The 121,896-nt window shown below is 41.9% G+C and overlaps 1 protein-coding gene across 1 annotated transcript; it reads right to left on the bottom strand.

The window, feature by feature from the left end:
• Positions 1-202: 202 nt before the first annotated feature.
• Positions 203-91,279, bottom strand: Cpa6 (carboxypeptidase A6). Its single transcript, XM_051197052.1, has 7 exons — positions 91,190-91,279; positions 89,668-89,772; positions 50,809-50,919; positions 49,827-49,917; positions 8,288-8,490; positions 3,406-3,490; positions 203-792 (listed from the first exon to the last, which is right to left on the bottom strand). The coding sequence occupies exons 1-7, from the start codon at positions 91,277-91,279 to the stop codon at positions 605-607; spliced, it is 873 nt and encodes a 290-aa protein (XP_051053009.1). The 3' UTR covers positions 203-604.
• Between the last annotated feature and the right edge of the window lie 30,617 nt (positions 91,280-121,896).

Here is a 121,896-nt window from a genome sequence, read left to right as displayed (position 1 = left end):
TCCTAGCAGCGCATAACTGCCCATACATTCTCAGCCAGGGATGATCCTCAGGTGCCCTCCCCTATCCATGATTCAGCGTTGTCCTGGTCTATCTTGTGCAGGGAACCATAGCTTCTGTGGGTTCATGACTCTACTGAAATACTTGCCAGACTTTTTATAGATGGATCCGGTGCACTAAATTGAGATGAGTGTGTGAACAATGTTAGACTTTGAAAAACTATATATTTATTAGGCATACATGTGATTCTTTCCATTTCAAATAAGAACCAAATACTTAAAAGTCAGGTAACTTCCATCTTAATTGAGGGCATAGAGGTTGATTGAAGGGAAATCCCCAATTAATTTGTACACTTCTTGAGATAAAGGAATTGGAAAACATTCCTTTCCCCCTGTAATCAAGTAAGACTCTAAAGGGATATAAAGTGGATTTTCTTCTCATTCCAAAGCAGGCTTTGCTCCAATCTTCTATTGTTGTAAGATGTCAAATTTCATAAACAGTTCCTTTAAGGACTGGATCCTTCCAGTCTAAACAGTTGCTTTTGCCAAGCAACCTTTTAGTCAGAATCTGCTCTCTCTGGGCTGGTAGACCAGACCTGTGCTCCTCTCAAGGACATTTTTTTAGCAGGTGCAGTGTGATATTCTTCACAGCCAGCATGGTCTCTGTGCAGGTGGGTTTAATGAGCACTTCTGGCAGTAAAAATCCAAATTGCCCAGTGTCTCGCAGTTCAAAAGCAAATGCATAGGGTATTCCATTTTTATAAGCCCAATCCATCGAGTTACCGGAGCTTACGTCTAAAAGTTAAAAAGAAAGAGAGATTCACTTCACTGAAGAGTCTGCATCCATTTACCTCCCTCATCTCTCTCTCTCTCTCTCTCTCTCTCTCTCTCTCTCTCTCTCTCTCTCTCTCACACACACACACACACACGTTCATGAAGTAGCACGCCACTAAGAATGATGTAAGATAGATGGCTAAGCAGGTGAACTTGCTTCAGAGGACATGAGTTCTATCACGGAACCCATGTAGAGACGGAGGACACCGAGTCCATACACTTGTCCTATGACCCCCATAGGCATGCTGCCACACACAAAGTAATAACAAACAAAAATTAAAAGAATAAGTTAGCAGTAGTTCTTCCACATGGATCTGGCTCATGGATCTTACAAATCACACTTGCTGTCATCTTCGGGGATCTGGTCTAATCGGGAACGCTGTGCCAAAGTGATGCTCTCAAGGTTTCCCAGCCTCAGTTCCCACCACACTTCCCTTCACCCTCGCTTGGCTCACTTTATTCACCGATCAGCAATCTACCCTGAGAACCGCTGTTGCTCCTATTACTAAGTTCTTTTCTTTCAAGGCCCCTATTCCCTTCACCTCTCCAGCCTGCTGAGCCCCTTCCTGCCCTGTGAATTCTGAGGACAAACTCTGCTCCTTATGTTTGGTACAGCAAACACTCTACCCACTAATCCACCGAGCATTCAGTGCCTTTTATTTATTTATTTATTTGAGACATTTATTTATTTGTGTAGCCATGCTGGCCTGGAACTCGCTCTGTAGACCAGGCTCATCTTGAACTCAGAGAGATCCGCCTGCTTCTGCCTCATGAATGTTGTGATTAAAGACGTGGGTTACCACCATATGGCCTTTTTTTCTTTTTTTTTTAAATAAGAAAAACAAAAAACAAGCAAAGAAACAAACAAAAAACAAACAAACCCCCAACAGAGTCTCACATAGCCCCAACCTGGCATGGAACTTGCTATGTGGACTAAACTGGCCCAGAGCACACTATATAGACTAAGATGGCTTTAATCAATCTGCTTTCCTCTACCCCCAGTGTGCTGGGATTGCAAATGTGTATCATCCATCATGCCTGGTAACGATATGCCTCTTAATACAATTCCCTAGGATAAGGTATAATGGGCTCATTATATGAAGAGGACAACCAAGGAACTCTGCTACCTCTTAGACTCTTCTGGCTTTGGCCAAGGGCAGAAAATGTGCTGTGGCTACAGTGTCCGTCTGGATGGAGTACAGAGTACAAGCACAGATAGCAGGTGCCAAGCATTACATCATGGTGATGTGACAGGCTCATTTCTATGGTGACAGATTGTTCTCTGTCAGTATAAAACTGTGGCTGTGCTTTGTACCAAAATGAACAGGGTGGCAAGACTTAGAAAGTGATTTAGAAGTGTCAATATGGGTATTACATCAGTATCAGTTGGTATGTGATTGATTGTAAATATTACTTTCCCCCTTTAAGCTAGCTACTAAATAGCGGGTCTAAAGTCAGGCAAAGTAGCCGTGGCGGGGACAGGATGATGGTAAATTTAAGGTACACTTTGGCTATATATTGAGACCACGTAATGAGGCAGGGAGGGTGAGTAGGACGGACAGGGAAAGGGTGAGCCAGAGAGAAAAGTATGTGTGGTGTGGTGGGTATGGGGGGGGGAGAGGGAGGTGGGGTGATATAAGGGGAGGAAGTTAAAACCATCTTAAAAGTTCAGCGTGGACCTATCATCACAGGCTATGGAGTAAACCCATCGATACTTGTGCCCTTCGATACAAACTTACTTGATCTGTAATGTTAATAAACAAATTGACCTTTGTTGAAGAAAATAGGAGGTAAGACAATAAGACTATGTAAAGAAACCAAGGAGAAATTTAACCTTACAGAACACAATCAGATTCCAGCTATATATACACAAGATACACAGCCTGGGATCACATGCACACAGACGTCCGAGTATGCGTGATTGCTCAACGAATTGTAGGAGAAATGATGTCATCCAATTACTCATGTTGCATTTGGAGAAATTAAAAACAAGAATTAATCAACACGCTGGCCAGGCCAGCACATCGGGCAGTTCAGGAATGGAATCCATACCATTCAGTATCCAAGTTCTTTCCATCCACTTGGTTCCTTTTGATTTTATGTAAAAGAAATACTTTCAAATCCATCTTCAGGAGAAAATGAAGATGAAGAAGCGGTATATGGAATGGCATTTCATAACAGGAGTGCTGGAGATAAAGGGCAAAGGGGAGCTGTTGGAGAGCTGAAACATTTACCTCATTATCTTCCCGAGGCCATTTCCACACTTACAGTACTCACAAATTGCTTAAGGAGCCCATTTTGGTACTTTCCACTGTCAGGGGATCTCAGTTCAACTTACAAGCTTCACTGAATGCTTAGCATACTCTCTGCTTTGAATCGCTCTGAATCAGTACAGCCATTTTTGTCAAGCTGTGGGAAACGGATCAGGTGTCAGCTCTTCCCATCTTCTTTGGCTAATCAGATCGTCACAAATTTTGCTTCAGGGAGAACACACTTTTCTTCTTAAAGGGAAGTCATGGCCCAGGATATTGGTTCAAGAGAGACGATTCTATACAACATGCACAGGAAACTTACACAGTGTTTGGGAGGCAGGGCCATGTCTGTACCGTATCCCATGTGCTGACCGAAGGGCCTTCACAGCTTTGTGAGCTGCAAATTCCTATGGGGGTGAAATGGAGAAACCGTGTTACTTATATTGCTGCATTGAAACTTCTAGAAACACTGGCATATTGCTTGAACCTATCAGTGGTCAAACAGAGAGAGAGAGAGAGAGAGAGAGAGAGAGAGAGAGAGCAGAGAGGTCTCATTAGTTAATAGCTGTATTTAGTAATAATAATGTGTTGTTAATAGTACATTTTGCAACATACTTTATTATTATTATTATTTTTACAGTGTCAAGGATCAAAGAACATTTTAAAACACATCTTTTGATTTGGTTGATCCTCATACAAATCAATGATAAACAGCAGTTCTATTTTATAGATGAGAAAATGAATTCTTGGGTGAGGTTAAATGGGTATCCTGGGGTGACCCAGCAAAGGTTGGGTGAGCAGTCCTGGAGTCACTTATGCATTCATCCTCTGCCCTTTAGTTCAGGAGCACTTATTTCTGTGCATTACAAAATAGTGGACAGGGCTGTGACAATGTCAGTCTTATCTCTAATTCACCTCCTGTCCTTAGCAACATGTCTGTATATATAACAGATACATAACCAATATCACTCATAGGAATGTTGAAGAAACCCAAGTCTGCAAGAGTATTCAGACAATCACATTAATCCACAAGTATATATTTCAGTATGTACATACAGATACTTCAAATGCACCTGGATCAATTAAGAAATCATCAAGGAACACTGGTTACCTTTATGCCACATGTTTGTTCCTACTGGGAGCAAGGGATATCAATGTCATGACACTTCCTGACTTCTGAGGTTACAGAACCTCCCACGAGGCTAAGTCAAGCTGCTGCAAAGATGCAGAGAGTCAGGGGAAAAACAACACACACACACACACACACACACACACACACACACACACACACACACACCGCTCAGCAGGGTCAAAGTCTTACATGGAGGATATTCTAGCAGAATAGTACTGTTCTTTAAAACCTTTCCAGATGACATCAATGGACTAGTTTCAGCAAGGCTTCAGGCTGGTGTTAGATGACAAAGGAGAGGAAAAGAAGTGTGCTGAAGCCAGCACACAACTCTCCATTTCAATCTGCCTGTGAATAATTTAACACTTCATCTGAAGCACGCCAGGAAGCATGGTGTGTGGTGGGGTGAGCCTCGGGTTGCTGTCCTGGTTAAGCTCACGGGTACACGCAGCGTTGTTTGGGGCTTTGTGGCTACTCCAGGGCAGGTCTCTAGGCACTGGCAGGACCATTTCATAGTGACCTCACCGATGGTGACATTCTCGCAGGAGCCAATGGAAAAGAAATGGAAACAAATGGGAAATTTCAAGACTGTCTCCAACAGTCTTAGCAATATTCTATGATGAATGTAGATGCTTCTGCAATTAGAAGATTACTGCACTTTGCTGGTCAGGAGACTTGTGTCTTTACTATTTTTGATGACTATGAAAAAATATATTAAGAAACAAAGCGCCACTTTACTTATTCAGACAAGGTATGAGCCTAGTAGTAACTGTTATTATGTCAGGGCCGGGTACAAAGGCATGGGATTCATTGTGGACTTTTCAAGCACGCATCATAAGACTTTGTTAGAGCCCATCCTCTCCCCCATTTTCCCTGTCCCCTCCCTCCCTGTAGACTCCTTTCCTACTTTTATGCCACATGTATTGCATCCCCCTCTCTCCCCCATTTCCTTACAGTCTCTTCCCCCACTTTCATGGTCCTAGAGTTTCCCAACCAGTAAGGACACCCATTCCCGCCCCCATCCCTGTCCCCCCCCCCCCCGAGAGGTTTTTGGATTGAGGCTCTTCCTATAAGAGAAAAACAGGAGGCATTTGTCTTTTCTGGGTTGGCTTATTTTGTACCATAATGATTTTTAGTTTTATTTTTTTCTTTTCCTGCAAGCGTCATGCCTTTTCTTTACAGGTGAATGTCTATGGGGCTGCTCCCATGTCCTGGCTATTGTGAATGAACATAGATGTTGCCTTAGTCCTTAGGACATGTGCCCAAGACTAGTCTGCCAGCTCTTGTGGTAGTTCTGCTTTTAGTTTTGGGGGAACCTCCACGTTGGCTTCCACAGTGGGTGGCGCCACCCACAGAGTACAAGGGTTAGATTTTCACCGTACCATTGCCAGCATTTATTGTTGGTTTTCTTGCTGAGAGTGGGTTTATGTGGTAGGAGCCCCCAGTCTCTTCCCTGGGCTGCCTGCTTTCCTTACAGATGAGGCTTCTATCCCTGCCACACCGTGGCCCCCACCTATTCCTATCCCCGCGCCCACTGGAACCATGCTTATCTTTGGCGTCTCCCTCGTTATTGTTCTTTCTGCACTTGTCCTGTATGTGATCATGACCTGTGAGGACTTTGAAGCTATTCCTCCTTTTAGAATGGAGTCTACTTTTTCTTATTCCGATTCTTGTCTTTGACGGAGTCAAATGGAGGCAGCTTCCAGGCTGCCGTTTTTACCCGGAAGTCTAGTTCTAAGCGCTTTGAGTTCACTGCTCTGGTCTTGGGGGTGCACATACTATGCTGATAAGTGGGCTTTCATCTTTCCCCCCAAACTGTTTTCAGAGTGGACCAGTTAGACACCTGCTAAAACGGATCTCTCCCTTTCCCCAACATCTCTTCTTTACAAATGGATATTTCTTGGCCCTCAGCTAAGCAGGAAGAAGCATGTTTTCATTGAAATATTTCCATATTCACAGGAGTTTAATGGATGACTTTAAGAAGTTATTGGAAGCACAGACTCTTACATATTGGTGGAATATTTTTAAAAATTTTAATAGGATGTAATGATTTCTTATTAACTCCCAGGGGTTTCTTAGTTTCTGAAAATTTTTCATCTTAGTTTTAGTGATTTAGCTTATGCTTAGCCCATTTCAGATTCCTCCCTCTCACTCCAAATACCTTTGTATTATAAGTATGAGTGAAGTATGTGTTGGTGTGTGCTTCTCTCTCTCTCTCTCTCTCTCTCTCTCTCTCTCTCTCTCTCTCTCTCTCGTGTGTGAGTGAGTGGTGTGTGTTTAAGGTCGGAGTAGGTGTTGGGGTTCTCATTTATCATTCTGCCACATCCTTTTGAGGGAAGGTCTCTCTCTGAGATGGGAACTCAGTTGTTTTTTTTGGCTAGGCTGATTAGCCAGCATGCCCCAGAGATTTTCATATTTCTGTTCCCCAAAGTGCGGGGATTACAGATGTATATAAGACCACACTGGGGTTTTTACATGGCTAATGGGGACTTGAACTAAGGTCCTTGTGTTTGTACAACAAGCACCCTTAACCTTTGAGCCATTATCTTGACAGTCTCTACCCCAGATGTCAAAACAGTGTCATTCTTGAGTTGTGGATTGAATGATGGATTGCTGGGGTTGGGGTGGGGTTCAGTTCTGTGCATTTCAGAATGTTTAGCAGTATCCTTGGCCTCTGCTCCATAGATGGCGATTGCATCCCCCATCCCTATTGTAGAAATCTAAGAAAGGGAGTTGAATTACCAATGGGCAATACTTTGGCTGATTGTGCCATGTTAAGGGAAATCTAATACCCCTGGACAATGGGGTCTGCAGTCTTCTGCAGTGATCACATAGGAAGAGCTGGAAGGAGGCAGGCTCTGTGGCCTCCTGCCTCTGCTGAGCCTTGCAGAACGCATGCTTTCTCTTTGACTATTCCTGGGTTATGTGTTTTATATGTTGGTAACAGTGAGTAAAACATTTCTCTGGGATCTGTGAATTGTTCCAGGAAATTATAGGAACTGGGGAGGCAGGGCCTGGGAACCTTGAACTCTTTAGCTACACAAAAGTGTGGACATCCCGTGCCTGAGGTTGGTCTCTCGGGGTGGATGCCATCTCATGGGACGTCATTCTTAACTTGCGGAGTCTGATGGCCACTCTGGGTAGTTAGTGTCGGCTGCTTGGTTGGTGTTGGAGAAATGATGTTGTAAAAGGCACCACACATTAGTGTCAGGGGTTGAAGAAGAAACAACCACAAACATTAAGTATACAGCGCAGTAAATGAACACACATTGAACACATGCCTGCAACCTGCCAGGTCAAGGAATAGAATATCAACAATAACCCAAACTCCCTATGCTTCCCCTAGTCACCTCACCCCTCCCTTTCCCCCTAAGGTAATTGCTGTTGTGACTTCTAACACTATTTATTAGTTTTCCTTGGTTTTCAACTTTGCCATAGGCTCTGAAATGGCTCCCTTCACGGTGAATTATGCCCTGTGGGGAGCAGCTTGTTGCATTAGTGAGATAAGGAAAAGGGATCTCATCTTGTCTTTATGCTTTTCTGCACTCTAGCCCATCCATCCTTAGCACTGTATGTTAGCCATGAGCCCAGAGACTTAGCAGCATTAAATGAACAACACTTAAAAATTACAACTTGCTTTTAATTATTGAGTCAGACTATAATTTATGAACAATTATTGAGTCAATAAAGTTAATTACAGCCCTGCATATGTGACCAAAGCTATAATAGTAATCAAGTCCACCCTGACCTTTTGTGTGTAACCTGTGGTAAGAATGTAAAATAGGTTTGAAATGATTGCATTTGGGAAGCAGTGTAGCAGTTAAAAGCATCAATCCTGGAGCTAGACTTGGGGCTGAATCTTGGCTACAACTCTGAGAGTTCTTAGCCTCGCTGTTTAATGGTCTCAATTTTCTCAACTGTAAAATGGGACTAAGAAAATTTATAAACAATAAATGAGTTCACGGCTGTACGATGCATGGATAGACACGTCTGCCTCCACCACTAGTACTCAGAAGCGCAGCCTCAGAAAGAAGACCGCCGGGCCTGACACACACATGCGTGAGCACATACGTACCACACAGCTGAAGTTGGGGATGGTTGCATGCTTGTAAGAGTAGGGATACAGCAGCATCTGTGCATAGGCGTGGAAGGAGAGGTATGCCGTGATATGTTTCCTGTGTTTTCGGAGGAAGTCAGCGACAGCCTTCACCTCTGGCTCAGACTCTGGGAAAGGACCACAGTAAGTATCATCACAAGGGTGGGCAGAGGCCCCTTCATCTGCAAGTCAGAGAAGAAAATGTGTTGGGGGTCCAGGCAGGGAAGAAACCAGAAACACAAAAAAGCATTTTTAAGCTGGGCCTTTTCTTATTTCTAAAATTGGTGATATCATTGAGTAAGTAATCCATTTTCTCATTGCTGAGATCAATAATGACCATTTTGAGTTGATGTGAGCCCACGCACTGTAGGAGGCCTGCATGGGGCCAGGTGCTGGTTGTTTAAAGCTTTAAGAGACAGGTTGAATGAACATCTCTCCCAGCTGTTAGTTCTCTTGTCGGAAAAATAATTCTGTGTAATCCCCTCCAGCAGGCTAGGCTTCTAATTTATATGCCCCACAATACCTGTACTTTCTTTTCATAACATTGACCGCACATGAAATTAGTGTTCAATATTTAGCTGCTTAACATTCAGCCAGGGTTTACACTGCCCTAGAAGCCTGGGATACAACGGAAGCAACACAGGAAAAGAACCTCCGTTCTGTTAGACCCTGCATTGCCAGGGATCTTTGCTGAACTCCTACCTGTTGCTGGATGCCTAGCAGTCAGGACAGTTGTACGCAAAGTGCTCTATACATGTTTACTGGAGAACTCAATGTCCAGTCATAAGAAAAGAGCAGACATCCGAGTACACAGATCTTGATAGAGAGAGAACATGAGAGCAGAACACACAGCTATCCAAAGTCCTTTGTATGTTTAGATCAGAGATGTCTAGACCGGTTTACAAAAACCTGGGCATACTTCTCATTTTGGGAATCCACTGTGTTAAAAAAAAAGTTAAAATAAATTTTATTTATTTACTCATTTATTTGTATTATTCTTTTGAGATAGGCTCTCATGAAACCCAGGCTGGCATTAAACTCCTAACTGTCCTCCTTTAGTACCCATAGATGTCAGGGGGATTATAGGTGTGAGCCACCGTGCTTGGCTTCAATTTTATTTTTTTAACATTTGTTTCAATACCATTTTTGTACAGAGAAGGCTTATTAAGAGGCCCGTGGAGGGGATGGCAAAAGCTAAGAAGGCTCTAAAGCACCCACAGAGCATTGCGGTTCTAAGCAAACAACCGGCCTCTACAATCACCTAACTCATGCTTAACACATGGCTTGAGTGAATACAGCTGAACAAATTAATGAGTTGGTTTGGAGCATTCACAGAAGGGATAAAGGGCTGGAAAATGAGACAGAGAAATGAAAGAATGTGAGAAGTAGAATAAATATCAGCATGATTAAGAGGGGACTAGAAGGACAGAAGTACTAGTAATTAAAATTTCTCCATGATGAAGAGAAAATTAAACAAACATTACTTAGCAAACAAAAGACAGATGGGGGAAAATATGAATACTTGGACACAATAAATTTTAAGGAAAGAAAATAAATCCAGAGAAAAAGATAGGACATTTAGAAAAAGAGCAAGAGACAGATTAACGTTTGACTTTTAAAATATTATTTTTCTGTGTGTGTTTGTCTTTGTGTGTGTACACCAAGTTCACGCGTGGTACCAGAGAAGGCCACAAGAGGGTGCTGTGTGGGCGCTGGGAACTGAACTTGGGTTCTCTGCTGCTAAAGCCAAGTGCCCTTAACCGCGGAGCCATCTCTCTCCAGCCTTGACATTCGAGGTTAGAACAGTAGCATCTGGGCTCTTATGTCTAACAGTCATTTTTCCTTTCAGTGCTGGCGTCAGGTCCGGGGCCTTGGAAGTACGCCTCTCCTCAGCTCTGTCCGTAGCCCTTGAGTTTTAGACAGGGATTTGTCATGTAATTCAGCTTGTTTTCAAATCTTTGATTCTCCTATATCCACCTCAGGGCCGTCCGGCCGCACCACCTCAGCTGGCTTCAAAGTTCTGTTTTGTTTTTTAAAGGAAACTTGAATCTCGAATTTTTATCTAGCTGAGCTCTGTTGAAATGTGAAAGTGAGATCAAATATGTTCTCCGGCATAAAAGGCTCCACAAGCTATACTGTGCTCTGATACTCTTTGAAAAATTCCTGGGGAAAATGTTTCCATAAAGTAATACAATAAAAACTATCTTCTAAAAGTCCACAATTCAATTCTTTTAAAGATAATTATTGAGCTGTGTAACTGCCACTACCGAATTCTAGAATGTTTCGCATTACTTCAAAAGCCTTACTTCCTTCGGTAATGTGTATGGTTAATATATATTAGTCAAAAATTTAAAAAAATCAAATTTAGAATGAAAAGATTTTCTAAAACATTCTAAGCAATGCAAACTGCTGGGAGATGGAACATGGGGATCAGAGGGGGTAAAAGTATACTGAAATCCTGTATAATTTAAAAAGTTTTATATTTGCATATGTTATACATAATAATGGATTTCATTATGACCCTTCCATAAATGAATATAATATATTTTGATTGCATTTGTCTTCAATTACCTTCTCTTGCCTCCCTCTCACTCATGTTACATTTGTCTTCCCGATTTTAACTCACTTTTTCCTTTTGTCTTCTTCCTTCCTTCCTTCCTTCCTTCCTTCCTTCCTTTCTTTCATGCATGTGTGAAACAATATGTTTAGTTACAAGTTACTTGCAGGAGCATAGACAACTTGTAAACCACTGAAGAAAATGCTTTCCTCCCCAGCAACCATTAACTGCCTATATTGACCATCAACCTCATGGCTATGGCTTTGTAAGTCTCCCTCCCCCTAGCAACCATTAAATGCCAACCAATACCTTCTCACCCCGGCTCCCACAACAGTTAAGAGATCTGGTGAGCTCCCCTGGAAGGTTGAGAGGCCCAAGGAGATGCAGATATTGATTAAACTTAGAAATTGATATTGAAAAGCCTAAGTGTGGGGCTTGGGAACAACAGGAGAAAATTAGAACACAAGCTCACGATTAACAGGAGCTACTATACAATGCCTAGCAGAAAATAAGAAAGGAGAAAACACAAACGGTGGAGAACAGGGCAGGAGGAATAAGATGGCAGGAACAAGTCTCAAGGTAGCATTGATTACAAAGATACTTTCCTGCAGAAAAAAAACAAGATCCAGCCATACCGTGTCAATGCAACGAAGCTGTAGCAGAAGCAGCAGGTGTCTACTTAAAGTACTAGGGCAGCTTGGTGCCTCCTAGGCGGAAATGCTGCAAATTGGTTGGAGTCGTGCAATAGAAATGCGACTTTTGTCGTTGTTGAGATGGGCAGTGTAAAATCAAGACTTCAGCAGAGCTGCCCCTCCCCGCTGCGTGCTCTCGGGAAGGGGCCTTCCTCGCCACCGGGTTCCTGCCACGCTGGTTTGTAGATGTGTTTGTTGCCTTGGTTTCCCCTCCTCTTCATGGTCTTTACTGTGGTCTTCCATAGGCTCATTTGTTGATCATTTGGGCGGTCATGGGAGTTTTAGGAGGGAGTAGATCCTTAGGATATGCTGTCCCTAGCCCTGGCCTCTCTCCTCTCTCTCTCCCTCTCCACTTCTTGCCTGCAATGAATACGCTCCTCTACTGCATACTCTTTCTGCTGTGATGTTCTGTTCAAACGCACAGGCCAGGGACGATGACCCCGAACCCTCTCAAATCAAGAGCCAAACTAAACCCTCCTCCCTTCAGCTGTTTATGGCATTATGCCGAGGCTGTGTGTCACAACACTGGGTGTCCTTCTGTGTGACTCTGTTCCTCTGATTAACTCCAGAACTCACTCTATATCAGTACCTCACTCCACAGATGATTCCAAGCACATTTCTATGTTCCAGGTTCACATGGATTTTGGAGAACCCACATCCCACTGCAGTGTTGTGAGGGATCATCTTGCAGTAAAACATCACAGCAGAAAGAGCAGGAGGCAGTGAAGTTTATTCATGGTGGGGGGCGGTGAAAGAGAGAAAGGAGGGGGATTAAAGAAAAGGAGGGAGGGAGAGAGGAGGGAGAGGGACACACACACACACACACACACACACACGAGCCTAGAGACATACCTTCAAACACCTATCCCCAGTGACCTACTTTCTCCAGACAGGTACCATGCTCTAAAATTCTCTTAACTTTTCTCGACTAAGTCCTTTTTAAAACACATTCCTAGAGTCATTGTTTATGTCCGTGGTTCAAGTAGAGGAGACTGGAATACACTAGATTTTTAAAACCAACTTAAAAAAAAAAACCAATAGTGTAATTTTATTTACATCATTCTTTCTTATGAGACTGCTTCATAAAAAGCAATATACTATGAATATTACCAAACAACCCCTTATTATCATGTTATAAAGAAAATTGTAACTATCTACAATCAGGAGACCAGACCATGTTTATGAATATGATGAGAGTATTATAAAGATGCCAGCTCTCCCCTATTTACTCTTTTTGTCCTCTAGAATTGCAACAAAAATTCCACCATCAGAATTTTTGGAGAATATAACCTCTAATTTTAAAATATTTAATTTTTTGATACTTTAGGTTTTAAAAATAAAATTCATTGAGCTATAACTTACATGATGTCTCACCATCAACCAACACCACAGTCGAGACAAAGGGCAAAGGGCAAAGGTCAGTTACATGTTTCTTTCTCTTGTTCTTTTCCAATGTGGGAATTGAACTCGGGGTCTGACACATGGTTGGTGAACTCAGGCTCTCACACATGGTAGGCGTGTGCAGGGTCTCACACATGGTCGGCAAGTGTTTGGCTGCTGGGCTGCTCCTACCCTTAGTGCTCTCTCTCTCTCTCACTCTCTCTGAGAAGGGCATCCTGTTAAGTTACTCAGGCTAGCCTTGAACTCTGCGAGGCAAGCCTGAACCCTTGCTAACACGTGCCTTATGCTCCCAAGCAGTTGCATCATCAGACTTCAGCTCTCTTTTGCAAATGAGTAAATTTGTTCTGCCCTGTTCCTTTGTCTTTGGACACAAGCTTTAGCTTAAGGGTTCTATAATGGTCTGTAAAGGTTGCAGTATACTACCTTTGGGTAGATGTCATATGTGTCTACATAATGAAGTTTTTCCATAGAAGCTTTATTCAAATCCGCTTATAAATAATGGAGTACTCTCACAAAATTAGCTGAAAATCCCTTTAGTTCAGAGGACTTAAAACTTGACAAGTAAGTTAATTTAGTTTGTTGGCAAACTAAAATAGAAACATCTCCCTCACTGTCCACTTATATTTTACCCATGTCTATATTTATATCTGGTAGATGTTTAAGATGTAATATCCATCACTTTTTCAGTTTCAAGAGTCAGTTCCTAGTTCATCCCTAAATGAAGAAATACCTTTTTCTAAGCTTGGGAACTTGAAAGAATTGTTTTGAATTAAAAATTTAAAGAAGCTACAGAGTGAGTTCCAGGATAGTCAGGGCTATTACACAGTGAGACTGTCTCAAACAACAAACAAACAAATAATCAATGTGGCTGGTGAGATGACCAGAGGCAAGAGGAATTTACAAAATGATCTAACAAACCTGATTATCTAACAATCTGTAATTAAGAAAATAGTTTTAGGGGCTGGAGAGATGGCTCAGTTGTTAAGAGCACTGGCTGCTCTTCCAGAGGACCCAGGTTCAATTCCCAGCACCCACATGGTGGCTCAAGACCATCTGTGACTTGAATCCCAGGGGATCTGGGGCCATCTGCTGGCCTCTGAAGGCACCAGGCACACACATGGTACACAGGCATACATGCAAGGGAAACACCCATACATACATACATACATACTAACATTTAAAAGTAAATGAAATGTCATTCATTCATTCATTCATTCACTCCTTCCTTCCTTCCTTTCTTCCTTTCTTTTTAAGGTTAGGCCTCACACTCATGGCAATCCTCCAGCCTCAACCAGACACAAACCATCATTTTAATTGACCCACAAATGCACATATTTACAGAGCACAATATAATAATTTGATACATGTATACAATGTGCAATAATAGAATTAGGGTAATTACCACTTCTATGTCAAGCATTTATCATTTGTTTGCGTTTGGAGTCTAGAAACTCCCATTTCCCAATTCTTTATAAAATATATACAAAGTTTCTATAAACTATACTCACTTCCTGTGTTATATAACAATAAAACTTTTTCTCCTATCTGACATACTTTGGTATTCAGTATCCATCCAATTTCACTGCCCAACTCTTGACAGCCTCTGGTAATCAGGACTTAATTCTTTCCCTCGAGATAAACATTTTTAGTTTCACATGTGAGTGAGAACATGCAGTACTTTCCTTTCTGCATCTGGCATAGTTTATTAGCATCTAGAAGAAACTGCAGTCTTTGAGAAGGAATTCATATCCAGGAAGAAAACCATAGAAAAGCAGAGGAGAGGGGCTTAACCCAACAGACATTAAAACATCCCATATAGGTATATTAATAAAAATGATGCTGAACCAGGGACACACAAACAGTAATGGGGCCGAGTACACAGGAACTTGCTATACTCATGGAGAGCAGCATCAGAGATCTCTATGGGGACGGGTTGTCTGGTAAAGGATGCTGAGAAAACTCATTCATTAGAAAGTAGTAGAGCAAACTCTGTGGATCCTCGCTGCATAAACACACCAGAGTAAAGTTTCTATTTCAATAGTGTAAAAAAACCAAAATGGTAAGGAAGCAAGACTCAGCCACAAGTATCTGGTTACTGTTAGCTGGGTGCTTTCTCTAGCCCAGTGGTTCTCAACCTGTGGGTCATGACCCTTTGGGGGGAGTGAACAACCCTTTCAATGTTACGACCTAAGATCACCAGAAAACAAAACACAGATATTTACATTGCAATCCATAACTGTAGCAAACTTACAGTTATGAAGTAACAACAAAAATAATTTTATGATTGGAGGTCACCATGACACAAGGAACTGAATCGAAGGGTCAAAGCATTAGGAAGGCTGAGGACCACTGTTCCAATCCTTTTCCCTCTTCCTTCTGCATGGGCTTACTGAGTGTGGAGATGGTGTTGAGGGTGTTACTGTGCACCTATGTTTTGTTGATGCAGATTATATGTGCATGATGAGGGGTGGGAGAAAGTGGTTTGTTGTGGAGTATTACTTTAACCTTGTAAACAAGTGTTACATTTCTTTATGTTGTGGAATATTACTTTAATCAGACAAAGACGCGTTACATTCATTTATGCTGCATTTGTTTAATGATGCAAAGATGTGTTGCTTTGCCTGCCTAAGGCACCTACCTGCTTGGTCTAATAAAAAAGCAGAATGGTCCATAGCTAGGCAGTAAAGGACAGGTGGGGCTGACAGGCACTGAGAATAAATAGGAGGAATCCAGGATTGGGGGGGGGGGGAGAGGGCGACCAGACACAGAGTAGGACATACAGAATGAAAAAAAAAATGGTAAAAAGACTGAGGCAAGCTGGGCTTAGGTGCAAATGCCTTTAATCCCAGCACTGGAGAGGCAGAGGCAGAGGCAGAGGCAGAGGCAGAGGCAGAGGCAGAGGCAGAGGCAGAGGCAGAGGCAGAGGCAGAGGCAGAGGCAGAGGCAGAGGCAGAGGCAGAGGCAGAGGCAGATGAATCCCAGTGAGTTCAAGGCCAGCCTGGTCTACAGAGTTAGTTCTAGGACAGTCTCCAAAGCAATATAGAGAAACCAAGTTTCAAAAAGCCAAAAACAAACAAAACAAAATAAAAGGCTAAGGCAAAACATAAATAAAGAGAAACAGGTTAAATTATAAAAGCTAATGGGACAGGCATAAGACAAGGCTAAGCATTCATAACTCATATTAAGTCTCCTGTCTTTATTTGGGAGCGGGTAGGTAGCCCAAAAGAAAGCTTGTTACTGACTGAACAAATATTTGATGGTCAAGAAAGAGATGTGTTAGACCTGCAAAAGAACCATTTCCATGACTGTCTGATTAAGCAAGCTTTATTTAGACTGGCCAGAAGGCCTTCTCACTCTAAGTTGGGATTTCACCCCCTACTGGATTTTAAGGACCCTTTTATGGGGAAGGGTTAGGATGGACAACTCTTGAGATAACTGGCTGTTAGCGCCTGGGGGAGGGAGCTCTGAGGCTGAAGGCTGCCTGTGGACCTTAGGTAAGTGTGGTGGTAACCCTGTACAGAAGAGTGGGGGACTCAGGGCTCAAGGCTGCCTGTCGGGCAGATAACTACAAGAATACACCCTGTGGAAGGGGACTCATCACCGATGGTCAGGGGTCCAGTAAGGAAAAGGGTGGGCACACAATCATGGGGTTACAAATTCAGCATAGGTTAAAAAACATGGTTGGCAGGATACGTTAGGCTTAGGAAACAGAAACATAATTCTTGCAAGGTATGGAGCCTTAATAACAATGTATAACAATGTAGCTTTTAAAAAATAACAACGTGGCTCCTGTTTTGTTTTCACAATGGCTCAGCAAGTAAAAGCTGTATATAGTGCATATATAATTAAGATGGCAAGTGATGACAGTTAGAAAAAAATATTAGGAAGAATAGAGGAATTTTTTTTTCTGAGAAAATTATAGATGGTAGAAAATAGCTTTACCAAATTCTCTTTAAATTATGTTTGAAAGTATAGTTAAGTTAGATTTGAAGGTAGGGAGAAAGAGTATTTGTCTTGTGTGAATGCTCAGGAAAGCCTTCACAGAGGAGGCGATGTCTCTTGGAAGAGGCAGTCTAGGACAGTTTGAAGGTAGAGGGTAAACGAATAAATCAACAATGGCATAAAAACAGCACACATCTAGTACTAAAGTTCAACACAAAATGAGAAGCAGGTAGTTCTGACGGATGAGCCTACAGTGGTAACTAGGATTTCACGGACCATCTCTTATGCCTCCAAAGAGCCTGCATATCCTACTAGTAAGGAACTTCAGAGGCCCCACCATACACCTTTCTTTTAAAATGACACTGAGGTACAGGAAAATCAATGTAAGTGCTAAACCAGTGTCCAGGCGTTTCTTTTTTCTAAATGGAAATAAGCTATAAACTATGATATAAAAGAACCATGAATACAGTAAGTTCTTTGTTGATCGCCCAACTAGAATTTTTATGTGAAAGTATGTGTACTGTAGTCTGTGGTTTCAATATTAAAAACGTCTTTCTCTAGCCATTGGAGAGCTCATTCAATAAATAGACAGAAAATGAATATTTAGTAGAAAGAAAGAACATGAAATTGCATGAATAAAGTGGTTAAAGTATCTAGGGATAATGTTCTGAAGAATGATAGTAACCTGCTAGGTTGATAAAAATGCTAATTGCTAAGCAATGTTTTATTGCTATAATACATCAGTTGCATAAAGATATTACAAAATGGGGGTGGAGAGAGAGCTCAGTACTTGCTGCTCTTACAGAGGAACTGAGTTCAGTACCTAGCACCGAGGTAGGGTGGGTGGCTCACAACCACATGTAACTCTATCCCCAAGGGATCTGATGCCCTATTCTGGTCTCTGGTCTCTAAGGATAACACATACGCACACGCACATGCACACAGGAGAAACTGCTGCTGCGGCCAGCCTACGCAAGCTACAGTCACCCTGCCTTCCCCGTGCCCAGGCCAGCCCACATGAGCATGCGCACAGACACTTCCTCGCTGAGCCAAGCCGGCCTCTGTGCCCAGAGACTGCTGACGAGACACCTGACCAGAGACACCAATGGGGAAAGGAGAAGGCAGCAGAGTGAGTCTCCTGAGCCAATGGGACCTTGGGAGGCGGTATAAAGGCAGGGCTAACTTTCTTAATAAACCAGTCTGCAGCGCACTCTGCTACTCACTGGCTCCCAGTGCCTGAGTGGTTGGTGCTGCATCTCCTCACCCCCTCCCCCAAGGGGTGTCTGATCAGGGTAACCCGCAGCATCTGGTGCCTAGACGTGGGTCGTGGGCCCGTGCATCCCGTGCTGGCATGGGCCTGGACCCCGCTTGAATCAGTGTATTCTCGTTTCCATGGCTGAGGCTGTTCTTTGGCCCTGATCTTTGCCTTTTGTTGCTGGCTGGGCATCGTGGGATCGGATCTCACCTTGGTGCACCTTCGCTTTCGCTATCAGCATCCTTTCGGACTCTTCATGCTCGAGGCACGTTCCATGACTTGTGTGGTGAGTTGCCCCTCTGTCCCATGGTTCATGTCCTTGAGAAGGTGAGCTGGAGACCCTCCTTCTTTTCTGTCTGTCTGGTACCCCTGGTGTACTAGATAGGAACATATAACCACACTTCCTGTTTTTGTTTGTGTCCTACACACTTGCTGCGTTTGTTCGAGTCTGTGTATATCTGGTTTATTTAGACTTTGTTCTTTTTTTTTATTTTTTTTCCTTTTTTAAAAAAAATTTAAATTAGAAACAAACTTGTTTTACATGTTAATTCCAGTTCCCTCTCCCTCCCATCCTCCCCTATCACCCCTACCAATCCCTATCCCATCCCCTTTCTGCTCCCCAGGGAGGGTGAGGCCTTCCATGGGGAGTCTTCAAAGTCTATCCTATCATTTGGAGCAGGCCCTAGGTCCTCCCCCATGTGTCTAGGCTGAGAGAGTATCCCTCTATGTGGAATGGGCTCCCAAAATCCTATCGTATACTAGGGATAAATACCAATCCACTATCAGAGGCCCCATAAATTGCTCAGGTCTCCCAAATACCACCCATGTTCAGGACGTCTGGGTCTGTCCTATGCTGGTTCCCTAGCTCCCCCTTGCTCAGGTCAGCTGTCTCTGGGTTTCTCCAGGTCTTGACCCCTTTGCTCCTCACTCCTCCCTCTCTGCAGCTGGATTCCAGGAGTTTGGCTTAGGCTGAGATTTTGTTCTTGTCTACGTCTCCTGCCATTAAGAGAATGGGAACTTCCCCTCCCACTGTAAGGAATCTCATGTTGAGGGTATTAAAATCAGTATCGGTCATCGGGTGCCTTAAGGTTTAGACTGCTGATGTGGAGGATTTGGGGGGAGGAGGTTATGGTGCTGACCCCTGGATTTCTCTGGAAACCATGTGGGAGCCTGACCTCTGGATTCCTGTGCTCTTTCTTGCCCAAAAGTGTGAGGTCTGCTCAGTAGTGCCGTCCTCTGTTTCATTTGTCCCCATCCTACAATACATCAGGGTCAAGCCATTGTTGAAAGACACCCTTCTCTGTACCCACACTTTGGGATAATGGACCAAATCCCTGATGGTTAATGCTACACGAATTGCTAATGTGACATGGGACTCACCCTAAGCCTTGTTTGACCCCCTTTTCCTATGCTGTGACTGGGGGTACTCATTCTCTTTAAGTGTTTCCTGCAGTGTATTTCCAAACTCCAGGTTCTCATACCACTTCAACACCCAGAATGTGGCCTTGGGAGGGAGGTCTCTTGGGCCTGGATCACAGGAATTCCTGAGGTATCAGTTATGCAGGCGATTCCCCCACTGGGGTGCACTTCCCTGAGATCCTTAGAGGGCCGGTAGTCAATGACAGGTAAGGACCTGGGAGGCAGGCCAACCTAAGACAGGCACGGTCCATCATGCTTGGTGCTCTCTGAGGCAGGGACAAAGGCCTAAGCTAGGACTTTGACTCTCAATAAGCCAAGTTAAAAAAAAAGGGGGAGGTGGGGGTGGCCGAGCAGGGTTACCTGCAACACACATGAAGTATCAGAAAACAAAAATAACAACCTAAGAGATTTTACGAAGGAAAACATTTTAAAATAAGAAATTGGTAAAGTCCGAAAATCGTGATTAAATTCGGATTTATTCCATGATCTCTGTGGGATTGACAGGATGGGGGCCTGTAATAAATAGTACCAGAAGTCACATTTACTTTGGCATGTTTCATTGGTTATGTTAATTTCTTTGTGTGTCTTAAGGTTTCTAGTGCTGTGATTAAAAAAGCAAAACAAAACAAAAAACAAAACAAAACAAACAAAAAAATAACATGTCCGGCAGCAACTGAGCTTCAGCTTGCAGCCCTGCTTACTCCTTCACTGAGGGAAGGCAGGGCAGAAACTGAGGCAGACGCAGAAGTCGATGCCATAGAGAAGTGCCGTTTATGGCCTTGCTCCCCAAGATTGCTTTCTTCCACACACCAGGACCGCCTGTCTGGCAGTGGCTGTGGCACCGCCCGGTAGCCCTCCTAAGTCAGTCATTAATTAAGACAATGTCAGTGTGGTGGGTGCATTTTCTCATCTGAGTCCTTTCTTCCCAGACAGTTCCAGTCTATGGTCAAGCTGACATGGCAAAACAAACAAACAATAATTATGCTTTTTAAAAAATTAAATAGAAAATGTGTACAGATGTGTATTATGAAAATGTGTACAGATGTGTATTATGAAAATGTGTACAGATGTGTATTATGAAAATGTGTACAGATGTGTATTATTATATATGTGGAGGGTACCCTCCCATACTTTCCTACTCCCCTGTGTCATGACCTTGCCATTTGTCTCCTTTGTTGTTTCAATTCTACTTCCTTTATGCATATGTGATTTTATTGGGTTGTATGAAATCTGGGAACCATAAATGAGAAGAAAAATGTAGGCTATTTGTTTTTCTGAGACCGGGTTAGCATCCACTCAATAGGATTGTTTTTGATTGCATCCATTTTTTCCCTGCAAATACATACTTTCATTCTGATGACTGGAAACAGTTCCATTGTGTATCTATGCACCACAGAGTCTCTGTTTGTTCCTCAGTTGATGGACACTTCTGTTGGTTCTATGGCTTAGCTGCTGTGAGCAGTGCAGAAGTAACTCTTGATGTGTGAGTGTCTCTGTGGTATATTGACTTACTGGGTAAATGCCCAGGAGTGGTGTGGCACTGGTCATATGTAGATCTATTTCTGTGTTTGTTTGTTTTTGTTTTTAGAAGCCTCTGTACTGATTTCTATAGTTTGCATCCCCATTAGCAATGTTTTAAGAGTTTCCCCCCCCCCTTGTCAATATTTTTTTCCTTAATGACTGACGTTCTGACTGCACTAAGATGAAGTCTCAGGGTCGTTTTGATTTGCTTTTCTCTGATGGCTAGTGAGGCTGAGCATTTTTTTTGTGTGTTTATTGCCCATTTGTATTTCATCTTTGTAGACTGTTCATTTCATCACTGCATTTATTGATTGGGTTGTTGGAATTCTTTAGTTGTTGGAGTTCTTAGTATGTTCTAGACATTAATCCTCTGTCAGACATATAGTTCAAGATTCTATCATATTGCCGTAGGCTCTTTGTCCAGTTGCTTTTCTTTTGCAGAGGCCTTTTAATTCCATGGGTTCTGTTTGTCAGTTGCTGGCCTTATTTTCTGAGTGAGTAAGGTCCTACTCAGGAAGTCTTTGTCGATGTCTAGATCTTTTGCCTCTGTTACTAATTTTCAAGGCTTTTATTAAGGCCTTTGATCCAACTTGGAGTTGATTACTGTACAGAAATTAGGGTCTAGTTTCATTCTCTAGCTGCCTTAGCTCCATTGTTGAAGACACTGCCTTTTCCCCTGTCAGTATTTTTTGGTATTTTCCTTCACCTGACCTGTGAGCATGGAAGGCTTTTTCATCTACCAATATCTTCTCAAATTACTTTCTTCAGTGCTTTAACATTTTCACTGTGGAGGTCTTTCACCTCTTGGCATTTTACTTTTACGAGGTGATCTTGAGTAGATTGCTTCCCTTGTTTCTTTCTTAGCGTGTTTGTTCCTGTTGATTTTTGAATGTTAATTTTGTATTTTGCCACTTTGCTGGAAGTAACAATTCTATGAGTTTTCTGGTGGAGTGTTTAGAATCTCTTACGTGTAGAGTCGTATAACCTTCAAACAAGCGCGATGTCTTTCTTTACTTTTCAGTATCACTTGCTTCTCTCATCTTACTGCTCCTGCTAAAACCCCAGCACAAGACTGGGGGCGGAGGAGTCGTGGCTCCTGTAGTAAAACACTTGCCTTGCAAAGGCAAGGACTGAATTTGGTCTTCAGAAACGGTTTAGAAATACCTGCTTCCTGGGTACTCACTTTCAGTCTCAGCACGAGGCAGGCAGAGACAGGAGCATCCCTGGAGCTGTCCGGACAGCCAAGCTAGTCTAATTGATGAGTTTCAGGCCAATGAAGAGACCTTGCTTCAAAGCAGGGTGGCACTTCCTGTCTGTGGCCTCCGTATGTCAGTACACATGTGCATGCATTCTGCACACATAGGAACACACGTGCATATCTTTAAAAAAAGACTTTTCTCACTATATTGAATAAAAGTGGAGACTGGTGTCTGTTGCGAGCTGATTACACTGTGTAAAAATATGTCGTCATGACTGATTTAATAAAAAGCTAAAGGGCAAATAGCTAGGCAGGATAAATAGGCTAGACTTCTGGACAGAGAGTGCTCTGGGAAAAAAGAATCAAGATGTTCAGGAGGAGAGGTAAAAGCCACGAGCCACATGACAGCACAGAGAAGAATAGAAATGGGCTACATTATGCACCAGACAGAAACAAGCCTAAGCTAAGGCCGACCTTTCACAATGACCACACTCACACAGGGTAGCCTGAAAGCCAGGAGCCTGGCCCCAAACTCTCACACACCGATCCTGCCCCAGCCTCCCAAGTTGCTGAGATTACAGGTGTGAGCCACCACACCCAGCCAAGGCCAACCTTTCATAATTCATACATCTCTGTGTCATGATTTGGGAGCTGGCTGGCCATCCACAAAAGTCTGCTACCCTCATCTTGTTCTTGATTTTTGTGGAAATGCTTTGCATCTTCTTCTACTTAATATGTTTGCCGTGGTTTGTTATGTGTGGCCATCAGGTTAAAAGGGAACTCCAAGGTCTTAAGAGAAGCAACTTTAGTGTATCCAGTAACCTTACAGGAAGTGCCAAATGAAAGAGGTTGTGTAAGAGCTACTTGGAAGCCTGTGACAATGTTAGATTTAGGGAAATTCAAGGAAGCTGTAGTCTCATATGGCATGCATTCATTTGTGAAGCAGATGATAAACATGAGGTTTGTTTGTAATAGGGTTATCCCTATAGATTGGGCAGGTTTGACTAAAGCCGTCCTAGAGCCTGGGCAGCAATTACAGTGGGTTTCCTGGTACAGAGAAGAGGCTAAGAGAATTGAACAAAAGGCTAAAGCAAGCAGTCTTGATATCACCCAAGAACAAATTCTTGGAGAAGGAGATTCTGCTGCTGTAGAAAGGCAATGTCTGTATGATGATCACCTCTTGGGTTTATGTCACGCAGCAAGTTTGAATGTTTGGGACAGAACCAAAGGAGCAGGGAAGAAAATTGAATCATTTACAAAAGTTATACAGGGCCCAAAGGAAGCATCCACGGACTTCTTACGAAGACTGCATCAGCAGTCAATAGAATGATGTCAGACTCAAGAAACTAGAAAAATGGTAATTGGAACTATGGCTTTTGAAAATGCTAAATGCCCAATACAAAAGGTGATTAGGCATTTAAAAGCAAAGTGGGCACTTCTGAAGGGTTGGGTCTGATATACAATTAATGTGGAAACTCATGATGATGATACATGGATAGGAGAGGTGATTTCAAGAGGTTTAAAGAAAAACTGCAATGTCAAATGTCTTAATTGTGGCAGACAGGGTCACTTTAAAAGGAGTTGCAAACAGGGCATTGCTAGAAACAATTCTTTTTATAAATATAATCCAAGCACAGTACTACTCCCTTCTGGATTATGCAAAAGGTGTGACAAAAGCAGGCACTGATTAAAATAAAAAAATGTAGGTCAACAAGCGACATTGTAGTTAATACTTTGCTTTCGGGAGATGCCTTGAGGGGCCTCTAAAAAGCTCCTTTGCCAAATTCAGTTCAGTCCTTCCCTGTTACCATGGGAAACCCTTCCCAGAACAATTTAAAAACCTAATGCCTATAGTAAGAAAACATACTGTTCTGGATGATAGAAGAGCTTGAGAAGATAAAACAAAAATTTCAGGAGAAACCATATATCAAAACAGATAAAGATTAGATTAGGAACTTCCATTAAGTTAGGGTTCAGGAAAATAAAAACAAACATCTTGAAGAATTTAAGGGCCTTTGCAGAAGTATAAGTAGCCAAAAAAGAAGGAAGAACTACTCCCTCCCAAAAAAATTTACCAAGAAAAGGGAGAATCTGACTGAGTATGATCTCTGAAGTCTCCAAAAAGAAGATTGAATCAAAGCCAGGAGGAAGTCGCATTTGCCTTTAATCCCACCCCTTGGGAGGCAGAAGCATTTGTATCTCAATGAATTTGAGGCCAACTTGGTCTACAAACTGAGTTTGAGGACAGCCAGGACCATTAACACAGAGAAAACCTGTCTTGAAAAACCAAACCAAACCAAAAATCAGTGTTACAAGTATGTACCACTACTATCTGGCTTAAATTTTCATTTTTTTTTTGGTAGGACTACCTATTTATATTTACACAGATATGGGTACCATTTCTCCGTAATCCTCATCAGAAATCATCTACAATTGTGTTTGCTGGCCTTACTACCAATGTGCATCTGTTCATGTTTATTTTAGATGGAGGACCTTTCTGGCTTAAGCATAACCCTCACATTTGGGCTTCTTGAGCTGTGGCTCTTTTTCTATTAAAGAAAAAAAAAGATTTATTTTGGGTATGTGGGAGAGATTTGCGCATTGAATACAGGTGGAGGCCAGGGGAGGGTGTTAGGTCACCTGCACCTGGAGTTATGAGCCTTGTGATGTGAGTTCTGAATGGAACAAGAATCATCCACAAGGGCAGCAAGTGCTCTTAACCGTTCAACCATCTTTCCAACTCCAGCTTCCTGTATCTATCTTTTTTCTCACACACGTCTCTATTTCCTACAGCCTGTCATCCGTGTTACATTTTACTAAAATTTTCCTATTCAACTGTTCTGAGTCACGTCCTTCATTTTAGAAGTTTAACATTTTATAGCATCACCGTTTTCCTTCTTCTTAAGTGGAATTTGGGTTACTTGTCTTGGATGAGAAAGTTTTCCATTAGTAAAGAATTCAAGTACTTTCTAAATTTTCTTCTAGAAATTTGGTACTTAAATTCTTCCAGCCAAGTGTTTAATCCTTCTGGATTTATTTTAGGAAATATTTTGTTATAACGTTTTGCTCTAACCTTTTCTGAATGGCTACTTAGTTCTGTGAGCATCACTCACTGTGATTGTCCCATTGACTCACAATGTCACTGTGGGCATACTTTAAGTCTTTTACATGTGTGGATATACTCTTGGATTCTCTGTGCATGTTGCTGTGTTTTTTATATTGTTATCCTAACAATGGAGTAATCTCAGTGTGTATTCTGCTATCAGGGTTCTTTTTCACAGTCCTAATTACTGTTTTGTGCATTTACTTTTCCATATAAAGTTTATGATTAGTTTATTCAGTTTATACAAGCAAAAAATAAAACAAAAACTTTATTAAGAGTCTCATGAGACCTCCCAAGATGCCTCAGAGGGCAAAAAGTTCTTGCTGTTGAGATTAGTGACTTGCTTTGATCCCTGGGCTCTATGGGGTAGAAGGAGAAAACTGATGCATTTGCCCTCTGACCTCCACAAGGTCACATGACTGTATTGTGCACATACATACACACACACACACACACAGTAAATAATGAACTCTTGCTTGAGTCTCATTGGAATTATATTCAATTTGTACTGACTTGGGGAGGATCTTGTTACAATGAGTCACCCAATTCCCAGGAAATTAGGTCATTCCATGTGTTACACTTCATGTTCATTCATAGTTTATCGTTTTCCTCTATTATATTTTCATTGTTTTTGTTGTTGCCATCATTGTGATAGATAACAGTCTTCCTGGAATAGTGTGGACATTTCATGTGGTCATCAGTGCATCTTCTGTCTACTTATTCCCTCCCCTTTCTTCATCTCCACCTCTATCAAAGAGAGCCTGGGGAATCAGTCATCGAGGCCATATCTTTAAACTTCACGTTGGAGGCTTACAAAAGTGAAAAATGATCTATTTGAGTGTATTTTTGTAAGCAGTATGTAGCACCCATCCTCATATTTTGGAAAACGAGTAAAGCTCTAGTGACATTTCCTTAGAAAATCAAAGTCTCTTCTAAATAACTAACTACTCTAAATTACCAAGGGTAGATGGCTCCCGTTGTTCACACTACCAAAGGAGATGATAATTAAGGCACTCTTTGTAAGCCACTTCTAAATTTCACAGAGGCCAGACACTAATTGTTTTCAACACACAAAGGGTGGGAATTGGTGCCTTTCCATCCTTTATGAAGAAAGCAAAGCAAAGCATAATGGCTTTTCTTCAAGAACAAATAGTTGGAAGGGTAACTCTGATACTATAACAAGGTCAGTGCTACTGCTCCATTGGAGCTGAAAGCAAATGGACACAGATGAAGTCATCGATGTTTATGTACCTTGCGTTGTCCCTGTTGGGTAGATGCCACAACAAAACACTCCTGTTGACCTAAGTCCCTTGTCTCCTCCACAGCATGGACACTATATCCAGGCACCACCAACCTTCTCTGGGTAAGCTTGGGGCTTTGTGTACTGACTCATAGTAGTGTAGATGGTTCAGCACAGACCCAACTATCCACACACAGGTAGTAACAGAGTACTGAATAACCTCTATCTACAGGTGCATGTCTGGCTGTAAATCTGGTAGCACTGTTGGTGAATTACAGGTAGGACACACACACACACACACGCATATGTATATATGTATACAAACGCACACACATATGCATATATGTATATATATGTACACACACACACACACACACACACACACACACACACACACTTTCCCTTTAGAGAATGTGCACCCTTGGAGTCAGGGTCCATGCAACGTTCCCTAAGGAAAAGGGACCCTTTCACTACCTTTCAGTTATGGGTTGAATACGTAAAGTAAAGTTGGTTTTACATAAGCCAAGTATTAGTGCTTTGCTTGTTATTTATGTAAGACCTGTCTATTAGTTACTTTTCTGTTGCTGTGACAAAACACCATCACTAGAGGTGACTTATGGGGGCAGGCACGGCGGAGCATGCCTGTAATCCTGGCAACTCACAGGATGGTGCCTATGAGTCTGCAGCCAGCCTGGTAGGTCTCAGGTTACCCTGTGGGTCCTGAGGCCCTGTGTGGCTGGGGCCCCTGCATTAAAATTTCATATATTCACATTATCTTACATGATTGTGCTTAACATAGTGTTTGATTAATATTAAGCATATATCCAAATGAAAAAGCTTTTTATTTCATTATTCTGACACGAGTTAAACTGCCTACTGTTAAGAAGGATGATACCTTGGCTTACTGCTCTTTGTCTGGGAAGCACTTTAGACACTGGAGTATTCCATAGCATTTTATGGTTTATTTTATGGATTGGCATCCCGCCAGTGTTATTTACTGCAGATTAAGTATTGATTCATCAGCAAAGTAGGATATTACGTTTAAGAGTATTTTTGCTGGTGTTTATCTTGAATTTTTGCCTTACTCATCTCTTATACCAACCCTGCCTTTACAAAACAAAATTCAGAATTCAGATAGCTAGGTCTCTAATGTGGCAATAAATTAATTCAGGTAGAAATAAGACAGGCGTAATTTTATTTATAGCTTTCTGCAGACACTATTTAGGTTTTGCTATAATGTAAAGAAACACCTCACACACTTGATCGGCTGCTAAGTCCCCCTGAGATTTTCTGGGGCTCTGCTGGATACCCATTACTTAAGAGTTCTATCCAGATATGGCCTCAATTACACAGGTTCTGATCTGAAATACTGGCTGCACGATGGAAGATGAAAATAACATTGCTGAGGCTCCAGAACATAGCATCTCAAAGAAATAAGCAGGATACAACAAAGGGCTCAGGGTACCTCAAAACACGTTTCTCCTGGGAGGAAGGAGCGAGTGCACCGAAGCATCATCACTCTTAATGTTTCAGGAACGCCAGAACCTAAAAGCTATCAGTTTCCCCTTGGTTTGTGGGGCCCGATCTTTTGTTTCTGATGAGAGACACATTTGCTCTTCCATCTTCACATCCAGAACAGGAACAGAATAATAACTTATTGTTATAACAGGTCTCTGCTGTGCAGAGCAAAGAGATTTTAGTCTTGTCAAATGACACAGCATGCATGTCAGAACATTCTAAACTTCCTACCCCTTAACCTTTGTCCCACTTCTTTAGCTCTGAGTACTGAGATGTGAAACCCTACCAGAAAGAGGTCAGGTTGTGTGCATATGAGGAGGAAGGATGATGCAGGGTATAACTGTACCGTGTGGACGGAGGGCAAAGGAAGGTGGGAGTGGGGGCGGGTGCAGGAGTAGAATTAGGATCCATGGGGAAACTGTAGTGTCCAAAAAGAGACTCCGCGGCTGGAGCACACACACACACACACACACACACACACACACACACACACGCGCACACACACACGCACATGCATTGACACACAACGCATATATGAATGCAAAGTAGGGGAGCGTTGCTGCTTCTGTGGCCTCTAATCTCCCTGGATGATAAAATCGCGTGGAGCCTGGACTTTAGGTGCGAAGGAGGAGAAGGTAGAGAACAATGGGCTGAATCGGGGGGACTGGGCTCCAGTTACATCCGCACCACTAAATGCGCTAAATGACTCAGTTGGTTATCATAGACTATACTGCCATGGCTGCATTGTCCTGGTGGACTTGGGAACCAAGCCACACCTCCTCCTCCTTGTTTCTTATTTTATATATCGATCAAGGCATACCCGTGCTATCAGGATAAAGTGTTGACATGTCAGGAATGTATCTCAAAGTAGTTATTTATGCTGTAAGATTATTTTAAACAATCGATTTGGTTACTGTTGGTTGTCAGTCTGGCTGGATTTTAGACTTACTCTGGAAATATATTTCTGAGTATCTTGGTTTACAGAATGCTTTAACTGAGCAAAGATGAGCACCCTGATGCGGTTCTGTGGGCTGGAATCACAGACTGGATGAAGAGAAAGAAAGATGAACACAGCATTTATCTGTCTCTCTGCTGCCCGACTCTGGGTATAATGTGACCAGCTGCCTTGTGCTTCTGTGGCTGCGCCTTCCTACCATGGTCCACTGTAGCTTCAAGTCATGAGCGGAAAAAAAAAAATCTTCCCTTTGTTAAGGTGCTTTTTATTTATCTATTTATGTTTTAGTACATTGCTACAGCAATAAGAAAATTCTCTCATGCAGTTACCTTGAGAGTTTGTAAGTTGTTCTGATGTACTCCTGGGAAGGAAAGAGGAAAAGCTGAGCCAAGTGTGAGCATTTTGGAGCTGGCCGTAGGGATGTGCCCCCATCATTAATTTTGCATGTAGAAGGGAAATGAAAGTTTGGGAACTTTGGGAGTGAAAAGACAGAGCTAATTGGATGGGCTCAAGCTTAGGTAAAAAGAATCTAGCAATTACATATTTTTGTGGATGGTCTTAAATTTTGTTTTCAATGATTTTAGGATAAAGTTTAATGCTGTAAGAGCTGCATTACCTAATTGATTTCTGTCCTTGGGGTATCTTCCAAGGACACTTTGCATCCTAAACCTTAGTTTGCAAGCCAACTTTAATTTATCTTAAATCAACTTCTTTTTCCTGCCCAAAGTCTTCTAAATGTCACATCTGCTTCTCTCTGTGTATTAACATTGTATACTATGATGCCTAATGCCAGGCACAATCTTTTGTACTCAGCAAGCCATATAGCTCTTAGTCATAGTCTTAATTTCCTTTTGTATCCCTTTCCTAGTTAATAACCTCTTAGCCAAAGATCTCTCCTGAGTCCTCTTGACTCCAGGCTTCTCTTCAATCCGTATCCTCAAAGTCCCAAGTTACATGTGCTAAAATGTGTCTTACCATGTTATGCTAAAAATTTTACAATGGCTCAGTACAGCTTTCAGAATAAAGGGGATAAGTCTCCTCTAGACCCACTGTTATAAATGGTACCACACCCTTGTCAGGCCCCAATTGGCAGGACCTGCATATGTGAGTGGATAGGAAAAAGATACTTGGTAGCCATGATGAATTAAGGATTTTAGGTTAGGGAGATTATCTGAGAATATCTTGACATGCTCTAAGTGTAACCCCAAGATTCTGTGTCAGAGGGAGGGTACCCTGTAAGGAGGTAGAGTCCCAGAGAGAACATGCTATACTCTGCTGCTGCCTGTGAGTGTGGAGAAAGAAACCACAAGGGAAAGTATATGTAGGTAGCTTTGCGTAACTGGCAAGGGAAACAATTTTGTGTGTGTGTGTGTGTGTGTGTGTGTGTGTGTGTGTGTGTGTGTGTGTGTAGACTTTTCAGACCACTAGCTCAGTGACATACATTTGAACTTTTACCTTCCCAAAGTATACATCACTAAGTTTGTTACAGCTAATAGGGTATATGTATACTCTGTAATCATCTTTATCCCCTTGTGACATTTATCACATCTAATAAATGGCTTTTTTTTTTTTTTACTAAACTGTCAATCATCTTGATAGAAGGAGTTACATCTTCTCTTATTTCTATTCCTGTGTCTCCTCTGCTGTCCTTACCACATTTACTGAGTAAATGATTTTATTTGTGGGATTCAGGGTAAAGGATGCCTTCTCCTAAATTTTTGCCCCAGCCCTCACCCTCTCGTCTACTTACATTCTTTGGGGAAATCATTTTCTTGGCTAATGACCTTCAGCTCTCCAGTGATGCCATGTCCCTACCCTCCACTCCCACCCCCGACATCAGTCACTGCTTTCCCATAGTCTGTCTCTCCTTTATGTGGCCACTGTAGCCTTGTAGCTCGTAACCACCCCACTCCTCTGGACTGCAGTCAACAGGTGCCCCGCCACTGTAAACTCCTTCATAGGTTGGAAACACTGCATCTAAAAACGTGATGTCAATTCCCTCAGCCCCACAGATGCTTCTCTAACCAGCTCCTCACAGGCAGCTTGAAGGTTGGCTCTTTAGCACAGTGTCCCAGTCCCTATGCATTGACCATCCCCGGGTTCACGGCCTCTTAAACATGTCCTTGAGTAGCCACAGACCCACCCTGGCCCATCTGTTCTGCTATTCCTGCTCACACCACTTCCTCTTTCTCCCCACTTTTCCCCTCGCTGCTTCCCCTTGGGGTCTATTAGAACCCTCCCATATCAAGAGCCCTTTTTAACATTAGATGCTGGGTGCTGAGACAGCTGGATGTCCATGTGCAGAAAGCAGATCCTAAACACAAGACCTCACACCCTACATGCAAATTCATGCACAATGCAGAATCTTCAGGAATTTGGCAGGATAAAGTCTGGATGATATTGAGTAAGGCAATGATGTTTGTTTTTTAAAAGATACAACACCAAAGTCATGGTTTCATGAAATAAATACTGGTTGAGTAGGACTTCATTAAAATGTTGAAAATTGCCCTGAAAGACAACACCAGGAGAACGAGAAAGCAAGTCACATGTTCAGAGAATATTTATGGGTGTCTGATAAAGGATGTGAAGAAAGCAAGCCGAGTCAATCAGAAAATAGGCTAATGACCTTGATAATTCACCAAAGAAGGTATCAATGAACATACAAGTCAGCACATGCAAAGATGCTCCTTGCTTCGTCACCAGGGAAACTAAGAATATGACAGTAGTGAGCTAACACATCGAATGAGCAAAGTCTGTAACACCAACACTGAACTCATTGCTAGCAGGGGCATAAAAAGGTATGGACATTCAGGAAGGCAATTTGCTAGGATCCCCTTCTCCCCCCCAAAAATGAAACACAGCAACCAAATCACTTGGAATTTATCGCAAGGAATTGAGATAACACAAAAACATATGCATGGGTGTTTGTGGTAGCTATACTCATAATTTCCCCAAATCTGGAAGCAAGCGAGCCATCTTTCAGTAGATAGAGGCTAAATTGTTGACATCTGGAAGACAGAATATGACTTACCACGTGAAAAGGAATGAGCTGTCAAACAGTACAAAGACATGTGGGAACCTTAATACACATTCTTTAAAAAACAAAAAAGAGATCAAGGGTCTGGAGGGGTAGCTCAGTCGTTAGAGCACTTGCTACTCTTGAAGACCAGGTTTGGCTCTCAGTACCCACATGACAGCTTCCAACTGTCTGCAACTCCAGTTCCAATGCTTCCAGCACCTGCTCCTGGCTTCTGCCCGCACCAGGCATGCATATGGTGGATATGTGTGTAAAATTAAAATGAAACCTTAGGAAATCTAGAAAGGCCGTATATCGTGTGATTCTGACTATTACTGTATCTCAATATCTGTGGGTTTTGCATCTTTAAATTTGATTAGCTATGGGTCAAGATTGTTAAAAAGTGCTGATATTGAACATGTATAGACTTTTTTCTTATTACCCCAACACAGCATACTATTAAGTGGTATTATAACAAATCTAGAGATCATTTTAAAGTTAATAGAAGACTGCTCTGATGGCAACCATCTGTGATCTCAGAGACTAGCCTGGTGAAACTGTTACCAGAACAGAAAAGGGAAGGAAAAAGGACCCATGGAAAGATTGCATAGGTTAGCTGCACATGTTGTGTGCTGCACAAAACACTAGCGCATCTGTGAGTTTTGGTATCTTCTGGAATCTGGAACATCCTGGAGGGATGGTTGCAAGATGATGTTTTGGAAAAGACAACATGACAGAGAACACATAGGGTCAATGGTTTGAGGGGCTGGGACTGGAGGGATGAATATGTAGAGCATACAGCATTTTTAGGGAATTGAAACTATATCTCCTGATAGAATTATACATTATACATTTCTCAAAGGCCCCAAGTGTGAATTCTAACATAAACCACGGATTTTGGATGACAGTTTGTTCATGCAGGGTTGTTTATTGACTCCAGCCTACCGTTGTGGTTTGATTAGAATGCTGCCGTGTATGTGTGAGGGAGAAAGGGCCTGGGAAATCACTGCACATTCTTCTTATTTTTTTCTGTTATCTCAAAACTGCTCTAAAGAGTAAGTTCTTGCAGACAGAGCTCCTTGCCTGCAGCTTTCCAGATCTCCCCATGTCCTCTGAGAATGAGATGCTATTGCCTTTATTTATTGATGTTCACTAAACTTCAGACCTGTGCTGGTAGTTACATGCCAGTCTCCAACACTACTGTTATGTCCTAGGTATGAAAATGGAGTATTATTCCTGTTTCCCTGGCATCATACTTTGCTCCCAGCAGGGGCTTCAATAAATGTTTGTTGAATGAGTCAACCTGCCCTGCAGCAAGGTCCCTCTTAGCCTAGTACATCCAATTTCTATTTGCATTTTTAAGGTCAGTTGTAATTTAAGGTTATGAGGAAAGGCAAGAGCTTTCTCGGGAGCCTGAATTGTCATTTTCTAGTATACCTTAAAGTATGTGCAAATAAAACAGATGCCCCAGACTATTAATAAATAAAATGGGTCCCAGCACCCACTAGAAGCTCACAACTGTCTGTAATTCCTGTTCCAGAGGACCTTATACCCTCACACAGGCATGCATGAAGGCAAAGCATGAATGCACATAAAATACAAATAATTAAAAATAAACAAAAATAAAAAATAAAATTGGAAGGAGACAATAACTTTGAATACTATTACTACATTGTCATTGATGGATCCTTCTGAAATCTAGTAGTGAATGAAATGAATATTATTTTAAATTAAAATATTTTACATTTATTTTGTTTGTATGTCACATACATGAACTTTTATCTGCACATGTGTGGAGGTCAAATGACAGTTTGATCCTCTCTACCATTTGGATTCCTGGAATATGGGCATCAGACAGGGGTCACTGGGCTTGGTGGCAATGTCTTTACCTGCTGAATCATCTCACTGCCCTATTTATTATTATTATTATTATTATAGAGCTGGCTAGTAGGGCATTCTAGAATCTTTATCTTAGAATTATGTAGGCTAGAATGATATGCCAGATCTTTTTTTTTAAGTATGCGGGTCCCACAGCACACTGTATATGTAATATAAGGCATCATGTTATACAAAATAAATACATAAACTTTGTCAATTAAAACACGAGAGCTGGGTGTAATGGTGTATGCCCAGGCGACATAGTTGGACTCTCCCTGGAAAAACAATCCTTTTTAAATGAGAAAGGATGTCTATATAATTTGATGAATATTTTACTTCACAAAACACACAATGCCATGTTACTATACATGCTTTATTTACATCTGTGGGAAAGCAGTAGTTTTTGTAAAACATTTTAGTCAGGGTAAAATTTTGAACTCTTTCATATTTCACACTCCAGAGAAATCCTAGGAAGGCAATGGAGGAGGGCCCAGGAGAGAGGGAGGAGTAATTTGGTGCTGGTTAGTGAGGGCATCGAAGAATGGGTGAAAGACAAGGGTGATATGATTTCCTCCAAGGCCTATGAAATGCCTCTCTCAGCCCCGCCCCTTTTCCTAATGCAAATTAATTCATCTGATTACAAACGCCAAGTCGAAAGGAAGCAAAAATGCTTAATTAGTGGTAGCACATTCGTTTTATTTTTAGTTTTCTCAACCAAGCGCAGATTTTACTAATTGAGAAGCCTTTTGGATGGTCATGGAATATCTGTGGTTACACAAAATACTCTTTATCCATCTAGGCATCCTCTGCTTTTCCCTAGAAACCAAAAATGTCACTGTCTTTCCTTTTTGTATTAGTTTATAAATAGTCTGTGGGCTTACTTTTAAAAAGGTCAGCTAAACCCTCAGTTAGAGGTCGTATGAGGTAATGAAGGCAGAATATCACTAAAGGAATACTTAAAAGAGGGTAAACTAATACAAAACCACCAATGTATTTTGGGATATTCCTCCCTCCATGTATTTGTTATATTTACATACAGACTCAAATATTTTATAAACTTGTTGGAATGGCAACCACAGTGGAAACCTAAGTATATGAAGCCACAGCCAGATCTGTTTTCATTTTTCAATGTTTTTGTTGTGATGTGTTTTATTTTTTAAGACAATATCTTGTTAGGTAGCCAAGGTTGGCTCGCAGAACCCACTTTGTAGCTCAGGATGGTCTTGAACTCATGACCTTTTTACTCAGGGACTCAGGTGTTGGGGGTTAAATACTCAGCATTGTCTAACTTTTCTTCACAAGCTTTCTTAATTAATACGCCTTAAAGACGTGTTAATTTTTTTTCCTGTGGATGAAAAATTTGCCCGTATGTGTGTATATACATGACGTGCCATGCATTTGCGTGTAATGCTGTGGACAGAGGGCGTGAGATGCCCTGGAACTGGATTCACAGATGGCTGTTAAGGGCCATCTCAGGACTGGTAAACAAACCCAAGTGTAGTAAGTCTCTTAACCACCCAGCCGCCATTGCCCGGTTTAATGAACTTCTGACGTCTCACTAATTGAATATATAATTTAAATGGTTTTCAATGTTTGAATCGTTTGCACTTGTATCACAAATAATTTTAGACATCACCTTCCTGCTTCCTTAGATTGCATTTTCAAAATCAAAAGCTTAGACTTTAGACCAAGGGGCATGGGTAGGCTTGTGGCTGTGCTTTGGATCTCTCTGTGTTCATGTGAACCTGGCAACAATTCTTTACAAGAGCTTCCACTGACCCTTTGTACACAGGAGCCATGAGTCCCACTGCTTGGGAAAGATCTTTTCGTGGAAAAATAAGGACCGGGGAAAATAGACTGGATAGATGCTTATTCAGGGAGAAGTAACTTACAACAGAGACAGATGAACGCCAGCAGGTTTCTGTCCCATCTCTGTCCAGGAAGCAAGAGAGAGCTCCGGGGTTCCAGACCCCAGACCTAGTTCTTCCTCATCATGTCTGCCCCTGTCCCCACCCCCCAGTGGGCGTGGTCAGTGCAAGAGGTGTGGGCGGGGTGGCTATCTGACTACCAGATCTTGTACTGGCTGGTTTTGTGTATCAACTTCACACAAGCTAGAGTCATCAGCAGAAGGAGCCTCCGCTGAGGAAATGCCTCCATGAGATCCAGCTGTAAGGTGTTTTCTTGTTTAGTGATCAATGGGGTAGGACCCAGCCGGTGGTGAGTGGGCTCTATAAGAAGGTGGGTTGAGCAAGCCACGGGGAGCAAGCCAGTAATCACCCCCCCCCATGGCTTCTGTATCAGCTCGTGCCCCTGTTTGAGTTCCTGTCCTGACTTCCCTCAGTGATGAATAGCAATGCTAGAGTGTGAGCCAGATAAACCCTTTGCTCCCCAACTTGCTTTTTGGTCATGGTGTTTGGTCACAAAAGTAGAAACCCTAACCAAGAACATCTCTTCAGTATTTCAGGTCTATGCCTCACTACTCATTACTGAGTCTTTCCCTCAGTTGTTACGAATACCTCCCATGCTCTGCCCGAAGCTGGGCTAATGGTTTTCACCAGCCCCTGCCCCCCATGGGAAGTCTCTCTGCCCACCCTCTCCCAGATGCTGCTTTCAGTGGTATCTTGTTGAACACGGCTGTCTCTTCTGTGCATCTTTCCTTTCCATTTATAGCTTCCCCTTGTGGACACCAACGTCAGCCGTTACCCTCCTGCTTGACAAGCCTTTCAAACTGCCACTCTGATTGAGATACCTGCTCCCTGGAGGTCCAGGGGTTAAAGTTTAGGAGCCCATGGCAAATTGTGGGTTGGTGGAATCATTAAGAGGTGTGGCCTGGGTACATGCCGTTGAGAGAGATCTCGTGGGGTCCCAGTCCCTTCCCTTTCTTGTGTTTTCCTTCCAGGCAACATGGTGAGATTTTTCTCGCACCCTGCCTTCCTGCCCTGACACAGGGTGATGCTTCAGGGCAAAGGGCAACAGGGCCAACTGATGGCTGTCTAGGAGCTCAGAAAATGTAAGCCCAAATCCATTTTTTTTTTTTATGAACTTAGAGTCTTGGTATTTGTTACATAACAGAATGCTAGCAGAGGCTCTTAATTACTCTTGCTTTGTCAACGATTTCCATTAAAATATACCCAAGAGGCAAAACCAAGGTAGACTGCAAACTTAGAACCCGCTGGCAAGCTCCATCTTGCCTTCAACAGTCATGTGGATTATACAGTTCACTCAATTATACATTTGTTTGGAGAAAAATAATTCTCCTTTCAAAATCTCGCAGTGCAGCTGATGCACCCTGAAGGTGTACTGGGCTGTGACTCTTTGTGGACTGCTCTGTGACGTAACCTCGTATACGCACAGTGCCAGCTGGAGGAGTATAGCGGATGCTGGAATGGAAGCAGCAAACTTGCTGTGGCCCAAGAGCTCAGCAGAGTTGGCGCGTGTTCTATCTTGGGTACCTCTAGCTCATCTCCTCTTCTGTTACCCAGCCACACAGGGCCTCTCACTGTTCCTCCATCCACCCTGCCATCTCTTCAATGATATCCTTAAGGCCCCCATGTGTTTCTCCTACTTAGAATGCACCTCTTGATAAATATATTCTTAACATTTAAATATAATATTTCCTCCATGAAGGCTTTTCTGACTTCATTGTGTAAATACATGTAGGTATACATACAGATATTTCATATATATATTTCTACCATAGTGTGTCTCTGATGGTTCATTTTTATGTGGCAATCTGGTTAAATATTTAGCCAGATAATGTTTGGTTAAATATTATTCTGTGTGTCCATGTGAGGGTGTTTTTGGTGAGACCAACATTTAAATTGGTGTAGGCCCTGAGGATGCTTATTTTTAATTATTTTAAAAAACACTTAGTTCTTTATGCAATGAAGATAGTTACAAAGCATTCATTCTGTTATATATCACATTTATCTAAGAAAGTAGAGAGCCCTGTTCTTAGATCAACCTGTTTATTACATTTTGAAAACAAAGCTTTCAAGCATGATTTAAATCCAAATATCTGTCCTTTAAAACCCAGTAGTTTAGTCACACTGTATTTTAGATGTTCCCTTGGAAAGGAAGTCTGTTCATGCTCTCTGGCGTTTGCTCAGGTTATTCAGAGCAGAACTGAACGTCTTTACTATGGTGCAGGACCTACCTACATCGCCCAGGGATTGCGCACAAGCCAAGCTTGTCTGCCCGTCTCTGCCTCTCTGGCTTAAGCATCTGGAAGTTCTTCCCAGCCTGGAGACTTTACTGTCCCAGCCCTCTGCATAGCTCCTTCCCCAGACCTGCACTCTCCAGTGTCACCAGGGGAGGCGTCCCTCAGCTCACTCACCTACCCCACCAGGATCAACTTCTTATCATTTTCCTGCTGTTGTGATTTCCTGCAGGCCATCTACCACAGTCTGACCTAGCTTATTTTATTCGTTGCTGTTTCCTCCACAACCAGCTCAACAAATAGCAGCCTAGAAAACAAATGCACAAGTTCAGTCGTGTGCCTGGTATCCTCGGGGGGTTACTATAGGAAATGTATTTGGTATGTTTTTCTCATATTATAAAATACCATTTAGAAGAACTTAAAGTGTCACACTGTCGTCTTTTCCCTCTTGTGATTTCTGTCGCACTAGAGTTCTGAGGATGCTCAGGTACTGTGCATGGCAACACAGAGGGGAAGTGATGCTCACAACTCTGCTGCCATCAGCAGATCACAATAAAAAAGAACAGAAGGTGAGACTATTATTGTTAACCCACAACTGTGTGGCATTTTAAGAGAATCTTAATTTCTTTCACTGGGTATATTTATTGTTCATGGAACTATGAGATGTTTTTCTTACTGTTTTATTTTATGTGAGACATATCTCTATATTTGGCCCAAGATGGCCTTGAATTTACAACCCTCTGCCCTTAGCCTCTCAAGTGTTGGGATTATTGGGTGTACCAACAAATGTCAGCTGTAGATGGAATTCTCCATCCCTTCTGGTCCCATAGCCATTTAGCCCAAATAAACACACAGACTTAATTATAAACTGTTTGGCTGATGGTTTAGGCTTCTTATTGGTGTTCCCTCTTCATTATTAACCCTACTAATCTATATATTTCTACATGGTCTTGTCTTACTGGAGAATGCCTGGAGTCCTATCTTCCTGGTAGCTACATGGTGTCTCCCTGGCTGCTCACCCTCTCCTTCCTCTCCTCAGGATTCTCCTGTCTCATAACCCTGCCCATACTTCCTGCTTGGCTACTGGTCAATAGGAGAAACATATATACAGAAAGACATAACCCATCATCTTCTCCTTTCTGTCTAAATAAAAGTAAGGTTTTAATTTTAGCATAGTAAAATAATATATAACAAAACCGTTATCTAGCAAGAACTGTAACTAAAATATTTAGTTCACTAACATTTGGTAAAATTTAAAGAAAATATTTTATCATCTATCCTATCTTTGTGAGTCTAAAGTTTTCTGTGTAACTTATCTTTTATTATAACTAAGGAAAACCATAACCATAACTACCTTCTGTCTTTATCGCCATCAAAGACCTCAGAAGAATAATATATAAACTCTAGAATTGGCAGAGACATCTCACTACCTAGACAGTCACCCAAAGTTCCTATGTAACGTTGGGGCATCACTCTTCAGCCTCATAGGGCAATGTGTCTGGCAGACTTTTCTGTGAAGCAGGAATCTTGAAGGACCATTCTGTCTGGTGGAAAGCTTAGCAGTCACCTTTCTTTGTGACCTGCTCATCCAGTTTGGACAGCATGCTGTCAAGCAGTCCAGGCAAGAGCAGTTTCTTGTCCAAATGGCTATTCCTGCCATGGTGAAGGCAAACACTATAACGAGTTTTTTTTTTTTTTTTTTTTTTTTTTTTTTTTTTTTTTTTGATGCCCATCTTTTTCTCTGGTGTAATAATTAGTGTTGCCAGGAGCAGTTATGTCTCATTGTCATGAAAAACCCTAGTATACAATTTTAAATGCCATATTCTGTAGATCTTTGAAAGATTTTGAAGACTACCTATCCATTTGAAATATATCTTTGTATATCTTGAAAACCTAACATACGTTTTGACTACCATAGGTGACTGCCTATAGTCTGTATTTAATTACACACTACATTTTTTAAAAAGAGCTGTATAAAATCAATATCTAAAAAGAGTAGAAATACACTTATAATAAAATTGACCTTAAATTTGTATCAATAAACCAAAATCCATACCAATGCAAAGTATTCATTTCCGTATCATACCCCCTCCCCTTTTTTTCCTTAGAAAGAATTTGACTGTGACCATTAACCATCTATAGCCAACCCTATTTAAATGAAAACAAGCATTTATAAACAATATTTAGGAATTTGGGTGTCATTCTCTCCAAATTGCTTCCTGCTGTTTGGGGGCGCTGTCAATCCTATGGGGATCCTGAGAAAACCCAGAATCATGGCCAAATCCTGTGCATTGGTATGGATTTTGGGCATGGTTTCAGGTGCAGAGGAGGGGCTGGCTCGAGCTCTCTTGGGTTGCAGACAGCATCAGAAGGACTGAGACTTCCGGAGCAGAAAGACTGAGGTGGCTATTTACCCTGATCGGTGTAAGTGTTTCTCTAATAAACACATAGTTATCATTTATCTCGGGTCTGGCGGACTCATTTAAACCCCACCTTCAGTCAACTTCTTTCTTTAGTGATTGAGGCAGGGTATCACTACGTAGCCCAGGGTTGGCCTAGCTTTCCTCCGCTCCTGGCTTAGCTTTCTAAGTACTCTGATTATCTCTGTATACCAGATATCAGTGCTGTTCTGGGTTACATCAACCAAGACTTTTTTTTTTTTTTTAAAGTAACAGAGAAGTTAACTTTGAATAGTTCAGATTAAAAATAAGTTTATAAATGAAAAAGGAATCTGAGGAAGTATTGAATAACAGTGGTCCCGAAGGAACACCTTGTTGTAGTAATGTTTAGGAAGAGTTACAAAGAAACTGGGTGTAGCCAAGGTGAGAGGGGGCAGATAGCAGAGTGGCCCGGTTTGCTTCTGAAGAGCAGGCTTGCAGAGGCTGAAGAGCAGCTGGCAGGGCAGGGAAGGGATTAGATGAGGAAAGCTAAAACCCTCCCCAAACCAATAAAACAACAACACAACCACCAAAAAAATTAAAACCCTTACTCTGTTTGAGGCACCAGTAGAGCCCCCTCCCCCCAAGGCTGAGCAGCATGGAGAGTCACCAGCCAAACAGGCAGGAAAACTACTGGGCTTCAAAATTAGTTGCAATCCCAGTGTCCCAAGAGCCCAAAGAGAGAGCCTGTTGTCTGTGCTGCCCTTCAAAATGTCACCTTTACATGTTGGTGTCTTCAGAGATTTTCAAACCAAGCAATTTTCAGGTTTTAAAACCTTGCCATCCTATCAAACACTTCTGCAAAGGTATTTATTCATAATGCCAGAATGGATGTTATTACTTAACATGTTTACCACCATGGTTGATCAGAGAAATAAATATTTTATATATATATACCAAACATCATTAGTACCAAACATTGTTTACTGTCTGTGTTCATGAGGAGGTTATTTTATTTTTTTAATTAATTTATTTTTATTTGATGTGCGTTGGTGTTTTGCCTGCATGCGTGTCTGTGTGAGGGCATCAGGTCCCCTAGAACTGGAGCTACAGACAGCTGTGAGCTGCCATGTGGGTGCTAGGAACTGAACACAGGTCTTCTGAAAGAGCAGTCAGTGCTCTTAACCACTGAGCCATCTCTCAAGCCCCAAGAAGGTCATTTTATAAAGTAACTGGGTATGTTATTAATAAGGAGTGGGGATTATAAGCTATAGAGGTGAACTGATTTTTGCACAAAATTGGTTTCTATGTTAGAAAAAAGATCAGAGCAATTTCACAAGAGGTGAAACAGTTCTTGTTGGGGGTGGAACTGGAAAACTGAATAGGAAGAGAAGAAAATGAAAGCGATTTTGATTTTCTTTAAACTTGGGAAACAAAGCATTTTTTTTTTTTTCAGTTTTGCTTATGAAGAGTTTTGCTTATGAAGAAAGAATTGAGTTTGCAAAAAAATTGTTTTTAGTTTAGCTGAGTTCCACTGGAAGGAATTAAGAACACCTCTGAGAGTCACAGAATGCTACAGAGACAGGGTAACAGGGTTGAGTAACATTCTAAAGAGGTAATTAAAAGGACACTGTAAATGAAAACAGGCGAACAGATGCTGCTTGTGTGTGGGTTCCTGCAGTAGCCAGAAGAGGGCGCTACATCCCTTGGAGCTGGACTTGCAGGTAGTTAGCCTCTCGATGTAGACACTGAGAACAGAACTCAGGCTTTCCTGCAGGAACAAGCACTCTCAACCACTGAGCCATCTCTTCAGTCCTAAGTCACACACTTTCCTCTAAAATCCACAATATTATTCGTAGAATTCTATTGCTTGTAGAAGACAGCAAAAAAGAAAGCGGCCTCATATTGGTTTGTTCTATATGATTAGAGCCAGGTAAGATTACTTTAGAAATGATTAGAATGACAACAGAAGGCCCTGTCGTCAATATGAAGGGACAATTTTATTCTAATTGTGTTTATATAAAAACAAAATGATAGCTGGATTTCCTGGCAATATGACAGGATTGTGACAAGTATGTTGATAAAAGTCTCTAGCTATAAACACTTCTAGATTATCAAAATATCAATTTAGATATGCAAGGAAGGTCTCAGAAACATCAAGAGTTGAAGGCAGGTCTGGGCTGTGTGCTGACCCTCCCACCCACTGGCTGGTCCTGCTGGCAATGTATGGGAAACAGGTCAGAGTAGCGTCCTTGAGGGTCAGGGTCAGGCGGAGTTGCCTAGACAGACCCTCAGGACCTCGAAGGGTCACACCTCTGATGGAAGTGTAGGTTAGAAAAATACCTGTCTGCATGGGAGGTGCTAAGTTTTGGCTACGGAAATAAAACACCCCTCCTTGGAGAATTTAGTCATCATGTTGCAAATTTTACGTGGGCGTGTAGATCAAAACTGGCAAGGAATGGCCCAAGGTATTTCATAGTGATTGGGAAATCTATTCTTTTCCTTTCTTGCTACACATTTGCAATCTCTCTTGTGTGTCTTAAAATTTTGGACAAAGCAATTCTGGTATTCTCGTTTGATATGTGAAATATTCCTTCAGAGCTGCCAGTTATTTGACTCTTTATGCACTGGAGTGCCATGGTAACCATTTCTGGCAAATTGATCCCTAAGGGGTCAGAACTGTGGTTACAAACAGGGACACAGGTGACACACAGATTTGACTTTCCATTGTGACTTCACTCATGGGTCCTCCTGAGCAAGTTTCCTAACTTCTTTCTTAGTTTCTTTAGTGACACAAGGATGATCCTAGCTACCAAAGGGAAATAAGTGTCACACATCACATGAGGTATCCTTAATAATGTTAGCCCACCAATGGGGAGCAAGCCCCTTATGACATCGATTTCCAAGTCACTCTACTCTAGCTTCTTAAACTCCATTAATATAAAGCGCAAGCAAACTTAGGACTTTAGTTGCTAGACTGCAATTTAAAATTTCTCCGACTTGCACAGAAGATACGAGTTAATGAGTATACCTTTTCACATGTAATTGTCCACTAAGCGAAGACCGAGGGCAGCCAACAGACTTCCCTTTCATGTCTCTCTAAGATCACGAATAATTATTTGAATGTCAGGTATGAACTCATTATTTCAGGAATTTGTGATATAGTTTTCAGCGTGCGGAACCTTAAGAGGAGCTTAGTATTTGTTTTGATCTTATCTTAAATGGGATTAACATTACATACGCTAGAAGTACCACCATCAGCAGTGACAGGTGTCTTGGGTCTGCTCCATCAGGTCACTTTGTCTCTGTCATTACCAACCAAAAGTTGTCCAGTGCTTGTCTGTGCATCTCCAATTATGAAAGTTCTCAGCCTCCCGAGGCAGCATCTTCTTGCTGTCGGCTCCAGGCTTCTGAGCATTTGGTACGGATTAATTCTCTCCCTCAGCTTATTTTGAGGCCAAACCAGCATTTCCTTAGGCCTTCTCATTGCAGACCCACAGATCCTTAGTGAATGACTGGATTGTATGAATACCTCCAGTGTGAAAGAGAATTTATATTCTTTCTGAGGAGATTGATCAAAATCCTCCTTATATATCTTTCCCCATAGACAATGCAGCAATGTGTTCCCCGCCCCTCTCCTTCCCCTACATTTAATATTTCCAGAGCAATGCCACTTAGGTTCTCAGTACGACTCTCTGAAAACAAAAGCCCTGCAGCTGGAAGAACTGGCCTCTCAGGGAGACAGCCAGTGACCTTCTACTGTTATTTCACAGGTGTGGGCTAGGAGCTACCAGCCTGTAAAGGTTCTTCTCTGCACCCAGATGCTCTATCAAGATATCTGCATATCAGTTTCTTTTCTTTTATTCATTTTTTTAAATAAAGACACATGCCTATCCAAAAGAGGTCATCTCTTTTCTTTTACAGAACACATAAATCAACTCTATAAGAAAACATAATTATCTCCATCTTACCCATCTTACTCCATCACATCTTAAGTTTATGATACTAGGAAAATGAGTATTCTGAAGAGACTGTCCTTAAATAATGCCTAAGTGCTCCTCAATAGAAACTTAAGAAATCTCTTATAAGAGCACCATTGTCCATTTTTACAATAGCAATAGTTCATATACCACAAAAATAACTACTTAACCACGCAATTCACTGGGTTTTCACTACATTCACGATCACTGCCTCTACTGGATTTCAAAATATTTCCATCACCTCAGAAATGCCACCATTTGCCCGATGGAGTCAGCTCGCGCCATTGTGGCGATTAGTACTTGGTGGCATGTTTCTTTCACTTAGCACTGTGCCCTCAAGGCTCATCCACATAAGCACATACCAGTACTTCAGTCCTTTTCATTGTCTCCTCGCCCCCCATTTCACCACGGCAAAGGAGACCAGCATATGCCTCCTCTGAGTCGGAAGGATTGCCAAGAAACACACTAAGAATGGCACGCAGAAAAGAGCCTCTCCTTTCTGTTTGCCTAAGAGCAAGACATATATTCACGAAGATGTACCCCTCCCTTCTCCTCCAGAAACATCACTGGAGATGCCCGCGGGTCCTGATCCTGGAGTCCAGCCAGGGCAGCTTACATAACCAGCCTAGGAACCCTCCCACCGCCACCTCCAACTCCGAGCGCAAGGACGCTTTCCTTTGTCTAGCTACTTCCCTGCTGAAAGTTCATTTTTAGATTTGATCTACAAAATACTGGAACTAGCTTCATCTTTCAGAGTTTATTTAACACACAGGTCTCTAGTTCTGTTCCTGTAAGTACAGCTCTACAAGCCGTTGTTTGTAGTCGATGACACCGAGTGAGCCCGAATGTTGCCTCATCTTTGCGTGGGGTCCCAGCTACAGATTTAGGAATCCTGCTAAGGAATCACGTTCCCTTTCTCTATGGAAGTATTTTGCTTACCTGTTCATCACTTGGTAGACATTAGGCTTTTGCCTTTTTTTTTGTTTGTTTTGTTTTGTTTTTCCTTACATTGCTGCTATGGCTGTTCACTCACAGGTCATTGTGTGGCTGATGTTTTGACATTTCGTTTCTATTGGGCATGTATCTAGGGGTGGGACTGCCATGCCGTATGATAGCTTAAGAGTACATTTTTATAGAAATACTAAACGTTCCAAAATGACTGCATTTCACACCACAGCAGCAAGCTTGACTGTTTGCTTTTGCTACCCTCCCCAATACTTACCTATTTTATTACCTCTCTTAGTGGACGTGAAGTGGAACCCTGGTGTGATTTTGATGCACATTTTTGAGGACATATTCAGGTGCTATTTTCCACTGAGGTATCTTCTTTTTAATAACTATCTGTTTAAATCACTTGTGTATGTTTTAAAATTGGGTTGCCATGCAATGGGAGCCCTTTTATAGACACAGCTTCCTATATTACAGATTTGCATCTTTAGAGGTACAAATCTCTGCTTTATCTATATAAGTCCCTGTATTATAGATAGGAGTCGTATATTGTAGACATAAATCCTATACTTATATACAAAGTCCTATGTTGTAGATATCTATATTGTAGATATGAATCCTATATTTTATGTACAAGCTCCTGCATTATAGATTTAAGTCCTATATTATGACTACAAGTCTCTGTTCTATAGATACAAGCCTATATTGTAGATACAAATCCTTGTATTGCATAGGTACATGTCTTTATATTGTAAATATGAGACTTCTGTATTACAGATAGAAATTACTATATTACAGACACGAGTCCCTATAGCACATATAATCCCTTTCCAGAAATGTGATTCAGGGGTTAAAGCTTTGCCTTTCTTCTGGATGTGTTCCAAGTTAGGAAGACCAGCGCTGGACACACTCCACCGGGCGTGCACGAGGAAGGAGGTAAAGCCCAGTGGTTACCAGAGGGCAATGTACTCCATGACCGCTGGCGAATGAATGAATAAAATGAATGTGTGTGCTCTCCATTTGCAGTACTCCCCTCGCGTGTCCCTCTGCTGGCCTTCCCGAGAAGTATTCATCCGGAAGGTTCCCCCCCGCCCCCAGGATCTGTGAACTGATAGAAAGGTTGCCTGCTTCCACATGCTCTGTCTAAGCCCCGACTCCACTGCCGCAAAGCGTGGGGGAGTCTGCAGCTTTCTTTATGTTCTGCTCTTCCCACCTGAGGCTCACTGACTTCGGGAGAAAGAGACAGCTGTATTTTCAGCTGTATTTATTTTCAGCTTGGTGTTGACTCTGCTTTCACTGGTCCTGGGTGTCTGTGCTGTGGATGTTCCTTTGGGGTTTATTCAGGAAACTCATATATTTACTTCATGCCTCCCCACCTTACAGTGTTCCCCTCAGCATGGTTCCCCGTCTCATTAATTAAGCTCAGACCTATAGAGGCATAGAGGCTGAGAGAGAGAGGCAGGCTGCATATCCTTGCCTTTAGATCACCTGAATTCACTGCAGAGATCCAAGGGCTGAGAGATGGCCGCAGCCTGGCTGCCTGCGTTTGCACATTATTTATGCCAGTCTATTTTACAAGAGAAGTTTGATAGAATCTTTTCTGTGTCCCCAGGGTTGAATCATAGAGAGAGAGAGAAAAAAAATCAATGGTTAAAAAATTGGGTAGACTCAAAAGCCTTCTAGTAGAGACTGCCGTGGAAAGGCAGAAATCAAGAAGGAATATGCATGAAGGAATCATGCTGTGTTACGAAGAGCAAAGAGCACAGCTCTCTTCCCTTTGTAACCGAATATAATCAACATTCTAAGGTTGCCTGGCGGAGCTGCCTGCCTGCCTGCTGCTGCTCACATCATTTCCTCTCCTGTGTACTCTACTGAGACGATTGGCGAATACCTGTGATATACACATGGATACAGGCACTTACTAACTGGTGGAACATTCCTGGGGGTTTGAGGCTGTGAATGCTTCCAGCAGAGAAAATGCAAAGGGGGGATTTAAGAAATAACATAGGCTGGAGGAATGTCTCAGGAGTTAAGAGCGCTTGCGGAGCAATCACGGGGCCTGGAGTGGATGTTCCAGCATTTACACAACAAGCCCAGCTCCAGGAAAGGGTAGAGACAGGAGGGTTGCTGGTGCTTGCCCGGCCGAGAAAACACGATGCTCGTGTTTTGGCAGAGTTGCAGAGGATATCGAATGCCTTCTGTGGCCTCAGTGTGCATATATGAGCAGGAACTTCACACACATATGCATATATGCTCACACACACACATACAGTTTTCTTGTTTGGTTTTGTTTTGATTTTTATTTTGAGTCTAGCTTTTAATGGCTGAGCCATCTCTCCAGCTCCATTTTTATTTTAATTAGAGGGTTGAGGGAGTATATAAGTATATTTTGGTTGCTAGAGCAGGACACAGCAAATGAGGTGATTTACAGGTAGAAATTTGTGGCTCAAAGCTGTAGAGGTTTAAAGTTCAAGTTATTAGACATTTCAGTATCTGACGAGGACCAATTTTCTCATAGGGGTAGCCTTGTAGTTGTTTCTTTACATGGGAGAAAGGGAAATCGAATTCCTTTGGCCTCTTTTATTAGGGCACTAATGCCATTCCTGAGGCTTCCATCCTCAGATGTCCTCATCTTTGGAAAGCCCCCGGAGGTTAAGTTAGCGGGGAGGTGTTGCAAATATTTGGAGAGAATTACCACGAACATACCAACTTAGCCTAGTTTGGAGAAAATAATTTGCAGACTCAGTAAGCCGTTGATAATACCACATGGTATTCATGCAATGCACCCTCTTCTCCACAAATGTAAGCACTAGGTAAATTGCTCATATCACATGAAGAGAGGGAGGGTTTCACCAGTTGGGTTAAGGCTCAGGGTTAACCGACTGTTGTAGATATAGGGAGGAAGAGGACAATGGTGTTCAGGTCCTGTGTGGATTGGAAGTGAGTTAGGTATTCCATTTATGGAAGATCCTTCCAGCCCTTTAAGAATATCATGAGATGGTATTGCAGCTTTACAGATTAAAGGGTCATCCAAACCATTGATTGTAGTGAGATATTCACTTTGTCTGTACCTGTGGCATAGACCACGCCCATTGGGGGTGGAGACAGGGCCGGAAGTTACCTGGGGGAACTAGGTCTGAGGAGGGGGCTCGGAGAGCTCTCTTGCTTGCAGCAGGGGACAGGAGAGCATCTGGAGGCATCCTTGGGACCAGGAACCTGCTGGTGTTCATCTGTCTATGCTGTAAGTTATTTCTCTCTGAATAAACATCTATTCGATCTATTTGTTTCTCCTGATCCTTATTAAACATCAATAATTGACCAGAATCAAACTCTATCATAATTTGAGGTATTTTTATTTCTTTTCTTTCCTTTTTTTTTTTTCTCAGCAATTCTTCATTCTTAGTCACAGTTCTGGTTGATAGAGGGCTTTCTCCTGGATGGGTAGAAGGAGCCTGAGTCCATTCCCAGTCATTCTGTCTAATACTGGTGGGATGGGGCAGTGCCTTCTAATGTAGACCCCCAAACGCGATAGAAGGAATCGATTTCTGTGGTCTGTGCTTTGAAGGACTTAATCATAGACCCTGTAAGTGGGCAGCTCTGTACAGCGCCCTCTGCAACCCTGTGTCTGTTCAAGTATTCCAGTCAAGGGGTTCTCATCCGCTCGCCATCCCTGCCTACCCCTTTATTCGGAAAAGTGTGTCTTTCATAAAATGACACTCTCCCCCCTGCGTGGAAGATAATGGCCTGGGATGCAGGGAAATCTCTTTCCGATGTGAGTGCCTAGGAAAATACTGAGTGGCAAGATGGTAGACTCCAGCCAAGGACAGGACATCTTTGGTCTCTGCAGTTGTGAAGTCAGGGTTATTGTCACTCTGATGTCATGTGTGGGAACCCTGAACCAATTACACAGCAAGCCTTCAGTAGTTAGACTAGTTCTATGAATGGCAGCTATTCCTCAGTTTTCTGCTTTTATCTGTGTTTAAAATTTTAAAAAGTATTTGTTTATTTACATCCGACCCACAGTTTCCCTTCCCTCCTGTCCTCCCTACTGTCCTCCCAGTCCACTACCCCTCTGTTCCTATTCAGAAAAGGGGGAGCCTCCCAGGGATAGCCACAGAACGCAGCCCATCAAGCTGCAGTAAACCTAAACACCTCCCTTTGTATTAGGGCTGGACAAGGCAAATTTTCAGGGTTAGGCTGACAAATTGAAAGCTTAGGATTTATTTTACATATTAAAAAATCATTTTTAAAAACTTTCTTTTGAAGATTATAGCTGTAGTGTTCTTACCCATGTCTTTTTACTTTTTCACTTATTTACTTATTTATTTATAGGTTGTGGTACTTAAAGTCTAACTTACCACACCATTTCACTTTCCAGTTGCGATTGGCATCGACTCCGCGGCAGCGAAACCTTGAGTTTCTTGACCTTGTCTTTCTCCAGAATCGATCCTAGACATGGGTAAAACACCAGGCAGAGAACGAAGCACTTAAAACATGTCCGAGCTTCATTTCAGTGGCTGAGATAAAAGCACCCTGACAAAAGGAAACTTGGAGAGAAAGGGTTTGTTGGGGTCATGATTGCGGATTGTGGTCTGTCATTTTGGGGGAAGTCAAGACAGGAGTTCAAGCAGCTAGTCTTATTGAATGAAGGGAGTAAATACATTCCTGCTTGCATGTTAAGCACTTAGCTTTCTCTTCCCTCACACAATACAGAGCCCAGTCTATGAAATGGTACTGCCCATAGTGGCCTGGGTCTTCCTAAATGAATCGACAATCCAGGAAATCCCGCACACATGTGTCCATAGGCCAGCCTGATCAAATTCTAGGTGATTCTAGATTGTGTTAAGTTGAGAGTTAAAACTAAGAGCACAAAAGAATATTCATATGTATTTTAGTTGCCTGGTGGGTGAAGGCACATCATGTTGGGGCCAGTTCCTGCATTCACAGACCAGCCAGGAGAAGACAGAGGCAAGGATCAGCCTTGGCCCAGCCTCATGCTCTGTTTTCTGACACCAATTTAGTGTCACCTGTATTTTTGGCCTCCCCCCACCTTACACAATTTGATACAGTTTATTTTGGTCATTTTCACCCCCCATCTCCTTTGGCTTGTCTTTATAGGCAAATTGAATAAATCAGGTGATGCTAGGGATTTTTAATAACCTACTTGGAAAGAGAACTCCTTCCTTCTATGAAATCTAATGCAAAAGCAAATTATGAAAATGGTTGTGGAGGAAGCCTCTCATGTCTCTGGAACCCATTAGTGGGTTGACCAGGAAACTCCTTTTACTTTCTTATGACCTACTGAGTCCCCTTCTCAATTTTATCGGCAAATCAACTTACATGTGTCCAGCTGAAATGGTATCCATCGACGTTAAACACAGGCATGATATAGAAGTAGAGATGATTCAACATTTTTCTCATGGCTGGGTCAGTCTTATAGGTCAGAAGAGCCTGAAAGACAAAGGAGACATTCTTCTTACTGATGGGTACCAGAGTGATTTAAGGCAAAGTCAAGCATGAGAAGAGAGAGACCATACATGGAGGGCTGAAAGGTAATAAATCAATTGGACTGTGCTCTATCATTTTCTCTGAATGACACTCGTGATTACCAACATTACTGGTAATAATGCCAAGATTGGCATTTTATTACCAATAATAATAACTTTGTTGCTGTTGCAAAGCCTTCTGTTTTATCACAGAAATGCCAGGCAAATCCTTCAGTGAATGGACTTTCTATTAACACAAAGCTACTAAGTGAAAAACAAAATGAACAACAGAAAACTTAAGCCAGATCTCAGATAATCGCACATTGGCCCCAGGACCAACAGCCAGGAGAGATTTGCTTCAGAGTTCTACATGGTGCTTTTTTATTTTTGTTTCTTTAGTAACACAGTTCTTTATTGATTCTTTGGGAATTTCACATCATGAACTTCAATCCCACTCCCTTCCCAGGCCCTCCCAAACTTCCCCTCACCCCTGCAACATCACCCCCAAAAGAACCCCCCAAATCGTTTCAAAACAAAACCCTCACCCTGCTCCTCTTCTTTCCAATACCCTTTTACTCATCCTAGTGGTACTAGGTGCTTTGTGTGTCATGCAGGGTATGCTTTTGTCCAATCAGCCCCTCCCACACAGTGTTCATTATAATGAGTCCTTGGTCTGGTTCAAGGCCTCTGGCACACCATCGTCACTGGACCCTCACCATAACTCCTCTCTGATACCCTGCTGCTGTCCCAACTCACGGAGATCCAGTGGTTATTGTTCTGCAGGACCAGTCCCTTCATACATTCCAGCAGGCCATAGATGGGGTAGATGTTAGGGCAGGCCAATCCAAGGCCCAGGATGTGTGTTTGGGTGGTAGTTGAGCTGGTCACTTGGGGGACCACTCCCCTCAGGCAAGGCGCAGAGAGAGCCCTCCTAGGCCCATGCCATTGGGACCAGCTGTCCCACACCCAGGGTGAAGGGCGGGGCCTACTATCCCAGGGTCAGTGAGAGGGGGTGCAATTCAGCATGAACCTCAGATTTCACCATGCATGGTGCCTATAACCCCCTGAGGCATCATGGGCCATGAACAACATCGAAGACCTCAGCTACAACAGGAACAGAGACTCAGAAATGGCCATCAGCAGGAGCTTGGGCCTGTACATTACCATGGCCCCTGTGGCAGCACAGGCCACCCAGATCAGTATGGTCCTGTTGGAGTAAGGCCCTTGGACACCAACATGGTCTCAGGTGGCTATCCAGACCCCTTACTTCCACACAGCCCTCAGTGGTGACAGGAGCCATGGACATCAACTCAGATCCTGACATAGGCCCACACATGACCCTAGGCAGCAGCCTGGGCCTGATTGACACCGTGGTTCCATGTGGCAGTGCAGGTCACTCAGATTAGCACAGCCACATGACCCTCAGACACCAACATGGCCACAGGTTGTGGCCAAGACTCTGGGTATCCATGTGGCCTTTGGTATTACCATGGACAATGGACATCAGCACAGACCCAGCTGTAGTAGGACCATGGATCCAGACACGGTCCTTGGTAGCAGCCCAGGTCCGAGTGTCTGGCAGACTTTTTGCATTTTTTACATTCCAATCTCTGTTTTTGTTTACCACAGAGAATGTACCATGTTCTTCTGTCTGCGTATACCTAGCAGACCTCATTGGGCCACTTGTACCAGCAGGTAATGCAAAGGCTTGGGGTACACTCTTAGTTACTTTCCTCCCAACCCTGATGGGCCATATAAGCACCTGCACCCAAAGTGGGCTGTGGGCCATGTGGGCTGGCTGTGGCCGTTGGGTTAGCCCCAGCGTGTTTGGGCACCAGAGTGTAGAACATTTTCTTCATCTTTGTCCCACTGGATCAGGTTTTTCTCTGCCCACTGGGTCCCACAGCCACATAAGAAATAAACACTCTGAGACTATTATATCCGTTACAATTGTGTGGCCAATGGCTTCTGCTCCTTACTGGCTAGCTCTCTTCTGAATTATTAACCTATTTCTATTCATCTGTGCGTCTTCACGTGGTCTGGCTTACCGGTGACACCCCAACATTCTGCCTCTCTGGAAGCTTCATGGCATATCTCTTGTTCTTCTTTTCCTGTCTCTTTGTTGGAAATTCCCCGCCTAGCTAAATCCTGCCTGTCCATTGGCTAAAACAGCTTTATTCATAAACCAATAAAAACAACACATATTTGTTGCATACAGAAAGACCTCCCACATCGTCTCCCCTGCTTCTGAAAATGGTCTGTCAGATATTCTAGGCCTTAGCCAAAGTTGTTTCTGGCATTCCTTGCAATACTAGGAAGTTGCCCACTTGTACATCCTACCCAGGTAATACTATTTTCCTTCCAAGGTCTTTGATGTGGTTGAAGACTAGATAGTCTGTGCTACTTTCCTCTCACATCACAGCTAAGATGGTTTAGATACAAGACTCAGACTCCTCAGGATAGGACAGCTGTTGGAATAATCTCTGTGATCTTGCCGATCCTATAGTTTGGACATTTAGTATGTGTCTCTTGTTTGTTGTTGCTCTTGCTGGCTGTAGGCCTAAATTTGTGAAAGTTTTAACCTTATTTTCTCCTGGACAATACTTGATGTCTATCCCCATTGTATATGGCTTTTGTTTCAGGTTTAGAACCCTCTCATTTAGACAAAAGGAGGAAGTGTAGTGGGAATTTGTTTCTACCAACAGTTTCGAGGTTTTAGGGCATGGCTTTGGTGCGCCAAAGTGATCCCTTATAAGGAAGAGGGAGAGGGTGGCTCTTGAACTCTCTCTCTTGGGGTGACAGTCTGAGACCTGATCATTGTCCTGCATCACCAAATCCTGCTCCTCCAAGGGCAGAAGACCCAGCAACTAGTTACCTTCAGTGTGCAAGTGTTCCCTAAATAAATATTCGTTATTCTTCTACTCAGGTGTTCGTGGACCTCCTGAATGCACCCTTCACAAGCTTGCTTACTAACCCAGTCACAGTGACATCTATTCACAGAGTGAAAAGGAATACTCCACAGCACTGTCATTCCTTAGGCTCTGTCTGCTTTTTGTTTTGTTTTTAGATATTGTCTCACTCACCTGGAACTTGCCAAGTAGGCTAGGTTGGCTAGTGGGCTACAGTGATCCACCTGTCTCCACTTCCTGAGGGCTGGGATTACAAGTGTGTGCTATGAATACACCCAATGTTTTTAAAATTTAGGCTTTGAGGACTGAATTCAGGCCCTGTGCTTTCAGGGTAAGTGTTTGTCTGTCTGAGCTGTCTCCCAAGCCTGGGATCTTGTTCCCATGAATGGGTTTGACTTAAATTTGATGCCACATCTGAGGACTTTGGATTTTAATTTTGGACTCAAACAGAACACCATAGTATGCACTAAGTCAGGCCGAGAAAATAGACATTTTTAAATAGACATCTATATGGAAAATAGGCGTTTATATGGAATAGAATTGCTTGTTCCTGTGTGGGATGTGTGGGAGAAACAGGAAATTTCTAACAATGGTTGTCTCTGGGGAGCTGGACCAGGCCATAGTGAATGTGTGGGAAGGAGTCTTTTCATTTAATATCAATTTAGGCTATTGGAATTTTTTCTTTTACATACTGGAAGTCTAATTCAAACTATCTCCTAAAAAATAGTTCCACACTATTAAAGTGTGATTGACACACAGGAGTTGTACACATTTAATTATAGTTTGCTTAATTTTTAAATAAGTATACCCTTGTGAAACCATTACCATGATCTATGCTGTAAACATACCATGACCAAGAGCTTCCTCTTGCCCTCTTTACCATGCCTGTGTAGTAGGAACACTTAAGGTAAGCTATGGCCTTTTAGTAAGAGTTAAAGGAATATGATACGGCACTGTTCACTGCAGGCACTATTTGCCACAGATGGTCTCTTGGACAATTTTTGGAAATCGTATATAATAGACCCGCATTATCCCTTTAATTTCTGATAATTTTACTGTAGTTGCCACTTTGATTTATGTTATATTATTTTATTCATTCAGAGATTTTCTTTTTCTTAGTTAGGTTAGAAGCTAATTGATTTTCTTTCTTCAGAAAGCCAAATTTAGGTTGGTTTTGAGTTCTTTATCTTACAGTTTTTCTATCCTCTCTATATTTTTATCTATGCTATTTCCTTATCTGCTGTGTTCAGCCTGGTGTTTTCCTAACTAGTGCAGCATGTATTAGTTTTGGTGGTTGTAGGATCTTTTTTCTTAGAGTTCTAGAGACTCAACCGTTGCTCATTGCTGGGCAAGAACTGTGCTACTGAGACACACATGTGTTAGGATGGCTCCTGGCATACCTTACAAGCTTTGGTAAGTCATGTTTATATTGTCATTTGTCGCGACGTGCATATGTGTCCTGGAACAAGTTTCTATTTGTGTGTTCATTTTGAGACAAGGTCTCACCCTGTCACCCTGGCTGGCTTCCAGCTTCCAGTCATCTCCTTCAGGCTTCCTTCACACTTTTCTCTTTTGATTTCATTGTTGACTTGTTATTAAGAAATTCTTTAAAAATTATACTTTCAGCAGGTAGACAAAATACGGGAAGGAATATTATAGTTATATAACAGTTTAAGACAAAATGTGACATATAAAACCAGTGACCCTTTTACCACTTCCTGGTCTCATTTTTCCCCCTTCCCTCCAAGGCAATCCTTATCCTAAGCTGGAAATTATCATTTCCATGCAATGTTGCATATTTTTGCTATAATTAATAAGTAATATATTTTCTCTCTGTATGCTTCTTAAATGTTATGCAAGTAGGATAGTGATGTGTCAATATATAGCCTCAATTTTTTCCCAGTGTATTTTGTTATTGAATAAGTTGAGAGTTTATTGATACAACTGTTAAATGATAGTCTATTATAGCTCATACATCACACTCCTTATTCTGTTGATGGACAGTTAGATTGTACTTTCTATTCCATTTTAACTTGCAACAAATGTCCTTGCACATTTATTGTGTGTGCGTGTGTGTGTGCGTGTGCATGTGTGTGTGCGTGTGCGTGTGCGTGTGTGTGCGTGTGTGTGCGCGCGCGTGTGTGCGAGTGTGTGTGCGTGTGTGTGCGTGCGCGCGTGTGTGAGTGTGTGTGCGCGCGCGTGTGTGTGTGTGTGTGTGCGCGCGCGCGTGTGTGCTTTCATATATGTGTACATACGTATGTGAAGGCCAACCTCATTTGCCTTTCCTCATGTGATGTCTACCTTGGTTTTTGAGACAGGGTTTCTCACTGTCTGGGAACTTGTCAAATGTGCTAGGCTGGCTGGCCAGCTAGCTGGCCGTTTCTACCTTCCTGACATCAGGATCACAAATGTACACCATACCCAGCTGCCTTGCTTCTTCTGTTTCTTATTCATTTAATTGATTTTTACGTGGGTTCTGGTGATCAAACCCGTGCAATTTAAAAAGTTTTTGAGTTGACAAGATGGGTCAGTGTATAAAAAGAATCACTTCACCAGCCCAGGCATCCCACCAGCCCCGAATCTTGACTCTTTGGAAACTTCTTCCTTCAAGTCATTTCTGAAAACAAGGCCAATCATGTACAAAAACTAACCAACCAACCAAACAAACAAAAACAAGACACACCCTGTTCTATGATTTTCCATTGTTGCTAACAGATGTTGAATTGGAGCATGTGATTTTTATCCACGTGAACATGAATTCTGTTGTTGCAATATTCTTTACTGAAACTTTTTCCTATTGGTAAACCATCCTTGTGTTCCTGAGATAAAACTTGTTCTTGTTTGGTTTGAGCACCAGGGCTGTAAGACTCTATTGTGATTTGGGGGAGTATTTTAAAAATGTGTCTGAATAATCAGCTTTGCACTCATGTGGGCCTGGAGGAGAAATGAATCACACAGGAAAGACAGATTTGACAGACAAGTTCGTCTCTACATCCTTTGACGCAGTAATCCACTCCATCATCTCTTATCCTCTACTCTCCCTTTCTTCATTTCTTGAAGCTTGGCCTCTGAACCTCAAGGTTTTATTCCATTTACTTGTTTGCTCAAAAATCTAACTCCATGTAGTTGTATTCCATACGTTTCAAAAGAGGTGTATTCTTTTTATTTGTGCATCTGCCTGAGTGAGTTTGTATGCACCACAGGCGTGCAGGCGCTGTGGAGACCAAGCGGCATCAGATCCCTTGGAACTGGAGTTAAAGGCAGCTGTGAGCCACCTGGTGTGAGCGCCGGGGCCAAACACAGGTCCTGTTTAAGGGCTGCACACGTGTCCTGAGCCAGTGTGTGCACCATCTTTCCACTCCTTCTGTGTGATGGTTTTTATGTAGCAGCTTTACTATTCAGTCCTAGAAATTTTTCCTTGCTTTACTCAAACCACACATTCTAATAAATGTTTTGCTTTTAAAATCTGAGGTTTTTTAAAGATTTTAGAGACGAAAGTTCCTAACAGTTGCTTTACAGAGAACTGCATAACTATGTTCGAGACCATACTCTTGGCCTTACTTTGTGACCTAGGATGTGATCGGTTTTGGTGAAGGTCCCATTTGTTCGTGAAAACAGTATGCAGCCTCGAAGTATTGGTCTCTGTGTATCTATGTTTTCTGTGTTGTTGATATCCCATAGTTCTTACCAACTGTAAGCTGCCCTAATCATTGGAAGTTATGAAGAAACTAATTTTTATGTTTTGGATTTACAGTCTTGTTTATTGTGAGGCCATAATTTAAAAGATCTTCCTTTGTGAATATTAGTCAAGGATGTGATTCGCAAGTGCTCTATGCCGGAATGGGTTTGACGTTTAAGACTTGCTAGAATGTGTGCTGTGTTGCACGGCAATCAGGGTCCCATTGTAGAGCATGCGCTCTGTTTGTGAGTTTTATAACTAAGAACCGCAGCTCTTCTCCATCAGGTCCAACAAAGCAAGAGCAATCACGTGGTTATGACTGGGGAGTGCCGAGTGGGGTGATGGAGGAGTGCTGATCGGGATGATGGATGGGCCGAGTGGTATGACCACTTCAGCAGTGAGGATGCAGATCGTCAGCTGTTTAGGTTTCTACAGAGACGTGACCACGTTTCTACTTTCTGTTATTCCAACCCACACCCATAAAGATTGGAAGCATAAAAAATGCAGACCTCCTTTTAGAAACCAACACACACCAGGGTATACACAGAAGGAGGCGCCCGCTAATCCGTTGCATCTGGACTTGAGTTTAATTTCTTGAGTAGTACCGCTGCTTACGAGGATGTAGGAAGTGATCTGAGAGCCTGTCACAAAGCCACTCACCACATGCCTCGGTGTGGCAGATGCTTGGAACTGCACACATTAGGCTTCATTAGACATGAAAAATGCTTCAGTCAAACAGATTTCTTATTTTAAATGAAAAAATACAAAGAAAGTCTTGAAGGTTATATTATTCAGGGAAATAGAAGACACAAATGGTATTAGTCTAGGTCCTAACAGAGGCCAGGTAAGAAAGAGAATTGATATATGGTGTTTACTACCTACCAAGACTGCTTTATTTTTTTCCTGAAACACACACACACCACACATCAGAATTCACCCCAAAATGTGTATTTAAAATAAAAGGTAAACATGTAGGTCACTGAGTTCCCTGTGTGATAAGACAAAAGGTATATTGTATTGCTTCAAGCTCCATGACAACCTGGGAAAAAATGGTCATCTTTTTGAAGACCGCCAGGGTTATTGATTCTATAGAAAAAGTAGCTTTTAAGTTTTCTTTTACTACTATTTTTATTTTCTAGTAGAATCACTTGTACAAAACTAATCCCACATTCAATGACACACACACCAGGAAGGCTGAGGATGTCGCCTCTGAGCCAAAGGAACGGGAAGAACCACCCTCAGTGAGGAAGAGCATCCTTACTCAGGGCACAGCGGACTCCACTGGGGTAAAATGATCTAGGAAAGAGACGGGCTCCCACACTGAAGTGGGGACATCTCAGCAAAGCACGATTTGTAAAACTCCAGGGTGGAAGAGCTGACTAGAGCCAGAGAGACTGTGAGGAGATAAACAAGGAGCGCATAGTGGAGAAAGACGTCATTGACACCAGAGTCTGATTCTGTTGAATACCAATGGCTGACTAAAAACAATAAACTTGGTGAACAGCGTGTGCGTGTGTGTGTGTGTGTGTGTGAAATGAAAAACATATGCTTATCATGGAAATTTCAGTCATCTCTCCCTGCCATGTGTGTGCGCATTCATGTGTGTGCAGGTACATACATGCACACAGGCCAGGGGTCAGCTTCAGGTAAGGTGCCTCAGGAGCTGTCCACCTCGGGTTTGAGATCAGCATCTCACTGGCTTCTGGGGCTCGCCAAGGAGGCTAGGCTGGCTGGTCAGCAGCCCCCAGGGACCCTCTGTTAGTGTGAGCCATACACCTAGCTCTTTTTAAATGGAAGTTCTGGGGATTGAACTTGGGTCCCAGGGCGTGTAAGGAAAGCACTTGGCCATCTGAACTGTCTCCTGGTGCCTCGTTTTTTATTCTCAATTTATATTTAGAACATGTGCATACATCTTAGACACAGATTTCAGTTACTGGAGTTGAGTTAGATGATAACAGTCCTTTTTCAGTTGGAATGTCCGTTTAGCATGGCTAGATCTTCGTTGCTAAAGTGCTACAGTCGACAATAGATGGCATCATCTGTGGTCAGTTTTGCTGCTGGCCTCAAAGTCTGCCAGCGGGTGCCTGGTCCCTGTGCTTCTCTTATTCCGTTCACACACAGAGAACGATGTAGCTGCTTGTTGCCTCTTGTTTAATGGCGACAACCCTATGTGGTGTCTATACAAATGGATGCTGGGGGAGAGAGAGAGCTGTCCACTAAGATGACAAGCGCAACAGCGAATGACAAGCGACGATGCCAGAGGTTACGATTTGACTCGAGGCTGAATGGTGTTGGAACAAACAGCTGAGAACATCAGCACAGCCCGTACACACCTCCAGAGAGGCCAGCTGCACACAGTTGCCAACCTCCACGAAGAAAACTGTTGTGGCTGAAAACACAGAAGTGAGCAGACACTCTGTGGTCATGAAGGAATTGTCAGAGGTGTCTCACAATGGGGAAAGTGCAAAGGACAGTTACTGGAGGGTAATTCAGATAAGAAAGGTCAGTGACAGTTAGCAAGGGGAAATTCTTTAGCAGAACTGCCAGACATACGGCGGAAAGGCAAGTGCAGTCCAAACTACCCAGAATTAGGTATTTTAAAAATACACAATTCTTAGTGTTTCGTATGACTTAAAGTACAACATAATAAAAAGATAGTAAATAGCTTTTTATTTCTATGGCTTCCAAATTATTTATAACCGAGAGTGAAGTTTTAATATTTTGGCAAAAATTCTGAGAGTTGCAGGATAGAATCCTTCTGCTTCCCAAGGCTGCTTTGCAGCCCACTCCTTGCTCTGGAGCTGTCTCATAATGGGAAGGTTGCTTTAGAAACAGTCGTGTTTCTAAACAGAGGAGTCTCAGTTATTAGACAGCGGAGGAGAATGGGCACAGCAGATTTAAATTTAACTAAATGGAAGCTAAATAACTAATACCGATCCTGCTGCACGACACAGGAGAAATAGATACACCAGGGAAACTGGAAACTAAAAAAGACTGCTCAAAAGAGGAGGTTGTGAGGATGTGGGCAACTAATGCACTAAGGAGCAAGCCAAAAAAGAATCCAATTATTGTCGTTACTCGGAATGGTAGCAAACAAAGTCGGATAACTCTTTTTGTTTTTATTAATGTATTTAAGTTAAAATAGTATTATTTTACATACCAATCCTAGTTCTCTCTATTCCATCCTTCCACTCCCCCCATCATCCCCCCACCCCACCCCATCCACTCCGCTGGGAGAGTGAGGCCTCCCATGGGGAATTATCAAAGTCTGTCACATCGTTTGGTGCAGGACCCAGGCCCTCCCCTGTGTATCTAGACTGAGAAGGTAACCCTCTGTAGGGAATGGGCTCTCAAAGCTCATTCATGCACTAGGGATAAATACTGGTTCCACTGCCAGAAGCCCCATAGACTACCTGCCCCCCCCCCCCCGACTGACACCCATGTTCATGGAGTCTGGTTCAGTCTTATGCAGGTTTCTAGCTGTCTGGCCCAGGTCATGTTCATATGACAAGCCATTTTCCATTATGCAGTTGAGAATAAAGACATCTTTGCTGGCTGGGATTGGCTCATCGGCTATTCGCTCTGGGTTTAGTGTTCCTCTCCACTACTTATTTATGCCTTAGCTTTGGGCACATTTTATTCACACGATTTTCTTCTTTTAGCTTTGTAATAGATTTCAAAACTTAGTTGTAGAAGTTAGAATACAAAGTATTGGGGTTCACTGTAGCATTTCCACACATCCTTGCTTTCTTACCGACGATCCCTTTTTAGATTCCCTCTGCCACACCTAACCCTCTGTCTCTCCCTCTGTCCCTCCCCCTCCCTCCCTCCACCCCTCCCTCCCTCCGTCACCTTAACATTTCTGCTTGCCCTTTATAGCTTCATGACCTATACCTACCTCTCCTCAAATACTCATATGCATATGTACAAAAATGGAAACCTAGGCCTTCAGAGGAGCGAAAATGCATGATATTTGTCTCTCTGAATCTGGTTTTCTTTCTTAGTGCAGGGATTTCCAGCTCTCTATATTTTCCTGCAAACATTATGATTTTATTTTTTATACTATTTTTTTAGATTATAATATATCACTTATCCCTCTTCCTTCCTCCTCCCCCATGTCTTGTTAGTGACACATTCCTTCACCAAGACTTTGATTTCTAGGGCTTGTACCCCATTTTACCTTTAGACACAACGAGAGAAGATTACTAGGAAGCACATTCCCTGGACAGCCTTGGATCCGGGATCATCCCCATTTGGACAGTCTTCCCAGTCACAGGGCTCCTCCCACAAACAGTTCCAAGGCTCTTTTAGAGACCTCTCCTATGTGTACAACCCTCCATGGCCCCCAAACGTGACATCTGTTCTCCGGGAAATTCTGGCCTTTCCAGAATAGCTCTTCTTCCTGGGCTGCAATGCTTGAATCATCCACACAGTACATTTGATCCCATGGAGATCAGCGAGTGCCCTGTCCAGAGTGTGGGTGGGTGGGACAATGCTGTAGAGGGTTTCTAGTACAGTCAGGCTGAGCCTGGGGTGGGGTGAGGCTTACTCTGTAGACAGAAGGGGAATAGTGATTCACTCTGAAGACTCAAGGCATCTTCTTTTTCCTTGTCTATACTTAGGCCTTTCTAGAACAGGATAGATCAGACATATCTGCATGCACCCATCCATCCATCCATCCATCCATCCATCCATCCATCCATCCATCCATAATACATACATATGCACACTAATAAACACACACACACACACACACACACACACACACACTTTTTTTTTTTGAGAAATGTCTTGGTCCTGCCTCAACGAGATGATGGGACAGACTTAGACTTCCTAGGGGAGGCCTCACCCTCCTAGGAGCAGATGCGAGGAGGGGGGAGGGGTAGGGAGAGTGGGAGGAGAGGAGGGGGAGGAGGAACTGGGATTGGAATGTAAAAAATAATAAAAAATAAAAAAACAAACTCATATTCTTAATGTCTAGAAGAACTTTTCATTTCACATTTTCAGTTCTGATCATTCCAACATTTGCACTACCCCTGTCTTACCACCGAGTAGAAGAAAATTCAACTCCCAATTCTAAAATATGTGGAGAAATGCATGAGTCATTCAAGCGATTATTTAGTTTGAGAATAAAATCCAGTTTTGTCTGGGTTAAATTTATTTTAAAACTATCATCATTTTGGAAGCTGGGGTGGAACTCAGTGGGAGAGCACTAGTCTAGCATGGATAAGGCTCTGAGTTCCATCACTGAACTGGAAAAAAAATGTTTTTGATTCCGTGTAATACAGGAAAATTGAAAAGGGATAAGAACAAAATTAGAAATCACCCATCATCCTACCGGCTTTAGGGTCTATTTTTCTTTTCTATGTGTGGATATGTGAGATGTGAATTTCATAAAACTGAAGTTGGAATGCCTGTGCTGTGGTTCTGATGTGGGGGCATGGGATAAACAGTTACCTTTATCATGAAATCACCCACCAAAACAGTTTAGTGTAGCCAGGGCTGTCAATGGTTGGCCTTCCTCCTCTGCTTTTATGCTTAGACTGTGTCCTTTTCTCTTGGAAACCTGCGGTGATATTTGTTTCTAGTCTAACAAAACTTGCCTGAAGATCAGAGTGAAAATCTAACCACACTAGTTAGCCATAGAGGCCAGGAGGTGACGGGACACACCTTTTATCCCAGCACTAGAGAGACAGGCAGACAGATCTCTGTTATTTCAGGGCCATCCTGAGCTACATGAAATTGACCCAGCTTAAAAGAGAAACAGAGCTCACACAAAGTGATCCCAGCACTTGGGATCCTGCACCTTTAATCCCAGCACTAGAGAGGAATATAAAGTGGGAGGAGACAGGAGCTCGGTGCAGTCTGAGGTTTGGTGGAGACAGATGCAGTCAGAGGAGCCGGGCAGTCTGGAGATGCAATCTGAGGCCGGGATCGCCCTTATGGTCTGAGCATTGGTAGAGGTGGCTGGCTCTCTAGTGGCTGGCTGCTTTGCCTCTCTGGTCTTCAGCTTTAACCCTGATATCTGTGTCTGGGTTTTTATTATCAAGAGCAAAGAGAATTAGTGCTACAGAAACCAAACAGACAGTTTCCTGAATTACCTTCTAGGTATCGTGTGGATAAAGACTCTGGTAAAATTTGCCCCCGGAATGTGGAATTATTTCAGGCAAAATTTAAGCACTTCACAGGACCCTGGGCCAGTGAACCCCAGCCATGTTTGGTGATATTCATTTTGAAATCTTAAGTGTAAACAGAGTCCCACTTTCCTTGTTCAATTGGAGAAGATTCTGAAAAGGAGGAGGCAAATGTTGCTATATCTGCTCCAGTTTTAAAGATGGGAAATGGACTGTTGCACAATAATAATAAGAGATATGAAGATGGACATATGACTTTCCAACACGTCAGTATGACTTCCCATGAACCTCAGTGGTGCACTGCTAGTCCCTATCTCTCTTTCCAAATGACACCTAAAAACTGCTTTACTATGGTGAGTGAAATCCTTGGAGTTTATTCCTGATTGTTTGATATCCACATTAAGACTGTGAATCAAATATTCATTTTTGCCCCATTGTCCCCTTTCCAGGAAAGCGCATTTCATTGTTTTGGTTCAGAAGAATCAAGTTACCGGCAAAGAGGTCTCGATACATTTTTTCTCTGCCCTCTTTATACACAGTGCTTTAACAATGCTTAGCCTGTGATTACCTGTGGAAGGAGTCAATTATTTTTCTGTTTACTGAGTAGTGCTTTGCCGAGTGCTTCCCTTCAACCGATGATACTGTCAACATCTCTTCTGAAGGTTCTTGTCTCCAATGACACTGGCATCCTGCCATCTTTGACTCTTTCCTCCCCACATCAAGGTAGTCATCAATTCCTAAAGACTCATCTCCCTAGGAGAACCGCACATGCATTGAGAAGAGGTTTAATGTGTGTATCACAGCGCAGGACTTGTGCCATACAAGGCTTAGCATGCTGTGTTCCATGTTCTGACTGTGAAATGTTCCCCACGGCCTCAAGTTGTGCCTGCTTGGTGCCTGTTGGTGGCGCTACAACTGCAGGTTGTGAAAATGCCGGGAAGCGGGGCCTACCTGGAGGAAAGTGGTCCTTGCAAACATGTTTGGGAGGTGATAGCGAGCCTCAGTTTTCATCCGGGTCTGCTCCCTAGTCTCCATGTTGGGAATTCCTTTTTTCCATGCAATAATGAAGTGAATGTTCTGGTGCCAAGAATAAAGGAAGTCCTTCCACTTTCAAAGCAACCAAATCAGATACTTTGGTAACAGCAGCAAAAGCTAACTAAAACCCTGCCCAGAATTACAACAGCCTTGACTAAACATTAAGTTGAACGTGATGTCCATCACGTTCTTCCTTTGACCTCTCTTACATGCTTTCTTTCATTTTTACACTCTTCCTTGTGTCCATGCATAGATTCTTGTGCTGTGCACTCCTACTTGGCTGCCCTCGCCCTGGACTCTTTCTACTTCCTTTCACCTGTGTGTTGTTGCCTGACACATTTAAGCTCTCTGCTGATGACATATGCTTTTCAATATTTAGTCACATTTTCTAATTTAGTTTTGTTGGCCCAAATTCTGCTTGGTTTCCATGGCTATTTCAACTAGCCTCATACTACATTACAATCCACTCACAAAGACTGGGAGATGTTTACCCACTGCTTTATGAACACACGCCATGCTCACCTCCAACATTAGTCACTTCCTGTTCTTGGAACATGCTCTTGTGTTGATGATCAAATTCTTCACAGTGAAGTCCAACTCAAGACTCCCTGAAGCTTGTACACACTGGTCTTCTGCAGATTTGGGTGTATTTTTCTGATTTCTTATTTGTTGTGGAATATTTAAGTATGCAAAGATGTGGTGCATTTGTTTAACTATGTAAGGATGTGTTGCATTTTTTTGTGTTGTGGAGTATTTGTTTAACTGTGCAAAGCTGTGTTGCTGTTTTATCTTGCATGCCTAAGATACCCGATTGGTCTAATAAAAAGCTGAACATCCAATAATGAGGGAGGAGGTGCAGGGGAACTTCTAGGCAGGGAGAGTAAGGAGGAGGAGGAATTAGGCTTGAGGAAGAAAGAAAAGGAGATGATAGGAGATGCGAGGGCCAGCCAGCCAGACATTGAGGAAGAAGGAAAGTAGGGCATACAGAAAGAAAGGTAAAAAGCCCTGAGGCAAAAGGTAGATGAAGTGAAACAGATTAAATTACATTAAAAGATCTAGTGGGACAAGCTTAAGCTAAGGCTGAGCATTCGTAATTAATTAAGTCTTCATGTCGTTATTTGGGAGCTGGTTGGTGGCGCAAAGGGAATTCCAACTACAAATGGCACCCAATGTGGTGCCTGAATTTCCCCATAGGGCCTGAGAAAGCTGCAAAGGAAAAGACAACAGGGATGTGGCTCCTAAAGAGGCACTGCTGTCTAGCAGTGAGACAGTCCTTCCAAATGCCTACTTCTCAGAAAAATGTGTCAGATACTCTAGACTTGTGGGCCGAAGATGGATGAACCTTGGGAGACTGTCCAGGCAGCCAGATGTTTCTGTCATTTTATAGAGTTGGAAGTTGATTGCCCTGTACTTCCTGTTTACTCAGGTGATATTACATCTCTCTAGGGTCTCTGATGGAGCTGAAGATGAGATAGTTATAATTATAGTTTTCCTTATTGCCAAATTCAGAAAAGAAACTCACAGGAGATACAAAGTGTGTAAGGTTGAGAGATATAAACGCTTAAATTGTTTTCTAAGAAAATGTTTTGAGGTCTAAAAAGTTAGTTTTGTGTTGGTAATAAAAGTTAGGATAAAAAGTAAATCAGCTACAAAACTTTGAACTCACCAAGGTAGGATAGATAGTGGCGTATTTCCTCTGAATTTGCCAAATGTAAATGGACTGGATATTGTAAATGTACTTTTCACTTGACAATTGATCTTATTGTATATATTCTCACTATGTTAAAGCTAAAACCTTTCTTTTTATTTAGACAAAAAGGGGAAATGTTGCAGAATAATTTACCATGCACAGATGTGTTGCATTTGTTTATGTTGTGGAATACTCATTTAACGATGTAAAGAGTGTTTCATTTGTTTAATTATGTGAAGATGTGCTGCCGTTTCACCTTGCTTGCCCAGGGCGACTGATTGGTCTAATGATGGGCGGAATGGTCGATAGCGAGGGAGGAGGTGTAAGTGGAGCTTTCAGGCATGGAGAGTGAGCAGGAGGAGGAATGGAATTTAGTCTCAAGGAAGAAAGAAAAGGAGATGACAGGGAGGCAGCAGTGCCCTCTAGACAGACCTGGAGGAAGCAGGAAAGTAGGACATACAGAATGAAAGAAAGGCAAAAAGCCCCAAGGCAAAACGTAGATGAACAGAAACAGGTTAAATTAAGTTAAAAGTGCTAGTGGGCCATGCCTACGCTAAGGTCGAGCATTCATAATCAATAGTAACTCTCTGTGCCTTATTCGGCATCTAGTTGGTGTCCCAAAGAAAATTCCAACTACACATATTCCTTCAGCAACTAAAATCAGTATGATTTAGCTTCCAGACTCTCACTAATTTATGGTGTATATATATTTGGGTCAAATAGAAGGTAGGTTTCCTGAATATGTTCTAGCAGAGTGCTAGAAGCATAGTGATTGACAGGAAAATTCAGATTGATTCACGTATATAAAATGTATCATTACCATCATTATTATTGCAGTGTTGGTGGTGAAACCCACGGCCTTGTGCATGCTGGGCATATGTTCTGTGTCTGGACTACATCTCTTTTATATCTGTAAAGGCAACTTAGATCCAATTTAAAAAGTAACAATGTTGTTGGAATATATTCTTACATTTTATCATCTTTTCTTCCAGCATACAGATTTAGAGTTATGCAGCCATTGCATAACCATACAGTATCCTCATCATCCAGTAATACCCTCTAGCTAGCATTTCCCCTAACTCTTTCATCTTCCACAGTAATAGCCTTTACCCACCATCCTGTCTTTATGCATTCACCCTTTTGAGACACTGCATATGATCGGAAGCAGATGGTATGTGGTCTTTCCTCACCAATGTCTGTCCTTCAACATCATGTTTTCAAGATTCACTCATGCCAGAGAGACACCAGCTCTTTAATCCTTTGTCTACTGAGAGAAAATTCTTGTAACAAAGGGTGTAATTCAGTGGTTTGCATATATTTATAATGCTGTAAGCCGTTATCACTATCTAATTCTTGATAATTTACAACCCCCCCCCATTGTCTTGGGGTTTCTGTTGCTGTGAAGAGACAGCATGACCATGGCAACTCTAACAGAACGCATTTAATTGGGAGTGGGCGGCTCACACATCAGAGGTTGAGTCCATTTCCATTATGGCTAGAAGCGTGGCAGCAAGCAGGCAGACATGGTACTGAAGAGGAAAGTGAGGGGTCTACATCCAGAATGGCAGGCAGCAGGATGAGAGAGTGACCCTGGGCCTGGCTTGAGCATCTGAGATCTCAAAGCCCCACCCCCCCGTGACATGCTTACTTCAACAAAGCCACATATCCCAATAGTCCCACTCCCCATGGGCCTATGGGGGACACATACACACACCATTTCTGTTTCCTTTGTGAACTACTGAGCCTAACCATGGCCATTTGTGTTATGGGTTTGGGATTATCCACTAGAACCTGGTAGGTTCACCAGCAGATAAACAGGCTGAAGAAAATGAACAACTTACCTTTCCCAGAATCTTTCAGGCATCAGTAGTAGTTCAGCAGGGAGAGCTTGGGGTTCATAAGTACCCCCCCTACCCATAACTGGCCATTGATTGGGGCCAGTCTTGGGGAGACTCAGGAAGGTACTCAGAGCTGCTGTAAGTTTATGATTGCAATGGCTGCATCATGCCCAGATGTCACTTTGCAGACCCTTTCTCTATTTTTCTGTTCTTATATTCTTCATATTCCCTCTCCTGCCTTGTTTCCCTAACCTTAGACAGTGTGGTATAAATGTCCTATATAGGGCGAGTGCCCAACTGTCACTTATTAATAACTTGAACACTCTTGATGGAATTTTCATTTGAATGGAATGATCTAATGTATGATCTTTTGTGTTGGCCTTATTTCATTAGCATAATGTTTTCAAATGGTGGTTGGTTGGTAATATTAGTATTTAATACCCTCATGCCTGAAAAATATTGTATGTATATACCATATTTTAAAAGATTTGCTCATTAGCTGATGGAGATCTTTTGACTACTATGAATAACATTGCTATGAATATTCACATGCAAGTTCTGTACAGTTTTAATTTCCTTGAGAATATATATCAGGCTAGTATTTTGGGTCACATGGGAACTCTATGTTTAGCTCTGTGAGAACTGCCAAATTGCATTTGATTCTATTTTTAATTTGGTAGTTTCCTTTGTCTTTAAGTCTATTGCTTCTAAGATTGTGAGTGTCTGTTACATGATCTGTTTGGCTATTTCCTTTGTTCCTTGCCTTCTGCCTACCCTCAGGCTTATTTCTTTCACCGCACTGTAAGTAATATCTGTTCACGTTTGCAGAAAGATAACCTCCAAGTTCTCGACTCCTATCTCAGTTTCATTTTTTATGTATATGTTCTCACTCTACATTGGATAAATTAGTCATCTGCATCATCTGTCCCTCTTTCCTTGACAAATTAAGAGAAACTTTGTGACCCAAATCAGTGTTTCTTAGTGTCTGCAATCCACATCCCATAGGAAACCCATCATTGCCCTGCTTTAGCCCCTGGTACCGTAAACATGGTGCGGGTAATTGAGCTCTCTCGATACAGCCGAAGAAGCACGCACAAGGGAAAGCAAGGGGCCCCTATGTTCATTTTAGTTTATTTACAATATAAAAAACGGTGTAAGCGGCAGCCATCAGGTGTGATGGTGCAAAACAGTAATCCCAGCACTTGGGAGGCTGGCCTAGGAGGATGGTAAGTTACAGATCAGCCTGGGCCACATCACAGAAAGAGAGAGGAGAAGCCAGAGAGAGGAGGAAGGATGAGGGAGAGGAAAGAGAGGGGGGAGAAGGAGAGGGCTGGGGAGTGAAAGGGGATGGAATGTACTCAGTGCCTGAGTGCCAGCCTAGCAAGTGTACAGTCCTGGGTTTGATCCCCAGTACAGTACTAAAACAGTAAAGTGATGACTCTAAATAGTTAAAAATTAATTAAATATTGATCAATTAAAAACACCAAAGCCCACATATTGAATGAATTTTACATTTTAAAATGTCTACTGTCTATTAATGAATTCACTTAAACGATTTCAAAAGTACAAAGTAACCCAGCCCCGTCTAACAGTCATATAAGCCTGCTTATTTGCTTGCATTAAACTGTCCTCCAGGCTTCGTTTCCGGAATAAACGTCCATAGATTGATCCGTCTGCTAGGTTTGAGTGGAGGCAGAGGTGTCAGTGGCCCTCAGGCATGGCATGGGACAGTCAGGCTGCCCAAAGAAGAGACAGGCAGATGGAGACATCCCATGCCTTGAGAGTTCTGTTTCCATGGCAGAGAATCTTGGAGTCTGTTCACAGGGCTGTACGTACATCGAGGATAAAACTGCCTCTTATTATTCAGGAAAGGTATTGTATCTTGTTCCAAAGGGAATGACAATCTGGGATGGGGAGCCTGCTATTTTCTGCGAGACACATGCCAATCCAGATTAACTGTAAGGAAAAATACAGAGATAGTGTATACCCTCTCCCCACGTCCCCCCAGTGGCAATAGCTCACAATTGTGCACTGTAATCTCATGATCAGGGTGCGCTGGCATTTACACAGTTTGCAGCAACACAAGGGTCTCTCATGTCCTAGTCACGTGTGCAGTCCCCTGATGTTCTAAGCCCTTCTCTGCATTTCCATGACTCTGTTCTCCAGGAGCAAACCTTCTATCAGATCAGGTTGTGTATCTTTTTGGGCTTTCCCGTCCTCTCAATTCTCTCAAGGTTCATCTGGGTTGTTGCTTGAGTCAGTACTTTGTCCTTTTTTTTTTTTTTATTGTTGCGTCGTTAGTTGCCCATGCTCTGCTGGTGCTACAACTCAATATTTGCCTGTTGACAGATATCTGGGTTGTTTCCAGTTTGAGACTGCATTAAGTAAATCCGCCATAAACATTTGTGCACAGGTTTTTGCGGGGACATATCTTTTACATTCTCTGGGACAAGTGGCAAGTTGTTATCACTAGATCAGATGGTGGCTGTATGTTTAATTTTCAAGGTGATGGCAAATGTCTCTGCCTCATCCCTTTTCTGCTTGCAGGGCCCTGGTAATCCAGTTTCTTGCATCCTCCCTGGCTCTGGGTGGCCCGTATCACAGTCACAGGTCTAATTCCTATTACATCTGTCAAACTGTGTCCATTCTGGTAGGTGTGTAGCGGGATCTCACCTTCATTTCAATCCCCCCGACACCTTTTTGCATGAACTTGCTTTCCTTTGATGTATGGACCTTCGTGGTAAAACAGAAAAATGGGCAAAAGATTCAAAGAGCTAATCACACTGCCTGCTTTCTTATTGTCAGGCGTATAGTTTATATGCTTCAGATATGAATCCACTTTTAGATACTTGGTTTGCATGCATTTTCTCCTAGTCTGCAGCTTGTTTACTTTCATCCTTTCATCAGGGTTCTTCAAAGGTGAGCCTTTTAAATTTTGATTAGTTTGATAATGTGAAAATTGCTGTTATTCTTTTTTTTAATTCATTTTACATACCAAGCACAGTTCCCCCTCCTTCCTCTCCTCCTGCTTCCCCACCTCGCCTCTGCCATCCATTTCTCAGAGAGCAAAGGCCTCTCATGGTGAGTCAACAAAGCCTGGCACATTAAGCCCCCGCCCCCCCCGTATCTAGGCTGAGCAAGGCATCCCCCCCCCATAGGGAATGGGCTCCAGAAAGCCAGGTCATACACCAGGGATAGATCCTGGTCCCACTGCCAGGGCTCTCACAAACAGACAGAGCCACACAATTGTCACCCACACTCTAGGGCCTAGTGTGGTCTCATGTAGCCTCCCCCAGCTGTCAGTCCAGAGTCCATGAGCTCCCACAAGCTCAGGTCAGCTGTCTCCGTGGGTTTCTCCATCGTGATGATCTTGACACCCCCTTGCTCATATAATCTCTCCTTCCTCTCTTCACCTGGACCCCTGAGCTCGGCCCAGTGTTTGGCTGTGTGGATCTCTGCACCTGCTTCCATCAGTTACTGGATGAAGGTTCTATGATGACAATCAGGTAGTCACCGGTCTGATTACAGGGAAAGGCCAGTCCAGGCATCCTCTCCATTATTGTTAGGTGTCTTATCTGGGGCCATCCTTGTGGATTTCCCTAGCACCAGGTTTCTCCCTAAGTCCATAATGGCTTCTTCTATCAAAATATCTCTTTCAATGCTCTCCCTCTCCGTTCCAACCCCAACTAGACCACCCTGTTCTCACCCCCATCTTCTGCAATCTGCCCTCCCTGCCCCCAGTTAACCCAGGAGATCTCATCTATTTCCTCTTCCTAGGGTGATCCATATAGTCCTGGTTAGGGTCCTCCTTGTTACCTAGCTTCTCTGGGGCTGTGGATTGTAGCCTAGTTATCCTTTGCTTTACATCTAATATCCACTTCTGAGTGAGTACATACCATGTTTGTTTTTCTGGGTCTGGGTTACCTCACTCAGGATGATTTTTTTCTATTTCCATCCATTTACCTGCAAATTTCATGATGTCATTTTTTTTTAAACAACTGAGCAATACTCCATTGTGTAAATGTACCACATTTTCTTTATCCGTTCTTCAGTTGAGGGCATCTAGATAACTTCCAGGTTCTGGCTATTACAAATAACACTGCTATGAACATAGTTGAGCAGATGTCCCTGTGGTATGATTGAGCATCCTTTGGGTATATGCCTAAGAGTGATATTGCTGAGTCTTGAGGTAAATCAATTCCCAATTTTCTGAAAAATGGCCATTCTGATTTCCACAGCGGTTGTACAAGTTTGCACTCCCACCAGCAGTGGAGGAGTATTCCCCTGACTCCATATCCTCTCTAGCACAAGCTGTCATTAGTGTTTTTGATTTTAGCTGTTCTGATTGGTGTAAAAGGGTATCTCAGACTTGTTTTAATTTGCATTTCCCTGATGACTAAGGATGTTGAGCAATTCCTTAAATGTCTTTCAGCCATTTGAAATTCTTCTGTTGAGAATTCTGTCTAGATCTGTATCCCATTTTTCTAGTGTTGACACATCCTTTAAAAATATTTACTTGTGATACACTCACATGTATGTGTTCCCCTTGAACTCTTCTCCTCTCCCTGCATCAGAGCTTCAGTCTATGTATTCATTTTCCTCTTGTTCTTTTGTTTCTCAGTTATACCAATAACACTAATGTAAGTTACTTGTCAGGCTTAATAATGAGCTTTACATTTTTCTTGAACGTTATTAACAATGACTATGACGTAATCATTCTTATAAGTTGGCCAACAATACCTCATACTCATAATGGCTTCCAAATTATATTTTCTTTTTCTTTTTAAAAGATTTATTTATTATACATATAGAGTTCTGCCTGCATGTAAGTCTGAATGCCAGAAGAGAGCACCATATCTCTCCAGATCTCATTGTGAGCCACCACGTGGTTGCTGGGAATTGAACTCAGGACCTTTGGAAGGGCAGCCAGTGCTTTTAATTGCTGAGCCATCTCTACAGCGTGGCTTCCAAATTCTCAATGTGGGAACATGTGGTGGAGGGTGATTTCATGAACTCAAATACATATCACAGAAGAAAATATTAGAAAGAAATATTATATCCCACATCTAAACTGGATTATTTGGTAGGAAATTGCGATTTTTTTCTTTTAATGGGGTATGATTTTGGTGTCAAGTATAAGAGGAACTTTTTGCCTAGTTTTTGATCTTGAAGGTTTTCTCCGTGGTTTTTCCTTTTTAAAAGTCTACACTTTCATATTTTTGCATTTGCCTCTGTGGACTATTTGAAGTTAATTTTTGTGTGAAGTCTGAGACTTAGGTAAATTTTTCTTTTTTCATCTTGATGTCCACAACTCCAATACCACTTACTTGTAATTGTTTTTTGCAACATTGTCAAAAATAAATTGGGGATACTTGTATTCATTTTTAAAGTTTAATATACTTACCTTAATTTTATAGTAACATCAATACCACATAGTAACAGTATACAGTAACAGTAACAGTGGTTCTTATTGTCACATTTTTGTACACGTACGTGATGCGCTCTGATCATGAGTATCCCTCCATTACTTTCTCTTAGCTCCTCTCATCATCTTTTTTCCTGGCGGTCCCTAAGCTGGTTCAATGATGAATGTCTCCCACAGTCTCTGACATTCAAGTGCGGTCCTCAGTTGAAGGTCCTGTTTGGGAGGTTAGGAGGTGAGGGTTTTCTGGAGGGAGTATGTCACTGGGGGTGTGCTTTGAGAGCTGAAAAGACATGTGTCATTTTGAATTTACCCTGTACTTCCTGTTTGTGGCCTCAGCTGCTGCTCCAGCAGCCGTGTCTGCCTGTGCCACACTTCCCTTTGTGATGCTGATGGCTGGTTATTCTGGAACAGTAAGCCCCAAATAACCCCTTCCTTGTATAAGTTACCTCGGCCATGGTGTCTTATCACAGCAACACAAACCTTACTAATATGGTCCCGCTTCTTTTATTTTCCCCCTAGATTTTACACGTGAGACAAAAACATGCTCTTTTTCTTTCTGAATCATGCTTCTTCATTTAGCACAGTTATGACGGTTAATATTGACAACTTAGGTGGATTTGGAATTAGCTAGGAGACACATCTCCAGGTGTATTCTTGAGGACATTTCCGGAAAGGTTTAAACACAGAGAGGAGATGTGGCTTGAATGAAAGTGGTTCCAGTCTTTGGGCTAAAAAATAAAAAATGTGAAGGTGTGCCAGCAAGACCTGCTTTCTGTTCCCTGGCCTTCCCAGATGCATGGTCCCAGATAAGGCTTTTGTGGCGCTGGACTCTACCATCCTTTCTACACCACAAGGGACTGTAGCTTCTTATGCCACACACCCAAACCCTTCTTTCCTCCTCCTCCTTTGTTAAGCGTTGTCATAGCAACACGAAAAGTAGCTAACATGGAAAACTGGTGGAGAGAAATAGGGCTCTGGCTGTGACTACCTGTCCTCGGGCTTCTTTAAGCATTTGGAACTGGTTATGGGTGGGAGGGGTTTGGAATAGTTTGAATCTGTGATCTATAGGCAACCTGAGTGCTAGAAGCAAAACTAAGTAGGCCGTTTTTGTGAAAGCTGCGAAGACCAGAATGCTAATAGAAATAGGGGCAGAGAAGGGTTCAGAGGGGACAGTGATGACGGGGAATTGGGCTAAAGGCCATTTATATCACCTTCTGGCAAAACATAAGACAGCATTTTGCCCGTGTCCCAGAAACTCTACCAAATCTGAATCCAAAGGCGATGGATCAAGTTGTTTAGTAGGGCAAATTTTAAGGTAGCATAACCCTGAGGCCGCTGCATGGTTATTGCTTATGAAGTTTTGAGAATTCGAAGAAGAAAGATATGAAAAATGTGTAGTCGTCTGGTGAGTTTAACAATCTGTGGTTGCTAAAAAAGATTAGTCCAACTAAGGAGAAGTACTCCCCTCGGCACTGGAGCAATGGAGAGATACCCCGAGGGCAAGACCTCAGCCATCACAACGTCTAGCTTACTAAAATTCATATTAATTGGAATGAGAGTGGTTGTACCGAGAAAGCCATCGCAGGGTTGCCCTGCTGAGAAATGCTTTAACATGGAAGAGCTTACCCAGGTTTCTCTGCCAGGGTGTACAGGGTTACACCCTGTGATACGAGGGGCCTGGGCTGTATCTTGGGCTGGCAGCAGAAACAGGCAATGCCATCCACATGGTGCTGGCTTTTCGGGCATAGCCACAGGCAAAATGTAAGCCTTTTGGGGTCATGGGGCCTAGAAGCGGTTCTGATCAACCGAGCTATGTAGAAACACTCTAACCTCTGTTGGGTGGCTTGAGGCTGCTCAGTGTGCTCCATGTTCCCAGCCCTTATGGGCTGTACCCATTTGGGTGGGTTTAGATGGATGAGCTGTCCTTGAGGTATCACTATTAGATGAATGGGACAGTGAGATGGAGGTGTTGGCTTGCAGCTTCTTAAGGATGGCGATAAGAAGGAAAATACCTGTGCTCAAAAGGGCTTCCTGGGTTCTGAGAACTTGGAAACCATGTGAAGTTTCAAAGAGTGAGGAGGAGAACGTGGTAAAAGTGACAGGACATACCCTGTGGGTCTGGCCTTTGCAGAGGAAGAAGTCTGACTCAAGGGCAGGCCATTATTTCCCCAGACGAAGGAGAATACATTTCCCTCCAGAAAATGGTCATGCTAAGGGTCGGGATGGTTTCCCCAGCCAGGCATTTCCGGAAACAGTGAGGTATAGTGAATGGAGGAGGCAACATCTGGCATAGTGCCAGTGGCAAGCCAGGGCCTTTCAGGGCCAGGGAGCCAGCAGGTGCAGTAGGGGAGACCAGGTTCACATTCACCCATGCTCTAGGCAGCTGCGAAGCTGAAGTCAAGATGATTGTGTTCATCAGATGTAGAGATGGGTAGATGTCTCCATAGCGGAGCTCCAGGGTATGGAAATATAACAGCTCGGAGAGAATGACTAAGGGCGCACAGAGAGCTAATTAAGTGAGCCCTGCTATCCATACTTCTGTGCCTAACCCTTGATCTGTGGAGGAAGCGAGGGATACAATTTTGCAGAACTTATCCATGCTTATGTTTGACTTTAGCATCTTCTCAGTTGTCAGCTTCCGGGGACACCTGGTGCTTGCTCAGAACAGATGAGTGCCTAATCAAGGTTATCTTTGTAACCTTGTTTGTTATGGGATGGTGGTTCGGGACGTTGCCTTGTCCTGCCATCCCCTGTTACAGGTCTTGTTATATAGATGACATAGTGTTATGAAGATCTGAAAAGCCATTAGCATCATACAGGTGCAGCTAAAGAAACAAGGATGGGGATTTCATACACACAAGGTACAAGGACCAGACACAGCTGTAACATTTGGGGGGGTATTATAGTCTGTTAAGAAGCATAGGACACTGACAATGTTACTGACAAAATCCTACAGCTCCCTGTGTGCAAATGGAAAGGAGCCGGAAGCACTGGGGGGCTTTTGGGATATTGGTGGGTTTTTGTATTCTGTCTTGCCTTTGCTGCACATCCTCTGTACAACTTGAAACAAGAGCGGTATATGGGATTGGAACAAAAAGGCTCAAAGGCTTCTGAGCAGGCTAAGATCCTTGTAGGATAGGCTAAACAGCCATGTGCCCCGCTCCCCCCCCCCCCGGTGTCCCAGTTAGAAGGCATTCAGAAGGCTGTAGCTGGGGGCTATGGCAAAAGCAAGCTGAGAAAATGGTCCCAATAAGGATTTCGTCTCAGTCATGGAGAGGAGCGGAAGCTCAGCGCGCATAACTAGAACAGCAACCACAGGGAGTATATAAAACATTGCAACAGGCAGGGTCCAGAGCTGGTTCCTCCTCAGTGACTGCAAAGGCATCGTGCCCAATAAAGGGCTGCCTTCAAGGCCTCCTGTCCAAACCCCTTTCTGGTGTAGCACAGAATCAAGCTCCCTAAAGGTGGTATGCCCACTTACAACAACAAGGCAACGTGTCTCCAAGCTCCATCAGCAATGCCCCACGGGCTGTCCTAGGACCGGTGTCCTTGAAATGCAGTCACTGAACACGGCTAAGTCAGATAAAGTAGGAAGGGCTACCAGTCATTCCTGTAGATGCCTCATACACAGATGCCAGTAGTAGGCACACCCAATAAAAACGGGAAGCTGTAGCAATACAAATAATACAGGTGCCATGTGGCTGGAAGAGGGAGAAGGAAAACGTAGATAATGGGATGGGTTAAGATCAGTAAGGACGGCAAAAGTTGGCTCATGAGACTTGGCCTGTGACAATCTATATGACATTTGGTTTGTAGATGTCACACTCTATGGATGGACCAGTGCAAACTACACGTGTGGAAAGAAATCTGTAACAGAGCTCAACAGATTCCGAACTGCTGGCTGTTTTCCATGTGGCAGCCCACATCCCATTAAGTCCCTGCTGGAAATCAGGAAGCAGATGCCCGAACCAAGGTATGGACCATTTCCCCCCCAGGGACCCTTGGGAGCTGCCCTCTGAGTTCATATAAAGTCTGGACATAGAGGAGCCAATATAGGTTGGAAAATGGCTAAGGATGCTGGCATCCTGTGAAATATCCTGTTATTTTGCATGTTATTTATGCATAAATATATGAGCCCTGTTTCCCATTAAGGCCTTGAAAAAAAAATGGATGCCCGTGTGGGATATGCACACAAATTAACCTGTCTCAGGAGACATTGGCAGATAGACTTCATAGGGTGTATGCCTGTCAGTGAGGGATGCAAATATGCTCTCACCTGTGTGGACAACGAGGCATGCCTCTTATAAGCGTTTTCATGCAAGTCAGCAACAGATAAAGCCACCATTAGGAGTCTCAACCAACTAAGTGTTATGTATGAGTGTCATGGAGAATTGGTAGTGACAGGGGCAGCCACTTCGCTAACACAGATATACAGAACTGGGGGCTACTGGGCTGAAGACTAACAGGAGAAATGGTATCTGCAGTTACCTTATCGGGACTGGGTTAGTCAAAAGGAAAAGTTAGATTTTGGTGGTATTCATACTTTGATCTGTTTTTCCCTATGTGGTGTGTGTGTGTGTGTGTGTGTGTGTGTGTGTGTGTGTGTGTAATCTCCCTAAGAAAGGTCTGGTCACATTACACCTTGTGATGGCCAATCTTTACTGTTAATTTGGCTGGAGTTGCAATCTCTTACACGGTTCATCTCAGGGTGTATCTATAAGGGTGTTTCTAGAGACGGGTATAAAAGCAGGAGAGACCTAGCCTGAATATAGGTGGCACCGTTCCATGGGCTAGGGTTCTGTATTGAATTAAAATGGGGAAAATGATGACCCACTGTTCCCAGATGTGGGCAATTCCAGCTGCCTGCCTCTGCTACCATTATCTCTGCTGGTCTTTCTGGCCATAACTGACTATACCATCTTAAGCCCAGAGCCAAAATAAATCCTTGTTCTCTTAAATCCTCATCCACCTTTTTTGGTCAGATTTTATTTTTGTTACAGAAATAAGAAATGTAACTAATATAGTAGTGATGTACATACACATCTATCCATTTGCCTACAAGGGACATACTTTCATTCTCCTTTATGGATGAATAATAATTACTTTTAGGTAGATTTCTGGATACTTTATTCCATCTGATTTATCCATTTAAATCTCTTAAACACTATATATCCTTGACTATTGTAGGTATATGATGTGACTTGAAGTTGGTAGAATGATTTTTCTATCTTCGTTTATTTTTTTTTCTAGAACATCTTTACTTAGAGAGTTTAGAATAATCTTAGCTATAAAAAGATCTTGCTGAATTTTGATAGGAATTCTGGTAAATTTGATATCAGCTTGAGAAGGACTGACATTTTGCCTGTTTTGAGTTTTCCAGTCAATGTGTAGGACAAATCTCTTCACTTACATTCCTTTTCATCTATTTTACCAGCATTCTGTTGTCGTCAGTATATAGTTTCATATACTATGTTAGGGAAATACCTAACTCCTCTCTTTGACTAACTTGTTCATATCATTTGCAAAATTCTCGTTGTTGATGTATCCATTGCTGCTGTATAGTTATAATATCATTTTTAAAATCTTGTACAAACTTGAAATCATACACTTGTTATTACTACAAAACATTTCTGTAGATTACTTGGTGTCTTCTATGTAGAAATTCACATAATTTTCCGGCAAAAATAATTTTATTCTTTTCCCGTTTACATGCCTCTTGTTTTGCTTGCCTCAATGCACCTGCTAGAACTTCCAACACTGCATTAATTAAGAGATGAAAGTGGACATTTTTGGCTTGTTCTTAATTTTAGAGAGAAGGCATTTGCTTGTTTACTGTTGGGTAGAATGTTTGCTAAAGTTCTTTATAAAGTTGAGAACGTTCCTTATTTCTTTTTCTGCAAGTTTTTTTTTTTTTTTTTTTTTTTTTTTTTTATCACGAAGATGTGTTGAATTTTGTCAAGGGCTTTCTCTGCACCTGTTGATAAGATCATGTGATTTTTCTTCCTTAGCAGTTACTATGGAGAATATATTGGTTATGTTTGATTATGGAACCAGACTTGTGTCTCTGAAATAAATTTTATGTGGTCATGGTGTATAATTCTTTTTACAGGTTATTGAGTTCTTTGTGGTAATATTTTAAAGACTTTTGTACACATTTTCGAATGATGTTGGGCTGTCGCTTAGGTCTTCGTTTCTCCTAAGTTCCTAGCTGCTCAGGCGCTCAACTTCCTTTCTGTTCTCACAAAGCGTGCATGTTGTGTGGGAGGAGTGGGCTGACCTGTCAGTTGAACTCAGGTGACTTCCCCTCTGACTGACTTTTTGTTTTTTATTGTTTTTTTGTGTGTGATAATTTCACACCTATTTCAGGAGGCTGTCTTGGCTTTTACAGAGCTCAGTATGCACATGAATTTTTTTTGGCAAGAATCTTGCCCTTAACACGCTTGTTTTCAGCAATGCCAACAGGATGCTGAGTTACACTAATCATGGTAACCTTTCTAGGATACTCCTCTTTAGATCAGTACTCATTCCCTTGCGATCAACAGCATCACCTCCTTGTAGGTTTACATGCATGTGGCCACAGGAACACCTCCATGTTTCCTAAGAACACACAATAGGCTCCTCTCCTCTCTCCTTATGTGTTTGCCCTTTTGTCCAATTACTGGAAGAAGACTGGTCCACATGAAGGAGGCTGTGGCTTTTTTTTTTTTTTTCCATTGTACCATCTGTATCCAGTTTCGGTGTCGGACTTCATAAAATGAACTAGAAGTATTTCTTGCTTTTCTATTTTATGAAGGTGACAGTAATGCATTGAAGTTAATCCCTCTTTAAACATTTGGTAGACCTCTCCAAACACTGCTTGTTATACTGAATTTAAAAATCAGGAATACATATTCTTAACAGTGACAAGGTTATTCAGATGTCATGTTTTTTATGTGTATTGCTGCATGTGAGTGTTTTGTCTGGGTGACTGTGTTCTTCACTTCTCAGTTTCAGGATGTCCCATTTGTTAATTGATGCTCTCAGTGTCTGTGCTACTGGTGTTTTATTTAGGAAGCGGTCTCCTGTGCCTATGTGTTCAAATTTATTTCCCTCTCTTCTGTGAGGTTCAGTGTGGATGGATTTATATTGAGGTCTTTGATCCATTTGGACTTGAGTTTTGTACATGCTGACAGATATGGATCTATTTGCATTCTTCTACATGTTGACAGCCAGTTATGCCAGCACCATTTGTTGAATATGTTTTCCTTTTTCCACTGTATAATTTTAGCTTCTTTGTCAAAAATTAGGTGTTCCTAGTGTTTGGGATGATATCAAGGGCTTTGTTTTGATTCCATTGGTCCACCGGTCTGTCTTTTGAAGTGTGACCTGACGATTCTCTGAATTTCCTCAGTCTGTTGCCATGTCCCCCTTTTGTTTCTGATTTTGTCAATTTGGATATTCTCTCTATCTTTTGGTTAGTTTGAATAAAGGTTTGTTTAAGTTGTTTGATTTCTCTTTGTTTCATTGATTCTTTGTGTTGTTTTATTCATTTCTATTTTATTGATTTCAGCCAATAATTTGACTGTTTCTGTCATCTACTCCTTCTGGGTGAGCTTGCTTCTTTTTTGTTCTAGCACTTTCAGTTGTTCTGTTAATTCACTAGGTTGGGGTTTTCCCAGCTTCTTTCTGCAGGCATTGAGTGCAGTGAACTTTCCTCTCAGCACTGCTTTCATTGTGCGCCATAAGTTTGGGTATGTTGTACGTCTTTTATTTCTTTTATTTCTTCCTTGACCCATTAGTGGTTCAGTTGGTCATTGTTCAAGGTTCCATGTGTTTGTGGGCTTTCTGAAATTAATGTTGCTGTTGAATTCTAACTTTAAGCTATGGTGATCTGATAGGGTACAGGGGTTTGTTTGTTTGTTTGTTTGTTTGTTTATTTACTTTGTGTCTGTTGAGGTTTGCTGTGTTACTGAGTATGTAGTCTATTTTTGAGAAGGTTCCATGAAGTGCTAAAAGAAAGTAGATTCTTTTGTTTCTGGGTGGAATGTTCTATAGATGTCTGTTAAGTTTATTTGAGTCATAACCTCTGTTAGTTCCCCTATTTGTCTGTAAAACTTCTGTCTGGCAGATCTGTCCAGTGGTGAGAGTGGCATGTTAAAATCTCTCACTATTAGTATGTGGGGCTTGATTTGTGATTTAAGCTTTGGTAACGTTTCTTTTCAAATGCAGGAGCCCTTCTTTTTGGGGCACAGGTGCTCAGAATTGAGATTTCCTCTTGATGGATTTTTCCTGTGATGAGTAGGAAATGCCCCTCTTGATCTTTTTTTGATTGATATTAATTTGAACTCTATTTTGTTAGATATTAGGATAGCTACACCAGTTCGTTTCTTAGGTCCATTTGATTGGAAATTTTTTTTCTAACCCTTTACTTTGAGCTAATGTCTACGAGGTTGAAGTGTGTTTCTTGTAGACGGCAGAAGGATGGATTCTGTTTTTGTATCCAATCTGTTATCCTGTGTCTTTTTATAGGTGAATTGAGACCATTTATATTAATGGATAGTAATGACCAGTGATTGCTAATTCCTATTATTTTTGTTGTTGGTGATGGCATTGTGTGTTCAGTTCCCTTCTTGGGGTTTGCTGCTATAAGCTTGTCTATTTCCGGTGTTCTGTGGACATAGGTCATTTCTTTGGGTTGGTGTTTTCCTTTTAGTACTTTCTGTAGGGCTGGGTTTGTGGATAGGGGTTGTTTAAGTTTGGTTTCATCATGGAATATTTTGATTTCTCCATCTATGGTTATTGAAAGCTTTGCTGGGTAAAGTATTCTGGGCTGGCATCCATGGCCCTTTAGTATTTGTATAACTTCTGTTCAGAACCTTCTGGCTTTCATTTTTTTCCATTGGGAAGTCAGGTGTAATTCTGATAGGTCTGCCTTTATATATTACTTGGCCTTTCTCCTTTGTAGCTCTTATTATTATTTCATTTTGCATGTTTATTGTTTTGATTATTATGTGACAAGGGGACCTTTTTGTTGGTTTTTTGCTTGTTTGTTTTTTGTTTTTGTTTCTGGTTCTTTTTTTTTTTTTTTTTTTTTTTTTTTGCTGTTCTGTAAGCCTCTTATATTTTCACAGGCATGTCTTTCTTTAGGTTGGGAAAGTTTTCTTCTGTGATTTTGTTGAATATATTTTCGTGCCTTTGAGTTGGACTTTTCCTTCTTTTATCCCTACTTTTCTTAGGTTCGGTCTTTTCATGGTGTCCCAGATTTTCTGCGTGTTTAGTGTTAAGGATTTGTTGGATTTAAAATTTTCTTTGATCGATGAATCTATTTCCTCCAAATTATCTTCAGCCCCCGAGATTCTCTCTTCCATCTCTTGTATTCTGTTGTTTATGCTTGCATCTGTGGTTCCCGATCTTTTACCCCAGTTTTCCATTTCCAGAATTCCCTCAGTTTGTCTTCTTTACTGCCCCTATTTCAGATTTCCTGTCTTGAATTGTTTCCTTCATTTGTTTGATTCTTTTTTCTTGGTTTCCTTTAAGGAATTTGTTGATATCTTCCATTTTTTTTTGTTTGTTTATTCCTCCATTTCTTTAAGAAAATTTTTCATTTCCCCTTTATGGGCCTCAATCATCCTTATAAAGTTATTTTTTTAGGTCATTCCTTTCTACGTCATCTGTACTGGGATGTTCAGGTCTTGCTGTTTCTAGTGGGGCCGTATTGCTCTTTATATTGTTGAGTGTGCTCTTCCCTTGTTGTCTACGCATCTCTTCCTCTAATCGGTGTAGGTGTAAGTATCTCCCTTTCTCCAGTTGGTGTGGTTGGGGGCTGTGGTTCCGCTGACCCCTCCTTCAGGAGCAAGCAGAACAGAGCCTCTGGTGAATGCTCCTCCTGGTGGAAGTGGGCCCAATGCCCAGGTGGTTGCTCCTTGAGGTGCAGGTTGGGCTATGGCTCTGATGGACACTCCTGGGCCTGAGGCAGGGGCCTCCCTCTGACTCTGCTCCAGGTCTGAGGTTCATGGATCCCTTGATGCTGCTCCGGGCCTGAGCTCTGTCCTTCCACTGATGCTGATGCTGCTGCTGGGCTGGGATTCCCGCTTCTCACTGACACTGCTCTGGCCCTGAAACACCAGTTTTTAATCCAGTTAGTGTGGTTTTTTGTTTGTTTGTTTGTTTTTAAGCAGTGAGTTGATACAATTTACATTTAATGTTATCATTAAAAGGTTTTCTATTTCCTAAGAATTTCATAGGTAATTCTGATTTGCTGAATTGTTGGTGTTCCTTTCATCTGTTCCTTTTATGGAGCATATGCTGTCATGTGTTGCTGTTGATGAACATTTCTTCCCTGTGTAATGTTCCTAAATGAATTTCTTGCAGGGTTTGCTTGGTTGTCAAGTGTTTCTCAATTGTGTTTGTTTTGAATTACACGAACCTTCTAGTCAATTTGAAAGGCAGCTTTGCTGGTTATCACACTCTTACTTCACAGTTTCGTTTCAGAGCTAGACATATATTGTCCCCATGCTCTCTGTTTCTTAGAGCGCCTATGAAAGGTTGAGGTTTTTCTGATGCTTTTGCCTTTGTGTGTGACTTAGTTTTTTTTTTTTTGTACCACTTTTATTATTGTATGCTTGACATTTGATTATTATATGGCATGGACAAGTTCTCTGGAAAGGTCTGTTTGAAGTTAAAATGCTTCTTGTGTCTGAATGCCTACTTCTGTGTCTACATTTGGGAATTTGTCTGTTATAACTTCACTGAATAGTTTGTGTATTCCTTTTGACTTCATCTCAGCTCTTTCCTCTATACCACGGATTGGGTCTGAACTCCTTAACATATCCTATATTTGTCATATTTATTAATTTCCTCTATTATATGTCTATGTTTATAATTGTCTCTAATTTGTCCATTACCCATGGAATTTATCCTTCTGCATGGTCTCGTCCATTGCTGATGTTATCTGATAAGAGTTTTATTTGGTTATCCACTTTTTTTCATTTTCATTATTTCCATTTGATTCTATTTTTCATGTTAAAATTTCATTTTCCTCAAATTGTGAACATTTCCCCTCAAACTTATTAATTGTTGCATTTACTTGGAGAGTGTTTTGTAGGGATTTGGATAATTTCCTTAGTTCATGCATGTTTGAATAATTTGTATGGTCATTAATTCTTTTAAAAAGTAAGATTATGAATTATTAGATACTTAGCTCTCTCTATGGTTTTGGATCCCATTCTAGGGGTCTTGGGATGGGTCATGTGTCATATGGTTGTTTCTTGTCGTGTTTTACGTCCAACTTTAACTTCCCCTTTTCCAACTCTGTTTGGTTGTTTCATTTTTATATCTGCTTTTTTTTTTCTTTTTAAACAGGGCTTCTTTCTTTATTTTTTATTCGGTGTGCATTGGTGTTCTGATGTAGTTGTTTGGTCCCCTGGAAATGGAGTCACAGACAGTTGTGAGCTGCCATGTGGGTGCTGGGAATTAAGCCCTGGTCCTCTGGAAGAGTAGACAGTGCTCTTAACTGCTGAACCATCTCTATAGCCCCTTCTGTGTCTGTTTAGAGGGCTATCTACATGAAGTTTAGCTGTGTAGAGGAAAGACACTTGATCTTGATTCCGGGTTGAGTTTGTCAAGGTGTTCTGGGCTTGGCTAGGTGGTAGCAAGATCATGGGCAGGCCACACAGTGATGATCACCAGGGCAAGCAGATGGAGCAAACATCCCAGTCCTGCAGTGAACTCTGGCACCATTGGCGTCAGAACCCCATCCCATAGTGGACTCTGGAAATAAACCCAGATCCAGAGCTGAACTCAGACTGCTGGATAGAGCATTGGTCCTACACTAATTCCCAGGACCACTGGAATCCGAGCCCTGGTCCTGAGGTAAACTATGAGTCTACTAGAGTCAAAATGATAGATTTTATAGTAAGTGTATTACAGCAGTTAGCAGTTTGTGTTTTACAGCTAATTTGTTCATTTTCCTACATTGTGAAGCTTATGTGTACAGCATCACTCTTAGTTTACATTATCCTTTTGAAATCTGTTGTCTACACAATGGCCCGCTTCATCCCCAGTCTTGGTAATTTGTCTTGATGTCTTTCTCTGTCTTGCTAGACGTCTAGTTACTTCTTTGTTGCTATGATAAAATACTCTGACAAAAGCATGTTGAAGAACAAAGGATTTATTTGCAGGTCAGCTCTAGGGAATAATGGTGGAAAAAGCCTAGCATCAGGATATTGAGGCTGCTTGGTACAGAGCATCCACAGTCAGGGAGCAGAGAGATGAATGCTAGTCCTCAGGTCAGCATCTCCTTAGATACAGTCTGAGATCCCAGCCTCAGGAAGTCTACCATCTATGAGCAACCTAATGAGGATAATCCTTCACAGGCCTGATTAGATGCCCACCTCCCAGGTGCTTTATACATTTTGTTTGACAATTGAGATTAACAACCACATGAGGATTTTGCTGTTTTTTTCCTTATTCTGCTCTCGAATAATTTTCTGTATTCAATCATACTGATTTATTCTCCTGTTTTCATTACCTTTCTGCTCCCTACTTTGATGTTTATTTATTGTCCCCATTTTGCTCACTACACACAGGTCCTTGGCTGGATAGCTTGTCGTTTAGAGACTTTTCTTCTCCATTAACAGGCATGAATTCAGTAATTTAAGTTTTCTTTTTAGCATTGATTTAGCCATGCCCACAAATTTCAAGATGTTGTATTTCCATTTGTGTCCTAGTCAATGTATTCTTTAATTTTTTTCTCTTGGGATTTGTCCTTTAATCTATGGATTATTTAGAACTGTTCGTAGTTTTCAGATTTTTTTAGTAATCTCCCTATTGTCTATGACCAGTTTGTAGATTGGTTTCACTATGTAGTTGGGTGACACACTCTGATGATACCCATCATTTTACATTTGTTGCAGCATAATATTTTTTTGACCTGGGTATCTCTTAGTACGTACCCCACAGGCTCTTTGAAGAACGTGTATTCTGCAGTTGTTGGGTGATCTATAATCTTCTACTGCATTTTGCTGGTTAGGGTTGAGCTCCTTTATATCCCTACTGAGTTCCTTTCCAGTTGTTCTCTTTTATGTGGGCCATTTAGCATACTGCACTCCTGATACTAACAGTAACAAGCAGTTGACATCATAAAGGGCTTTCTAGTCGTCAAGCATTCTGGGTCTTGTTTGCATTCCACTCGTCAGCCCTCCTAGCGGCCCTGTGTGACACATAGCATTATTATCTACATGTTGGTGAACGTTAGAGAGATTAAATGATGTAGCACTGGGGTTGTATAACACATGTGCACGTAAAATCCTGTGTGTCTGCTCTATCAGAGCAGGAAGTTGATTTAATTTTTCTTGTAGCTCATCTTGGAGTGAGAAGGCAAGTGTCACAGTGGTGGCTGTGGTGTGGCTCACTCAGGCATGGTAGGAAGCCCCACACGTGAGCCTCTGGGATGCCTCCACCTTGGTACTCATTCCTTGTATAGTCTCTTCCTCTTGAGTTTGCCTTCAATCTCGTGTCTCCCCCTTCCAGTAGACTGAATTTTGACTCCGATGGGACTAATTTTTCATTTGGGCATCTTTTTTCTTCCCCTCTCTCCCACTTACTCTGAGGGAAGCCAGGTCTATATTCCCCAAGCTACCGTAGGGAGAGAGACCCACGAGGCAAGGAACTGATATTAGGCGTTGATGGCCAGTGAAGGGTCTGGGGTCCTTTGTATGTGTGAGTAAACTTAGAAGTACATCCTCTCTCTTAATCTGCTCACCTTCATGACTGAGTCCCCAAGTGAACTCCTGGCTGCAGCTCTGTGAGGAATCCTGCCAGAGGCATCTAGCTAAGCTCAGTGAGATTGCTGGCCCACGGAAACTGAGAAATCAATGACTACTGTTTCAAACACTGAATTTTAGAAAAAGGCATCCAAGAAAGGGAGACAACAAAGAAGCCAGGCTTTGGGAACCAGTGACAGATTGTGGAGAGATGCAAGAAAAGGGGACTTGTTCATATCCCGACCGTCTCTCTGGGAAGACATATTCTCCTGATCCAACAAGATGGCACCGCTATGCCTGTCACCAGGACTTTGACGAAAGGACAGAATTAGTGCAAAAGAGATAATGTAGCAATGCTTGGTAGCTTTAGCCTATTTAGATCTCCACAGTCCTATGTCTCCTGTCCCCATACCAGGTAATGGGAGTTTCAAAGACAGGTGAAAATACTTGCCTTTAGATGAGCATGCCATGTGAATACTGACTTGCTCTAGTCATTGTCACCCCATGGCCACCATCCCTTGTGGTCCCATTCGCCCTGCACAGACATTGGGGGATGACTTCTAGAGCTCCTCTCATCTGCTTTTGATTATTACCTTGATTCAGATGGGCAAGTGGAGGGGCAGAAGGCAGCAGTGACCAGAGAGTTTGAAAGAGAGGGGAGGGTTGCGGAAACACAGCCATGGACTGCGTGACGTTCACCCTGTGCGGGAGGAAGTGTTTTCTTACTCATCGTTGTGGTGATGGATCCTGATTGGCGTTGCTGCTCATTGCTGCTCCACCCACTTTGTTTGGCATTGTGGTGCCACAGATCAAACCCAGGAATTTTTCTCTTTAAATTCTCCTCATAATGCACAGTGCCAGAGAACAATAGATGTTCCATACTTAACCATCTTTCCTTTTTCCTTTCTGTCCCCAAATTTGAAGCATCAGATATTCTGTTTTTAAACACTAAGCATTTGATATATTAATAGAGTAAACGATTTCTTATTCACATTGGCATTTGTTTTCAGTGGGATTGAATGGTGTTTAAAGGAATGAGGGTTATTCAATAATTTGAAGAGGAAAAGTTAGTACTGTCATATCTATAGAATTAAGGATACTTTTGCAAGTCTGGTTAGGGTAGAGAGAAATGCAATGTAAATTTAGAGCATCTGGATGCCTGTATAATGTGAAATATATTCTGTAATGCTTATGAGAGCCCTCGAAGTCGCAATTTCCACACACAATGGTTAAATATGGCTGAAGTACATTTGGCTACCCTTTGTACCTTTAATGGCTTACTGTAAACACAGGACTAGCAAACCTTCATTTTTTTAAGGCCCCTTCACTTTTGTTGCCCTTGGCTTTCTCTTAAGATTTTCCCCACCCCCACAAAAATGAGAACCCCTAGAAAGCAAGACTTAAGAAAGCTCCAAACCAGGAGAATCGCTATATCCTTGGAATGCCAGCCTAGTCAGTAAGGGAGCCCAGTGGGCTCAGGAGTCAACAAAGCATTTGGAAATGAGAAACACTTTGTGTCATCAGCTGTCAAAGTCACCCCAGAAAGAAGACATAGGCTGAGAATGATCAGCCACAGGTGCTAGAGACCTCCTGGTCTCCAAATTATAGGTTTACAGCAGGCGGGGAAGTTGACCATTTGTTTGCCTCTTTGCTGCTTTAGCATAGGAAGGGCGGTAGCATGACATCATAGCTGAAGACAGTTGCTCTAGACCATTGTAAATTACACTTTTAGGCTGTTACTATTTGCTTGCTGCTATGGCTGGAGGTTCAAAAAGCTCTGAGCCCAGCTATTTTTGTCTTTGCTTTCTGAGATAGAGTAGTACAGACTGGCCTTGGATACTCTACACAGCCAAGGATGACCTTAAACTTCTGGTCTTCCTGCCTCAATCTCCAAAATGCCAGAACTGTAGATGTGCAACACCATGCCCAGTTTATACAGCATTCGGGGTCAAATCCAGGGTCTGAAGCATGCTAGGTACAAACAGGCTAACGACTGAGTTGGTTCATTCTCAGTACCTTCCTACCCCAGCTTTTCAAATTGGGGCAGATGACTCTACCTTCGGAAGACAGAGGTGAATACAAGTTGATCCAGGACCATGGAGCGATTCATAAATATGAAAGCACCCCACAGAATCAAGCTATTAATGCCATTCAATCAGGTATCGCTGTCCTTAGATTTCCTCTTTATTCCTCAAGCTGAATGAAAACCCATGGGACTCCTGACTAGCCGGAGCCGTCACTCTGTAAAGGGTCTCACTTACTTCTCTTGCAAACCACTGACAAAAGGCAGGACCAATCCATTCTCTTGCATGAATGCCACAGTCTATCCAGACAGCTCTTTTGTAGGCTCGTGATTTTCTGCCCAGCTGAAAACAAGAGGATTCATAGTCACCAACTCAGGCTTTTATTTTTGGATTCACTGACCAGCATAATTTAATAAGGGCTCAGGGTAATTCTTCACTATGGTTTTGTTTATTAGGTAACACATTAAAAAGATAAAGAGATTTCCTGTCTTCTTCGGAAATCCAGGCTTGCTTATGCAGAAACAACAAATTTATTGCCTCAATACAATCAAAGACTAGAAAATACACAAGGAAAAGGGCAATCCCGGCTCTGTTTTCATACTATTGTAACTGTTAAGTCAAAAGCAAAATTTCCTTCCTGCTCACTTCTCTTTCTAGCTTTACCGTGCCTACCAGAATCTTATAAGGGGCATTTCTTAAAGCATGATGCTTTATAAGTAAATTACGGCCAAACATCACAAAATAGAAACATAAAACGATCTGTGGAACCAAGGGTCCAGTTATAAATCCCCCTGTGTGAATATTACTTTAACCCTGGTTCCTAACCCAAGCATTAATAAACAACACTTGGCAATATAGTCATAGGGGACCTTGCTTTCATTCACTCATTAGTCCTCTTGACTACCGTGTCCGGAAGTGCTTCTCAGTGTCAGACGTCAGGCTCAGCTCTGGAGATTGAGAGATGAACAGACAGGAGCTGTCTGTGCTGGTCAGAAGGTAAATGTGAGAACAACCAATCCAACTTCAGGATGTGAGCATCTATGTGTTACTGTGGGAACATGGCATGCTTCCTTGACTTCGCATGGGGATTTATAAAAGGAGGCTTGAATGTTTAAGCAGGACAGGAAGCCTGTTTGGAAAACCAGTTACAGGAAGACACATAGAGCTGGAAAGAATCTGAAGACACTGTATTTGAAGAAGGAACAGCAAATGAAGCGGAACAGAGGTGGGGACTAGTGGAGTCCCTGGGTGCTGTGTGTAAGGGACGAAGCTACACCTTATACTCTATGAGCTCCCTGCCTTCTTTCCTCTTCCTATATGTGTGTGCTTGCTTTAGAAAGTTCACACTGACAGATAGCAGTGTGGAGGGTGGGTGACAGAATGAGTTCACACTGATGGCAGTGTGAATACTGGGTTAGAGGATGAGTTCACACTGAGGGCAGTGTGAATACTGGGTTAGAGGATGAGTTCACACTGAGGGCAGTGTGAATGCTGGGTTAGTTGGTGAGTTCACACTGACGGCAGTGTGAATACTGGGTTAGTTGATGAGTTCACACTGATAGCAGTGTGAATACTGGGTTAGAGGATGAGTTCACACTGAGGGCAGTGTGAATACTGGGTTAGTTGATGAGTTCACACTGATGGCAGTGTGAATACTGGGTTAGTTGATGAGTTCACCCTGATGGCAGTGTGAATACTGGGTTAGTTGATGAGTTCACACTGATGGCAGTGTGAATACTGGGTTAGTTATTCTATTCACCTGTAAAATAAAGAGAGGTCTTCCTTCATATGATCTCCCGATAGAGAGCACCTGAACGAGGCCTGGTTGAGTTTGGTTCAGATGGTGCATCCAATGCTGAATCTGAAGGCAGAGGAGGGAAACTTAGGTCAGAGTCCCCCAGGGCACACAGACATTAGAGAAGCACAAGGCGACAAAAAGACAACAATGGCTTCCAAAAGGCAACAAGCACACAGGGAGGGAAACTCCTCCACTGCCTGCTAATAGTTTCTTTAGGGCACTAAAAATGGCAGCCTATCCTCTCTACTGACAGCCAGCCGTCTAGGTCTTTGTTATGTCTTTAAAAGATATCTTTTACTATTATATGACTAGGATCGTCATGGGAGTGTTGGACAGAAAGCTGACTGATGTGCTCTGGCTTTGTTTGTTTGTTTTGAGACAGGGTTTCTCTGTGTAGCCCTGGCTGTCCTGGAACTTGCTCTGTAGACCAGGCTGGCCTCAAACTCACAGAGATCCGCCTGCCTCTGCCTCCCCAGTGCTGGGATTAAAGTCGTGCGCCACCACTGCCTGGTGTGGCTTTCTTTTTGAAACATCCAATTTTATTTCCATTTCTCCATAGGTATGAAAGAGGAAAAGGAAAGAAGGAAGGGAGGGAGGAAGGAAGGGAGGGAGGAAGGAAGGAAGACAGCTTCTGCTAAACCCTCCAAATAACTTGAGAGCCATTAAAGTCTCATACATCGTAGTTTGGGACAGAGCAAAAGCACCGCATTTAAGGGTGCTCTGTTGAGCCACTGGAAGGCATATTCTGTATAATTCCTCTAGAGGAGTGCACATTGCATCAGTCCATTCACACACACTTGTCTGTCATCAGAAGAAGGTATATTTGTGATAGATAAAATATGTGCCGAGAAAGATGGGTGACATTTCTGGCTTAAAAGCCCTGTAAGCAACAAAGAAGTCACATGATGGAAGTCCCCACTGTCCCATGATGCGAGAGGGGCTCTGCCGAAAGAATATAGAAGTATATTTTGGAAGTACTCATATTTTCCTTCTATTCTTATATAATCTAACAAGCAGGAGATATATATATATATACACACACATATATATACATATATATACATATACACATATATTTATGTATATATATATACACAGTATATATGTATATATACTGTGCATATATATGTATATATATGCATGTGTGCCTATATTTATGCACATACATAGATACACCTATTCTTGAAATTTGACTTTTTTTCTAGGGTGTTAGTATGCTTCCATGTGTCAACAACTTATCTGAAACCTTTTATAGCTTTTAATTTCAAGTTTCTGAAAAGTATGTTGAGACATGGAAATATGCAAAAGGAATTTTGAAGGGAGAATTATCGTGAGCAGAATGAAAAATACTCTTAATAATATAGTAGAATCTCACTAATTTTGTGTCTGGAATTCCTTTGTTGAATGTAGAGGAAACATGCAAAAATATATATCCCTTTATTCTGCCAGCGGTATCTGTATTTGGAGGCGTCTTAGCCTGTGTTGGGGATTAATAGTGAACATAGTAAATGCTTGGTCCTCATAGAACATGCAGATTTCTTTTTGCACAGAGGGTGTCAGTCAACCCCTGTCATAGTGTGACCTGTGTACGGTGTCACATTTGTGTGCCAGAGGCACTGGGACACACTGGGATTTGGGGAGCAGAGGGAGGCTTCTATGTAGCCTGGCAGAACAAAGACTGTCTTGCTTGTCTTAGCTGGAATGTGAACAATGGTGAGTTGTCGGGTAAAGATTAAGTTTGCATGTGGCAATGAGGTCAGGATTGCTGTGACTTTTCCACGTGGGTTCTGTGACGGTATGAGCAGAGGTGTGGCTCATGCAGTGGCTGTTGGGAGTCTAAAATTTGCAAGGCTGCAAGGGTAGTATGAAAGTCTACAGTGTCCCTCAGCCAACGCGCTGCCCTCAAACTCTGGTTAGCTATGTCCTTCCATGGCTTGTTAGTTAAGGTCTTTATAGCCCTGATTTTAACACTTACCTCCTTGTTCATGTATTTCCCGTGTACTTTGTGGGGTTTATTTGGGTGAAGTACGATGTGAATTATTTTACGACCTCTTTTTATGCCAGTATTTCATTTTATTTTATTTTATGTGTACCCGTGCTTGGCCTGCATGTGTGTATGTTGTAAGTCACCTTTGCTGGATGAGCCAGAAGAGGGCATTGGACTCCCTTGAACTGGAGTTACAGCAGCTGTGAGCTACCCTGGAGGTGCTGGGACCCGAACGAACCAGGGCCCTCTGCAAGAGCAGCGAGTGCTCTTCTCATAGCTCTCTGGCCCATTACTCTGATACTTCTTATTTAGTAGTAAAAGGACCAACGAAGAGATGTGTGAACCAGGGGCCCCAAACTGTAGAGCATTCTGTATGTTTTTCCCGGAGTCTGCGTGTCTGATTTCACAATGCTCTCTAATCCTTATACCAGAACAACAAAGATGAACTTGAAAACAACAACAACAGGGCTGGAGAGATGGCTTATGGGTTAAGATCACTGGCTGCTCTTCTAGAGGTCTTGAGTTCAATTCCCAGCACCCACATGGTGCTGCACAGCCATCTATAATGAGATCTTGTGCCCTCTGCTGGCATGCAGGTATACATGCAGACAGAACATTGTATATATAATAAGTAAACCTTTAAAAAAAACCAAGAATGACATTTAAAGGTCCTTTGATTACATACCTCCTCTAAGGAGTGATAGACCTCATAGTTGTATTCAGACAGGGACCTTCTGTTTCTCTGAGTTTGCAAGCTGTGTTCATTTTCCACAGCTTTCTGAAGATCTTCAATGAGGACCCTGGATTTGAAATAGTAGACATGATGAAAAAGTAAGCCAAGAACATGCAAATCAGGCAATGCCAACAGAGAATCACATACAACATGAACGATCATGGAAATGTCCCAGTGTTCCATGACTGAGAGGACACTAAGACTGCAGAGAGTGGCATTTCTAAAAATATCGAATGGTGAGAAAGCGCTCTTTTTCAGGAAACAAAAACTGTTAAATAGATGTTACAATGAATTTAAAGTGTAAACTTACAGTCTCATGTCTGGAAATAATGGCAGTGCTGTAATAATGGCTGCTGTGGAGTGAGCATGCAGTAATGGCTGCGTACACTCAAACTGACTGAGCGCTTCCCAGGGGCGGCCACTGTGCTGTGTTGTGTAGGATTCTGTTATTTCCATCTTATAAGTGGGGAGCCTGGGACTAATAGGGTTAAGAATCGGCCAGTGTCATTCCATTGAGAATGCAAAGACAGAATCTGGGCTTGGGCTGTGATGATGGCAAAGTCTCATCTTGTGACCTCAAGTCCAGTGTGGCATAATGAAAATGGAGCCGTGGCTGCTCTGGGTCCCTTCTCCACACCGTCTTTCCTGAAGGATCTGTCTGCTGACGTCTTCTCTATCAGCACTTGTTTTCTTACCATGGACTAGAAACTATGGTGATTAGGTGATGGCCTAAGTGACTGCAGTATCACTGGTGGATTGTAGGAGCCAATAAAAGCTATGCCAGCATCTAAGGTTCCTTGTTCTTGGAGAGGTCTTGGGTAGTCAGGAAGGAGGTAGGCTTGATTAGGAGAGAGATAGTAATAAACTGTCAATATTCCAGTGGCTGCAGGCCAACTTCAGATCTGTTTGTCTCTTGTGGATGTCTTTTCTGTCCTACAAATGATGGGTAGATCGTCTGTCTCATCCAGCACATTTCATGAGAAAACCTTCTGAATGTCCAACTTGAAGGGTTGGGGCTCCTTGTTACGGTAACTTTGGCAGATTGATGCAGACCTCTGCAGTCACTTAGACTGTGTCTAATGCAGGCTGTAAGAGGCTAATCTCAAATTACAGAACAGTTGTAGTGCGGAGCCCAGCCCTATTTTCTGGTCAAGTATTTGAGTGGAAACCAGCTGGTTCCCAAGTGTTACTAAACTATTGTATTTTCTTAGTTTTTTTTTTTTTTTTTTTTTTTTTTATAGCCGATTGCGATTATCTTATTGCATTTATTTGTGTGTATGTGTGTGGATAATTGCATGTCAGGGTGTGTCTGTGTGTCTGTGCATCTGTGTGTATGTGTAGGTCAAAGGTCATCTCCAGGGAGTTGTTCTATCCTTCAACCTTCAACTGTGTGGGTCCTGTGGCTTGAACACACATTGTCAGGCATGGCCGCAGAGCCGTCTGGATGGTCCTGTTGTGATTCTTATCTCAACTGGGCACAGCCTTAAGATGGAGCCAAGAACTATCGAAACCTTTTCAAATGATGTCATTACTTAATGCAAAACTACCCACCCCCAGTTCCCAGGCTAGGGGAGGGCTCTCCAAGTGGAAATTTCATTGCCACTTTTTACAGGTATTTATAAAATTTCTTTTTTAAAATGGCAGAATGAGTCATCTCACTGAGCGGTTTGACCACCCAGGGGCCAGAAACAATGAGTCATATTACTTCAGCTTTACAGCTCACTATAGCGATACATTCTGTACAGTTGCGCAGAGTAAATGATAATCTTTTGAACATACCCCAGGCTACAATAATAAAAGTCAATTAAAATGATCTCTACCTACTGTGCCTACAGAATTTAATTGACTCTTATGTGTTATTATCTTGGGACTAACAAAATGAGTAATTTTAAGTGATTGTTCTTCTTGAGGAAACAACTGATTTAAAATACTTATTTTCCCCCTTTATTCTCTGTGACACAAAATGTGGTTTTTTTTATCTTATTTATTTTTTTTTACTTTTTTTTTGTATATCATTCCCACATGAACTATACTCAATGGCAGAAAATAGAGACTGGTTAAACTAACTGGTGTGTTCTTTTCTACTGAACAATAATTAATGAAGCACTGGGAGCTGTTTCTGCGCACCAGGCTCTTTCCCACGAGGCATTCAGGGTATGAAAGCACGCCTTCCAAGCTAAGGAAGTGATGGAAATGTGAGCAATATGAACAATGCTTTCCGACTAAGCTGCGGTCCTATTTTAGAAGCACAGACAAAACACCTTTCTACAAAAACCATGCCGGTGCTTTAATAGCTGTAGGTATTTTTCTGTTTGTGTGACCAAGGATGTCCCTGGTACCTTGATCTTGCCACCAGCCACCAACTTTCTTTTCCGGGATTCAGAACTTTCTTTAACCCACATTTGAGCTACATTTTGTCAGAGCATCTTCACTCCTATCTCCTCTCCTCACATTATGCTCGTCTCTAGTATGAAGAAGACCTTCTTGCCTTCTTTGTTTCTTGTGTGCTCTCCCACACTTTCTCCTAGGATCTCCCTTCTTTATCTAGACTAGGCACCCCCGATAAACCCTTGAACAGATAATTCCCCAGGTTCCGTCCATCCCTACCCACCAAACCATGAACCTCTATCAACGTTATCGTCTTCTCGGCAGCAAGAAGTCTGTTGGTTCTCACGTCTGCTTTGCTCTTGGCAACATCCCTTAAAACTGGTCCTTCATGTCTTGTAAAGAATTTTGTTTCTTGCTCCAGAAAACCACCAGGTGGATTTTCTTTCAAATTATAGACTCAACTCTTTACCATCTCTCTCTCTCTGTCTCTCTCTTTTTTTTTTTTTGGTGCACGTGTGTGTGTGTGTGTGTGTGTGTGTGTGTGTGTGTCCCCGTGGGGGGAACTGGGTTTTGCTTTGTGGCTCAAACTGGCCTAGAATTCATTGTATACTCCAGGTTGCCTTACTATTTGTGATCCTCCTGCCTCAGTCTCCAGAATACTGGTATTACAGGCATATACCTTGATGGCTGGCTCTATTATCTGAAATTGACCCACATTTATTGCGGCCATGTTAGAAGATAAGGTCCGTTCCCTACTGTTTAAACCTCTCTAGCATAACCAGTGTGTCCTTCCTTAGTGGTCCCCTCCCCCCACCATGCTGTAGACATGCCAGATTTCGCCTTCTGGCCTGGATCTTATGTCTTCTGAGCAGTCATTGATGCTCATGTCTTAGTGATCACTCCTTGTCCTCTGCTCTGGTCTTATTGTAACCGCTAGGAGGGGACGACTCTGCATCTGTGGGTCTCATCCTCCGGTCACCTTCCGGTCTTCTAGTCTTCACAACTGAGTCTCTCTCTCTCCACGAATGTCAGCATCATAAGTTCCATTGGCCCCTTTCATTGGTCACTGTGGTTGTGGACCACCCCACTCTCTGAAATCATTCTTTTCTTCCTAGACTCCCATTAACTAACTGTCCAAACTCACTCTCTTCCACTACAACTCTTCACTTAGAAACGTCTAAATACGCACATCTTCTCACAACTCTTTGTTCAGTCTCTTCCAAGCTAGAAAACTTAGCGTTCTCTTCTGACTTCTCTCTGTTTTACCCTCCAACCAAGTGGATAGCCCGGGTGGTTTTACTTAACCCTGGAAGACTGTTTGGAAGCCCCCCTCGCCCCCAACCCTCTGTTTGGACTATTTCTCTCTTCTGCTACGGCAGGTCCATCCACAAATAGGGGGCACTTTTGCTTATATCCTCCAGGGGGCAGCACCACCCACAGCAGCCTGCGCTCCTCCCCCTGTGGAAAGTAACCTGCCTTCCCTCCCCACAGAGTTCTCTGCCACCTCTCCTGCCTTTTTATTCTGACACTGGCTTCTCGGCTTTCCCACCGGCATTTTTAGCATTACCAAGTGGCTCTTTTTTTTTTTTTTTTTTTTTTTTTTTTTTTTTAAATTCAGTAAAAAACTGTGTGGGCATTGATGACTTAGTGTCTTTGGGTTTGCTCCTTTTCCCCCATTGGACAAATAAGTTCTTCAAAGATGAATATACACTTGTTCACTGACTCACAGTGAAAAATCCTTTCAGAAGCTCTTGATAGACAACCTAACATAGTCACCATTCAGTTGGATAAAATTTGTATCAAATGAAAAATGATGCTTACTTGTACTGGATGCGGGCTTCCTGGAGGAAGGCTAATAGGGTTCTGGAAGACTTTTGGGAAATATGGACATCAGTGACTGTCCCCTCTGACACATAGGAGATACTGCTGGGCTGCCACAGGTCCACCTATAGTGCAGGAACCAACCTATCATTCATATGTAGTGTAGGTGGGAAAATCCATGTCACGCTGGCAAGCACATTTTCTTGTCTGAACACAGTAAACACATGCAGAATAGACCCAATGCTTATGCCCCCGGGGTTAAACTTCCATCCCATCTGGCTTGAATTTGTGCCCTGAACTTCATCAGAGTCAGAGTTTGATGCTAATTCACAACATATTCTAGTCACAACGTTTAAAAAAAAAAATAGGGCGAAGGTTTAAAACTGTACTTTTACATTTATTGTATAAACATTTGAATAACTTTGAGAAAGAGAAAGATGCAAACCACCCTCTTCGCTGCCACATAAGGAAATTGTGCTCCCTGCATTTGGCAGGCCTTCCCCTGCCTTCACAGTGTTGAAACCGGCATGACAGGCTTCCACTTCAGGGACAAAGAGCCTACCTGTTTTCTCTGAAGCAGCTCATGCCTTCCCTAGCTTGCAAGGGCAAATCTGAGTCAGCTAGCAAACCAGTCTATGGTTGCGAGCAAACAGAAGTGTGGGGCCGGGCGGGCTGCTCTGAGGTCATCCTATCCATCTGTCAGCCCTGGGCAAGGACACAGCTAGGTCTGTATCTCACTGTCCCTAGTGACAAGTCTCCAGAAGGGGGAAGAGTTGGAAAATCCTAATTTAACTCACAGCCGTATCTAACAAGATTGTCAGGCATTTTCTTCATCCTTTATGCTGATGCATAGTTTTTTTTTCTTTTTCCTTGTCCTGTTCTTTACTGAGATTATTTCCTTACCTTTGTAAGAGGTACTTCCACTCATCTTTGAACATTAGAATCCTGTAACCAGACTTGCCATGCCTTTAACCCATGGTAGGACTTGATTTTTGGTAACAAGACTCCCATTTTCTGTCAATTATCCATTGTATTTTTTGAGACAGGTGAGACAAAGTCTCTCACTGAACTTGGAGCTCAGTGGTCAGCTGGATTGCTTGGCAAGAGAACGCAGGGATCTTCCTGTCTTCAGCAACCCCCAGCCCTCTGTCTTCCTCCCTCGCTGCCAGGACTACCAGTCTTTTTCACACAGGTACTGGGGATCCACTCTCAACCCACATGCTTGTAGAGCAAACAATTTCCACACCAAGTCAGAGCTCATGCCCCCACAGGGAAGGTTTGTGAGAAAACTTGAACCAACTCGGTGTTTGGTTAGTCCTTGATTTAATTTGCATCATCATATTAATTCAATAGAAAGACTCACGAAATCTTAATATACAGGAGAGGGCCTTTTCCTGTTTACTCTTTAAATTCTTTTTGGTCTTGCTCCATTTATCATTCTTGAATCTTCTTTTAAAATTTTTGCCTACTGTCCCCTGGGGAGCCTCTTTGACTGTCAAAAGTTTAGATCAAGCACCTTTGATATCTGCTTTTGTGGGATTCTGTTTTTTTCCATAGTCTACAATTTTTAATTGTATTTCATTTGCATGATTGCTATACTCACTTCCCAGAGCTGCATTAATAAGTTTCAAAAACTGGGTAGTTTAAAATCAATTTGTTCTTTGGACCAGTATTACAGTATTGGCGAGACTCTGCTCCCTAGGGAAACTCTGGGCAGCATGTTTGCTAGCCAGATCCTGGTGGCTCTGGCTCTGGGCATCCCTTGCCTATAGGGATATCACCTCAATCATCTCTGTTTTTGATCCAGGTCATCTTTTCTTTTTTCTTTTTTGAGGGTACTTGTCTTTGAACTCTGAACCATCTGGGTAATCGAGGATGAGCTCATCTTGAGATCCTCAAATATCCCTGAGCATATCCTCAGGCTTTGATTAGAACTTAGACATATGTTTTTAATTGACAATTTCATATGTGAGGATGTGTTTACATCTTTCTCTTCTCCTGACTCCTCTCATATCCCTCCTACTCCTCAAATTCATGGGCTCTTATTCCTTAATTATAATTGCTATACACACATACATGTGCACACATGCACACACATAATACACACACACACTGCACATATACACATGCTCACACATACATGCATACAGATGGTCACATGCAAATGCACACACACACACACACACACACACACACACACCCCGATGAGATCATTTAGTATTGCTTATATGAGTTTAGGGCTCACTTCTTGGGACTGGCTAGTGAGAGAAGATTTACTGTCCCTCTCTTACCAATCCTGGCTTGCCTGTAGCTCTCCTTTTGGGGGTGACGTGAAGTCACCCCATATACATTGACTTGTCAGGTGAGGTGGTTGTTTTTAAGGCCTGTCAGGTAACCACAGTTTGGGATTTCCTGAGCAGTCTTCCTGTCTCTCCGAAGTCATCTTGTCCTCATCGCTTGGCTCTTACAACCTTTCTGTCCCCTTTCCTGTGATGCTCCCGGAGCCTTAGGTACGGGGCTATGTGTTTTCAGCTGGGACTGGCTATGCTACAGTCGGTTCTCTGCATTTTGACTAGTGTGGGTTTCCGTACTGGCCTCTGTGTGCTGTAAAAGACCTCTTTGGTGAGGGGGAAGAGCTACACATTCCGGTGGATAAAGGATAGGTATTTAGTATGCAGTTGGGATGTCTTTTTTCAGGGTTCAGACCCAACCCATTAAATTCATTATACAAATGCTATTTTCCCCATTATCTCTGTAAGAATGGAGACTGTGGCATCTTAACCTCTCATGATCATTTCCCCGGGACATAGGCCAGGGCCTGGTACTTAATAGGCACTGAGTTGTAGATAGGGATAATACATCTATTTTCTCCTATGTATATATTTATTGATTCATATATATGTGTATATATACATATGTATATATATATACATATACATATATACATTCTTTCTTTGGGAATTTAATACATGAATATTCTGTATCTTAATTCACATCTATACGCACCCAGTCCTGCCTTTTCATTCTACTATAAACTATTCTTCAGATTTCTCTACTGTACCGAGAAATTGAGAAAGTGGTCCACTCATTTTATCCATTCCTCCTGCGAATGATCTCATAAATCTTTGCTTTTGATGTTGTTAATATTTGGGTGTATCCCTAGACTATGACACTTCTTGGTAATAGTTGGTGGCATTCTTTAATGATGACTGTCAGGTCGCTTGAGCTGTGGAGTGAAGAAAACACATATGGTGTGTGTGTGTGTGTGTGTGTGTGTGTGTGTGTGTGTGTGTGTTTATCTTTGTTCTTATTATTATGACATTTTAACACACTTGGGCTGCTGGATGAGAAGCTTGGCTAGGGATTATGATCTATGAGCCAAAGGCATGTCAAAAGTGGTTGGAATTCCACTAATTTTTACCTTCCCCTTTATCTTTTTTTCTCTAAGTGGAGAAGCAATTTCTACTCCCTCAAACAGCTTCAGTAATTCCAATTACACCGCCTCTCCCTGCTCTAGAAATTCAGGTAGCTAAATCTTCCTAAATTCACGGGTTTTTATTAAAGAAAATGAAAACATATTAAGGAGTAATTAGTCATTAAAATAATTTTAATTTTAATTACTTGGGGCCTTTCTTGGCCTATTTCTTAATTGTTATATCATAATATTTGAGACTGGGTAATTTATAAGTAAAATCTTATTTTGGCTCACAGCTCTGTGGGCTGAGATTCAGGAAACATGTCCCTACAGGGGACATTATTTTGCTCTAATTCATGTCAGAAAGCAGAAGTGAAGTGGGTGTGTATGAGGTAACATACAAGGTGTGGGTCATCTTCAGAACTGCCCACCAATGTGGAAACTCACCTGGCCCCATGAGAACTCACTCACTAGCGCAGTCTGCAAGCATTGGGCGGGGTTAAGCCATCCACAAAGAGGCCTTTTCAAGGCCTGGCTACCCTCATTGTCCCCACTTCCAAGCATCAATGTTTTAAAGCATCAGGGTTCCAACACGTGAACTTTGGAGGAACACATTCAGAGCATAGCAAGGGCCAGTAGTGAACAGCTCAGTCCAGAGGAAAGCATTGCTTAGGACTGCAAATCTTGGTGTGGTTTACTGATGTGAGTGCTAGTCCCTGGGTAGACGACATTTCTGCAGCACTGAGTGAAAACGAGGGTTATGCCATATGACTTCCCCCATCCCTTCCACGGAATGCCAACCTCCACAATTGGATAGGGCTACTCATCAAAACAAAGCATGCGTCTTATAAGAGAAATGAAGAGTTCATATTTTCGCAAACTAAACAGTTTTTTGAGACGTGGTTTCACTATGCATATCTGGCTAGCTTGAACTCACTGTGTATACCAGGCTGGTCTCAAATCCACAGAGATCCATCTACTTCTGCTTCCCGAGTTCCTGGGATTAAACGCGTGCACCGCCATGCCTGACTTTAATTTTTACATTAAATTATTTTAGAAGAGCATTGGTGGCATTCAGTCAATGGTGTCTAGAGTACATGTGTACTCAGATAGAGTTAGGCTTGTTGGTTTGTTGCAGTCAGAACTATTCAAAACAGGGAACGATGGAGCATTAAAAGATGTAGAATCTTGAACTGCCTTAGGGTGGTCTTGTGTAGGGTTTAAGGAAAGTGGGTCTTTTCTATGCACTGTATGTTTCTGAATGAGGGGCTTAAGTTTGTTATCTAATGTCTTAATTTTATCTAGCAGATGGGAGGAATAAAGTACCACAGGAGCTTGACTAGGCAGAGAAGTGGTAATATAATCAATTAGCCCGGCAAGTGTTTGCCATTTTTCTGGAATAGATAATCATTTTGATTTTGGCCTGTGTGTATAGGCATGCTAACTATGTTCTTGTTTGTCTTATTTCTTGGTGTACACAGTATAGGCTTTTCTAAAGGTTTGTGTTCTCCACAAGAATACCATGAGATGGCCAGACTGTCCTTTCCCTTACTAAAGATAAGCTAATCGCTGACGTGCTTAGGCCATGTGATAGCTAATGGCTATTAGGTCATGGAGTCTTGGAAGTGGTTTGGGACCTGTGGCATTTGGGTTTGTGGGATGAAAACATGGATTTGCACGACTCCACTAGAAAGAATTAACAATCACTCACAACAGACCAGCACACTTCATCTTTCTGTGGCACCACATAATTTTACTTATTCGTGGGACAATAATCCAATTGCAGCCTCATTTCTGCTCTGTAAGTAGACATTCAAACATTTGCAAGTGCTAAGGAAAGGTCCCCGACACTCTTACTAAAGATTGCGAGAATTTAGCCACCACTCGCAGAGCCTATTAGAACAGGATACTAAGAATCTGCTACTCTTTGCTGGCTTCACAGCATCCTATACCCACATCTAGAAGTAGTGGCACACACCTTCAGTCTCACACTCACCCATTCCAGGCCATCCGAGGCTATAATGGTGAGACCCCATCTCAAAACCAAAACCAAACAGTAACAACATAAACTCAAAACAAGAGCCTACACCCAAGAACACACTGGCATGTTTTAGCCTGCTTCTGTAAAGGAATTAATGGACAGAATCAGAGAACACCTTGTTAAGTGTGTGTGAACAGAAGCTCTGTGTGTACCTTGGGCTGTGTCCCAGCATGTTACCAGGAATCCCCTCTAGCCTCTTTTGATGATTTATGATTTTTAACAGTAAGGATATGTTCATCACATTTGATCACCGCATTCAAAAGCATTTAATATGGTATTCTAAACAATAGTATAATAATACAATTACATTTAAAACTCTGGGTCCATAATGGACTTTCATAATGAAAACCACTTTGGATTTTGTTATGCGTTTCATCTTTTAGCTGCTGCCTCATGAATTCTTCTATGTAACCAAAGAAATCAAACATAACTTACCTCTGGTTTAATGAAAAAAAAATTCCCCATTGGGGAACGAAAGTCAGTTACTCCCTGAATAAGTCTATTTAAACTTTGATACTTCACATCTCTGAGCCTTGATTTTCTTAAGTATCAATAAAGATGTTGTTGAAAAAATGATTTACAAGTAACCCTTAAACTCTGTAATTATACCAGGTTTGGTGTACTCTAGGCAGTATAAAAGTTTACATTCCTTAAAAGAACTCTCTCAAATTCACTCATACATCCTTTTTTTTATCTAAATATCAGAGAGAAGTCTCTATGAATGATTTAGCATAAGTAATCCCTTTCAGCAATCAGTTATTGTTGACTGAGAGGTCCCTGTTGATTAATAATATATGAACAAGACAATGATTCGGTTTTTTAAAAATTAATTGCAGTCCCTTTACTGAAAAGCATGTGTCTTCTTCTTCTTCTTTTTTTTTTTTTTTTTTTTTTTTTTTGCCCTAAAGCAATGAAGATGAAACCACCATCCTATTTTCCTCTACAAACTGAGTGGGTATGGAAAGTCAGTGAGGGCTGGGTGATAAAGGAATTGGATGATCACTCTGTGCACAATTCCAAGGACCTCGAGATCTCTCTGCCTCTCAGTTGTCTGTGAGAACAGGCTGTCTCTCAAAGGTTACAGCCATGGTAACCGTCATATATTCCTTCGCCATTTACTGTGAACCTGTGGAATCTCAGTTGCTGAGCTAAGCCTGGAGCTTACAAGACCGGTAAGATATAGCTCTGCCCTTAAGAACCAAGCCGGTATCACACATAACGTGATTAATGTGCACAGGGAAGACACATCGAGTTCTGTCTTATTTGGGGAGGCCCAGGAGAACTGCTGCCAGCATATAATACTGAATGTGAGTAGGAATTAGCTTGGCAGAACTCACTGGGTCAGGGACAGAAGAGAAGGGAGAAAGAGGATTTCCTCACAGTGTTGACGTGTAATGAGCCTCGTGACTTTGAAAAGCAGTGATAGCTATATTAATCCTATTGTCCATCACCTTCCCCATGTGACTCAGAATCACAGACTCCCCTTGTGGGTACTTATCATCAACCCAGTCATTCCAGATCCTCACGTTTGCTTCACAAATAGCTGAACTTCTTACCCCCAGTGTCTAATCTGGCCAAAAGTTTTGCTACCACGACATAAGTTTTAATTAGTTAGTTTTAGTCATTTCTTCTAGGCCTCTGAATTTTTATCTTTCCTCAGCTTGGATTAGCATTAATCCATAAGGTATCAACTGATCTTTGGAGAGCAGATTCTTTGATCCACTCTCTGGTCCTGTTTTTCTCCCCTGTGTGTCCTACTTGCTGACACTCGATCTTTCTAGCCTTCTTCCTCTCACCTCTAAAAGAAACAGCCTCTGCTCAGTTTCTAGCTCTGCAGGGCTTGAGGTTAGCTGTTGCTCAGTTGCAGCAGTCTGTCTTTCCCTTCATAACAGTCCCCTTAGACCCAAGTTTGGATTTGGATTTGATTTGACAGAATAATGCAAGAGCATGCTCATGGTTTATTTGGCAAGTTGCTCATATAGAAGACATTCTCATAACCATCTGCTTTCTAATGGATGCTGCCTAAACCAGGTCTCTCCTATGATGAAAGAACACCTTGTCTCAAGCAACACTTTGAAATAAAGGTATTGTCACCCAGGTCTCTCGTACATCCACCACCAAAATAACAATACCTCAAAAGAGAAATGCCAACTTTATTGTTGATCAAACTAGGTGCAAATTTATAGTAAAACATTAAAGGTGAAAAGCACAGAGAATAGCAATACTTGATTTGAGCTGATCAGAGCATGCAAAGTTAACCACAAGAGCCCTAGGGTGGCAGATGAATGAACTTCAAGTCCATTAGCTTCCCCAAAGCCGTGAGCAAACTCAGGGACTGATGGCATTCTAGAGTCTGAAAGTCACTAAGACTGTATGAAAAGGCCAGCGAGAATTCCATTTTTCCATGTGCCATGCCCCTCTTAGGCATATCCTTATCCAAATCCTTAGAGCAGTGGTTCTCAACCTATGGGTTGTGACCCCTTTCAGGATCAAATGACAGAAGTTGCATATTAAGTTATGATCCATAACAGTAGCAAAATTATAGTTATGAAGAAGAAAAAAACCAATTTTATGGCCAGGTGTCATTACAACACGAGGAACTGTATTGAAGAGTCACAGCATTAGGAAGGTTGAGAACCACTGTAGTAGAGTAATACATTTGCAGGAGAAATCAAAATAGAGGGGCTTCAACATTCGAGGGAAAACACATAGTTTAATTTAAAATGAATACATTGGCTGTGCAGTGATGGCACATGCCTTGAATCCCAGCACTTGGGTGGCAGAGGCAGGCACATCTATGTGAGTTCAAGACCAGCCTGGTCTACAGAGTAAGTGCCAGGATAGGCTCCAAAGTTACACAGAGAAACCCTGTCTCAAACAAACAAAAACAAACACAAAGCAGAACACATTGGTTGTGTTTCTCACCTAACAACAAGGCTGAAGGCCAGCAAGAGACTGGAGAAACTACACTGTAGTGAGATAGTTCTGTGGCACTGACCACGCCCATTGGGGGGTGGAGCCATGGGCGGAGTGACCTGTGGAAGGAGGTCGGAGGGGGCCAGGAAAGGCTCTCTTTCTGGTATGACTCGGACAGGAGAGGATCGGGTTGAATTTCCTGGTGTTTATCTGTCTAGGTTGTAAGTTATTTCTCCCTGAATAAACATCTATTCGGCCTATTTGTTTATCCTGATCCTTATTTAACCGCGTTACTACACCATCCCAAAGACAAAAATGGTTCAATAGTATTATTTTGGCTTCCCACTGTGCCAATTGTGCCATCTGAAATCCTCTTCATATACCAGTCTTCCTGTTGGCTCTTAGTGACAACCTTAAACTATTTATTACTCATGAAGCAGACATTTGCTGAAATGTTCCAACCAGAAACTGAAAAACTAGAAGCAGAAGAGGGGAAAAAAGGCATAATATGAAGAGGACAGACCACAAAGAGTCTATAACCGTTGATGGTTATGAGATAGCAGAATATTAAAAATAAATAAAAAACAAACAAACAAAAAACCAAAAAATAAAACAGGAGCAGAATACTACAAAAGGGGACCGGTTAGAGAATGAAAAAGAACATGAATCTGACATCTGGTTAGGAATAAACTTGAAGAAATTTCCTACAAAGTTGAACAAAATGATTGTGACAGAAAGTAGAGAAGGCACAAATATGAGCTCATACGGTCCAGCATCTACGAGATAAGAAATCTATCCAGACAACCAAAAAAGAGAATAGAGAACACTGTTAGAGTAAAAATACACAGGAAACAGCAAAACGGGTGTTTGAAGACTGAAAGGTGCAGTTCAGCTTACAATGAATTAAAATTTAGCCCACACCAAGTTAATATTCAACATTTCTGAATGTCAGGAATAATGGTAAACTAGTCACTGACCTTAACGCTCTGGCAATACAGGGGCCTAGAACTCTCCTGCTCCAGTTCAGGTAGAAAATATTGGATGAAATAGAACAAATACTCCTTGCAAAGTGACTCAGAAAACTTCCAGGAGACTGGGATAGAGAAGACAGTCCTCACTAAAAGGAGCTGCTGGGAAGCAGCCCGTGCGCCAGTGGGTGACGCTCTACCCTTGTGCATATGGACAGCGCTGACCGGACATCGATGGACTATGAAAAGAAAATGGAAAGCTGGAAGAGGGATGTGGTGAGGTCCCAGGAAGAGTTAGAGGGGGAGAGGAGGTGCATGTATTCAAAATATATTGGATATATGTATGGAATTCTCAATGAATAATAAAAAATGTACTTTAAAAGGATTAAAGCAGTAAAAGTCGCACTCTATGAAAGGCCTACTAAAGAGTAGGAGATGAGCAGAGTGGGACTGTAATTTACCAACCACTATCTGATACATGGACAATATCCAGATTACATTAAGAACTCTCAGTGTTCAACAGAAAGAAGCCAGCAGTCCAATTTAAGCACAGAGGATGACTTCAGAATAACAAAGGGGAACAGAAAATGATGAAAATGTTGCGACTAGCCATGAGGGACATGCTAATTAAAATAAATGCAATACATGTATTCAAATGACTAAAATTTTCCCAAGGCGGTGACTGTAAATCATAACCACACTCCTAAGTTAGGAGTTGAGACCGACATTATAGCACAAAACTAGAACTTTTAAAGTACAATAGTGAAGTTAAAGAATCCGTGAAAATATGAACTCATATTTGAGAGGTGTCATGATTTGGAAGCTTGGCTCACAGTGGGGTTGTGTTGAGATGATAGAGCCCCCGAGGTGGGATGTAATAGAAGGTATCACTGCAGTTCCACCCTGGAACGGAATTAGTGTAGTTCTTTGGGGATTGTGATGGGCTCCCTGAGAGTAAGCTGTCATACAAAGGGAAATCCTGTGTCTGAGTCCTTATTTCTCGTCTCAGTGACTGCTCTCTCAGGCTGACCTGAAGCTACCCAGTACGAATTCCAGCCTCCCAAATTGTAAGTTAATGAAATGCTTTTATTTATTTATTAACTTTAAGTATTTTTTTTTTTTAGTGATAAATGCATATTCTCTCCAGACAGAGAAAAAATACATCCTCTAGCAAGGCCACTCAAAATTCTCATTGCTAAAGCCTTGCAGAAGAGGAATCATGATAAAATGCAACTGCAAAACATGTAAACAGTCAGTCTACTAAGAGCAAAAGCAACACAACAGAATGATAAATATCACATTTCAGTCCCTAGTTTCATCGTGTCTAAAGTAATTGTCAGAACCCCCCAAAATAAAGAGGGAAGAAGATGTTAAGGGATTATAAAATATCTAGAAATAGTTTATGACCTCTCTGTGAATGTAGTTCAACTATTTTAAGACAATTCTCAGTAGGAGAGGGCAAAGGCGACTCCAAGGAAAGTAAATTGTGTACAATGCAGATGAGGGAATAACAAAAGCCATCAAAATAACATTAAAAAGGAAACAAGTTATGTGATTCATCAAACAAGAGATCATACTCTTTAAAAGGCTGCTTATGCTGATCATGATGCTAAATAAATGTGTCTTTAAAAATAAAACTCTTCAAGTGAACTAGGATGTCCTAATGTGTTGACTAAGAGATATATAAAAATAGAATGGTTGAAAGTTTATGGAAGAGATAAACTACACAAATACTAAAAAAAAATTATCTAGATAGCTATATGAACAAAGCATCAGGGAAAATCCCTTTAGGGAAATATATCAGTATATCTATCATGATGTTATATACCTGATGAATACATAGACACCTATATACGTGTTACATTTATCTACGATGATGAGACATTCAGTTTACCAGAAGGCATAAATAATCAGTCTGAATGTATATAATTTCAGTTTCACAGCTTTGAACTCTGTTGGTAAAAGTGATATGCTTATATGAGCTATAAATTATAAATCTTCAGTATATATTAGTAACTTCAAAAGGCCAACTTTTTTTTTCCCCAAGAACTTGTAGAATTTGTATGAAAGTTGACCCAGCATTAGGACTGCAGAACAAGTTAAAAAAAATCAGAAAACTGATGCAAAGCAAATGTTCTCTGATTATAGGTAATTAAATTTAGAAGATGATGACAAACACTATATTTAGAAGTTACAAACCAGACTTTCCATTATTTGCAGTCTAAATAAGACACTGTTACAAATCTGGAACTGAATGATAATTAAATAGTGTATTGCAGAGAGAGAGAGAGAGAGAGAGAGAGAGAGAGAGAGAGAGAGACATTTATGACCTTACATGTTCACGTTTCAAAAAAGGAAAGACCAGTGAGTTTTATGTCTAAACCAGGGTGCTACAAAAATAACAACTCTGAAAAAAGTTGTGAAAACTATTGTACAAAATGGAGACAGGGCATGGCAGATATAACAGGGTAAAATGAAAGCAACAATGGCTCAACAGAGCCTAAACTTGGTCTGAGATAACATTTAGAATAGAATAATAATAGTTCATCTTAAGAACAAAAGAATCCTCAAATGACTAATATTATTAATGAGAAAGTGACATAAACTCAAGCTCATTGAGTTGAAATATAATGATTGCCTTAAGCTATTTCTGTTGAAAATGACAATAAAGATCAACTGATGTTTCAAAACAGCTTTTACCCACCTGGATGCTACTGTGTTCTTCTAACACTTGGTGATTGCTAAATAGATGCCATGAAATTCATCTTTTCCTCCTCCGTTTTGTAATTCTCCCCCATTCCAATTTCATGGGTGGAGAAAGGTGGGCACTGATAGGAACTAAGAGTTCATCTGGAAGCTTTTGAGGCCAAACACAGTGGATTTAACGCGAGATATTTTGGATGTGTGCATCGTGAACTAAGCACACAGGTTTATGTCTGTTTTTCCTGAGTAAATAACTTGTTCTATACTCAGTGGGGAGTGAGCTTTATTTCGTTAAGATTTTCTTTAGATAGCAATAAAATGGACCTTTTGTTACTCTTGCTTCTAGTCTGGTTGGAACAAAAAAAAAAAAAATCAATGAATCCAGCACATCTTGAAAAGGGACGAACATAACAGGGACTGTTTGCCCTTTTAATCTCACCCCTGCCCCCAGATGTTACAATCAGATCATCTGCCTGGGATAGGAGTGGCTATAACAAGGGCAAAATTTAGAAAGGAGAGAGATGCCTGACTGCAGGAAAGTTATTTCAGATCTGGAAGATAACTGAGCTCCCACCAAGGCCAATGATTTCCACGCACTCAGGATTTTTGAGGGCATTCACTCCTGGAGCTGTCTTTGATTGGCATGACTCTGATTCTTGAATGAAACTAGAATATTCTGAGTGAATAACTGATTGATAAGTGGATCCTAAATGAATTCATGCACTATAATCTGTCACTTGTCCTGTAATTTCCAGGCTGTGATAATGTCCACACAGGTAGGATCGTTTTTTTACCTCCGTCTCTGCTGATTATAGCACTTGGCTCACGGCACACATATTCAGTTCTGTAAATATTACAGGAGATAAAGTAGGGAATTACTGTTGCATATTTCTTTTTAAGTGTGTGTGTGTGTGTGTGTGTGTGTGTGTGTGTGTGTGTGTGTGTGTGTGCACGTGCACGCGCGCGCACCCAACCTGGTCTTGTCCTCTCCCTCTGCATCTGGATTCTAGTTCTACTCAGTGTTTAGTTATGGGTGTTTGCTTCTGTTTCCAATAGGTACTTATCCACCATGATGGTGGATAAGTTAGTTGTTGATCTCATTATCTAGGAAGGGCATTTATGGTAGACTTTCCACAGTTGCTCAAATTGTTAGTTGGCAGCAGTCTTGTAGGTCTCTAGACCTTTCATTGGGTTCAGTTTTCTCTTCAAACCAATACTGGCTCCCTCTTTTATGTTTGTTCTCTCTCTCTCTCCCCCTCTCTCTCTCCCCCTCTCTCTCCCTCTCTCTGTTTTCTGTCTTCTATTCCTACCCTGACTCAGCCTTCCTAGTCGCACATGTTTTCCTCTCCTCCCCTTCTCTTCCTACTTCTCTCTCCATTCACTGCCCCCTCCCACTTCCCCTGTGCTCTGGGGGACTTGTCCCTTCCCCCTTCTGTGAGGAACTTTATATGAATCTCTTAGAATACACCTTGTATCCTGGTTCCTCTGGTGGTGTGAATTATAGGCTGGTGATCCTTTGCTCTAGGTCTAAAATCCATATGTGAGCGAGTACATACCATGTTCCTCTTTTTGTGACTTGGATACCTCATTCAGGATGGTTTCTTCAAGTGCCATCCACTTGCCTGCGAATTTCAAGATTCCATTATTTTTTTCTGCAAACCAACTGCCAACATCAAACTGAACGGAGAGAAGCTTAAGGCGATTCCTCTAAAATCAGGAACAAGACAAAGCTGCCCTCTCTCTCCATATCTCTTCAATATTTTACTTGAAGTTCTAGCTAAAGCTATAAGACAACAAAAGGAGATCAAGGGGATCCAAATTGGAAAGGAAGAAGTCAAACTGTTTCTATTTGCAGATGATATGATAGTTTACATAAGCGACCCAATAAACTCTACCACGGAACTCCTACAGCAGATAAACACCTTCAGCAAACTAGCAGGATACAAGATAAACTAAAAAAAAAAAGAAAAGCAATCAGTAGTCCTACTTCATTCAGATGACAATGAGGCTGAGAAAGAAATCAGAGAAACATCACCCTTTTACAATAGCCACAAACAACATAAAGTATCTTGGGGGTAACGCTTACCAAACAAGTAAAAGACCTATATAATAAGAAATTTGTGACTTTAAAGAAAGAAATTAAAGAAGATACCAGAAAATGGAAAGATCTCCCATGTTCTTGGATAGGTAGGATAAATATAGTTTAAAATGGCAATTTTGCCAAAAGCAATCTACAGATTCAATGCAATCCCCATTAAAATCCTACCACAATTCTTCACTGACCTTGAAAGGATAATAATCAACTTTATATGGAAAAACAAAAGACCCAGGATAGTCAAAAGAACTCTGTACAATAAAAGAACTTCAGGAGGCATCACCATCCCTGACTTTAAGCTCTACTACAGAGCTATAGTTCTGAAAACAGCCTGGTATTGGCACAAAACTAGACAGGTAGACCAATGGAATTGAATTGAAAATCCTGATATTAACCCATACACCTATGAACACCTGATTTTCTACAAAACAGGTAAAAAGAATACAATAGGGGGAGAAAAGCATTTTCAAAAATTGGTGCTGGCACAATTGGATGATCGTGTGTAGAGGACTGCAGATAGACCCATGTCTGTCGCCATGCACAAAACTCAAGTCCAAATGGATCAAAGACCTCAACATAAACCCAGCCACACTGAATCTCTGAGAAGAAAAAGTAAGAGGTGCCCTTGAACAAATTAGTATAGGAGACCGCTTCCTGAACATAACTCCAGGAGCACAGACACTGAGATCAGCAATTAATAAATGGGACCTCCTCACACAGTAGACAAGACCAAACGGCAGCCCACAGATTGGGAAAAGATTTTCACCAATCCTACATCTGGTAAACAGGACTTTTTAAAGAGTAGAGCTGGAAAGATGTTCAGCTATTAAGTGCACTGGCTGCTCTTCTAGAGGCCCTAGGTTTCATTCCCAGCACCTACATCATGGCTCACAGCTGTTTGTAACTCCAGTTCTAGGGGATTTTACACTTTCTTCTGGCCTCCAGGGTCACCCAACATTTAGTGGTGCACATATATACACACAGGTAAAACACCCAACATAGAAGATTATGTCAAGAAAGAAATGAAAGATTTTGACTTTGACATCAGCATTACTCCTTTCCTCCTCCAGGAAAGATGTGGTCTATGAAGCCTACAATTTACAGCAGCAAATACTTCAGACTAGATGCCTATTCATTGAATGTGTTACTCAGGTTTTTTCTTGACAGTTAAAGACCCAAGAATTAAATGAGGGACACTATAAAGGAGACAAAAACGAGATAGATTTATTTGGGGAATGAGGATCAAAGGTATTGTATCCATCAAGTTCTCAGGGGCTGCTTCTGGCATAGTATGTGGCAGGAATAGGAATTTTATTCCATGAATATTGCTATACCTAATCATTTAGGGAGAATGTTCTACCAATGGCAAGCATATTCACTTTATAAAATATATCTCTAGAACATTTTGATCTCTACCCATCAAAGAGGTTCCCATTTCCCTCCCCTCCACTGTTTAAAATTCCCAACCAATTGCCAATTGAGCAGGGGGTAATGGTATGGATATCTAAAATGGCCTTTAGCTTGTAGAGCTGTAAAAAAATTCAGAGAACTTGGGGAATTACTTTTAGCCAGGTCTGAGATAATTTCAGGAAAAATTAAAGCGATGTCTGCCCCTAAGGTTAAAGATGTGGTTCATTCGCCCCACTAGAATGCCAAGTGTATCATGTCATAGTCTCCCAAGAGCAGTGTCGGTGGAAGGCATGGCTTTCGTGGGAACTGTGGCACATCCACGCTTTTCTTGTGGTGCCCAATGGTGCTGTGTCCAGCACACAGAGCATTAGAGTAGCAGAGGAGCACCCTGACAGTGGCTTTCCTGTTAACGGTAATGAATAAGTCATGAGTTCTAATAGGCACTCAAAAGCTCATGGACCAAAAGCAGATGCCCCTCCTCCTTGAGGAGTTCACTCCCTCTGGGGATATTCAGATGACCTTTTTCTGAGGATGCCATGCTGCTTTTTATACTTTGCTAAATGTCTAATTCAGATAATGTCACTGAGTTCCAAATGGGTTTCATGTTCTTTGACGTGGCTTGCAGATACAATCACTGCTTCTGCCGTGCATATCGCCTCTATGGGTGGAGCTTTGTTCCCTCCCATAAGCCCTATCTCTGTGGAGACCCAAACACACCTTGTTCTTGTATTGCCACTTACTTGACTCCTGCCAGTCAGCCTGCACACCCCTAACCATAGCAGGTGTGAGGAGGATCCAGAGAAGTTTCTATGATATTGAGGGCTCACTGTAAGGAAAACAAACTACATAACCATGGTTACAAAACTGGAAACAGGGCATAGATGAGTCCCCAGTTAAGAGCCCAGAACATGCTTAGGGAGCTTCCAGTCAGTTGGCCCCTGAGTTATCATTAAATGATTTATTTTATTTTGAGACTGAGCTTTACCATCCTGCCTCCGACTTTGAGATTTCAGGAGAGCGCTATACTCCTGGTCTGCTCAGTGACTGGCTCATCAAATCTTCTCAGTCAGAGGAGACTAGGATGGGATGTGTTCAATGAAGCTTTGTTGAACTGAAGAAGAGAATTTCTTGTCTTTTCGCTGATGGCCTTTCTAACTGGGGTGATGCATCTAATTTTTGGTTTGTACTTCTCTGATGATTAGTGATTTGGAACACGTTTTTAAAGCAATGGCCATTTGTTCTGTATGCATTTCTAGAAATGTTTATTAGGATCGTTTCCCCAGTTTTAAAATTGGATCATTTTTCCACTGTTGCATTGTTTACACGTTTTGAAAATTAACTTCTTTTATGTGTAGATACATGAGCATGCATATGTGTGCAATGCTTGTGGAGGTCAGACGTTGATGCTGAGTGTCTTCATCACCTCACCACCTTATTATTATTGCTTTTTGAGATTTTTAATGCCACCGTATAGCAGTGTGAATATAGACTTTAGTAATTTGTTGTGTGTCTCAAAATAGCCAGAAGAAACAATTTGGGTTGTTTCCAACTTGAAACAAATGCTTGAGGTGATGGGTATGCTAATTATGCTGACTGGAGCATTCATTGCACATTCTATATCTCTATCAAAACATCACAGTGTGACTCATGAATATATACAACTCTGTGCTAATTGATGACTTCAGAAAGTGGAATAAAGTCTCACTTGTCCCCAAGTTTGGCTCAAACGTGATCTTTCCTGTGCAGCCTTCCTTAATTTCTCCAGACATTAATTTGCTGTTTTTCTCTTTTCCATGGTCTTTGCAGGCACATTTAGTATGAAACTTTCAACATTGAATATTAATTGTTTGTCTTGGTTTCTAAGACCAGCTGTTTTTAGCAGTTATCCCACGCCAGATTTAGCTTTACTTGCCAGATCCTATTCCTGGAGTTTTCACTTTTGTGGGGCCTGTGAATTTACCTGTGAAACAAATTCCCAGGTCAAGTTAAATCTCCATATACATACATTGGAAAAGATGAAAATAAGCATATATGTTTTAACTTTCTGTGTTTTAACAATGCTGTGAGATATTTGTACACTGCGGGAAAGTTGCCAAAGGTTCGTGTGATAAAAAGCTGGACAGCCAATAGCTAGGCAGGATTTCTGGGTAGAGACAGAGAACCTTGGAGGAGGAATATTAGGCACCTGATTTTGCCAGCAGTCTTGAAGCAAGTCTGATGTGCCATACTAAGAAAAGGTAACCAAGCCATGTGGCAGAATGCAGATTTAAAAAAAAAAAAAGTGGGTTAATTAAATTATAAGAGCTATTTGGGAAAAAGCCTAAGCTAAGGCCAAGATTGCATAATTTATATTAAATCTCCTGGTCATCATTTGTGGGCTGGCAGATCAAAAATAGTCCAAACAAGAAAGCTTTCAACATAACAGTATTCTATTAATGATGTAGTTAACAGCGTTTACTTAAATGATTATCACTGTACAAGCAGTGATCTACTTTTAAATCACATTTTAAAGGAAATCAAGCAGAATTTTAAGGATTCTAACTTTCCCCCATATTATATATTTCATGGCATGCTTAGGGATGCATTTAGCAATAAGTGTGTCGGATTTTTTTTTCTGCATAGCAGAGGATATTATTTTGTTTTACAACAAAAATAACACTCAAAGAACAGAACAGAAAAACAACTAGGAGATTGTGTTTGATTAAAATCATGCCCATAATAACATATGGCTGTGCAAAATAACCTAACACAAACTGTTTTTACAATAAATTATTGAGAGTTTCATGTAATCTATTGAATACTTATATTCACAAAACCCCAGTCACACAGCACACTGTCTGTTGTTTACCTTGTGGAAATGTGGCATGCTGAAAGCCATGGCTCATGGCTACTGCTCAGCATCTAACAAGGGCACAGTTTCGCGGCCAGAGTGGATTTACTGAGAGTGAACTCATAAAGTAAGAAAAAATATCATTAGTAGGATCATGTAGGTGGGTGACCGGAAACCTGCGCAGGTATTACCCCATATTAAGACTATCTAGGCCCTTAGACCATAATCTGTTTAAATTTAGCTCATGACTATGTAAAATGAACACACATCTATGTATTGTTACATGTCATTACTTGCACATGACCTTTGGAGTTTGGCTGTTGTCACTCAGTATGATCCTCCATACATTTGCAAATATGCCAGTGTCTTGTTGCTTTTGATTGTCGCATGACCTTCCATGGTATGGGTGTTCACAACTGTTTAATGACTCAGTTGTGGAAGGACATTGGGCTGTTTCCAGTTTGGTTTCTTACAGAATAACGTTCCCATGACCATTACTATTTAAGACTTTCTGGAACGTTTTGTTTGCCATCTGTATGTTTGGAGAAATATAAGTCATGTTAAAGTACATAGTATTTTAAAATAATCTTTAAATTTATAAAACGATGACTCTAAAGGATAGCATCCTAAGCTGTTTGGGGATCCCTTTCAGAAAATGAACTCTTTTGTATTTATTCTAAATTTTGGCCACAAAGGAAAAAAAAAACTACTTAAAAATTTTGTTGTCTCTTATATAAAAATGATGTATACTCCCATATGTGGCATGGGAAAGGAATGGGCTCATTTGAATATTCTATTAGTGTGTAAGAAATTGCTATTAGGTAAATTTGCAGACTACTGGGATTAGATCCCAGCTTGTAGTGATTGTAGTGGATAAAGTAGTCCATGGAAGAAGCCATACAGAGAAGTAATACAGAGATTACTGCTTCAAAAATCAGATCTTCTCTCTCTGTTATTTGAATACTTATCTGTAACATGTAAACACCGCTTCTTTTCACTGTTTGGTTTACACACACACACACACACACACGATATTAGTACTGTGTCAGTTCTATACTGGTAAAGATTTTTGCCCATTCTATAGGCTGCCTCTTAACTTGAACGATGGTACCCTTAGCTCTACAGAAGCTTCTTAATTTTGTGTAGTCACATTTGTATGTTGTTAATCTCTATTTATTTGGTTACTAAGTCAGGATTAAAAATGAGGAATTACATAACACGGGATAGTCATACAAGTAAATCGAAATTCATAAAATGGAGTACAAGTAGTAATGTTACCTGCTGAGGGGCGGACAAGTCATGATTATTTACGTAGTGGAAATTCTGCCTTTGGCTCCAGAGCCTCAGATATCATGGGGATAGAAAAATAACTTAGCTCTAATGTTTTTTTTTTTTTTTTACCAGACTACATTGTTTACTGTATATACTTGTGTTATTTTAGGTTCTTAGAGACGGGGTATTGATTATTATAACATACTAAGTTATGCTTTAAATTTTAAAAATGTTTAGTTGTGGCTCTTTATGTAGAATCATGAAGATTATATACATATATGTTTTATGTACATGTATGCATACATGGAAAAGAGATTTATTAGCATTGGCTGGCATGATTACTATGAACAAGAAATCCCACAATAGCTTGCCTTTAGCTTGAGAACCTGGGAGGTTGGGAGAGTGGTTCAATGCATGTTACATGGATAACCTCAGTCTGTGGCCGATGAACCTTAGGGCGTCTTGTGTGTACCCTAGAGACCAAAGGCCAGAGAACCAGTGTTTTTTATGTCTGAGGGCAGAAGGAGATGGTCATCTGGCTCCAGAGCAGGGAACTATAATATTCCATTCCTTTCCTTTTTATCCTGCCTTGGCCCACCACTGACTTGCTGGTGTCTGCCTCATTACATAAATGTACAAAGTCCTCTGGAAACATCTCCCAGACATACCTGAAGCAGCCTAGTTGCTACAACCTCACTCAAAACCACCTTACCCACCCGGGTTTTCTATTTTGTAAAATAGAGTTGGGTCAGTGCCAGCCAAAGCATGAAGAATGATAAATGCTTTACCAGTTATCCCAGTATCCCTTTAGCCAGTGAAGCTGACATCCTGACTGAATCAGCAAGCTATTTGTCCTTGCTTCCTCATCCCTGATGGAGCTCCAGAAACCTTTGAAAGTATGTTTTGTATGCTAGCGAGAAGGGAGGTGGGGAGCTTCAGGATGGCATCTGTCATCAGGAAAGCCAACCATATCATTTTAGGTCACAGTTTACAGCTCTAAGAAAGGGTGAGAGGGACCAGAGATGGAGATCAATCACCAATAGACAATGATTTAATGAACTGTGTCCTCATTATACAACCCTGACAAAGACTTCTGAAGTACAATATCCAGAGACCTTGGAGTTGGTGAACACCGAGGCACTGGAAGTGTGGGCACACTGCCAAGGTACTGGAGTTCCGTGCACCCCTTCCCCATGGACCTCAGTATTTTATTCCATGTGTCTCTCATCTGGCTATTCCTGAGATGCATCCTTTTACAGTAAACAAATAACCATAAGCAAAACATTCCCAGAGTTCTGAGAATCATCCTAACACTTCATGGGATCCGAAGAGAGGGAAAGAAATCCCAAAAGGGAAGAGTTGGGCAGAGATATGATAGCCTGGGCACCCCATTTAACTCTCTCTGTAGACCAGGTTGGCCTTGAACTCACAGAGATTCAGCTGCCTCTGTTTCCCAAGTGCTGGGATCAAAGGTGTGCGCCACCACTGAAGGTGCTCCTTTTTGATGTCTAACACATGCTCGTGGTTAAGCTTCCTAATCCTTCTTGGTGCTGATAGTTATGTTTTCTTACACCAAACTCAATGTCCTAGTGCCATCTTCTTATCATCCCACCAGGGGTCTCTAGCTCAGGTTAGTCTCAGTAGCTGTTGTTTGAGGCAGAGGCAGTCATGTAGGGCTGAACTCTTAACTTCTGGGCTCACTGTCATTAGTGCTAGAATTGAGTCCAACTTCTGGATAGGCAGCAGGTGTTGCAGGATGGCAGAACTAGTATCAAAAAATGCGTGTATTTGGTGTCTGAAAACCCAAGTGTATATTGGATTTTCTCATTTCTCTGTTTAAGTCAGGCATTGTTGATGGTATAGCTTTGGCCAAGGAGATGTGAGTTCCCAGCCAGGCAGAGTCGTAATCAGTGTGTTGTTCTCTTGTTGCCTTTTTCCCATATGCATTGAACAGCAGCTCTCTAAGTGGAGTCCTTCTGTATCCCAGAGCAAAGGCAATGCACAAGGGCAGCGGAGAAACCATGGGCAACAAATGAATTAGTCTTGTTAAGCTTTGGGGTGAACTTGTCTTCACAGAACAACCTAGCTCCCTGCATTAGTTGAGGCTTGGGTGATAGGGGATTAGGGATTTATTTTGAGAACTAGTGAGCAAGTCTATGGAAGGGCGTTACCTCTGGTGTGATGGGGACAAGTGTAACCCCTGAGGGTCACCAGAGATGCAGGGAGGATGACAAGTGTATTTGTTTCTCTCCCCTCTTACACCACCTCACCATGGCAGCACTTGAAACATAGGTGACATCCTAGGTTAAGAACAGCATGCATATCTTCACTGAGCATGGAGAAGGGGTCTCAGATTTAAACATGTGCGAACTATATGTGCTGGCCTCTGACTTAGAGAAGGCAGGAGGCCACTCTGTCCATACTTGGAGCTATTTATCTTGGGCAAACGTGAACTAAGAACTGGAAGAGAATCCTGAGAAATGACAGATACAAAAGCACCATTGCTCTGAATGCATTCCAGGAATACTAAACCATACCAAGCAAGCAACCATAAGATGAACAACAGTGAAAAAAACACCCGTACACCCATGCTCTACCACGAACCAGAGATTGGTAATTAAGTCTCTACCTGCATTGAAACTCTGGTGAACCAAGAGGAAGAATTCATGACTGTTATGACTATCAAGCCCCTCTTGCCTTCCTCAGCCCAAGACCTCTTAAGACTAAAGTTGTTAGAGCACCATACCTGAGCTACATCCATGGGAGAAGAGCCAGACCCTTTATTTATTTATTTGGTAAGGCCTGAAGCTGAGCTCTACTAAGATATCTCTCTCCCCATCTCCTGTATTGTTTTTATCCCATCTTAGAACTTTGTCCTTTTAATGTTATATTTTATGCTTATTCCCCATAGGAGAGCCTTCTGCTTTGAGAGTCAAGTGAGAAGGCTAGAGTATCACCAGAAGTTACACTATCCTGATCAGGCACACCAAAGTCTACCCAACTGATCAGTCATATTAAGCACACTTTTCTATGTTCTCTGTAAAGGAAACTGACTAATGCCCAGATGTCTTGGATAGTTGAAGTCCATACATCCATCTCGGTTGAAAATGTGAGTTTACCAAGAGATAGCTGCATTTATCCCCAAACCAGTTTATACCTATTGAATCAATATGATATACATGGAAGTAACACATGGAGCTTGCATTTCACTTCACAGAAACGAATCTGTCCTGCTGTTGCCTCTGATACATCTGTTTCTGTACCCGTTGTCCCAGCAGCTGGATTCAGGTTTTGGTATTTTTTTGTCTTATCATAGCTGGCAGCATTGTGCAGCTTCTAAGAGAGCAGCACCATCTGGCCCCTCCATCCTCAGAGGTCTTAATTCAGCTGTGCAAGGTGTCTTTGCTAGGAGCCCCCAGGGCTCAATTATCATGAGGTCATTCCTCAGGGGTGAATTATAACTTTACAGGAGTCTTCCCACAAGCTTCTGAATTCTAATAGACCTAGCTTATTCTCTTTGTTCATGAGCCCAACATGAACTATGGGACAGAGGTAGAACCCTGGTTATTCTACAGTTTCAAGATGTAGGCTTCTAATCAAAACTGGGTCCTGAGATAGAGTGTCCCATTACCATTTCATATTATGGCTAAGACTGCCCATTCCCAAAAGCAAGAGTGTTTTGAGCACATCAAACCTCCACTTACATATGTGCATGGTTTCCCACTGCCCTTACAATAAAAACCCCACATTTTATTCTGTCCTCTATGACCCTACTCTAGGTTGTCATGTCCCTGGTTATATCTCTCTGCCTTTGTATTGTAATACTCTGCCCTCTATTATAGTATCTCTTCTTGTCACTTCCTGTGGTTTCAATTACTTGAGGTCAACCACTATTACAGAATAATTACAGAAAAAAATTGTAAGTTCTAAGTTGTGTGCTGTTCTGAGAAGGGTGCCTTTTTACTCTATCTTACCAGGATGTGAAGTACTCATGCTGTATATATGCTGTCTGCTAATTTATACCACAGTAATCATGTAAATCATTATATTGACCATTGAGTAATCCTTATTTTACTTATTAATGACAACAAAGGAAATTTGGATACAGGCACAAAAAAAGCTATCAACTGCTATAAGTAAAAATTGTAT

This window comes from Phodopus roborovskii, unplaced genomic scaffold, assembly GCF_943737965.1.
Source record: "Phodopus roborovskii unplaced genomic scaffold, PHOROB, whole genome shotgun sequence".
NCBI lineage: Eukaryota > Metazoa > Chordata > Mammalia > Rodentia > Cricetidae > Phodopus > Phodopus roborovskii.
The sequence above is the reverse complement of the archived record's forward strand: the minus strand, read 5'-3'. Positions and strand labels throughout refer to the sequence as shown.

Excerpts from the sequence above, each read along its gene's own strand:
- Cpa6 (XM_051197052.1), bottom strand. The coding sequence starts at position 91,279 with ATGCACCATCTGAACCAAACTCAACCAGGCCTCGTTCAGGTGCTCTCT. Across the intron at positions 49,918-50,808 it reads ACCATTTCAGCTGGACACAT|GATCGATTCTGGAGAAAGAC; the intron begins GTAAGTTGATTT and ends ACCCATGTCTAG. Across the intron at positions 793-3,405 it reads CCCTGCCTCCCAAACACTGT|ACGTAAGCTCCGGTAACTCG; the intron begins GTAAGTTTCCTG and ends TTTAACTTTTAG.